At 45.9% G+C, this 111,397-nt stretch overlaps 3 protein-coding genes and 1 pseudogene across 5 annotated transcripts; 2 read left to right on the top strand and 2 right to left on the bottom strand.

The window, feature by feature from the left end:
* TRIM14 (tripartite motif containing 14) lies at positions 1,322–34,278 on the top strand. Of its 3 annotated transcripts, XM_013993686.2 has the most exons (7): positions 1,623–1,692; positions 4,084–4,153; positions 4,799–4,894; positions 13,080–13,313; positions 18,244–18,406; positions 23,500–23,592; positions 27,165–34,278. In XM_013993686.2, exons 3-7 carry the CDS (start codon positions 4,820–4,822, stop codon positions 27,698–27,700), a joined length of 1,101 nt encoding a protein of 366 aa, XP_013849140.1. In that variant the 5' UTR covers positions 1,623–1,692; positions 4,084–4,153; positions 4,799–4,819; the 3' UTR covers positions 27,701–34,278. The 3 variants fall into 3 exon arrangements, with proteins under 3 accessions (XP_003122079.1, XP_013849140.1, XP_005660323.1); XM_003122031.4 differs by lacking the exon at positions 4,084–4,153 and having other exon boundaries at positions 1,322–1,692; XM_005660266.3 differs by lacking the exons at positions 1,623–1,692; positions 4,084–4,153 and adding an exon at positions 1,706–1,881.
* On the bottom strand, positions 33,677–64,420 carry NANS (N-acetylneuraminate synthase). Its single transcript, NM_001185139.1, is given in 6 exon segments — positions 33,677–33,886; positions 36,059–36,325; positions 41,206–41,360; positions 42,572–42,671; positions 54,957–55,172; positions 64,289–64,420. Coding segments are annotated over 6 exon segments (1,080 nt in total).
* On the top strand, positions 69,561–73,277 carry LOC100526202 (annotated as a pseudogene).
* Positions 78,000–104,342, bottom strand: ANP32B (acidic nuclear phosphoprotein 32 family member B). Its single transcript, XM_021066477.1, has 7 exons — positions 103,933–104,342; positions 93,370–93,519; positions 89,948–90,070; positions 84,000–84,189; positions 81,567–81,691; positions 79,830–79,905; positions 78,000–78,601 (listed from the first exon to the last, which is right to left on the bottom strand). The coding sequence occupies exons 1-7, from the start codon at positions 103,984–103,986 to the stop codon at positions 78,534–78,536; spliced, it is 786 nt and encodes a 261-aa protein (XP_020922136.1). The 5' UTR covers positions 103,987–104,342; the 3' UTR covers positions 78,000–78,533.

Genomic DNA, 111,397 nt, shown 5'->3' with positions numbered 1-111,397 from the left:
GCTGTGGTATAGGTCGAAGATGAGGCTCGGATCTGGCGTGGTTGTGGCTGTGGCTGTGGCGAAGGCCCGCGGCTATAGTTCCGATTTGACCCCTAGCTCCTTTAAAAAAAAAAAAAAAAAAAAAGAGCCAAGGGCCTTGTAAGTGGGAGCCGAGACTTTTAGATTTATTGAGGTATGATGGACAAAAATTGCATATATTTAGGTTGTTGGTGATTTCTTCAAGTATACAATGTGATGATTTAATATATGAATACACCATGAAATAATTAACACAAATTAATTAACACATTCATTACCTCATAGTCATCAACATTTTTTTGCGTATGGTGAGAACATTTGAGATCCACTCTCAACACACTTCAAATTGTTGAACTGTACTAAATTACAGTATAGTATTACTAACTGTAGCCACCATGCTGTTCATTAGATCCCCAGAACTTAGGCATTCCATAACTGAAAGTCTGTACCCTTTCCCCGACCCCACCCTTTCCACCAGCTCCTGGCAAAAACCTTTCTACTCTGCTTCTATGAGGATAAATAGAAATCTTTTTTTAAAAAAGATTCCACATATTTAGATATCATACAGCATTTGTCTTTGGTTTATTTCACTTAGCATAATGCCTTCCAGGCTCATTCATTTTGAAAATGGCAGGATTTCCTCTTTTAAATCTGAATAACATTTCACTATATATCCATACACATACCATACCTTCTTTAACCATTGATAGACACTTTGGGTTGTTTCCATACCTTGTCAATTGTAGATAATGCTGCAATAAACATAGGAATGCAGATATCTGAGATACCGACTTCATATTCTTTAGATATACTCAGAAGTAGGATTGCTGGATCATGTGGTAGTTTTATTTTTAATTTTTGAGAAACCTCCATACCCTTTTCTTCAATGCCTGTACCAATTTACACTCTGAGAATGCCGAAGCTTTATGTGAGGGGAATTGGAGTTTCCAGAGTGTCTCTCACAATTGAGGAACGGTTATTTCTCTTGGGGAAAGGCCAAAAGAGAAAGAAGTAGGGAAAGTGAAAAGTGCAGATAAATGTGCAACATCCTGGAAGGCCAGAGCCAATTATGGTCCCTTCCAAAGGGCGGCAGTTTTCTGATCAGGACTGGACGAGTGTCACTGAACGAGGAAGCCCACCTCCTTCCAGTTAGCCCATTAGAAGTGAGCCCCCATTTGTGCTGTGGCTGCTTCCAGGCCAGACACAGAGCCAGGAGACCAGGCCTGAGCTCTTACTGCCCAGGCGAGCTTCAGCAGGAGAGCATCGTGATGTCAGGAGAGCATCGTGCTCTCAGGAGGGTGACGATACCGCGGCTGTTCTCCGACGTGCACGCAGCGCCCTGCCATCTGTCTCTCCCTGCCGGAACTGGGCCGGCCGGGAGTGCCCCGCCCCACCGCTCCGCTTTCGATTCCCCGCCGACCCTTTGCGGCTCGGCGGCAACCCCAAACTTGGGGGTGAATGGCGGGCGCAGCGGCGTTAAGCGGGACACCTGAGGGGCTCGGCCGGGGGGACCCTGAGGAAGCGCACGGCCGGCGCTGCCGCGAGCACGGCGACCGCGTGGCCGAGCTCTTCTGCCGCCGTTGCCGCCGCTGCGTGTGCGCGCTTTGCCCGGTGCTGGGCGCGCACCGCGGTCACCCGGTCTGCCTGGTGCTGGAGGAAGCGGCGCGCGTGCAGGTGGGGACGCGGGGGCGCGAGCCTGGGAGCAACGGGCGGGGAAGGGCGTGCCGGGTCCCCTGACAGTTCCCGGTAGGGCCCCCGAGGCGGCCCAGAGACTCTCTAGGCGACCGACCTGTTCAGAAAGAGAAACTGAAGCCCAAGGAAAGGCGGCAGTGAGCCAAGGCCATCTTTTAGCTTCAGAAAAAGGTGGGTTTGTGAGTGAGAACTTGATATCCCGAACCTCCTCCACCGCAGCGGGTCCACCACGCTGCCTTAGGGCTAGAAGAAAATCTGCCTTGTAGCAGATGAAAAAAATCCGTCCCACTTAGAAAACAGGCGTCTAGCCCCAGAAAGCCACACAAACACCTCCTCTGGTCTTGCCTCCTGGAATTCAGAGGGGCTGTGGACCGCCCCATGGCCCTGGGGAGAAGCCTCGATGGCCCTCTGCCTAAGCCGTTCTGCCCCTCCCCCTCCACGCCCGCTCCCTTCCACACTCATAACCGCAGGACGACCGCTTCACAGGAAGAGGAAGGTTCTGGAGGCAGAGACAGGTCTTGAACCCAGGACTGCCCGTTATGGGCCGATCTCACGTTGGAGCTCTCACCCATGCTTAATCCTAATAGTGGAAGGGGCTCTGGACTCTTGTTCCAGCCTTGTGGCCAAATTTGTCCCCTGACTCTGGTCAAATCCCTCCACCTCTCTGGGCTAGGCCTTTCTGTCACGTTGATTCTACCACTTCCACCTTCAGGAAGTCACCCATGATTAACTTAGCCTCACCCTGACCTATCCCCTGCACAGCAAGACTTAATGCCATCACATTGTGTCACCCTTGGAGCTCCAAGGTGCGAATGGGCTATGTGGGGCCCGATCTAGCAGGTGGAGTCCAGATTCAAGGCCTGCCTCTGCTTCCAAGGTCTTAATTTTTTCTTATCTAGAAAATGGCTATAATAATAATAAACTCTTCAAAATGCTGTTTTCAGGAGTTCCCATCATAGCTCAGTGGTTAACGAACCTGAGTAACATCCATGAGGAGGCAGGTTCAATCCCTGGCCTTGCTCAATGGGTTAAGGATCCATTGCTGTGGATGTTGCTGTGAGCTGTGGTTAGGTTGCAGACATGGCTCAGATCCTGTGTTGCTGTGGCTGTGGCCAGCAGCTACAGCTCCGATTTGACCCCTAGCGTGGGAACCTCCATGTGCCATGGGTTCGGCCCTAAAAAAGAAAAAAACAAAACAAAAAAACCCCAAACGCCACTGTTTTCAGAATTAACAAGGCTGCTTTCAGAAGTATGGCTTCTGGTTCTAAAAGGCATCCATATACCCACCCACTCACCTGTTTGTTCATTTGTCATCTATCTGCCCATTCATTCCTTCCTCAGACATCCATTCAGCACATACCTTGTACCATGAGTCAAGGAATAGAACAGTTCTCCCCTGACCTGGAGGAGTTCCTTGGCCGGTATTGGGAGAACAAACAGTCGCAATACAGTATGATAGGTATTGTAATTGGGAAGCCTGAGACAGGGGTCAGTGGGAGCCAAAGAGGCAGGGACAGGAAGCCCAGGAAGACTTCCTGGAGGAGGTGCCACTGGAACTGCCCATGAAAATTATAAATGGGGTTTTGCCAGGTACCTAGACAGGAAAAGCACCCTGTGTCTGGAGAGCACAGGCACCAGGAGGCTGGGTTGTCCTTGGCTGATGGACAGGAGCTGGACTTGAAGGCTTAGAAATCACGGGAAAGGATGTACTCCTGACAGTTGAGGCTATGGCTTATACTTGGGTTACTTGTATTTCCAAGCCCACCGCACTCTACTCCCCCATGTAGAATAAAACTGTGCACACAGTCGCAAGCGCCTGTTGGATACTAAAACACAATACTGGTTACACCTGTTGAGCACTGCCTCTTCCAAGCACTACAGCAAGCATTTTGTGTACTTCTCATTCTCTACGGCAACCCTATGGGGTTAGCCCCTTTTGCCAGGGGAGGGAACTGAGGTTTAGAAAGGTGAGGTCACTGGCCCAGGTCATAGGGAAGAAGAGCTGGACTCAGATCTAGGCGATTCAGTCTGCCTCTGGGGCTTGGGCTCATAACTTGCTGAGTGGCTCCAGCTCTCCACTTGAAGGTGGCAGCCCCTTGTAAGTATGCTCAATTTAGCAAACACTTCTGGGTGATCCACCCTGGTCCCTATGGGGAAGCTAAGAATGGAGCTGGCCTGCCCTCAAGAAGCTGCAAGTTGGCCCAAGAGCTAAGTGTAAGGCAAGCGGTGAGAAGATAGAGGTAAGGTCACATCTGGCGGGGAGAGGGTCCCAGAGCAGGCTTTGGAGAAATAGCAATTGCAGAAAGCAATGATGTGGAAGGGAGCCATCTCTGGTAGGGGACCTCTCTCACATGCATGTCCTCTGAACCCCAGTCCAGGCCAGAGGATCACAGATCAACCCTGGATGCAAGTTCCATGAGGGCAGCTCCTAGCACAGGGCCAGGCAAGTATCAGGTACTCATTAGCATTAGGGGAAAGCTCTTCCCCTGACCCCAAGCTGCCTGCCTTAAGATCCTATTTGAGGGAGTTCCCGTCGTGGCGCAGTGGTTAACGAATCCGACTAGGAACCATGAGGTTGCGGGTTCGATCCCTGCCCTTGCTCAGCGGGTTAACGATCCGGCGTTGCCGTGAGCTGTGGTGTAGGTTGCAGACGCGGCTTGGAGCTGGCATTGCTGTGGCTCTGGCGTAGGCCGGTGGCTACAGCTCCGATTCGACCCCTAGCCTGGGAACCTCCATATGCCGTGAGAGCGGCCCAAGAAATAGCAAAAAGACAAAAAAAAAAAAAAAAAAAAAAAAAAGATCCTATTTGAGGGTCTGGAAAAGCAGGTCACAAACAAGACTGTCCTAGAAAAAAGGGGACACATCAAGGTTTGGTAAATACCTGATGCGAGCCTCTGAGAAGCAAGGGGGCCCTAGCTCCAGCTCATCCTCTGACTTGCCTCATGACTTTGGGCAAGTCACCTCACCTGCTGACTCTCAGATACCTCAGCTGAAAAAAATACAAGGGTGGGAGGAGATGAGCCCTGGGTGTCTTGTTACCTCAAAATTGACAGCATTGAGATTTTTCTCCTAACTCCTTCACATGCAGAACCTCACCCAAGAATGTTTAATGCAGTTGGCATCCAAGAAGCAGCAGCAAGTTGGCAACATAACCCAGATAGAAGACGCTGCTGAGAAGCTCAAGGCAAGTAGCTGATTATTCCTTATTCTTACTGCGCTGTCCATGTTTCCCCTCGGATGCACGGTTCTCCCCAATATGGAGTCCATTTCCAAGGGAAAATGGAAACCAGCCTCAAAGGAGTGGATCCAGTTTGGTGGGGCCTGGGGCTTTTATAATTTAGGGGGCCCTTTTGAGAAAAAGAACACAAAATTGGTTGCAAGACCATGAAGGGGCCATGCTAGGGAAGGGCCTGGGGCTTCTGTTTCATCAGCTTTGTGGTGAACCTACCTCTGCCCAGTGCCCTAGCCTTGCCCCGCAACGCCTGAAAAAATTGATCAACAGCCTTTTTTTTCTGCCATTCCCTGCACCCCAGAGTGCCTTAGGCAAAGCAAAAATACAAGGTAAGGAAGATGTAAATCGCTGTTTAGGTTTTACTGTTGAAAGAAAGCAAATAGGAATAAATATACCCTATAAATATGTGCTTTTCTCAGGCTTCTCCTTTCGCAATGATGTTTAAGTGGATTCTTCTGTGGGAATTTGAGGCTGACATTATCCAAGCTGCTGTTTTGACTGTGAAAACATTATTGCTCTTTAGGGGCCTTTTTGGTGAACAGGGCCAGTCCCTTCCCTTCTCAGCCTCAGCTGCCTCTAGTCAAAGTGAGGATGGGGGTCGGGGAGGGGAGGGGGTGGAGATGTCCTCCCAGGGCCCATCTCGCTGAGGGCTCTGTGACCCCAGACTGACCACAAGTCAGGCAGAGAGATGGGATCTGACCATGGGAGTAGCTGGCACCCGGGCTTCCTGAGGCCAGGCCTACAGTGGAGTGGAGATGCTGAGGCCCAGACCAGGCCACAGAATTGGCCCCCTGTTTGCCCAGCATCCGTTATCTTTCAGGTGACTGCACACCCCAGTTTGCTGGGGACTGTGGTGATTTACTGTGGCCCCAGCTTAATTATTAATCATGCTGTGTCTTCAAGAGCAGGACTCTGGGCTCAGGCAAATATGTGCCTTCAAAAGGATTTGGGAACTGAAAGCTGGCACACCCAAAGGGATGGGGGAAATGCTTTAGGCTGTGGATCCAGCATAACTGAGCTGGGGCACAGGCTCCCTATCTGGAAATCTCTGAGCAGATATATTTGGGGGCCCCTGAGGAAAGAGGATCCATGTGGCAAGTCTAAGGGGTTAGGTTTCAGCTTAATCTAAGGAATGATTTTCTTTCTTTGAACCTTCTCTCCAACTTTTAAACCTTGTTTTGAAATAATTATAGGAGTTGTGGTGCAGTGGAAACAAATCCGACTAGTAACCATGAGGTTTCGGTTTCGATTCCTGGCCTCGCTCAGGGGGTTAAGGATCTGGCATTACCATGAGCTGTGGTGTAGGTCGCAGACATGGCTCGGATCCTGCATTGCTGTGAGTGTGGTGTAGGCTGGCAGCTATAGCTCCAATTGGACCCCTAGCCTGGGAACCTCCATATGCCATAAGTGTGGCCCTAAAAAGCAAAAATTAAAAATAAAAATTGAAATAATTACAGATTTGTAGGAAGTTACAAAGGTGGTGCGTGACCCTGGCTGGATGACAAGATTCCTTGCCCATTCCCCAGGCCAATGAGTGGAGTTTTATTGGTGCCTAGCTCACAGATGGAGCAGCTCTCAGTAAATTTGTTTTGATGTGGGGCAGGTGGCCCCCCTTCTTACTCCCAGATGGAATGACACTAGGTGCCCAGAATGACCTCTTAGGTGACCAGGCCCCTGTGTGCTGGGCTCTCATATGGCCCTCCACCTCCACCCCTCCCAGGTCACACAGCTCAGCTCCCACCCACAGATCTGATGTCCAATTCCCTCTTTGTTTTTGGCACCTGACGATTCCTTTTTTGTTGTTGTTTACTTGATTGTGGATTGTTTGGTTTATGGGTTTGTTTGTTTTTTTTAACTTCGTCAGCTAATTTTTAAATCTGCTCATTTTATCAGCATTTCCATGAGTTTGAAGTAGGGAGGGGGATTTCCCATGTCAATTCCTTCTTCCTTGTTGACCAAAACTATATGTCATTTTACATACAGGGATTTTGTTTTTGTTTAAGACCCGAACCTTTCCTGTGTCATTAAAAGTTCTTTATCTGGGAGTTCCCATCGTGGTGCAGCAGAAAGGAATGCAACTAGGAACGGTGAGGTTGCGGGTTTGATCCCTAGCCTCGCTCAGTGGGTCAAGGATCTGGCGTTGCCGTGAGCTGTGGGTAGGTTGCAGATTCGGCTTGGATCCTGCATGGCTGTGGCTGTGGCGTAGGCCAGTGGCTACAGCTCTGATTCGACCCCTGGCCTGGGAACCTCCATATGCTGCGGGTGCGGCCCTAAAAAGACAACAACAACAACAAAAGTTCTTTATTAATTAGAGGCTGTATATTCTATGATATCGACCAGGATTCATGAAGCCATTTTCCTAATGTTGAACTTTTCAATCACCTCTGGTTTGTCACTCATGTAAAACAGCACCGCAGTGCTATTTGGTGCCTTGATGTATTTCCTCTGGGACACGTTCCTAGAAGTGAATCACCTGGCTCAGCTGGCACAGATTTTATAGGGACTCTTATGTATTCCGCTGAACTGTGGCAGCTATGGTTTGTGGCAGGTCTGCAACCATGCCTCTGTATCCTTGCTTACACAGAGGCAGTTCTAGGAAAAAGGCCACTTGCCTGAAAATTAATCCATAAAACAGCTTGGTAAACAAAATAAAACCAATAAAGTTTATAATTGTTCAAAGTCTAGTATTCAGAAGCCCTAGCCAACCAGGCCTAGCCAACCACTCCTTTCCAGAGAGCAATCAGGGACTTGATCATTAATCCCTAACCAACACCCATTCAATGGTTTTCTCTGACATCTTTGTTAATAGACTGTTTGCTTCCCCATCATGGCTCCTCAGGGGCTGGTACATGCCAGGTGAATGGAAAAAAGGAATTGACACTTGCCTGCCACCCTAACTTTTTACTCACACTGGGATGAGATGACACTATGGCGAAGTAGTTATAGTCTTCTTTCAAATCTTCCAATTTTCCATGGTGAGCTTTTGATACTTTTGTAAACAATGACCAAAAGGTATATAAATACATTTTATATATATATATATATATATATATATATGTTTCAGGTTGGTAACTGTCTATTGAATCCAAACCACCTGGTAGGGATTTAGGATGGGCATAGGGGAGTTCCCATCGTGGTGCAGTGGAAACAAATCCAACTAGGAACCATAAAGTTGCGGGTCCCATCCCTGGCCTCTCTCAGTGAGTTGAGAATCTGGTGTTGCCGTGAGCTGTGGTGTAGGTCTCAGACACAGCTCAGATCTGGCATTGCTCTGGCTCTGGCGTAGGCTGGCAGCTACAGCTCCGATTCAACCCCTAGCCTGGGAACCTCCATATGCCACAGGTGCGGCCCTAAAAAAAGACCAAAAAAAAGACAAAGGATAAATAAAAATAAAAAAGAATGGGCATAGGCTGTCAGTGCTCAAAGGCCCTTGGAAATGAGGGTGCATGGGAAGAGGAGATAATGTATCATTGGCCATGTAGGAGGGCATGGGGGACCTGGGGCCACAACTGGATCCATCACTGTCCACTCAGGAAGATGGGAACCACTTGGAGGGTTTGGGACAGAGGGGACAAATGCAGGTAATGGAGACACAACAGGGGAGAGGCAGAGAAACCAACCCAGCAGTGGTGAGGCAGTTAGCACTGGCAGGAAGCACCTACAACCCTGCCTACAGGGACAAGGGAACGGGTGGTATTCGCAGAGAGCAGGAGTCGGGGCCACCTAGGCAGGAGCTGGAACCAGAGTGGGCTTGTCCTGTGAGAGCCGGAGGTTGGAGGCGACTCAGGAATGCAACATGGCCCTTGTGGGAGGGATACCCTGGCTGCTCCCTTTCCCTCACCCTCTGACCTCCCTCTAGTTCCTCTTCCCGTTGATCAAACCCAGCCTGAAAGAGGATCCTGGAAATTGGGCCTGTAGGCGTCCGCCCCTCAGCCCTCCAGACAGGAAGTGAACATGAGACACGGAGGCCTAGACTGGGAGTAAAATAAACAGCCTCAGTTTTGGTCTCTGTGACTTTCCCTGCGACCCACCAGCACTGTAGGGACTGAATCACAGCATGGGGTCAGGGGGCCAGCAGTTTGACATAAACCAACTTTTGCCAGACTGGGAATGGGAAGATGAGGACTTGGCCAGGCTGTGCTGTTGATCTTGACGATGCCTCTAGACTCCATCAGCCCTGCTGAGCATGGCCACCCCCTGCCTCCCCTGTGGGCTGCTGCCTAAGTCAGAGTCTGGGAGACACCAGAGCTAACATGGCCCGGGCAGGGCTGGAGAGCATGCGTCTTTCCCTGGTGGCAACCTGTGAGAGGTGATCGCAGCAAGACTGTCCCAAGTCATACTGACTTTTCAGCAAAACCACTCTCTCCATTCTCCTCATAGGCTTCTTACCATCCACAGGAGCCAGACGGGCATCCAAGACCCTGGGCAGAGATGGATTCATGTAGCAGCCAGCTCTCCATAATGCAAAACTCCTCATCTTCCCATGACCAGGGCTTTAACGCTGCTCAAGGATTTTTTCTCCCACAGTTCTTAGACCCTCAACTACTCTCTGCCAGGCTCTGCCCAGCAGTGTCCAAACACTAGCCCAGCTGGATCTGGGATTCAGTTTCACTTTGAACTAATGTGTCCCAGACCAGACAATGTACTTTCTTGTTTGATTGCCAGAATTCTTTCCATCTTTTTTTTTTTTTAAGCCATATTGCATAATCAGCCTCATCTGCTTACACCTTAAATTTTCTTATGGTGGATGTGTTTCTACGCCGGGACTTATAGCAATGCATAGTGTCATTAAGCTGATTTTGTATATTCTTTACAAAGTGGATCTGTAGAAGCTGCTTGGAACACAGTTTGGTTGAAAAGAGATTTGCTCTCAGTTTCTACAGAAAGGTCCTCTGTTTACATATATTGCCTCCAAAATGTGTTGAGAAATCAAGGGTTTAGAACCCATTTTCTTTCCTTCATTTAGTCATTCAACAAAGATATATTTTGTCCAGGATCACTGACCCATGGAAACCACGTTGTTAAATGTAGACAAATTCCCAAGCCAACCCAAAGCCAATTTAATCTATGTGGCATGTGGTGGTATAAGCTAGCCTCAGAGCCTGAGCACTGCCTAGAACATGATACAGGAAACACGGACTTTGGGAAACCAATCCCCTAGATGCTGCCAAACCACAGTTCCTGTCCCACTAAGAAGAGAACATGGCATCACTGGGGAGTGTGCCCACCCCCATGCCTGCCCAGGGGGCTAAGGGGCTTTCTGCTATGTGGGTGGGCCGCACAGACAATTGGGCTGAGGAAGGAAGCTGGACTAATTTTTTTTAATGATTTTATTTTTTAATTATATTCGTAATATATGAACACATGCTCATTTTTAAGAATTTAAATAGTATATTAGAAGATAGTGTAGAGGAGCAGAAACAATCTGACTGGGAACCATGAGGTTGCGGGTTTGATCCCTGGCCTCGCTCAGTGGTGTCTGGTGTTGCCGTGAGCTGTGGTGTCGGTCGCAGATGCGGCTCAGATCTGATGTTGCTGTGGCTGTGGCGTAGGCTGGCGGCTACAGTTCCAATGCAACCCCTAGCCTGGGAACCTCCATATGCCAAGGGTGTGGCCCTAAAAAGACCAAAAAAAAAAAAAGAAAGATAGTGTAGAGCTATGGAAAGTACAGAGTCCTTTTTGACCGTTCCCCCAGCCCCACACCTCTTCCCAGACATGACCACAACTAACAAACATTTTAAATGCACTTGCAAACATACAGATGCATATATCTGTATAGTTTTTGGTTATCTTTTACATAAATGGGACCATCCTATATGTATTATTTTTGCAACTTGTCCTTTTTCACATGATGTCTTAGAGAGCTTCCCACAACAGGACATACAGGTCCACTGTATTCTTTGGGGGGGGGAAGTACACATACCATAAAAGTTACCATTTTAACCAATTTTTTTGGCTGTACCCAAGGCATGTGGAAGTTCCCAGGCCAGGGATCAAATCCCACACCACAGCAGTAAGCCACGGCAGTGACAACACCAGATCCTTAACCGGCTGTGCCACAAGGGAACTCCTTAACCATTTTTCAGTGTATAATTCAGTGGCATCAACACTTACATTTGCAGTGTTGTACAACCATCAGTACTCTTTCCAAAACTTTTTTTTGTTACCCCCAAACATAAACCCGGTAATCATTAAGCACTTATTCCCATTCCCCTCCCACTAGCCCCTGGTAACCTCTCATCTACTTCCTATCTCTATGCATTGGCCTATTCTAGACATTTCACATAAGCAGAACCATGTAATATTTGTCCTTCTGTGTCTGGCTTATTTCATTTAGTATAATGTCTTTAAAGTTCACCCATGTTGTAGCACGTGTGAGAACACTGCACTCATTTTAATCACTAAATGTTATTTCCTTGTATGAAAGCAGCATAATTTATATATCTCATAATGAAAATTTTGAACAGCTTTTCTCTATCACCAACAATGCTATGGTGAGCATCTTGGTACACAAATCCTTGTGCACATGTGAAACCATTTTCTAGGATCAGTTCCTACATGAGGATCAAAGGATTTAAGTGCTTAAAAATGTCATGTTAACATATCACCTTGTAAAAATGCAGTGCTAGTAGACACTACTACCTGCAGTGTATGTAAGGTGTGTATGTAAGTGCCTATTCCACACACCCTTACAGACTCTTAGTGTGCTGGCTAAAAAAAAAAAAAAAAAAAAATTTTTTTTTTTTTTAAATTTTATGGCTGCACCTGCAGTATATGGAAGTTCCCGGGCCAGGGATTGAATCTGAGCCACAGCTTTGACCTATGCCACAGCTTGTAGCAGTGCCAGATTCTTAACCCACTGAGCAAGGCCAACCCACTGAGCAAGGCCATGGATCAAACCTGTATCCTCGGATATACATCAGGTTCTTAACCCCATGAGCCACATCAGGAACTCCCTGCAGTCAGATTCTTAACCCACTGTGCTATGGCAGGAACTCTTATATATTCTTTTCTAAACTATTCTGTGCTCTTAATCTTTTTGTCTATGCCTAAGCTGCATGGTTTTAAATCCTGTAACTTTACAGTTTGCTTTGATATCTAATAAGGCAGCTTATTCTTCATTGATGTTTTAAAATCAAGTTTTGGCTTCCCTTGTGCTTATTCTCCTGATAATAGATTAACATTTGTTTAATCTGCATATTTAATTGGGATTTCATCCAATTTATAGACTAATTTGGAGACAAATGGCATCTTTATAGTAATCAATCTTCCCAGCCAGGAATATGTTTTTTTTTCTTCCATGCATTCAGATTTTTTTATATGAATTTTATGCTTTTGTTTATCTAGGCCTTCAGAATTTTTGTTTAGTTTTTTGTTTTTTGTTTTTTTGTCTTTTTTTGCCATTTCTTCGGCCGCTCTCAGGCATATGGAGGTTCCCAGGCTAGGGGTCGAATCGGAGCTGTAGCTGCCAGCCTATGCCAGAGCCACAGCAACGCAGGATCCGAGCCGCGTCTGCAACCTACACCACAGCTCATGGCAACGCCGGATCTTTAACCCACTGAGCAAGGGCAGGGACCGAACCCGCAACCTCATGGTTCCTAGTCGGATTCGTTAACCACTGCGCCACCACAGGAACTCCAAGTTTAGTTTTAAATATTTTGCTATTTTTTCCTACTGTTTTAAAAAAAGTCTTGGAGTTCCCATTGTCAGAACAAATCCGACTAGTATCCATGAAGATGCAGGTTTGATCCCTGGTCTTTCTCAATGGGTTGGGGATCCAGAATTGCCATGAGCTGCGGTGTAGGTTGCAGATGTGGCTCAGATCCCATGTTGCTGTGGCTGTGGCACAGGCCAGCGGCTGCAGCCCTGACTCAACCCCTAGCCTGGGAACTTCCGTATGCCGCAGGTACGACCCTAAAAAGCAAACAAAATTAAATAAATAAATAAATAAATAAAAGGTCTTTATTTCTCCATGCATTTTCTAGTTGGTTCTAGGTGGTACTAGGAAAGCTTTTAATAAGTGCTGAACTCACTTTTTAGAAGTTACGTTTTTTTCATGTTGATAATTTTGGATTTCCTGGTTGGCAATCATAACATCTGCATCTGGTTTTTTTGTTTATCTTTTAATTTTTTTCAGGCTCATGCAGAGTCAAGTAAAACCTGGCTGACAGGGAAATTCACTGAACTCAGATTGCTACTTGATGAAGAAGAAGCTCTGGCCAAGAAATTTATTGATAAAAACACACAGCTTGCCCTCCAGGTGTACAGGGAGCAAATCGAGTCCTGTGGGGAGCAAATCAATGTCATGAACAGTCTCTCTGACAAGGTCTGGAGTATCAGCCAGGAACGCAATCCTATACAGCTCCTGCAGGTAAGGCGGGGGTTCTGCCCTCACAGTGGCCACTGGCCACCACATTTCATCTTGGTTAGGGTGGCCTTGAACACTGTATTCACACACTGAGTAAATACACAGAGAACTGGCTTGTCAGCATGTAGACCTCCTTGCCCTCACCCAAGTGGTCAGAGAATATATATTATTAGGAAGATAATATATGTCTTGGACTACCTGCTAGCAGCCACCATTTTTTGAGGGCCTCTGTGTTCCAAGCACTTCCTATATCTTAGCTCTAATATTTATTAGAATTCTGCAAATTGGATAGTCCACTCCATTTTAGTAATGAGAAATTGATGCTCAGGAAGATGAAAGGACTAATCCAAGGTCATACAGCTGGTAGGTGGTAGATCTGAGATCCGGGTCATCTGACTCTAAAGCCACGAGTATCACTGCCCGGTCCTCTGCCTGTACAGTCTTAATTGAAGCATCACTCCTGGAGAGGCAGGTATCCTTGCAAGAGCTACCAAGCTGATTTCAAGAGCTGAGTCACAGTTTGCTGAAAGGGGAGAGAAGGATGGGACTTCTTGGCCACTAGGCTGTGTTAGAAGCTATTTTTTTTATTTGTTTTTCATTTTTATTTTTATTGTTTATTTATTTATTTATTTGGGTTTTTTTGTCTTTTTAGGGCCGCACCTGCCGCATATGGAGGTTCCCAGGCTAAGGGTCTAATCAGAGCTGTAACCGCTGGCCTACGTCACAGCCACAGCAACATGGGATCCGAGCTGTGTCTGCAACCTACACCACAGCTCATGGTAACGCTGGACCCTGAACCCACTGAGCGAGGCCAGGAATCAAACCCGAAACCTCATGTTCCTAGTCAGATTCCTTTCTGCTGTGCCACAACGGGAACTCCTGTTTTTCATTTTTAAAGTTTATTAAAGTATTATTAATTTACATTGTTGTGATATGTTGGAGGCTATTATCTTGTACTGAAGGAGAATCTAAAAACTATCCCCTGTGATATTGCTACAGTGAAAGCATATTGTTGACGGTGGTGTGGTGTCCCTGTCTTCAAAGAACCATGAGAGAAACTTCTCAATTGTGTCAGTACTCCTGTGCAGTCACCTGTGCACTCAGATTACTTTTCTTTTTCTTTTTCTTTCTTTTTTTTTTTTTTTTTGGCCTCCCCTAGGCATATGGAAGTTCCCAGGCCAGGGATCAGATCTGAACCATAGCTGTGACCTGTGCTGCAGCTGCAGATCCTTTAACCCACCATGCTGGTCTGGGGATTAAACCTGCGTCTCAGTGCTCCAGAGATGCTGCCAATCTCGTTTTGACACAGTGGGAACTTCTTTTTTCCTTTTTTGGATTACTGTTTTCCTCATGTAACTCTTCTTCTTTCTTTCTTTCTTTCTTTTTTTTTTTTTTTTTTTTTTGCTATAGCTTCTGGGAAGCTTAGAGCCAAATATGTTTCAAATAATTGGGATAAAACTTTATGGCATACAATTTGTGCCTCATCTCACTTTAGCCTCCAGCTTAAATATTTTTTAATATTTTTAATTGTTCTATTATAGTTGATTTACATTTTTCTGTCAGTTTCTGCTGTACAGCTTACATTCTTTTTTTTGGCGGGGGTGGGGGCCTCTTTGTCTTTTAGGGCCATACCCACGTCATATGGAGGTTCCCAGGCTAGGGGTCCAATTGAAGCTGCAGCTGCTGGCCTACACCACAGCCACGGCAATGTGGGATCTGAGCCACATCTGCGACCTACACCACAGCTCACAGCAATGCCAGATCCTTAACCTGCCCACTGATTGAGGCCAGGGATCAAACCCACGTCCTTGTGGATACTAGTCGGGTTTGCTAACCGCTGAGCCATGAAGGAAACTCCCTTTTTTTTTTGGTCTGCTTACATTCTTATCCTGGTTTTCTCTGGCTTCATTTTTCTCATTATAAAGGAAAATCTTGCAATTTTATTTATTTTTTTATTTTTTTATATAATTTTTTTATTTTCCCACTGTACAGCAAGGGGGTCAGGTTATCCTTACATGTATACATTACTGATCTTGCAATTTTAGATAACCTGTGTAAGATGTTTTGGAGACTTGTGGGATGAGGCAGGGCACAACTAAGTAAAGACAGCACTGAATTTAACCACAGATTCGCATGGGCTCTGGCTGCAAAATAGAACAAGACAAAAAGTCAGTACAAAACTAGTCAAGCCAGTCCCTGGCAGATATTTCCACTCTTGTGCCTTTATGTGGCCTTGGTCAATTCAGCCTGTATCTCAATGTTAAATAACAACAATAAAAAAAAAATTCTTAACAAAATATTCTGGGTAAGGTGCTCTTAGTCACAGTAGATACTGTACTTTAAGAAAGGCAAGATGGAGTTCCCATGGTGGCGCAGCGGAAATGAATCCGACTAGGAACCATGAAGTTGTGGGTTTGATTCCTGGCCTCACTCAGTAGGTTAAGGATCTGGTGTTGCCGTGAGCTGTGGTGTAAGTCACAGACACATCTTGGATCTGGCATTGCTGTGGCTCTGGTGTAGGCTTGCAGCTGTAGCTCCTATTGGACCCCTAGCCTGGGAAACCTCTGTATGCCATGGGTACGGCCCTAAAAAGAAAAAAAAAGAAAGAAAGGCAAGATGCACAAAGGGGTACATTTATTTTTTTTTAACATAATGATCTATTTTAGATATATCTAATGCAGAGGGATGCTTCCATGGAGAAGAATGTTATTCTTCCATCATAGATACAGTTTCAGGGCTTTGTTGTCTTGTTAAAGTTAAATCAGAGTTACTGATTTTCATGATTCATTATTCCTTCCATTTGCTAACTCATTTATTCATCAGATATACACCAAGCAACCTGATTGTACCAGGCCCCTGCTTCACATTAGGAGCTCATGGGTGGGGACACATGCTCAGAAACAGTTATTCACGCAAGTTCTGTATGGGGAATCAGGGAAGACTTCCAGGAGGAGGCGACAGTTGAGCTGATATGGGAGGATAAGGAGAAGCTCATTGGGTATTTACAGATGGACGAAGCAGAGAGGACACCCTAAGCAGAAAGGAACCCTGTGCATGTAAGAGCTTGGCAGGCTAGAAAACAACTGGGATTCAGCCTGAGTGGAGGTGAGCAGGGGTACAGGGTGGGGTGGTGTTGGGACATACAGCTGAATAAGGAGGCCAGGGTTAGTTGATAAAGGGTCATATATTTGGCCAAGAAGTTTAGACTTTGTCCTGTAAAGAGGACAGGGGCTAGGGGAGAGTTTTGAACCAAGGAATGACTTTGGTGACAGGATGGAGGATGGACTGGGCAGGCCAGGACTGGAGGCTAAAAGGGAAGCTGGAAGGAGACCACGGTATCCAGAAGGGAGATGATGGTGGGCTGGACCAGCAAAGGGGCAGTGGGGATGGGGAGAAGCAGGCAGGTTTGAGAGATGCAACAGGATTGGTGATTGGGGGAATCCAAGATAAGAGTTAGTTTCTGGTTTGAGAAGGGGGTGGCTATGGGACTGTTCTCTGAGTCTGCCAAGTCAAGAAATAGATGTGCCCAGTTTCATTCATTCATTTATTCCATCCTAAACATCTGTCGAGAACCTGCTATAGGCCCTGTGCTAGATGCCAGAGTTACCAAGTGGTGGCATCTGTCCCTCAGCCCCCTCCCAGTCCCATTCCACCCATCTGCCCTCTGGGCCACCCTCCTGCTAGCCCAGAGCTGCTCTCTGCCCTCCCTGCTAGTGCTCTGACTCCCTGACCAGCTCCGCCCCAGCCTTCTGGGTGTGACCTCAGCCCTGTTTCCAGGAATTAACCTTCTTCCCACCCAGATGAGGGTGGGCAATAGACAGGCACCTTCCTAGGTGGGTGGGGCTTGGAGACCATCCCACAGTCCTCCTAAGGCTCCGTATCCTTCCTGCTGACCACTGGGCCACTGTCCCTCTCTTCTGAGGCACCCATCACTTTCACCTTGTCTTGGGCAGCACTGCCCACTGGCCAGGGCCTGCTTGCCTAAGGCAAACTTCTGTCTTCTAAATCCTTGCCCAGGACAACCCTCCACAAAGTGCAGACAGGGCTCTCAGCTGCAAATGAGAGAGTGCATTGTAACTGTTTTAAACAAGAAAGGAGTTATTAGGTAGCTCACAGGAACGCCAGGAGGGCTGGAAAGTCAACATGAAAACCAGGTAACAGGAGTGAAGTTGAGGCCACGGCACAGGCTTATTCCACTATAGACCCCATGCTTCATCGCAGGGCAAAACGTTCCACTGACCCAGGGCCCAGGCCTGACAACACCTGACAGCTACACACTGCTATCACTACCCCACACCCAACTTCAACATGCCAAGTCTTGGAGTGGAGATGCCTTATCACATGCCTACATTCTGGGTGCAAGAAGGCTGGGACTGTTTTCTAACTTTTCCTTAGCAAAGCCACACTTAGCACAGGAAGGGTATTTAAAAGGCGCTGTGCAGGCAGAAAGCAGGACAGGCCGCCACTGTGGTGGGCACATGTCCTCAGCCAGCGTTCCAGCTGAGCTTCGAGGTCTTTGGCTTCCCCTTTTGGGACATGGTTTTCTGCTGCCTCCTTTGGACAGGCCCCAGGGGCGCCTTCCCCATGGAAACCAGCCCCTCTTTTTGTCCCTTTGTACCTCAAGCAGACCATTGTCAGTGTCTGTAAAGCTTTGGAGTCCTTTGTGAGGTGGTGGTCAGCCTGCCTCCTCCTGCAGCCCCTAAAGCCCTAATACACAGAATGGACCTCAGTGAACACAGCAGAGAGGAAGGGAGGAATCAGCAGCGCCAGCACTAGAACTGCCTTCCCAGGACTATTATGCTCCTGGGGACAGCCCAGGCTGGGGGCAGGTGCAGGGCAGGTTGGTCTTGCTCACAGGCTAGCTTTGCTCTGGGTGTGGTAGTGGAGGCTGGGACACAGCCTGAGCTGCCCTGACCCCCTTGTGCCCTTGCAGGAGTACATGGCTGCTGAGCAGCAGATACAGCAGCAGCTGAGTCTGGGGGAGCTGTGCCACCCCATGCCACTCTCCTTTGAGCCTGTCAAGAGCTTGTTTAAGGGCCTTGTGGACGCCATGCAGAGCCTCCTACAGACGCCACTGGATGTCCGCCTTAAGGAAGGTAAGTCACCGTGTGACCAACCTTGGGTCCTTTACTCCCCTGGGGCCTTTTAGAGACAACTGTGAAGGTTGCCATCCTAAATCATGTCTCTCCTACACGGAAGCTCTAGGCTGGGCAGTCAAGGTCTCCAGGGCTTGGGCCCAACCCGCCCTCCCAGCCTCACCTCTTACCCACCCTGAGACTGGGTCCTACCTCTGCTCCTGCCCCTCTCTTGCTCCTGGGGTTCTGCCAGGAACCTCAACTTTGCCTGTGCTGGGCCCCCAGCTGGAAGGGCCAACTCTCCCTCCTTTTCCTCCGCCTGGTCAGGACCCACAGCTATGCTCACCTGGGAAGCCTTTCCATGCCCCCGCTGGCTGCTTGCTTTCCTGGCCAGCCCCCCTATCCAGGGCCTGCTCCATCTCCTGTGAGTTGGATACCTGCCCCCTCCTCAGCCTGGAGAGCAAGAAACACTTTGAGTCCAGCTCTGAGGTCATTGCAGGGCCTGACACAAAGCAAGTGCTCAGAAATATCCATTCATTCATTCATCTCTGCTATTAGGATTCGTTCAGAACATGTATTGAGCCCCAATTATGTGTTGGGCACAGCAGCATACGAGACAAAGCTCCTGCCTTTGTGGTGTTTCATCTTTTAAGAGGAAGACAGACAACAAATGAATACATGTCAGCGATAAGAAGTGTCCTGAGAAAAATAATAAAGCAGAGTAAGAAGAATAGAGGGTGACCAGGAGGAAGAGTTATTTTATATGAGGAAGTGAGGAGAGCCTGCCTGAGGATTGTGAGCTGACCTGAAGGAAGGGCTGGAGAGCACAGTGGTCACATGATAGACTCCTCCTCTTCCTAACCCTGCCACCTCAGGCAGGGCACCTAACTTTCTATGCCTGTTTCCACACCCGTAAAAATGGAGATGATAATATAGTCCCCTCTCATTGGATGGATTAAATGAGTTCTTACATGTAAAGTGCTCAGAATGGTGTTCGGGCATAAGTACCCTGTGAGCATTAGCTATTATTGTTGCTTCTGCTTTCACATCTGGGGGGAAAGTCTTGTAGGCAGAGGGAAAAGCAAGTGCAAAAGTCCTGAGGCATTTTGAAGGAACAGCAAAGAGGGTGTCAACAGGAGTAGATGTGGGTGCAGGGAGGGAAGAAGAGAGAGATACCAAGGAGACTCCAAAGATTGTGACCCAAGCCACCAGAAAGAAGTTATCATGTTCTGAGATGGGAAAGAGCACTCAGAACTGGAGGGAATGGCCCTTTTGGCTCTGAGCAGCACCATGGTGGTTTGCAAGAGCAAATGCCTGATGAAAGGCAGCAGAAAGGGAGCTAAGAAGAAAGTGGTTGATCTGTTTTCTAAGAAAGGTTGGCCAGAGGTGACTAGGGCATTGGGAAAACCCTAGTCATGAGAACTCAAAAAACCAAAATTACATCTGATGGCCTCAAGGGTCGGCTGGATGTGAGCCTTGTTGATCTGCAGAATGATGAAGCTGCATTTAGAAAATGAGCTAGACTGAATATGTTCAGGCAAAAACTGCCTAACTTTCATGGCATGGATCTTATCCATGACAAAATGAGCTCCACAGTCAAAAACTGGCAGATCGTGATTGAAGCTTATGTTAATGTCAAGACTACTGACAGTTATTTGCTTTCTTTGCTCTGTGTTGGTTTAAAAATGAAAAACCCATTGGAGTTCCCATTGTGGCTCAGCGGAAACGAATCTAACTAGCATCCATGAGGATGAAGGTTCAATCCCTGGCCTTGCTCAGTGGCTTAAGGATCTGGCATTGCCATGAACTGTGGTGTAGGTCAAAGACACAGCTCAGATCTGGAGTTGCTGTAGCTGTGGTGTAGGCAGGCAGCTGCAACTTCTATTAGACCCCTAGCCTGGGAGCTTCCATATGGTTCAGGTGTGGCACTAAAAAGACAAAAAAAAAAAAAAACAAAAAAAAAAACAAAACCCCGCAACAATCAGATTCAGAAGATCTCTTACCCCAGCACCAGCAGGTCTGCCAAATCCAGATGATAAAAGCAAGACCCAAAAAAAACAATTTAAAAGAAGAGGTCAATTGGAGTTCCCACTGTGGCGCAACAGGATCCATGGCATCTCTGCAGCTCCAGGACACAGATTCAATCCCTGGCCTGGCACAATGGGTTAGAGGATCCAGCGTCACTATAGGCCACAATGTCAGCTTGGATTTGATCCCTGGTCAGGGAACTCCATATGCTGCAGGACAGAAAAAAAGAGAGAGAGAGAGAAAGGTCAATAAATTATTCCAGACAGCATTAGAGAAGACATAAAAAGTCTTGCCAGTCTGTTTATCTGCCCCATGATGTCTTTGTTAGAAAAGTAAAAGTGCTGACTGAAGAAACCCAGCTTTGAATTGGAAAAACTCATGGAGTTTCATGGAGAAGGCAGTAGTTGTGGGAAAAGTTACTGAGCTGTTAAAGTTGAAAAAGCCAATGTTATGAGCCACCAGCCCAAGAATCTGTTTAAATTCAGACTGTGAATGGTGACAAATAAAAAGAAATCTTTTTTGAAAACAGAGGGAAGAGGCACTGTGGTGAGTGCTGAGAGAGAGCGATGGGGGCCGGAGGGGCTGCTCCGATGAGGTGCTCAGGGAAGGCACCCCTGGGGAGGGGGGCATCCCAGCCACATGGGCAGAGGCCCAGGGTGAGGAGGTTCCAGGGGGAAGGAGACCTCCTGGAGAGCACGTGCCAAAGCAGAGGAAGACCTTGACAGATTTCTGGCACAGAGAGGAGGCCAGGGTGCCTTGAGCACAGTGAAGGGAGAGTGACAAGAGATGAGGTGGAGGAAGTTGCAAATCACCTTGTTAAAGTCTGGAGATCATAGGAAAAGAAGGACAGGGATGAGAAGCGAAGCAGAAGCACCACAGCACCCCCTGAGCCCCTCTGGGGCGTGGAGAGAGGCCAGGTCAGCACCTGGCTGCAGAGCAGGAGACTTCAGTGAGCCTGCAGTGTCTGTGGACTCATGGGGGGAGGGGAACACTGGGAGGGCAGTGGTGCTGCAAGACCCCTCATCTTCATCTCCCCCATCTGCCTGAGGAATTAACGAGACACAGCCAGGGACCAAGGGAGCACAGAGGAAGGAGAGAGTGATTCTGTTGAGAAACCAGGAAGACTTCTGGAAGGAACTGGCATTGAGCTGGGCCTTATTGCCAATGCTGCTGGGTTTCAAGCGTGGGAGAGAACAGGGAAAGGCATCCTAAGCTGAGACAAGAGGACACTGAAGTGTGTTCAGGACACCGTGACCCACGCAGCAGGGCGGAGCAGCGGATTTTCTTTGGCTGGTTTGTCAGAGCGGATTTTTCATCTGTGCATGGTGTTCCTCTTGTTCATAACTTGCACGGGAATTTTGGATACACAGTCTAACTGAAAATTCTTCTTGAGGTATAATATTTACAAAGAAAAGCCCACATCACAATCACAGCGGTCAATATATTTCAATTTAAAACAAAGAGAATAGTCAAATGTGGGGGAAAAAAAAATAGAATCTTAGCGGTCGGCTGCAGGGAGCACCACCACCTCTGGCAAGAAGATGCTCATATGGTTCCCCAAATGCAGTTCGCTTACATTTACATTCTCAGTGGTCCACTCCCAAAGGACTGGTGGTGGCTGCTGAGTCCATTAGAATAGCTAACACTTGCTCTGTGCCAGGCATTGTCCCAAGCACTTCCCACTGACTCATCCAGCAACTCCTCAGCATTACCCCATGTGGTAGATGCCTTCATTGTCCCCCATTTTACAGATGAGGAAGCTGAGGCTCATGGAGGTTAACTGACTTGCCCTGGATCACATAGTTGGTAGGGGTAAAGGCAGAATTCAAACAGACTGGTCCCAGAGTCTTGTGTTCTGATCCCCTGGAGTCTGCTTCCTCCCAGGCCATCACCCCTCATCCACCTCCAGATAAGGCTATTATTCTATCACAGGTGATACTGAGAAGCGCTGACTCCCACGAAGGACTCAAGGGGATGGGGGTCTTACAGCACCACTGTCCTTTCAGTGCCCCGGCCACCTCCCTACCTGTAGGTCCACAGATATGGCAGGCTCAACAGGCTGAAATGGCATCCAGCATCTTCCAGCCCCCAACCCCCAATCTGTGGCTGCTTAACTCTGATCTGCACTTCATTCCCCACTCCTAGCACAGTTAAGCCCTGGTCCTTGTGCCACTGCAGCCTATCCTGAACCTAGCCCCTTTTCTATCCCTGCCATCCCAGTTCAGGTCTGAGCCTCCCGACAGGGCCACTGTCTCCCCTCTCACCCTGCCCCATCCATTCCCCACCAGAGAGCACTTTGGAAATTCTTCTGCTCACATCTGTTCTCCCTCAAACACCTTCCATGGCTCCCCACTCTTTACATGCCACTCCCAGCACCTGTCCTTAATGTCTTTGCTCCTGCGTTATCCTCTCATGGGGAAAGCCTCCCATCCCTTTTCCAGGTGTCCAAATCTCCCCATCCTTTAAGGGCCAACTGAGGGGCTTCCTCCTCCATGAAACCTTTCCTGACCCATCAAAGTCCTGGAGCCCTTTCACTTCTCGTCTGCAATCTGGAGCATTCTCTGTTTTGAGTAGTGTAGTTCCAGCAAGCCCATTTCTCACCCCATTTACCTGACGGAGCTGTTGAAGACAGGGACCATGACTTAGGTCTCCCCTGAACTCTCTCTTACCTGAAGGAGACGTGAACATGACCTTTCTGAGGACTCAGCTTTAATTTCTTGTTTTCCATCTTTTTCCTGGAATTTGTGTATCTGCCATGAGACTGCCCCCTTCCTGAACTGTTGAATACACAGTTGATCCTCAGGATGCTCTTGGAGGCTGCCATCTCCTCCCAAGTCCAGGTTCACTCACCCTGGCCTGCCATTGCTGAATTTGCTTCCAATCCTAGAAAGTGTCTTTCTCTATAGATCTGAGCCTTGTCCTTGAGCTTTCCTGTGACTGTGAATTTGCACTTCCTACTTAAATTTGCATGCAGTTCTTGGGAAGAGATTATTCAAATCTCTAGCTCTGTAATATTTTTAGTATGTTTTGTAATTTGCACTGCTTGCATGAACGCCAGGCACTCATTTCTCACAATTTGTTGACAGACATGAACTGCCAGCTCTCCGGCTCTTCCAGTGCCAAGCCAGGTTCCTTGTTGAAAACAAGCCCCTCACCACAGCGATCGCTCTTCTTGAAATGTAAGAACCAGGAGAGGGGAGATGGTGAAAAGGGCGGTGTGTACCAGTGGGAGGGAGGGTCAATGAAGTGGAGGACCCTGCCCCCTTTTTTCCTAAGAGACACAACTTTGGGTTTTTAAACACTTTTAATCAGTTTTTTTAAAAAATACAGAAATAATACATGTTCACTGTAGAAAATCTGGAAAACAAAGGAAAAGTAAAAAACAAAGGAAAAGTAAGAAAATTGTTTATATCACTGGAGAGCTTTGGAAATTGTTCTGCTCACATCTACCCAAGCAGCCACATGTTAGTAGATGGCTGCTATTATTTGCCCTTTTAGCTGTCTTTGGCATACCTATATCTATATATTGGTATCTATCTATATATATACAATGATAAATATTTTATATATTTTTATACAAAGATGGTGTCATACAATAATACTGTTTTGTAATCTGCATTTTCCCTTACTGATATATTATGGACATCTTTGTTCCCTTAAAATATTAAACAGGTAATGCATGCTTCTTGCAAAGAATTAGAAATTACATATACCAAAAGAAAATAATTGCCTCCCTCAGAGATAAATGATATTAATATTTTGGCATATATTCTTTCAGACATTTCAAAAGTATATATGTGTATGGATTTTTTAAAAGGAGATATTGTAGATATTCTTTTATAATTTAAAAAATTTAATAGTATAGATTGAACAATTTCAGTAAATACAGATATTACTATTTTTAAAGGATTCGTGGTATTCTATTGAATATGCCACCTTTAAATCAGTCTTATATTGTTGGGCATGTAGGCTGCTTTACATTTTCATTTCTATAAACAGTGATACAATAAACTTCCATTCTTATGCCTATTTGGTGAATTAATGAATAAATGACTTAATACACCTTACTTCATTTTTGGATTTTTTTTTTTCCGGCCATGCCCGAAGCATGCAGAAGCTCCTAGGCCAGGGACTGAACCTGCACAAAGCAGGTACCTGCGCCACAGCAGTGGCAACACCAGGTCCTTAACCTGCTGCACCATCAGAGTGCAGCAGGTTAGATTTTTTTTTGCCAAGGAGTAATTTCTCAAAGTGGAATTACTGGACATGCATTTTAAAAAACTAACCTTTCTTAGAAATATAAAATACATAAGGAAAAGTTCACAAATCAAAGGGGTGCAGCTCAATGATTTTTTAAAAAGTAAACATTCTATAATTTCCTTCAGACCATGAAATGGAATATTCCGGCTCCCCAGAACCATTCCTATGCCAGTTCATTATCCCCAAAAGGTAACTGTGAGATTTATCCATCTGATTGCTCATAGCAGTAGTTTGTTGATTTCTACTGTGGTGTAGTATTCTGCTGTATGAGCATAGCACACAGTGTTACTAATGGACATTTTGGGCTTTTGCCTACAGTGAATAATGTTGCTATGTACATTCCTGTGCATGTCTTTTGATACACATATGTATGCATTTCTGCTGGGTATTTACCCAGGAGTGGGAGAAAAGGATGCCCAGCATAACCGCTTCATAACCGCTTCTGTGCAATGTTGTTCTAGATGCCCTAGAGAGGGCCTTGAAACAAGAAAAAGAAATGAAGAGTGCCCTGATGGTTCAGCAGGTTAAGCTGTCACTGCTATAACATGGGTCACTGCTGTAGCTCGTGTTCAATCCCTGCCCCAGGAACTTTGGCATGCCACAGGTGCAGCCAATAAATAAATAGGTGTTCATGTTGTGGCTTAGTGGTAATGAACCCAACTAGTATCCATGAGGATTTGGGTTCAATCCCTGGTCCCTGCTCATTGGGTTATGGATCAGGCATTGTCTCAAGCTGCAGTGCAATTCGAAGATGTGGTTCAGATCCCAAGTTACTGTGGCTGTGGCGTAGGCTGGCGGCTGCAGCTCTGATTTTGACCCCTAGCCTGGGAACTTCCACATGCTGGCAGGTGCAGCCCTAAAAAGCATGCGTGCGCGCGCGCGCGCGCGCACACACACACACACCCCAAAAAGAAAAGAAAAAGAAATGAAAGTTCTAAGGATGGGGAAAGGGAAAAAAGATCATGATTCACAGATGACAAGATGATTTACAGAAAATCCGAAGTAATCTATAGATAAATTAGTTACCAAGTGAATTTAGAACAGCTGCTGGGTGTAATGTCAGCATACAAAAATCAACTATACTCTATGTTTTGGCAATAAACAATTAGAACATGAAAATTATGAAAATTTAAAAACATTATTTTCAGTAACACTTTTTTAAAAACTCAGATTAAATCTAACAAGAGATGTACAAAAACTCTCTACAGAAAACTCCAGTGTTGTCAAGAAGATCATCTGGGAGTCTCTATTAAAGCTGAACATCCATATGCCTTAAGACCTAGACTTTTCTTTAATTGCATGTCTACATATGTGTATAATGCAACAAGAACTGTTATTGGGAGTTTAAATCATTGCCACTGTTATGGAAGACAATTCAGCAATATTTACCAGAGGCCTTAAAAACACAACCATCCCAACTGACTCTGTAGCGGCCAGCCTATGCCACAGTCACATGGGATTCAAGCTGAGGCTGTGACCTGCACCACAGTGAAGCCAGGGATGGACCCGAGTCCTCATGGACACTAGTTGGGTTTGTTACTGCTGAGCCATGACAGGAGCTCCCCAGCAATTCATCATTTAGGAACATATCCTACATAAATAATGAGATACATAAAGATGCATTCGTATTAGTGTTCTCAAAAGCTTTTTTGAAGGCCTAAATATTTTCTAAAGGTGGGAGAGGGGCTGGGTTAAATTATAGTTCATCTGTACATCAAAATCTTTTCTTTTTTTTTTTTTTTTGTTGTTGTTGTTGCTATTTCTTGGGCCGCTCCCGAGGCATATGGAGGTTCCCAGGCCAGGGGTCGAATCGGAGCTGTAGCCACCGGCCTACGCCAGAGCCACAGCAACGCGGGATCTGAGCCGCGTCTGCAACCTACACCACAGCTCACGGCAACGCCGGATCTTTAACCCACTGAGCAAGGCCAGGGACCCAACCCGCAACCTCATGGTTCCTAGTCGGATTCGTTAACCACTGCGCCACCACGGGAACTCCTGTACATCAAAATCTTAAGGTCACCATTAAAATGTTTTTATAAAAGAATATTTGATGTGGTAAAGTGTTCATAAATACATCAGTAAATTTAAAAAGCAGATTACCCAACAGCCTGTATGGTATGATACCAATGTTAAGGAAAACTATTAAAGGGCAAGTAAAAAAAAAAAAAAAAGGGAAGGATATTACAATCAGGTGTAAAGGGTGATAGGATTTTTTAAATTCAATTTTTAGAAACTGGCAACAAATTCTATGGTGCAAAATTCAAGCGGCACAACGCGTGTGCAGTCAAATGTTCTCTCCTTCCCGTGTAGCCGCAGTTCAGAGGCAATCGGGGTTAAAAGGGTGGCTTTCCACCTTTCCACGGGAGACTTCCGTGTTTTCCAGTTTTCTACCGCGAACCTGTGCTGGGCTAGCAGGGTCTGTCTCCAGGGGGGGCGGGGCGTGGATACGGCCCCGCCCACCAGGCGTGGCCCGTTTTCCCCGCCCCTGCAGACGCGCGCACGCCCACGCTGGAGCCGGACACGATGCACGCGCGCCTGCGCCTCTCCGCAGACCGCTTGACCGTGCGCTGCGGTCTCTTCGGCCGCCTGGGGCCTACGCCTACGCTGTGTTTCGACTCGCTGTGGCAAGTGCTGGGCCGCGACTGCTTCGCCGCCGGCCGCCACTACTGGGAAGTGGATGTACAGGAGGCGGGCATCGGCTGGTGGGTGGGCGCGGCCTACGGCTCCCTGCGGCGCCGCGGGGCCTCGGCTGCTGCCCGCCTGGGCTGCAACCGCCAGTCCTGGTGCCTCAAACGCTATGACCTTGAGTACTGGGCCTTCCATGACGGGCAGCGCAGCCGCCTGCGGCTCCGCGACGATCCCGACAGGCTCGGCGTCTTCCTGGACTACGAGGCCGGCGTCCTCGCTTTCTACGACGTGTCGGGCGGCATGAGCCACCTGCACACCTTCCGTGCTGCTTTCCAGGAGCCGCTCTACCCGGCCCTGCGGCTCTGGGAAGGGGCCATCAGCATCCCCCGACTGCCCTAATGGCCCAGACCTGCGTGACCTGCGTGCCTGCCTCTCCGAGGCTCTGGTCTCACCGGATCCAGACGTGGCTAGTCTACTTCCTCTCTATGCATTCCACTCCCCCACCAGTCATGGCCTGTGCTTTGAACAGTTCCTCTCCAAGATGGGTTAGTTTCAAACAAGCCCTAAACACATGTCCTCTGCTGCTGCTCTCTCACCCAACCTCCCCTGGTCGTATAACCAGGGCACTTATACTACACTGCTTTTAGTCCAGGTTCCCGAAGGGACACACCCATAGTTGAGACCTAATCATCCTGACCATGTCAGAATACATTATGCTCAGCCCCAGATCATTCTCCCCCCTACAGCACCCAGAACGCCTGGCACATGGTAGGCACACAATAAATGTGTGAATGAATGAGAGTCGCTAAGACTCTTCTATCCCTTAACCTCAGTTGGATCGGCTTCCTCCTCTTTATTCTACTTCAGCCTGTCCATGTCACCTCCCTTAGGAGCAGCTGCAAGGGCTTAACACCTGGAGGTCTGAACCCCTTTCCCTGTGCATCCTCCACCCTACAGCCTGAGTGACTTGCCTGAAACCTCACTTAACCTCTTAGAACTATCAAAAGATTCCCAAGATCTATAGGGGAGAAAAAAAGCACTTTACCTTAGCATTCAAGGCTTTTCTAGTCCGCCCCAAACTACTTATCCTCACCTAGCTCCGACTGCTCTTCTCAGAGACCCTCCAGTCAGAACTGTGTGTCACACAGTTCCACCTCTACACCCTTGCCGTCACACAAACATAGAGGAAAGCCTTTTCTTCCTTTTGCCTGTCTTCCCTGGGCTTAAGTGCCCCAAGACTTCTCCCCAGGCCACAAGAATCTCTCTGTGAGGTCCACAGTCTAGGACCTGTCTTTCCAATTACTTGGGAAGATTTCTAAGGGCAGCTGTTGTCCTATATCTTTCCCTCCCTGAAAAGTTCAGAAAGTCCCTTTCCTCCTGGGCAGTGCGTGAAGGACCACCAGTTGGCTATCGTTGAGTCATGAAACAGCTGAACTGGGAAGGCCTCACAGATCACCCAGTCTGACCTCACTGTACATTTGGGGAGAATAGGATCCTAAAAGTTGCTTAGAGTCACCCATGGTGATTAAGGGCTGGACCATCCACCCCATCTACCCCAGCCTCCAGGCATGTGTCTCACTTGCCTCCCTGGCCCGGCCCTTGAGGCCCAGCTTTCAATCTGGGAGATGTTACTGCTTATTCATTTCTCAGGGGATGTTGGGAAGAAACCAGCAGGTGACTGTTGCTAAGCAACCATGGGCAGTTTTCCCAACTGTTTTAGAATCAAAAGGAGAAGGAACTATGAGTGGGGTTTGGGCAGCCCAGGCATCATTATGCTCCTCAGAGTCGGATGTTGCCAAGGAAACCCAGAGAGCCTTGCTTTCCATACAATAGAGAAATGGAGAAGGCCAAATCAGCAGGACCTCCCAGGAAGGTCAGCTCCTCCAGTAGGGAAGTTAAGGCCTCTTTCCAGGGTCTGTGCCTCAGTTCTGAAGGTTGAGCATCCTGTTTGTCAAATTCCTTAGGTGGTTTGGGGGTTATACCATGTTAAACTATCTTAGGTACATGGTAAGAGGGCAGTGGGTAGGATAAGGAAATGCAAAGCTGAATCTCCCTCAGCATTGAAACAGACTTGGTGCAATAATTAGTTTGAACCATATAAAACTGCCAATTTCCAGTAGTTTGGGGCCGCAAAATGGCATTTTCATATGGTGCAGTGTAATATAAGTAGAATGCAAGGCGGAAGTGGCTTTAGTTCTACCCAAGTCATCTGAAACTCGAGCTTGGAGAGATGTCTAAGTACTATGCTCCAGCTTTACTGAGAAAAGGGAAATTCTCCTGGGGGTGGCCCAATGCTGAAATCTGACAGGCAGAAGCATTCCTGACAGAGGAAGATGAGCACACTTGACCCCACGTCTCTCTTCATCCCTGCAAACCCAGACTTGTCCCCAGACCCACAGCCATAGCAGCCAAGTAAAAATACTTGCTGTTTCCTCAGGCACTGCTCTAATGCTTTACAACTATTAACTCATTTGATCCTTACATCATCCCTAGCAGGTAGAAAGTTATTCCATTGCAGACAGAGCAAAATTGAGACAGAGAGTAACTTGCCCAAGGTTACACAGCTAACGGTGGAGCTGGGGGTCTGTGCTTATCCCTCTGTTCAGGTGAACAGGGCCAAGTCTCTAACCAGTGCCTACTTGCCCTGGCCTCTCTCTTGCTAGGCCTGTGATGCTTTGCTTTTGCCCGGTTACTCTATGGGACTTGAGTCTATCTTTGGTGATTATCTTCCATGGGCTCTGAGAGAGTGTATTACACTCAGAGGCAGATTTGAGAGTTTGGGATTCATGTAGCAAAGACAGAGCTGGACTACAAGGGATGAACACTGGCTTTTGTCAAAGGCCTGTGCTAGCCAGAAAACTGCAGTTTTGGTCCATAATTGTGACCTCAAACTGGTCACTGTACTTCTCGTTTACATCACCTATAAAATGGGGTTAATGACCCTACCTACCAGTTCTGTGAGGCTCAAATGAGCCAGGGGATAATGAGCTTGCCTTAAAAAACTACCCTGCTGTACCATGGGAGGTCCTATAAGCACTCGCAGCGGGGTCCTTGTTGGGCCTGACACGGTGCTGAGACAACTGCCATTCCTAGCTGCCATCTGGCAGTGGCAGGAGTTGTTCTCAGCAGAGGCCTGAGCTTCCTTGGGGGTCCATGTCTGTAAGGGGACTGACTACTTATTCTCTTTCAGACTTGAGTCTGTAGAAACTTCTTGATTGATACAGGAAGTTGCTGGCAAATATTTTTAAGTGACAGCAACTTTCCAAAACATGGTTTAATAAAATACAAATAGCTGTCCCTTTTAACCATGTTCTTCTTTGGGAGTTCATGCTGCTTCAAGTACACAGCACGTAGGCCTGGGCAGGGCCTTGCTCCTCTCCCATCGCCTCCACAACTTTCTTGCCACAGTTCGCTGGTCCTTGATTGAACATCTCTAGTGATGGGGGAGTTCATTATTTCTGAAGATAATTCACTTAAGTTCTTGCTTATGTGGAAACAAATCCTGTCTCCTAACTACTCTTATCCAAGATAGTATTATGTGGCTTCTGGCAACTTTTTAGCAACATTGAAGCCATCTGTGGTCACTGACTAATTTTTTAGAGATTTCAGGGATCCTCCCTGGCCTACTGCACCATCTCTTCTGTTTCTTCAATTCCACTCTGTCAAGGAGCAGGGGACAGTGATGAGAGCCTGGTGGAGGCACAGCCTAGCAGAGGGCACACAGGGGTGGCCCTGCAGAGCCAGGGCCTGGTGAGCAGGAGTCTATGCTATGAGGGGGGGACAGCCGGCCCGAGAAGCCAAGCTGCATAGGAGTAGGGGGCCCAAGGTTGAGTCCACCATGTCCCGCTCTGAAGCGTTCCTGGGCCTATAAAATACAGTCCAAACTCAGCAGGCTTTTAAGCCTTTGCTTCCTTCCTGATACCTTTGTTTTTTGTTCTTTTTAGAGCCGCACATGCGGCATAGGACGTTCCCAGGCTAGGGAGCTACAGCTCGAATCGGAGCTGTAGCCACAGCCACACCAGATCTGAGTCACCACAGCTTATGGCAGTGCTGGATCCTTAACCCACTGAGTGAGGCCAGGGATTGAACCCACGTCCTCATGGATACTAGTCGGGTTGGTTACTGCTGAGCCATGATGAGAACTCACCTGACCACCTTTGAAATCCCTTCCTCTCCACTCGGCCATTCCCTGCCAAACCATCACTTGGTGATACAGGGTGCTTCCCATGCCCCAAATCTCACAGTTCCTTGCTCCGTCACTTCTCAATGTGCAGCACAGCTGAACTAAAGTGCCACCTCCTCCAGGAGAGCTTCCCTGGACAGCGCCTCCTCTCCCATCCCCATTCCCATAGCTCCCAGGACTCTTGGGAAACATCTCAGCAGTTCACCCATGCACTATTTGTGGAGGTACCTGCACCCAACAGCTGGGAACGCCAACAGGCCCTTGGACCACCTGATGCCTGTCTGGGCCCAGCACTGCTTCTCCCACCTGGTGGGCTCAGGGACATACGTGTCCTAAACTTGAGCTTCCCAACCTGAATGGGCCAGAGCTGTGCCCAGAGAGCCATCCATTCTTCTGCCCTCAGGGCCCGGCACAGCATAAGGTGTCCAGCTGCTTCTAGCTGCAGGCAGCCCCATGCTTTACCCTCACTCGTCACACATAGGCTGTCATTTTTTCTGTGTGGCCTGATGGGAAGCGTATTTGAGAGGATGGCCCCCCCACCCCGCTTCCCTGGTCTCTCCAACACATCACACGGTCCTCTACCCAAAAGGCAGAGTGAAGACCTGTACCTTCAGTGCCTCTTCCAAGTCTGAGCCTCACTGGCTCCTGCCCTCGGAGGGGAATCCAGCTGAGGTCTACAGAGTAGCCTGGGTCCTGCTGACAGTCCAGTCTGGTGGGACCCGGAGGCAACTGTCTGGTTCCCTGCTAGAAACTACTTGCTGCACATTCTCGGTCAGAGCCCAGCCCAGGCCCTTCTGTCCTTTTCTTCAAGACCCACATCCTGTTTCCAGGCCCTGGAACACATCCATCTAGTACCACACTATGTCTCTTCTTGCTAGGAAGTTTTAGATATTTGCTTTAATGCCATCTCTGCTGTTATACAAAAACGGGCCATGGAGTCAGAAACTGTGATTGTCTACTCATGACTGTTTATAGGGAGAACTAAAAGGGAGTAAGCAGCAGCCAGAAATGGATGCTATCATACTCCAGCTCTTAGCATGTCAATTTTATGGATTCTCTTTGACACATGAGAACAACCTGGATTTCTACCCCACCTCACCCACACATACAAACAGGAGTGCCTGTCCAGAAACTGTTCTGGGAACCATAGGATAGGGAGGCCCTATCTTCACAAGAAACTCCACACCAGGCAAATGTACCCATTTGAAAAGAGACTCAAATACACGCTTTGAAACAAGAGGAATTATATAGCCAAATAAACATGAACAAAGATTAAGAATTTGAAAATAATCTCAGGATGGGTTCAAAAGAACAAAGAGGAATATTATATGGAATTACTGTGAAAGGTTCATGCTGCAGTTGAAGGAAGTACAATAGTGGGGATCTTTTTGGTTAGTGGGTTTTCAGTCTCACCACGAGTCATGGAAGGGCTGATTTCAGCATCTCCACCCTAGTCACAAGTCACCACAGCTGCAGATACATTAAGCCCCACACTCATCTTCAGCTCGTGCCTCACTGCACCTGTCACCTTCTAACGTACTGTGGTTTACCTACTATGCTCACGGCTTATGGTGCACCTGTCCCCATCTGCATGGAAGTCCCATAAGGAAGTGATTCAGTGCTGTATCCTCAGGCCCCCATGCAGGTCCTAGTAGGCCCTCCATGTTTGTTGAAAGAAAGAATAATGCCATTTCCAACTCTCTTTGCTCAGAGATTAAAGAACGCTTTGGACATTTCTCTGCCTGCAATACATTCTGACCAACCCCTTCTCTAATGCCAAGTGATCGCTCTACAGCTAACTAGATTCAGTCCCAGGGTGGGCAGGGCATAAGGAGGGACAGCAGGAAGGAAGGGAGATTTTGGGTCATTACGGTTGGCTTTGCAAGCAGGAAGAGGGAAGGCTATGAAAAGAGGGCCCACATAGCTGGTGCTCCCCTCTCTGTACCCTCACTGCAACTGGAGGGTGATGAGATGCTTCTGAACCCACCACCCGTTCTAGGCCAGTCCACTTGAGGCAGGGGCTGCCCATATTTGCTCTCTATATCCCTCCAATGGGCTTGACCCAGGGCCTGGCCCAAAAATGTCTGCTATCTAGGTGGGGAAGGATGAAAGCCAGGCCCCCGGAGACCACCCCTCACGCCCCACCTCACCCAAACATACCAGCAAGGCAATTTGGAGAATGGCATTTTATTTTAAGACTTGATTTTTTTGCCATGATTTTCTACCGATTCTTCCATGATGGTATCATCTTCTTCAATAGTGACCAGGACCTTCTTGCCCACCAGACTAAAGATGTCTTCAGGAGGGTAGCCTTTGGGTTCACCCACCTTCACAGTGAGCATGTCCAGTGTTAGAACAGTGCCTTCCGGAATTTTCACTTTGGCCACCACAGACTTGCCCAGCTGTGGATAAAATTAAGACTCAGTGCCAGCCTCACAGAAGTAACTAGCACACAATGCTTTATCCCCTGATCAGTTTTCTTGCACAAGGTACCTTGAGAACAGAGACTCAGTTTTCCCCTTTGGTGCTAGAAAAGTATCTCACACACAGCAGGGGCTCGGCCAGTGTTGTGGACTCAGAGACTCAGAGGAGCCTTTACAATAAAGGGCTCAGGATATGGAGCCAAAGCAAACCAGATCCGAATCCCAGTAAGCCAAGACTGAGCTTCCCTGTAAAATGGGAAGTAAGAGTGCCTCTATCTTGTCAGACGACTATAAGGATTAGTAATAATGTGTGTAATCTACCTGGAATAGAGAATGCTCGCAATAAATAAAGATTATGATTACTTTTGTCATTGTCTAGTTTGGAATCTTTTTTTTTTTTTTTTCCCTGTTTTTTAGAGCTGCCCTTGTGGCATATGGACGTTCCCAGGCTAGGGGTCAAATTGGAGCAGTAGCTATGGGCCTATACCACAGCCAGAGCAATGTGGGATCCAAGCCAAGTCTGTGACCTACACCATAGCTCACGGCAACACCGGCTCCCCGACTCACTGAGCAAGGTCAGGGATCAAACCTGCATCCTCATGGATACTGGTCGGATCCGTTTCTGCTGCAGCACAACAGGAACTCCCAGAATCTCATTTTATTTTTATTTTTTGGCCACCCCATGGCATATGGAGTTCTGCAGCCAAGGATCAGACCCCAGCCGCAGTCACAAACTAAGCCACAGCTGCGGCAATGCCGGATCCTTAACCCGCTGCCGGGCTGGGGATCAAACCTGCATCCCAGGGTTCCCAAGAGGCTGCCAATCTGTTCACTCAGTGGGAAATCCAGAACCACATTTTAAACATGGGGAAACAAAGGTCCACAGAGGGGGGTTAACCTAGCTAAGCTTGCAAGAAGCCAGGAGGAGAAACTGGGATTCCTGACTCCTGGGCCACCGTTCAAGGGAAACAAACCTTATGGCCTCCCTTGCTCAGTAAAACAGGAACACGGAGGGCTCACCAGAAGGCAAGCATGACTGCTATTCAGAGGACTGAAAGGAGGCCCCTGAAGAAGGGGCAGACAGGTCGGCAGGCGAGGGAACAAAGGAGACTTGAAGCTCATGACCAGCGTGTCTCGGTCTTGTTCATAAATGCCGTTCAACATTATTTTTTCTATTACCCTGCACCCTCCAGATAAGGACCAGAGAATCCGTTCTGGACTCCAGTACCAGGACAAAAGGTCTCTCACCAGATGCTTATCAGATTGTGCATCCTGTGGTGTTTCAGGAGGCTCAGAACCAAATTAAGTGCTCAAGTGCTGTAACTCTCATTCTGGTTTCTGAGCCAATTCTCTTCCCATTTCATCTAGAAGGTAGTTTGTTTCTCTTTACTGTCATTTTAATTTCCCAGTGTACATGCATCTTTAATATGAAGGCAGCAAGGAAGTCCCACTGAAATAAAAGATGACATCACTGCTCACTCATGCCCAGTATTGGATCTCTTCTTAAGCCCAGACAACCCGCAGCCCTTGAGGAGTGTCTGCTCTCCTGGCGGCCCCAGGATGCCTGGCTGTAGACTCAGAGGCTGAGGCAGGTCTAGGCCATGGCATCCAGGAAGACTACATGGTCAGTGTGCCAGGCAGGGGTCCTGGCTGCACAGCTCAAACTGCTCCTGAGGGTGTCTTCCCAAACCAGCCCCATGACAACCCCTCACCCCTATCAATCTAGTGCCTCCTGCACTTAGGGATGCCTTGGCGTGTCACAGGCCCTTCTGCCACTGCCTCACGGAAGCCCTCTGCCTGAATGTTCCTCAGGGCTTACCTACTCCACAGGACCCCAGACACGACCTGCCTGCATGCCTCACCAGGCCCGGACCCCACCCCCTCCCTCACATCTCCCCAGGTCTAGAGCACTGGAGCCACAGGCTCCAGAGACACAATGGAGAACTATAGCACAATGCCAGGGAACAGAGAAACAGCTAAAGTTCCTTGAGTAACAGGTTCCTCCCGCTGCTAATACGAACCCCCAAAACTTGAGAGGCTCGGAGTGACATGCCAGCATCATCCCACCGGCCCCCTCAGCTATAGACCGCCTCTCAGGCAAGCCCACTGCAGGCCCTCCCAACAGAAGCACCTGGCAGGATCAGAACCCACCTTCTCGTTGCAGGCCATCTCACAGGGCAGCAGCTGCTTGGTTGGGGAGCCCAGGGCCCTCTCCACGAGGCGCACAGACCGCACCAGCTCGGCCAGCTCTCCAGGCTCCAGCGAGGCCGAGTGGTCACTCCCCTTCCAAGTCTTGTCCAAAGTTATGTGACGCTCCAAGACCTTGGCTCCCAGAGCCACGGCAGCCACAGATATTGCTATGCCTGTTTCATGCCCAGAATACCCTATGGGAATGTCAGGAAAGAGCTTCTGATATTCCTTTAAAATAGAAAGAAAAAAAAAAAAAAGGCTGAATAGTGTGGTGCTTTCCATAAGCATTCCAGACTCAACGCAGATCTGGGTCTGGGCCCAGGTTAGCCGCTCACTATCCACCAAGCTCCAGCCAGGAAGATGCCGAGGCTCTCGAAGCCTCTCCTTCCTGGGGATGAAAGTACCTGATGGGAGCTGCTGTGAAGGAGTGGAAAGCACTCAGCACGCTCTACATGATCAAGAATAATGGCTACTGTTTTCCGGAACACATCACACTGCACACACCATCAGGAAGCATAACAGAACTATAACCCGATGCCTCAACGCATTCCAAAAACATCTGTCACATTTAATTAGCCTGAGCTGCCGAAAGCAAGTGTGCTATATGCACAAATACCACCATCAATAATGTATGCAGCCCAATCTCGAAACAATCCTTTGGTGGAAATGATACATAATTTATTAATTGGTTATCTATAATGCACTGGATGCAACAAAAGACATTCTAGGTGGAGCGAGCCTTGTCAGTGAGGGTGACCAGAAAGCTTAAGTACAGCAGAGAGACCCAGCTGGAAGTTAAGGAAAGAGTAGGACGGCTGAGTGGCCAAGGCCTTGAACACCAGGCTGAAGAGTGTATGTGATGGACAAGGAAGTACAGGTTTCTAGGTCAGGGAACTCACCTTTACGTGCTGTGGGTGGGCTGTGCCAGGAGGTAAGGGGTTGGGGACAGGCTGGCAATTCAACCCTGACCCCACTCTCCCATTGAGAAAGGGACAAGAGCACAGTTTGGGTGGAGATGGAAGGGAAACGGGGACCATGTTTCACAAAGGAAGCAACGGAGGAAAATATGTTGCATCACACACACTAAACTGCTAATTACGGTAATCTCTGTGGGATGGGATTACAGATGATGTTCACTTTCTCTGTTACATATTTCAGAGCTGATTGGAGTTTTTTAAAAATCATGTTTAAATTTTTTTTTCTTTTTTTTGCCTTTTCTGGGGCCGTTCCCGCGGCATATGGAGATTCCCAGGCTAGGGGTCGAATCGGAGCTGTAGCTGCCGGTCTACCCCAGAGCCACAGCAAGCAGGATCCAAGCCGCGTCTGCGACCTACACCACAGCTCACAGCAACACCGGATCCTTAACCCACTGAGCAAGGCCAGGGATTGAACCCGCAACCTCATGGTTCCTAGTCGGATTTGTTAACCACTGAGCCACGACGGGAACTCCTAAATTTTTTAAATAACATGATTTAGAGATGAGCGAGAAATGAAGAAAAGACTATAGAACTGGGAGGGACAGAAACTTTAGTTAAAAAGATAGCAGTGTCATTTCATAAAAGGTTAATTTTTTTTTAAGTTAAATATGAAGACTCTATAGCAAAATGTATAAAAGCTAATACAATAATGGGGGAAAAACCAGAATGTCAAGTACTATACTGAGAGAAAAATACAAAGGAAAACTGGCTAACTGCAGTATCAGGATGATGATGTGTGTATATACTTAGAATTCCACCAATTTTACCATCTTTTTCTTTTGGTCTTTTTAGGACCACATCTGGGACATATGGAGGTTCCCAGGCTAGGGCTTGAATTGGAGCTGCAGCTGCCAGCCTACATCACAGCCACAGCAATGCCAGATCTGAACTGCATCTGCTACCTATACCACCACTCACGGCAACACTGGATCCTTAACCCACTGAGCAAGGCCAGGGATCGAAGCCACATCCTCATGATACAAGTCAGATTCATTTCTGCTGAGCCACAACAGGAACTCCTAATCTTACTATAGTGTTTTTGTATAATGATTACACACACACATATATATTTCTAATTAAGTTAAGCTTCAGGAACTACCAGGAGAAACTGATCTAGATGACCTGGGATAGTAAGAGACAGCCAGCTTTGCCCCCTGGCTGGTGTGAGATCTCAGGCAAGTAAGATGTTTCCCCTTCAGGACTGGACTTCACCACCTGTAAACCAATTGAGGTGGAGCAGGCGAAATGCTGGGAGTGAAAGCTCCCTCAAGGCTGTCAGTGTAACCAGTCTGACCTTCAAGGTCACTCAGAATCACAGGTGGAAAATAGGAGAGCTGATAAATAACAGAGAGTGAGAAAAGCCAGAAGTTTCAGCAAGGTCTCCTCCAACTCAGTATGAAGAAAAAGGGGAGTTCCCGTTGTGGGGCAATGGGATGAGCAGCATCATCCCACTGGGATGCAGGTTTGATCCCCGGCTTGGCTGCAGCTGTGGCTCAGATCTGACTCCTGGCCCAGGAACTCCACATGCCACTGGGCAGCCAAAAAAGAAAAAAAGAAAGAAAAAGGAATCTCTATACCCCAAACTTCCTATCAGCATTACTCACAATAGCCAAAAGGTGGAACCATCCCAAATGTCTATCAGTGGATGAATGGATAAACAAAACGTGGAATATCCACACAATGGGATATTATTCACCTTAAAAAGGAATGAAATGCATGGAGTTCCTGTTGTGGCATAGTGGTTTATGAATCTGGCTAGGAACCATGAGGTTTCGGGTTCGATCCCTGACCTCACTCAGTGGGTTAAGGATCCGGCATTTGCCGTGAGCTGTGGTGTAGGTTGCAGACGCGGCTCGGATCCCACGTTGCTATGGCTGTGGTGTAGGCCAGCGGCTACAGCTCCAATTCGACCCCTAGCCTGGGAACCTCCATATGCTGCGGATGCGGCCCTAGAAAAGGCAAAAAGACAAAAAAAAAAGAACCGAAATGCTAACACATGCTACAGCCTGAACTGTGAAGACATTATGCTAAGTGAAAGCAGACAGACACAAAAGGTCAAATACTGTATATTTCACTTGTCTGAGATGCCTAGAGTAGTCAAATTCATAGAGACAGAAAATAGAGGGATGGCTACCAGAGAGAGGCTAGGAAGGGGGAAATGGGCAATTAATGTTTAATAAGCACTGATTCAGAGATCATGAAAAAGTTCTGGGAGTTCCTGTTGTGGCGCAGTGGTTAACGAATCCAACTAGGAACCATGAGGTCGCGGGTTCAGTCCCTGCCCTTGCTTAGTGCATTAACGATCTGGCGTTGCCGTGAGCTGTGGTGTAGGTTGCAGACGCAGCTCGGATCCCACGTTGCTATGGCTCTGGCGTAGGCCGGTGGCTACAGCTCCGATTCGACCCCTAGCCTGGGAACCTCCATATGCCGCGGGAGCGGCCCAAGAAATAGCAACAACAACAACAACAACAACAACAACAAAGTTCTGGAGATGGATGGTGGCAATGGTAGCATAACAATGTGAACATGCTTAATGACACTGAAATGGGCATCGAAAAAATGGTTAAAATGGTAAATCTTATCTATATTTTATGAAAACAAAAACCTACAACCCACTAAGAAAGGATATAAGCCAGCAATTCACAGAAGAGGGACTGCTAGTGGCTAATACACACAGGTAAAGAAAATGTGGAGAGACAGTCATGAAGACGCCACCTTAAATTTTATTTTTAAATTTTTTAATTTTTTGTCTTTTTGTCTTTTTTTTTTGTTGTTGTTGTTGTTGTTGCTATTTCTTGGGCCGCTCCCGTGGCATATGGAGGTAGGCAGGCAGCTGTAGCTCCGATTCGATCCCGAGCCTGGGAACTTCCACATGCCGCAAATGTGGCAAACACAACAAAACAAAAACATCTGTGTAGCAACTCAGGATCCAAGCTGCATCTGTGACCTACACCACAGCTCACGACAATGTTGGATCCTTAACCCACTGAGCGAGGCCAGGGATCGAACCTGAATCCTCATGGATACTAGTCAGGTTCAATACCACTGAGCCACAATGGGAACTCCCTTTTAAATCATTTTTACTTAAATGTATTTATTTAATTGAAGTATAGTTCAGCTACAATGTTGCCTTAGTTTCTAGCATATAGCAAAGTGATTCAATTATATATATTTTTTTTTTTCATATTCTTTTCCATTTTGGTTTATCATAGGATACTGAAAATAGTTCCCTGTGTTATACAGTAGGACCTTGTTGTTTATTTTATATACAGTAGTTTGTTTCTGCTAATCCCAAACTCCTAACTTATCTCTCCCCACCCCCTTTTCCATTTGTTTTCTTTTTTCTATCTTTTTGCTTTTTAGGGCCACCCGTGGCATAAGGAGATTCCCAGGCTAAGGGGTCTGATTGGAGCTACAGCCACTGGCCTACGCCATAGCCAGAGAAACACGGGATCCGAGCCACATCTGCAACCTACACCACAGCTCACAGCAACACCAGACCCTCAACCCACTGAGCGAGGCCAGGGATCAAACTCGCAACCTCATGGTTCCTAGTCAGATTCGTTTCTGCTGCGCCATGACAGGAACTCCCATAAATTAGTTTTCTATGTCCATAAGTCTATTTCTGTTTTGTAAATAAGTTCATTTGTATCATTTTAAGACTACACATTTAATCAATATCATACGGTATTTGTCTTTCTCTTTCTCACTCACTTTGCAGAGTATGATAATCTCCTGGTCCATCCGTGTTGCTCCAAATGGCATTATTTCACTCTTTTCTCTGGCTGAGTATTATTCCATTGTATATATATATATTTACCACATCTTCTTTATCCATTCATCTGTGGATGGACATTTAGGTTGTTTCCATGTCTTGGCTACCGTAAACAGTGCTGCTATGAACATTGGGGTGCATGTAGCTTTTTGAATTATTGTTTTCTTCAGCTATATGCCCAGGAGTGGGATTACGGGATCATATGGTAACTCTTATTTTCAGTTTTTTGAGGAGCCTCCATACTGTTTTTCATGGTGGCTGCACCAATTTACATTCCCAGGGTTGGTTAGAATTTTGGCTACATCTTCCATACAGCGAATGGCCCCATCAGACAACGGCCCTCCCCTTGTGCTCACCGAGATGACACGCAGGTTGACGTCCTCAGGTTGGAGTGGGTACGCGCTGGTGCACTGGAGGAAGCAGAAGTTGGGGTTGAGGGGCTTCACAATCTGATAGACTTGCTTCATGGTGTCCATTGACTGCATCCCACTGGAGATGACCATTGGGCGGCCTGAGGGACCCAACGCCAACACCATCATCACTTTCTTTTTAGGGGTTCAGACTCTCCCTGAAGCACACCCCTACTGTTGTTCTCATGATTCAACTGAACGCCACACACATCTCTTAAACACTGTGTCAGCCACGGTGTGGGAAGAGAGGTGAGTTTGGTGGGTTCCTGTCCTCAACCACAGGAAACACAGACTGCCCTCACTCCCGCCACATTATCGTTTAGCAAAGTACCAAATGAAGAAGAATTCCACTCTTCAGAGAAAAATGAGCATCTTGCTGGATTAAGAGTTTGCACAGCATGGTAGGGTGAGCACGGCCCCAGATTCAAGAGCATGAAGCCCAGAGGTACCACATCCAAGCTGCATGGTCTCAGATACCTTGCCTATGAAGTGAGTAGAAAGTATTATTATGTGACCTGCCTTAGTCCCAAGGGCTATCATGAGGATCAAATGAGATCACTTAGGTTATAAAACCAGTTAAGCTGTGACATGCAGAGGTTGGATATTATAACATACTGACAGAATACTTCTAGAAATCAGAGCTTCCTCTAATAAGTTTTTTTTGTTGTTTTTTGGCTGTGCCCACTGCACTGGGAAGTTCCTGGGCCAGGCCTGGTCCACAGTAGCAACCTGAGCCACACCAGTGACAATACCGGATCCTTAAGCCACTGTGCCACCAGGCAACCCCTCTAAGAAGTTTTATATATACTGTCATAGCCTCAATTTTATACAAATATTTTCTTAGAAACTAAAAATAATTTTTCATTAAAAAATTCTTATAAAAACTGCCTTATCCTTAATTTCAAGTAAGCACATGAAAAAGTGGGAGTATACTGATTGGAAAATCTGTCTTCAAGAGACTCCTTTAGGGAGTTCCCTTTGTGGCTCAGCAGTTAACAAACCCGACTAGGGCCCATGAGAATGTGGGTTCAATCCCTGGCCTTGCTTAGTGGGGTTAAGGATCCAGTGTTGCCAGGAGCTGTAGGTCGCAGACGTAGTTTGGATCCTGTGTTGCTGTGGCTGTGGTGTAGGCTGGCTGCTGTAGCTCTGATTCGACCCCTAGCCTGGGAACTACCATATGCTGTGAGTGCAGCCCTAAAAAGCAAAAAAAAAAAAAAAAAAAAAAAAAAAAAGACTCCTTTAGTGGGTTGTTACTAATGGAGTAAAAACATGAAGGTCTGGACCCAAAAGTATGAAAAAGTTAAACACTCACCTTTTTTGGCTGTCTTTTCCAGATAAGGGAAATTATTAGTGTCCCCAGATCCAACTTTGAAAAATGGAACATTCAGTTCATGCAGAAACTCAACTGCCATCTACAAAAATCCAAGAGGGAGCTCTTTATCACAATTGTTCAAAATCACTGTCCTCAAGACAGGCAAGGAGCCATACACAGTCGAAACCTTCCTCTTGTCCAGCGCTCAACATCTTGAAAGCAGACACAGATTAGTTATCTGTCATTTCATTCAAATTCAAACATTCTTTTTTTTTCTTTTTTTTCCTCTCAGGGCCACATCTGTGTTCTCAGGCTCGGGGTCGAATTGGAGCTGTAGCCGCCAGCCTACACCACAGCCACTGCAACTTGGGATCTGAGCCGCATCTGCAACCTGCACCACAGCTCGTGGCAAGGCAGAATCCTTAACCCACTGAGCGAGGCCAGGGATCGAACCTGCGTCCTCATGGATGCTAGTCGGGTTCATTCCCGCTGAGGCACGATAAGAACTCCCAAACACTTTCATTCACATCCACCCATTCACTTGTCTAACAAACATTGTGTGCTGGCACACACTGGCTGCGAGAATCTGGAAAGGAACTGGACCCCTGGCCAGACCTTCCTTCCTAGACCCAGTGAATAAACAAGAAAGGGTCATGACCTAATCTTGACCCAGAAAAGCAGGGAGTTGAGAAACTGAACACCCCTCAAAGGTCTTACCCTTTCCTTAGGCTCAAACAGCCAGGAAAAGAGGTCATTTTAATCCCTGCCAAAAGTAGAAAAAAAAAGCATCTGATGGCTCAGCTCTGAAACACTGCTCCACCACTAGCAGGACCCATCAAACCCAGGCCCTTTCAGACCCCAAATCATGCTGCCCACAGAAAAACTGAACCTCAGTCACTTTTTTGGACATAGTATCACTGGTTGAGGTTACCTCTCTAGGGCCCTTCACCATCTTATCTGGGATTCATCAATAACACCCAGGAAATTGGTAAATGTCAGCAAATGCTTGCTGAAGGAATCCATGGACCACAAGTTTTACAAGCAAAGTCTCAATGTATTGTCAAATTACAAGAACCCCCTGAATTACTTTTCATTACTATTTTTAAAAAACTGAAGCTAAAAATCAGAAGCAGGGAGAATCGATGTCTTGGAATATTTCCAAATATCTAAGTTCTATCCATTGAAAAATGCTGACGGAGTCTCAGGAGTCTCAGCGAGGTCAATGCCTCTCACACTTTAATATGGGCACATGAACCTGCCAGGGATCTTGCTCAAATGAAATGCAAATTCTGATTCTGGTCTAGAGTGGGGCCTGAGAGTCAGCATTTCTTGTAAGATCCTGGGTAATGCCTCTGGTACTGCTCTGTGAATCACACTCCAAGTAGTGAATCACACTCCAAGTAGCAAGGAGCGAGGTTACCAGCATGAACGGCTCGGGGGTGGTGAGGGACAGCCTGAGAGGGTCATTCTGCCAGCAGGCTCTTTACATCAACCCACTACTGCCTAAGCTTCCTTCCATCTTCCCAGCAGCAACTCCAATCACTGGCTACACTCAGAGAACACATTCCCCATATGTTAATCCTCTAATGATGGAGGGGTTAGAGCTGCTGGAGAGACAGCTCTGTCTAAGCAGAGTGACTAAGCAGCCAGTGAATGGTTCAAAGGCAGACGGCAATCCCCTTGGTCCAAGGGACACCTTTCAGGATGGCCTGAGTGCCACTCACCTCCACGTGTGCTAAGCCACCACTGCCTCCTCCCCTCTGCTTTATTTCTTCCTCGGCTCTCTCTTCCCTTCCATAGTTCTCTATGTCACTCTCTTGTGTATGTGTCTCTCAAAGTGTTAAGCAGCCCTAAGATGGAACTAAAAAGCACTCGTTTTTAATATATTTATTGAACAAAGTCTAATGTTCCCCCCCTTCTCATTCTACCTGGCAGATGAAGAGAGTGTTTCCTATTTTAAGAGGGAAAACTCTATGCTTAAAGTTTTCGTCTAAATAATGCTCCACTTGTGAGAGCGTGGCTCATGATGAAAAAGTCCCCAAGGTCATAAAGAGATGGAAGAGCCCACTCAGGAGAGGTGCAGAGCATGCAGGGGCAAGGAGGGGTCAAATGCAGAAAAAACACCTTGCAAAAGCTCACCTATTCGGGTTGAAAAGGGCAAGTTCCCTCCTGGAGAGAAAGGTGTGCCTCATTTTGCAGCCCTCGCGGGGAGCCAGCCCCACCTAGTGGCCATTTAGAAAACTGCCATTTTGGATTAATCTCTGCAAAGCGTGCCAGCTTCAGCAGTTATCGGGAGAACGCTGGCCTTCCATCCTGAGGCAGTACTGTTGTGCCCGGGGCCCCCTCAGGCTGGGTCAGCACCAGTGGTTGCCTTCTCCCTGTGGACCCAATGGCTTCCTCTAGCCCTATCGACCCTGCTATCCATCCCCCTTCCATCTAGGGGTACAATGCAGCCAGGCAGCCTCACAACTTCTCCCTCCCACCCCACAGCACAAAGGCTTTCTGAGTCTGTCTGGATGAACTCCCTGGGCATCCAGCTGGGCTAAACACACAGCAAAGGGTCCCACCAGCAAACTGGTCTGGGGGACCCAGTGCACTGCCAGACTCCCTCTTAGAGGGGCGCAGTAAATACACTTGTCTAGCTATTTTACTCCAGTGTTTCCCACACTTACTCTGCTCAGAATCCTTGTTTATTTGGGAGAGGGGCTATGATTCTAAATCAATGAATTAATGAGGATCTACACTGGGTGCTCACAAAGCCCACTTCCCCACATTGTGTCCCATGAGAAACTCACTGATCTAGGGGTAACAGAACAAACAGGAGTGGAAGTAGGATTTTCTAAAGCTGATTCCACTCCCCTGGGTTTCTGACCAGGTCAGGTGCCATCGGGGTGGTATGGCCATAGACTCCCCTGGGTTTATAGATCCATGGTGATGAGTTCGGAAGAACAGGGGGTGCTGGAAAGCTGCCCAAGGTGAGGGAATAATGAAGGGGTAGGCATGGAATCACAAAGGTCTCCGCCTGGTGGCCCTGTCACAGCACACCATGCAGGCAGGGGGCGCCCTTTGGCAGGGGTTGTGGAGGAAAAAGGGTATCAAAGAGCAGGTGCTGGGAGGGAAGGGCAGCTCTGCTAGAATGCACCCTCCGGGGGCCACCTCTACATCACAGCTCCCATTTGCTTTCTCAATAGAACCCTCCATTTAGACCAAAGGCATTCTGCTTGTTTCAATCAAGTTCACACGCTTCCATGCAGCTTTTGACCAGGAGCCCTGGTAGTTTTCTTGGTCTTTATAAAGTCCCCCCGTGCCTTAACCCCTCCTCAGCACACAAAGAACACTCTAGGACAGCACACAGAGTGGAGGAAATCCACACTCAGTAAATGCCTACTGTCCATGAGGAAGTTGGAGTGGGTACATACTCAGTTACCTGCCAAAATAAACACGGAACAAAGAACCCACCCACCTCCAACCACCGGGTAGACAGGACTTGCTGGTTCAGCAAAGGGACCTGGCTGGCAAAGCTATTTAACCCTTGCAGAGGTTCTTAAGAATGAATTTGCCCTCTAGCCTGTGCCCAGGTCAGCCAGAATACCAACTGAGAACAAATGGCATTCCTAGGACAGAGGAGCCTCCCTGCCCAGTAACGGCGAGCAGAGAAAAGGGTTCTAGGTAACCGGCCAGCTGTGATTCAGTGGATACAGATCTTGCACCTCACAGGCTTATCTCTTGGGACCCTCACTGCACCCTGTGGGGTGGGCATCTTGATTACCTCGTTTTTACAGACCAGACACCTGAAGCTCAAAGAGGTTACATGATGAGCCAAAGCCCTCAAGTGTCAGCACCAGGACCTGAATCCAGAGTGGGGCTGCAGAGCGTGAGTTCATACAGCAAATGGAAGTGCTTCCTGGGAAAACAAGAGGGTTCCTGCCCAGAGAGAGGCGCCCCCGAGCCACCAACAGCCAGGCTCCTTCCCTCCTCCCCACTGCTCCTGATTCCCATCCTGAAGACACTTGGGAGCAAACAACCTAAGAAGTGACTTTCTGAGCAGCCTCACAGGTGCAAGGAGATGCCCTCCCCTGCAGGGTCCACATCTGGGAGCTCAGGTGTCTGGGAACATGAACTGAACAGGCAAGTCCTCATTCCAGGTCTAAGTCGCCTTAGTGACACTGTCTCTGCTTCTGTGAACTCAGGACAAAAGAGCCAGAAGGGGCTTTGAACAGCAGCTTGTTGAGACACAAAAGGAAATGGAGGCCCAGCGCAGGGAAGGGACTGGCCGAGCTCACACCAAGATTAACTTAGAGCGGAGCAGGGCGAGGACCTAGATGTCCTAACCCTCAGCCCAAGCTGTGTCCCCAACTGTAATTAAGATTGCTGAGCTGGGGAGTTCCCGTCGTGGCACAGTGGTTAACGAGTCCGACTAGGAACCATGAGGTTGCGGGTTGGGTCCCTGCCCTTGCTCAGTGCGTTAAGGATCCAGCGTTGCCATGAGCTGTGGTGTAGGTTGCAGATGTGGCTTGGATCCTGCGTTGCTGTGGCTCTGGCGTAGGCTGGTGGCTACAGCTCCGATTTGACTCCTAGCCTGGGAACTTCCATATGCCGTGGGAGCGACCCAAAGAAATAGCAAAAAAAACCACACACACAAAAAAAAGATTGCTGAACTGGAGTTCCAGTCATGGCTCAGTGGTTAACAAATCCGACTAGAACCATGAGGTTGCAGGTTTGATCCCTGAACTCGCTCAGTGGGTTATGGATCTGGCATTGTCATGAGCTGTGGTGTAGGTCACAGAGATGGCTCAGATCTGGCATGGCTGTGGCGTAGGCCAGCAGCAGCAGTAGACCCCTAGCCTGAGAATCTCCATATGCCACAGGTGCAGCCCTAGAAAAGACAGAAAGACAAAAAATAAAATAAATAAATAAATAAATAAATAATTGCTGAGCACCACTGGGTGCTAGAGTCTGCACAAATAACCACATTTAATTCTCACGACGACCCTACGTGATGGGTTCAGCTGAAGAAACAGAACACAAGAAAGGCAAATAATCACCACCTGCACTCACTGTGAATGAGAAGCAAAACTATATTCACGCTCAAAGTGTGACCCCACAGTCTGTGCACTTAGCACTGGCCCCACCCAGCCAGACTGTGCTACAGAGCATGGGCATGCGCCCAGGGCCGTGAACCACACAGCACGCTTATTGTGAAGACTCAGCAGAGCTTCTGTTTATGCAGGTTCTACCATTCATATGTACTGAATTAAAATACTTTAAAAACAGGAATTTTTTTTTTAGATTTAAAATTTTATTTTGAGATAATTATAGCTGCACAAGCAGCTTAATGATACAGAAAAATTCCTATGTACCCTTTACCTGGTTCCCCCCAATGGTAACATCTTGTAAAACTATAGTGTAACATCACAACTGGGAGGAAGAAGATGTTGATAGGGTCCACTGATCTCATTCAGATTTCACCATTTTCACAAGTACCCAAGTACTTATCTAATTCTATGAAATCTTCCCACGCGCCCAGACTCACACAACCACCCCCACAGTCCCATCAGAGTTATGCCACCAATACAAGGCTCCCTTCATGTTACCCCTTTATAGCCACACGGACCTCCCTGCCTTCCCTAACCCCTGACAACTGCTAATCTGCTCTCTAACTCTATGATTCTGTTATTTCAAGAATGTTAAATAAGCAGAGCCATACAGTGTGTCACCTTCTGAGAGTGCTTTTTCACTCAGGACAATATCCCTGAGATCCATCCAAGCTGTTGCATGTATCAGTTTCCACTCATTTTTATTGCTGAGCAGCATATATTCTCATTTATTTAACAATTTACCCACTAAAAAATGTTTGGCTTCTGGAGTTCCCATTGTGGCACAGTGGAAACGAATCCAACTAGTATCCATGAGGATCTAGGTTCGAATCCTGGCCTCACTCAGTAGGTTAAGGATCTGGCATTGCCGTGAGCTGTGGTGTAGGTCACAGACGTGACTCGGATCCCGAGTTGCTGTAGCTGTGGCGCAGGCCGGCAGCTGTAGCTCTAATTCGACCCCTAGCCTGGGAACCTCCATATGCTGTGGGTGCAGCCCTAAAAAGAAAAAACAAACAAACAAAAAAAAGAATGTTTGGGTTCTGGAGTTCCCACTGTAGCACAGTGAGTTAAGAATACAACTTCAGTGGCCTGGGTCACTGAGGAGGCACAGGTTCAATCTCCAGCCCAGTGGAAAGGGTTGAAGGATCCAGGGTTGTCACAGCTGTGGTTTATATTCAATCCCTGGCCTGAGAACTTCATAAGCCACAGGTATGATCATAAAAAGAAAAAAAAAAAAAAGATGTATGTGCTTCAAAACACCATCAAGAAAGTGAAAAGATAACCCACAGAATGGGAAACGTTTTTGCAAATCATGTACCCAATTAGGGGCTTGTATCAGGAATATGTAAAGGCAAAGGATCTGAACAGACATTCCTCCAAAGAAGATACACAAACAGCCAATAAGCACATGAAAAGATGCTCAACATCATTAGCCATCAGAGAAACGCAAATCAAAACCAGAATGAGCTACCACCTCCTACTCACAAGGATGTCTAGAATCAGAAAGACATAACAACAAATGTTAGTGAAGACGTAGAGAAACAGGAACCATCATTTACTGCTGGTGGAATGGAAAAGAGCACAGCCACTTTGAAACACAGTCCAGCAGTCCCTCCAAAAAATGACACACTGAGTTACTGCATGTATATATACATATGTGTATACATATGCCCAAGATAAATGAAAACACGTTCACATAGAACATGCACATGAATGTCTGTCACTGCATTATTCACACTATTCATACTCATGAAAAAGTGGAAACAGGGAGTCCCTGTTGTGCCTCAGTGGGTGAAGATGTCTATGAGCATCCATGAGGTTGCGGTTCGATCCCTGGCCTCGCTCAGTGGGTTAAGGATAGGGCGTTGCCACAAGCTGTCACAGATGTGGCTCGGATCTGGTGTGGCTGCGGCTATGGCTGTGGCTATGGCTGTGGCCAGCAGCTACAGCTCTGTTTTGACACCTAGCCTGGGAACTTCCATACGCCACAGGTTCGGCTCTAAAAACGAAAAAAAAAAAAAAAAAAAAAAAAGTGGAGACAATCCAAATGTCCGTCAGTTGATATACGGATAAAGAAAATGTGGTATGTCCATAAAATTCAATGTTATTCAGCAATAAAGGAATTAAATACTGACACATGCTACCACATGGATGAACCTTGAAAATATGATGCCATGTGAAAGAAGTCAGACACAAAGGACCGCATGTTGCCTGATTCTATCTATATGCCATGTCCAAAACAGGCAAATCTATAGGGACAGACAGTAGACTGGACGTTGCCTCAGGTTGGGAGAATTGGGGGAATTGAGGAATGACTGCTAATGGGCATAGTTCTTCCTTTGGAGGCGATACACATGTTCTAAAATTGATTGTGGTGTGGTCACACGACTCTGAATAACCTAAAAACCACTTTTCATTTTTTTTTTCTTTTTAGGGAGGCACCTGCAGCATATGGAGGTTCCAAGGCTAGGGGTCGAAATGGAGCTACAGCTGCCAGCCTACACCACAACCACAGCAACACTAGATCCAAGCTGCATCTGCTACTTACACCACAGCTCATGGCAATGCTGGATCCTTAACCTACTGAGCGAGGCCAGGGATCAAACCCACATCCTCATGGATACTAGTGGGGTTAGTTAACTGCTGAGCCATGAAGGACACTCCCAATTGTATACTTTGAGTGGATCAAACAGTATGTCAAACAGGCTGTTATTAAAAACAAAAACAAAACAGAGTTCCCGTCCTGGCGCAGTGGTTAACGAATCTGACTAGGAACCATGAAGTTGCAGGTTTGATCCCTGGCCTCGCTCAGTGGGTTAAGGATTCAGCGTTGCGTGAGCTGTGGTGTAGGTCACAGAAGCGACTCGGATCTCGCGTTGCTGTGACTTTGGCATAGGCCGGCATCTACAGCTCCGATTCGACCCCTAGCCTGGGAACCTCCAAATGCCGAGGGAGTGGCCCTAGAAAAGGCAAAAAGACAAAAAATATATAAATAAATAAAAATAAAAATAAAAGGAAGAAGAATACGTGGCACACCTGTCACTAGCTACTGTCAGAGGAATGATGTCACCACCTATCACAGAGCCTGTGGGAAAATACACCATACACTTGGGAGAGAATGACAGTGAAAAAGGCAAATAACATTTGAGTAGCATTAAGAAAATAGCTTTAGGAGTTGCCTGGTGGCTCAGCAGGTTAAAGATCTGGCATTGTCACTGCTGTGGTCACTGCTGTGGCATGGGTTCAATCCTTGGCCTGGAAACTTGGCTTGGGCTCAGCCAAAGAAAAAAGAAAGAAAGGAAAAGAAAACAGTTTTGACCTTGAGGACCTCCTGAAAGGTAGCATGAATTCCCCAGGGATCCTGGACCACTTTAAGAACTTTGCCATACTCTTTGGTTTATTTATTTATTTTGGTCTTTATTATTGTTGGTTTTAGTTGTCACTGCATTGACATTCCCAAATTAATTCCTTCCATTTCTCCTTATTGGACTCAATACTAAGCACGGTCAGGTTTTAAGAAAACTGTGTCCCAGGGAAGCAACTATTATGCTGGGGGAGGGGGGAATAAATAAACTACTGAGACTAATTCCTTTTAATAAACAGTCAGGACTCAGTCCTCCAAATGAAAGTCCTTCTCAAAGTGATTTCTCTGGGAAAGGCGACACAGGGATACCTTGTTTTACTGCATTGCACAGACACTGCATCTTTTACAAAGTTAAGGTCTGTGGCAACCCTGCATTTAAGTAAGTCTACCGGTGCCTTTTTTTCACTTCATGTCCCTATGTCACATGTTGGTAATTCTCTCAATATTTCAAACTTCTTCATCATCATTTTATTTGTTATAGTGATTTGTGAGCAGTGATCGTTGATGTTACCATGACACACTGAAGGTTCAGATGATAGCATTTTTTAGGAATAAAGGGGTTTTTTTTTCCTTTTTTTTTTTTAGGGCCGCACCCATGGCATATGGAAGTTTCCAGGCTAGGGGCCGAATCAGAGCTATAGCTGCCGGCCTACACCACAGCAACGCCAGATCCGAGCCACTTCTTTGACTTACGCCACAGCTCACAGCAACACCAGATCTTTTTTTTTTTTTTTTTTTTTTTTTTGCCTTTTCTTGAGCCGCTCCCATGGCATATGGAGGTTCCAAGGCTAGGGGTCTAATCAGAGCTGTAGCCACTGGGCTACGACAGAGCCACAGCAACGCAGGATCCAAGTGGAGTCTGTGACCTACACCACAACTCACAGCAATGCCAGATCCTTAACCCACTGAGCAAGGCCAGGGATCGAACCAGCAACCTCATGGTTCCCAGTTGAGTTCGTTAACCACTGCGCCACAACAGAAACTCCAACACCAGATCTTTAACCCACTGAGGGAGGACAGGGATCGAACCTGCGTCCTCATGGATACTAGTCGGGTTCGCTGCTGCTGAGTCATATTAACACTGAGCCCTGACGGAAATGCCACATTTATTTATTTATGGCCACACCCACAGCATATGGAAGTTTTCAGGCCAGGGACTGAATCTGAGAGGCAGATGCAACCTGTGCCGTAGCTGCAGCAATACTGGATCCTTTAACCCGCTGCACTGGGCAGGGGATAAATCCTATGCCTCGGTAGCAACCCAAGCCACTGCAGTTGAATCCTTAACCCACTGTGCCACAGCGGGAACGCTAAAGTATTTTTAAATGAAGGTAGGTACATTTTTTTAGACATAATGCCTATAGACATAAGCAACAATGCCATAGAGTAGAGTGCAAATGTACTTTTTATATTCAGGTGATTCGCTTTACTGAGATCTTTACTGAGGTGGCCTGGAATTGCACCCACAATATCTTCGAGGTACGCCTAAATGTTTAAACCAAAGATAATAACATTGGAGATCCAAAATACTTTTATACCCTTCCTTGGAGATTCTCTCCAGAGCCAATTTGTAGGCCCTGCAGAAACAAACCTGTCTTGTTACTGACTCATTACCAAGTCAGTCAGATCAAAAGTTTCACCCAGGAATTTTATGTCTATTCACATTTGGCACAAGAACAATCAGTAGTTTCCTGAACCCCAACTTGGCCCTCTCTAAGGACTAGGGTTTAGCCGTCCCTGAGTATATGAGTCCCACAGACAGTTACCAAAGAGCAATCACAAAAGGTTCTGAACCCACAGTACACAGACAAGCACAAAACAAGCACAGAATGAAAGTGAGTCATTCCTTGGGCATGACCTGCCCCATCTACTAAGCATGGACCACAGGCCATGATGGTATCTGTGCTCCACAGAATAAGCCTACCTGCTGGGTATTTTTCACCCTTCCCCTTGTCCTCCACCTATGAGTAAACAGGCAGGAGAGATGCAAGAAGAGTGTGTGGTCAGGAGGGCAGGCTCTGGAGTCACCAGGCTAGAATTCACCTCTGATGATCAACAGCTGCTGGCAGCCTCTCTGTGCCTGACGGTCCTCACTTGTAAAGTGGGGATGATAAGTGCCCTATCTCAGGGGGTTGCCAAGAGGAGTAAAAGGGCTGATACACTCAAAACACCTAGCCCAGAATCCAGCACATCACAAACACTCAAGAAATGTTAGATTCCCTTCCCACCCCCCCACTGCGCCCACGGCATCAAGTTTCCAGGTCAAGGATCGAACCCACACCACAGCAGTTACACATACCACAGCAATAACAATGCCAGATCCTAAACTGCTAGGCCACCAGAGAACTCCAAAGATTCTTATTCTTAATCACTTAGCTAGTTAACAGCAAAACCAGAAACAACACCCAAGTCTTTCAGATCCCAAAGACCACATTCTTTCCTGCCTGACCATTATTGATTTACAGATCCTTTAAGGATCTGATAAAAGCCACTAACCTGGGAGTTCCCTTGTGGAGAAGCAGGTGAAAGATCTGGTGTTGTCACTGTGGCAGCTCAGGTTGCTGCTGTGACATGGGTTTGATCCCTGGCCCAGGAACTTCCAAAGCTATGAGCGCAGTCAAAAAAAAAAAAAAAGAGAGAGGAGTTCCCATCGTGGCACAGTGGTTAACAAATCCGACTAGGAACCATGAGGTTGCGGGTTAGGTCCCTGCCCTTGCTCAGTGGGTTAACGATCCGGCGTGGCCGTGAGCTGTGGTGTAGGTTGCAGATGCGGCTTGGATCCCATGTTGCTGTGGCTGTGGTGTAGGCTGGTGGATACAGCTCCGATTAGACCCCTAGCCTGGGAACCTCCATATGCTGCAGGTGTGGCCCTAAAAGACAAAAGGAAAAAAAAAAAAGGTAATAAAAGTGCTCTTAGGTTGCATCTGATGATCCATTTCTGCAAAGCTACCCTAAGGAAACAACTCAAAGCAGAGTAAAAAGATGCTCATCTCAGCATTATTTATAAGCACAAAAAGCTGCATGTCCAAAAGCAGAGAAATGGTTAGTTATGTTATAAATCCTCAAAAGAAGTAATACATTGCTACTAAAAACTTTAAGTACAGGATATGGGAGTTATATGCCAATGATATCTTAATAAAGCTAGTGGAATAAAAAAAACAAGATATGGGAGAAAGCTTGTAGATGGGAAAAGCACACACGGAACCAAATATTTACGAATATAACAACCAGGTAATAAAATATACACATAAAAAGACTTTGAGAGGAAACACATGAAAAAATCAGCCACCCAGAGATTATGGATCAGTTTTTCTCCTTTTTTTCTTTTTCTAAACCTCCCATGATGTGATATTTTTATTATCAACACTTTTTTACATTTGAAAAAGAGCATGTGAAAGAACCTTGAGGCAGGTCACAAGCGGAAGGAACCTGAGACCTGGCACCAGCTGGACTCTTTCAGGATGTGAGCATGGCCATCCTGTGTGCCACTCCCTTCAGGAAGAGGCAATGCCACCTCACCCAGATCTGCCAAGGCCCCTCAGCAAGGGGAGGACTCCTGTCAGAACAGAGGTTTCCTGACTCTTGGTCCAGGCCATTTTTCACTTGAGGAAAACTGGCCCGTGGGGGTCTCTCACCGTCACAAGGGCCTCTGGGGCTCCTGTGTGGCTGCCCGCTACTCCCAGAGACAGCCTGCTTTGAAAACCGTGGGCCTCTAACCTCCAAATCTCACCGAGCCTCCAATCTCCCTGGCCTCCCATTTAGTTGGGCATTTATCTGGTGCACGCCAGGGGGAAGGCTAGGTCTGGAAAGCACAAAAAGTCTGAAGTGAGCAGGGCCGGAGCTGGCTCTCAGTCCAAAACTCCCGACCACCTGCTGTCCCTGAGGTTTGCTAAAATGGCACATGACAGAGCAGCGGAGGGCTCACCTCATCCATGCCAGAGGCAGTGAAGAAGATGCCAACCTCCTCAGCGAATTTCTGCAGCTCCCTGTACTGGGCGTGGCTGAATTCCAGGTGGCGTTTGTGCTCCCCGTAGGTCTTCCCCCAGGAGTGCTTTGAAGTGTACGGCCTCTCCAAGGCTTTCCGATTAAACTTATACTCCAGCTCACTCTTCTGGAACTTGGCGCAATCAGCCCCACACTCCTGCAACATACATTAGGGTTCTTTTCAATGACCTGTCACGCACTCTCAGAGAGAAGAGAAATGCTAGGGCAACTGCTATCAAATCACTATCTTTAAGAACCATATCTATTGACGGAGGCATTAAGAACTCCCAAAGAACAGACTTGTGGGAGTTTCCATCGTGTTGCAGCAGAAAAAAATTCTGACTAGGAACCGTGAGGTTGTGGGTTTGATCCCTGGCCTCGCTCAATGGGTTCAGGATCTGGCGTTGCCTTGAGCTGTGGTGTAGGTCACAGATGCGGCTCAGATCTGGCACTGCTGTAGCGCTGATTAGACCCCTAGCCTGGGAACCTCCATATGCCATGGGTACAGCCCTAAAAAAAAGACAAAAGACAAAAAAAGACTTGTGGTTGCCAAAGGGGAGGGGAGAGGGAATGGGATGGACTGGGAGTTTGGAGTTAACAGATGCAAACTATTACATTTAGAATGGATGGGCAATGAGGGCCTGCTGTATAGCACAGGTGTGTACAGTCTCTTGGGATAGAGCATGATGGGAGATGATATGAAAAAAAAACATGTATATATATATGTATGACTGGGTCACTTTGCTGTACAGCAGAAATTGGCACAACATTGTGAATCAACTATATTTTAATTTTTTAAAAAAGTTAAAAAAAAAAGAACTCTCAAAGAACAGGAGAAGCAAGGAAGTCTCAAAGGAAGAAAAGGCTGGGGAGGGTGTTCCCCTCTATTTCCCTTTTAAATGTAAAAAGGGTAGGGGGCTTCGTTTTGCATTATAATATTAAACATAATTAATCAAACAGTTAAAGAAGATTTTACATTGTGTAACTTAGCAGAGGATATGAACACTGGACCAGAATTTAGGAGAAGAGATTAGAATCTGACTTAACTCTGACTCTCACTCTTGGATAAGTCACTTCCTATTTCCGGACTCAGTTCCTCTATCTGTACAAATAGCCATTTGTTCCAGGACCAATATCTCTTCCCCTAACGGGGGTGGGCAACAAGGCACAACACTGCTTTTAGCTGTTCTGCACTTGTGCGTTTTTGCAAGGCATCTTCTTTGAACAAAAGGTTCTGGAGCAAGAGTTCCTATTGTGGTGCAGCGGAAATGAATCTGACTAGTATCCTTGAGGATTCAGGTTTGATCCCTGGCCTTGCTCAGTGGGTTAAGGATCAGGCATTGCAGTGAGCCATGGTATAGGTTACAGATGCAGCTCGGACACTGTGTTGCTGTGCTGTGGTGTAGGCTGGCGGCTATAGCTCTGATTCGCCCCCTAGCTTGGGAACTTCCATATGCCAAGGGTACAGCCCTAAAAAAAAAAGAAAAGTTTCAAGCAAACAAAACTTAGAAATGCCCCAGCTTGGATTTCCCGTTGTGACTCAGCAGTTACCATATCTGACAAAGCCTCCATGAGGACGCAGGTTCGATCCCTGGCCTCGCTCCGTGGGTTAAGGATCTGGTGTTGCTGTGGCTAGGCCAGTGGCTACAGCTCCGATTCAACCCCTAACCAGGGAACTTCCACATGCGTAGGGTGCGGCTCTACAAAAAAAAAAAAAAAAAAGCCCCAGCTTTACTCAACGGAAGCTATAATATAAAAGCTCAATTGTTTGACCACAAAAGCAGTAATTTTATTGGCAATCAGCCTCCAATCTCTCAAAAAAATTTTTTTTCAAACCACTCGATAGAAAGATTAGGGAAAACCCTCTAAAGGCTGAGCTCACTGACATTTCTGCAGACACAGGTCTTCGTGCTGCTGGAAACCTCAGCTCCAGAAATGTCTGTGCTGAGAGTGCTGCTTCCACTCTTGGAAAAATCACAAGATGGCACAGTGGGGACTTGATGCCAGAAAGACGTTCAAAGAACATTAGAACTGAAAGTGACCTTGGGCAAGAGAGTCCTCATTGTCTAGATGAAGATTTCAAGGCTCAGAGTGACCTGATCAAAGTTGCATGGTGAGTCTGGCAGAGCTGGCCAGAGGGCTTTCCTGAAAGTGGCAGAGCATGGTGTTCTGAGGGCACTGCTTCCCCACTGCTGTGCTTGTCACCTCTGTCTGAAGAATTAGACTTACCCTCAAAACATCAAAAAGCTCATCTCCATCTAGGGAAATCTGCCCTTTACAAGAAGTAGGAAAGTGAAGTAAAACAGCAGAAAGTACTAATGATAAGAGATCAGATAAAGTTCTAACACATTCCACATGACAGCAATTATATGGGAAGGACAGCATCTTCTTTTTCTTTCCTCAGCTTCTTTCCTAAATATGAGTGATTTATCTGTTTAATGCTATGGTCAACTCTAGGTTCAAAAAACAAAACCAGAGTTCCTGTTGTGGCTCAGTGGTTAACAAATCTGACTAGGAACCATGAGGTTGCGAGTTCGATCCCTGGCCTTGCTCAGTGGGTTAACGATCCGGTGTGGCCGTGAGCTGTGGTGTAGGTTGCAGACGTGGCTCAGATCTCGAGTAGTTGTGGCTCTGGCATAGGTGGCGGCTACAGCTCCAATTGGACCCCTAGCCTGGGAACCTCCATATGCTGCGGGAGAGGCCCAAGAAATGGCAAAAAGACAAAAAAAATAAAAATAAAAAAACCCACTGGAGTTCCCGTCGTGGTGCAGTGGTTAATGAATCTGACTAGGAACCACGAGGTTGCGGGTTCGATCCCTGCCCTTGCTCAGTGGGTTAAGGATCCAGCATTGCCGTGAGCTGTGGTGTAGGTTGCAGACGTGGCTTGGATCTGGCATTGCTGTAGCTGCAGTGTAGGCCGGTGGCTACAGCTCCGTTTCAACCCCTAGCCTGGGAACCTCCATATGCCACAGGAACGGCCCTAGAAAAAGGCAGAAAGACAAAAAAAAAAAAAAACACAACCACCATCCTCGTTTTATCATAACGCTGTTTCTTTGTTCGGGATTTCACTGCTTATCTAATGGGAAAAGGCAAGCTACAGAATGAGCCAAAGTGTGATGCGCCCTCTGCATCAAAATCTTTAAGTTAAAAGTAAGAGTTCCCACTGTGGGGCAATGGGATCGGCAGTGTCTCTGGAGCACTAGGACACAGGTTAGATCCCTGGCCTATTAGAGTGGGTTGAGTTTCTGGCCTTGCCACAGCTGTAGCATTGGTCCTTAGTCCAGGAACTCCATATGCCATGAGGTGGCTGGAAAAAAAAAATTAAAATAAAATAAAAATAGGAGTTGTGGTGTAGCAGAAACAAATCCAACTAGTATCCACGAGGATGCTGGTTCAATCCCTGACCTCACTCAGTGAGTTAAAGATCTGGCATTGCTGTGGCTGTGGTGTAGGCCAGCAGCTACAGCTCCAATTCCACCCCTAGCCTGGGAATCTCCATATGCTGCAGGTGCAGCCCTAAAAAGCAAAATAAATATATAAATAAAGTGAATTGTAAAAAAAAAGATAAAAGTATATTCAAATAGCAAACCTTAAATTATAATACATTTATATTTTATACATATTATATAATTATAACATATTTTGTTGTAATAAAAATAACTGGGTGAAAAGAGGAATTCCCATCATGGCTCAGTGGTTAACAAATCTGACTAGGAACCAGGAGGTTGCGGGTTCGATCCCTAGTCTCACTCAGTGGGTTAAGGATCCAGCGTTGCCATGAGCTGTGGTGTAAGTCGCAGATGCGGCTCGGATCCTGCATTGCTATGGCTCTGGCGTAGGCGGGCAGCTACAGCTCTGATTAGACCCCTAGCCTGGGAACCTCTGTATGCTGCAGGTACAGCCCTAGAAAAGACAAAAAAAAAAAAAAAATTGGGTGAAAAGACAAAGAACAAAGGATGTCACTCATCATTCAGTTGCACAAAAGCTTAAGTCACAACCCACTGTTAGACTGTGAGCCCTAAGGGGAACTCAGGATAGAAAAAACAGGCTGAGGCACTCTGTGCCTTGGCTAAAAAGCCCCTAGTTAAGATGCATATCTTAGGAGGAATTTTAATGACTCTAGATTCTTGCATCTTCCCATACATAGAAAAGCACTAAAATCATTAATTTGAGCTATATGTTCCTTGCTACTGGCTCCTCCCAACCCCTTTGGAACAGTTTCTCAAATCTACTAAGAGGCTGTCTCTGGGGCCATAGCCCTCAGTAAGAAGCTGAATAAAACTTAACTCACAATGTTTGTGTTGCTCATTTTTATTTCAATTGACAATTGGAGGAACTGCCAACTAAAGAAGGTCGCTCACTGCCTGGTTCTATAAGAATTCAGTCAGTAGCCACTGTGGTCATTGGCCTTTGACATAACCTAATAGGAATTGAGAGTGGAAGTCAGGAATGAGGCACTCTGTGCTCTGGGAAAACTGGCAGAACAGGCCTTTAGACTGTTAAATATTTTCAGGAGAAATATATATATATATTTTTTTTGGTCTTTTTTACGTCTATTTCTAGGGCCGCACCTGCAGCATATGGAGGTTCCAAGGCTAGGGGTTGTATCAGAAATATAGCCGCTGGCCTTCGCCAGAGCCACAGCAACTCAGGATCCAAGTCACGTCTGTGACCCACACCACAGCTCAGGGCAACACCAGATCTGCAACCCACCGAGGGAGGCCAGGGATGGAACCTGCAACCTCACGGTTCCTAGTCGGATTCATTAACCATCGAGACATGATGGGAACTTCCATTCAGGAGAAGTTTTTTATGAACCTGGATTCTTGCATCTTCCCATACTTAGAAAAACACTAAGATATCTAAGATATCTAATCTAAGATATCTTATCTAAGATATCTATTCTTCATGACTAGCAGCAACCTTCTAGAGATGTGTGCTTGATTACACATACCCTTTGCCAAAATCACACATGTACTGATCTCCCTCCTTACTTCTCTGGATCAGTTTCTCAGAGGCTGTCTCCCTGGCTATAGTCCTGAGTAAATCACTGAATAAACTTAATTCACAGCTTTTATACTGTGCATTTTTTTTCCAAGTTGGCAGAACTCCACTTTTATTTATTTTTTATTTTATTTCATTTTTTCTTTTTACAGCTGCACCTGTGGCATATCAAAGTTCCCAGGCCAGGGGTCAAATGGGAGCTGCAGCCTATGCCACAGCTATGGCAACATCAGATCTGAGCCACATCTGCAAACTACCAGGCAGCTTGAGGCAATGGAGGACCCTTAACCCACTGAGCAAAGCCAAAAATCAAACCCACATCCTCATAGAGACAACATCAGGTCCTTAACCTGCTGAGCACAACAGGAACTCCAGAACTCAATTTTTAATATTGTAAATAGATTCAGTGCACAAACAAGTCAGCCTGTACATAACATTCTCTGGGTAACTAAACTTAGAAATGTGACTCTATTTTGCCAGAAATGGAAATCCTAAAATAAAGGAAAAATAATTCTAAAATATTAAGATTTCAAAAGATTCTATTGCTTTAAAAAAAATCTTTTTTGGCCACATTAGTGGCATGCATAAGTTCACCAGGCAAGGTCTGAACTCGTGCCGCCACAGCAAGCCAAGCCACAGTAGTGACAATGATGAATCCCTAACCCACTGAACATTTTAAGGCTCCTATGGCTTTAAATTTAAGAATTAAAATAAACATGCTATAAAACAAGAGAAACTGAAGCCTAGAGAGGAGAAGTCAATGATTATTCAGCTAGTAAAGATTTCATAGCTCCAGTCCAGTGTCTTTCCACTATAACACAGCCTCAAACTCTTAATTCTCCTCTTCCTGGAGAGCTATCCTTCACAATTAAAACGGAAAGGAAGAGGAAGGGAAAAAAAAACTACTATAATTTTGTTCCTATGGCTTCAGAATCTCTAGGTATTTTTTCAACTTCTTTACTCAGAAGTGATAACTCAAAAAAAAAAAAAAAAAGGAAGATTGTTTCCTAAATTAAGAGCAGAAAACAATGTTACAGCAAAGCTCTGAAATCCATGAGTTACTAGTTGTGTGTCCTTGGGCAAGTCACTGATCTCTGAGCCTTTAAAATGGAACCAACAGCATCTACTCCAATGCGTTGTTGTAGGAATTAAGTGAGATGGTGCACTTGGCCCAGGAAGCACTCAAAAATGTTAGCAATTGTTAACCTTTTGTTTTCTTTCTTTTTTTTTCTTTCCTTTTTAAGGGCTGCACCTGTGCCACTTGAAAGTTCCCAGGCTCGGAGTTGAATTGGAGCTGCCTATACCACAGCCACAGCAACACTGGACCCAAGCCCAGACTGTGACCTATGCCGCAGTTTGCAGCAATGCTGGATCCTTAACCGACTGAGCCAGGCCAGGGATCAAACTCACATCATCATGGATACTAGCCAGCTTCTTAATACACTGCACTATAGTGGGAACTCCCAACATTATTAATCTTTTAAAGTATATTTATTTATTTTTTAGATTCTATATATAAGTGATAACATAAAGTATTTGCTTTTCACTAACTTATTTCACTTAGCATATCCTCCAGGTCCAACCACACTGCTGCAAATGGAAGAATTTTATTCTTTTTTATGGCTGAGTAATATTCCATTGTGTATATATACCACATCTTCTTTATCTATTCATCTGCTGATGTACACTTAGGTTGCAAATAGACTCACAGATATAGAGAACAATGGGGAGTGGGTTACCAATGGGGAGAGAGAGGAAGGAGGGGAAAGACAGGGGTAGAGGACTAGGAGATACAAACTACTAGGTATAAAATAAACAAGAAGGAGTTCCCGTCGTGGCGCAGTGGTTAACGAATCCGACTAGGAACCATGAGGTTGCGGGTTCGGTCCCTGCCCTTGCTCAGTGGGTTAACGATCCGGCGTTGCCATGAGCTGTGGTGTAGGTTGCAGACTCGGCTCGGATCCCGAGTTGCTGTGGCTCTGGCGTAGGCCGGTGGCTACAGCTCCAATTCAACCCCTAGCCTGGGAACCTCCATATGCCACAGGAGCGGCCCAAGAAATAGCAACAACAACAACAACAACAACAAAAAAAAAAGACAAAAAAAAAAAAAAAAGACAAAAGATAAAATAAACAAGAAGAGTACCCATTGCGGCTCAATGGAAACGAATCTGACTAGCATCCATGCAACTCAGGTTTGATCCCTGGCCTCGCTCAGTGGGTTAAGGATCTGGCATTGCCATGAGCTGTGGTGTAGGTTGCAGATACGGCTTGAATCTGGCATTGCTGTGGCTGTGGTGTAGGCTGACAGCTGTAGCTCCGATTTGACGATTTGACCCCTAGCCTGGGAATCCCCATATGTCACAGTGTGGTCCTAAAAAGAAAGAAAAAAAAATACTATGTATAAAATAAGTAAGCAACAAGAGGAGTGTCTGTTGTGGCTCAGCACGTTAAGAACCTGATGTAGTGTCCATAAGGATTTGGGTTCAATTCCTGGCCTCACTCAGTGGGTTAAGGATCCAGTGTTGCTGCAAGAGAGTCAACTTGAATCCAATGTTGCCATGGCTATGGCATAGGCCAGCAGGTGCAGCTCCAACTCGACCCCTAGCCTGGGAACTTCCATATGCCACAGGTGTGGCTCTAAAAGGAAAACAATAAAAAAAAGTAACAAGGACACATTGCACAACACAGAGAAATATAGCCATTATTTTGTATAACTTTAAATGGAGTATAATCTATGAAAGTACTGAATCACTATGAAATTTAAAAATAAAAGTATCTTTGTGATTCAGTAGGCTTGCACAGAAGTAGAGTTAAAGCTGAAAGAGTAAGAGAAAACCTAATCAAAAATGACTGGTTGAATGGCACTGAATGAAGGGAGGTGAAAGGAAAAAATGATGGGAGTTCCCATTGTAGTATCAAACCAAACTAGTATCCATGAGGACGAAGGTTTGGTCCCTGGCCTCACGCAGTGGGTTAAGGATCCAGCATTACCTTGAGGTGTGGTATAGGTCGCAGATATCTCAGATCCCTCGTTGCTGTGGCTGTGGTGTAGGCCGGCAGCTACAGCTCCGATTTGACCCCTAGCCTGGGAAATTCCACATGCTGCAGCTGTGGCCCTTAAAAAGAAAAAAGAGGAGTTCCCGTCGTGGCGCAGTGGTTAACGAATCCGACTAGGAACCATGAGGTTGCGGGTTCCGTCCCTGCCCTTGCTCAGTGGGTTAACGATCCGGCGTTGCCGTGAGCTGTGGTGTAGGTTGCAGACGCGGCTCGGATCCCGAGTTGCTGTGGCTCTGGCATAGGCCGGTGGCTACAGCTCCGATTCAACCCCTAGCCTGGGAACCTCCACATGCCGCAGAAGCGGCCCAAAGAAATAGCAAAAAGACCAAAAAAAAAAAAAAAAAAAAAAAAAAAAAGAAAGATGGAGTGAGCCACCTCTAAATCAAGGAATCACAGCACAGACCTCATACTGGGGCTGGGGTCACAACAAACAACATGACAACACCCCCCTCCCCCGCCCCGTCCCTCAGAGGGCTCACGGTCCAACAGAGAGAAAAGTTTGAATAGACAAGAACAGGCAAATCAACGGGAACAATCACAGGAGACCAGCTTTATGGGGGGAGGGGGGTTGGACAGAAAGGATCCAAGAGAAGGGGGAGCATGAATGTTTATTAACATCTTATCACTAATAGCTAGCATTCATTGAGTCCTATTTGCCAAGTACTGTGCTAAGAGATTTTCATGAGTTATCTCACTTGAGCCTCCCAATTCTACGAGGTAAGTATAAGGGATGGCAGGTGAGCAACACTTGCAGCAACTTCCAGGAACTTTCTAAAAGTAATTCACTGTCGCTGAAAGACGTCCGAGGTGAAAAATGATAGGAAAGAAGGGTCCAAGACATTAAGGTCTTGAAGGCTATGTTAAAGGGTTTCAACTCTACCCATGAATAGTGGGTAGCTTCTGAGGGTGTCAGGTGAGGGTACGACCTGATTAAATCTGTTTTTCGGGAAGATTATTCTGCCACCAGAAGAGGGCGAGAGAGGCCAGGTTAGGGGTCAATTGCAGCAATGCAAACAAATCAGGAGGGTAGCAGAAAGATGAAGATTCGAAACATTTGGAAGTCGCCAGGCCGGGTGCAGGGCACCAAGTGGCAGAAAGAAGGAGGACGGTCCCGGGGTCCGCAGCCCCGCCCACCCATGCCCAGGCCACTCTTCCCCAGGCCCCGCCCTCTCTCGGCACCCTGCGCCCTGGTCCTCTAGACGCTCCCCTCACCTTGGCCATACGGATCATGCGCTTGGCCACATCCAGGTCGCCCTGGTGGTTCTGGCCTATCTCCGCAATGATGAAGCATGGGTGCTGCCCGCCCACCCAGCGTCCGGGACACAGCTCCAGCTCCAGCGGCATGGCAGCGGCTTGTGCTCTCGTGCGGCACCACCCGCCTAGTTACCGCCGCCGCCACCTCCCTTCTGTTCAGTCTGCAGCCTAGCTGGGCCCACTCGGAGGCCCCGCCACGTCAGCCAGCGGCCGCCACGCAGCCAATCAACGAGCTCTGCCTCGTTCCCGACAGCCAATCAAGTCAGGGGGCGGAGCCACCCGCTGGGAGAGACGTGCCACAGGAAGAGAAAGCCTAGCGCTGTTCTATTGAGTTCGGCGTGTGACTCATGGGCAGGAGGCGCAATCCCTGACAGCGATGGGGTCCCTGCATGCACCCTTGAGCAAACATTCCTGTAAGGAGGCTGACGGCTGCCTTGGGCGTGGAGAGAGTCCGCCCTACGGTGTAATGGAAAAAAACGGATTCAGGGGTTGGAATTAACAGAGCTGGTTGGAGTCCAGCTCCTGCCACTAACCAACTCTTTATCATGAATACCTAGTCTTTCTGAGCATTATTATTATTATTATTGTTGTCTTTTTAGGGCCGCACCCGCGGCATATGGAGGTTCCCAGGCTAGGGATGAATCAGAGCTATAGCTGCCAGCCTACACCACAGCCACAACAATACCATCCAAGCTGCATCTGCGACCTACACCACAGCTTAAGGCAATGCTGGATCCTTAACCCACTGAGCAAGGACAGGCATCGAACCTGCATCCTCGTGGATACTAGTCGGATTTGTTTATGCTGAGCGGCGACAGGAACTCCCTGAACATTATTTTCCTTTTTCTCTTAAATTGGAAAATTATATAGACCCTACCTTCCAAGTTTGGTCAAGTGATGATGAGATACTGATCACAGTACCTGGCCTGTAGTAAGCTTTCAATAAGTGGTTGCCAGTCCTATTATGTGAGAGGCAGCAAGTCCAAAAAGTTCCATTGACTTGTCCAAAGCCATCCAGAAAACCAGAGTGGAGCTGCGATGAGGACCCTGGACTACCTCCCAGCCTAAGGCCCTTGCAGTGCATTATACTGGGTTGCAGACAAAGTTGAGAAATAACCAGTTTGAAGGAAAAAATAACACTTGATTCCCAGCTCCACTTGCCAGAACTAATGAGCAGAGTAACAATGTTAAAAACGGAGAGGAGGAGGCACTTCTGGGTGGAAGGGCAGAAGGGTAGCTTTGGGACACGTGGGTATAAACATGCAGGTGAAAATGTCCACAAGACAGGTCTGAGGCTTAGAGTAGAGGTCAGGGCTGGAAAGAGTGATCTGGGAGCCATTCAGAGTGAGGAAAGCCCGAGGATAAGTTAGACTCCTGAGGAAAGGGTGCAGAGGGATGAGCAATGGAGGACTGAGCCTTGTGTTGCTGCCATGGAAGGACAAAGAACCAGGGTTTGTCCTGAGGAGGAGAGACCCACAGAGTCACAGGCCCAGAGCAGTGCAGAATGAGGAGCAAAAACTTAGGGGGAGGGGGAATGAGGGCAGGGGAGCCACTGGAGACAGCAGACTTGGTGGAAAAATGGTTTTGGTTGCCAAGGGAAGATGAGGAAACAGAGGCAAAAATGACTCTTTCTTGAAAGAGTTCAGTTGTTAAAAGCAGATGGAGGGAGTTCCTGTCATGGCTCAGTGGTTAACGAATCTGACTAGGAACCATGAGGTTGCAGGTTCGATCCCTGGCCTTGCTCAGTGGGTTAAGGATCTGGCGTTTGCCAAGAGCTGTGGTGTAGGTCGCAGACGCAGCTTGGATCCTGCGTTGCTGTGGCTGTGGCGTAGGCTGGTGGCTACAACTCTAATTTGACCCCTGGCCTGAGAACCTCCATATGCCATGGGAGCGGCCCAAGAAGTGGTAAGAAGACAAAAAAAATTTAAAAAAAAAGCAGATTGAAAAATAGGAGTTCCCTGGTGGCTCAGCAGGTTAAGAATCCATTATCAGGGCTACTCTGGCCTGGGTGGCTGCCAGGCGTGAGTTCAATCTCTGGCCCCAGAACTTATGCATACCCCAGGCATGTCCCACCCCCACCCCCGCAAAAGAAGCAGATGGAAAATGGACCCTGGGGTAGAGGAAGTTGAAAAGTTGGAGGGTTCTGAAGAAGTTCAAGTTTGGAGGTCAGGGGGAGGCAACCAAAGAAAAAAGGAGATTGCAGTGGTGTTGATTCATCTTTGATATGTGAGTGCTAGACTAGATGCCACGTGCTTTATGTTTCTCCAGTTTCAATGGCCTTTTACACCTGGGTGGGCTGAGCAACAGGCCCTGGTTATAGAGGAAATTAAATCTAGCACTCACATAACCCAGTCACTTGGGCTAAAGAAAACCATTATGATTTTGCATGATTTGTAAGTAATTGGAGATTAAAGAAAAAAAAAAGGCAGAAATCATGTTTAAAAACATGACCATCCCACAAAAGCCAATTAGGCTGTTATTTGTAATTAAAGTAGTACCTACTTTAAAATTATTCAAAAGTCCTTATTTAACCACAAATAAGGAGGAAAGCACACAATCTTTATTCCACTCTTGTTCTTGTTTCTAAAGCCAGTTTCCAGGCGTTCCCATGGTGGCGCAGTGGTTAACGAATCCAACTAGGAACCATGAGGTTTCGGGTTCGATCCCAGGTCTTGCTCAGTGGGTTAAGGACCCGTTGCCGTGAGCTGTGGTGTAGGTCGCAGAGGTGGCTCAGATCTGGCATTGCTGTGGCTCTGGTGTAGGCCAGCGGCTATAGCTCCGATTCGACCCCTAGCCTGGGAACCTCCATATGCTGCGGTCGCGGCCCTAGAAAAGGCAAATAAATAAATAAATAAATAAATAAAGCCAGTTTCCAGTGCTTTCTGTTGCTTTTTCTGCTGGGATAATGAATCAGTGTTCAACTTGTCAAAATGGATGAGAATACATGGGGAGATCTTTAGAAACGAATTAAAACCAGTGAGAGATTATTTGGCAGAAGAGGACAAGGAAGAACTTGGTTTTGGAGAACCTAGGGTTCCCAGGATGCTGGGTCACGAGGATCAAGGTCGAGGGATGGACCCAGTTCCCAGAACTGAGACCCTAGGGTCTGGGACCCCATTGACTAGTTGAACTGTGCTAAGCCCCTCCTGAAACTGATTCCTGCAAAGCCTCCTCCAACCTAGGGCTCCTCCCAGCTGGGTGCTCTAGCTACACTGACCTATTTTGAGTTCCTCTAAAGGATCGTGTTCTCTCTCCTCCAAGCCTTGGCACAGGCTGTTTCCTGGGCCCACACCTTCCCTCCTCCTGTATACCCACCATACTTAGCCCTGCCTTCTGCAGGTCCTTCAGTGCAGAAGTCACTTCCTCTCAGAACTTTCTCTGATCTCCCCAACAACCTTCTCTGGGCTCCCATGGGACTTTCTTGGCCCACTTATTACCATTGGTCGTGACTGCCTCTTCTGTCTGTCATTCTCTCTAGACCATGATTCCTTTGGGTTGGAACCATATGGAGCACTTACTCGGCCCTAAACCCAAGGCAAAGCACTAGGGATGCCTTGGTGAACAAATAAGACAGATCAGGCCTCTTCCTTTATGTTGCTTAGAGCCTTGTATTATAACTGAGTCCTCCAAGGCCAAGAACTCCTTGAGAACACAGCCTGAACCATCTCCTACTATATCCTTAGCACCAACCACAGGACTTAACACTTACTTTGTAGGTGCCGATAAACATTTTCCGAATGGCCAAGTGCAGAAAAGGAAAGATGACCATGAAGACTGAGGCACAACTGACTTCAAACATTTACTCCTCAGGCCACGTTCAGCCTCTTAGGTGAACATGACTGTTCCCCTGAAGTCAGCTTTCTGGAAAGTTCCTTTGAGGAAGACGTGATCTATTACCCACCCAAGTTCCCCAACCTCAGCTGCCAAGAACCAGCCAGAAAGTCTGCTTCTCCCAAGGTTCTCAGTTGTTGCAATTATAAGAACCCTTGCTGGTCACACTCTGACTTACACCCGCTTCCTGCTTCCTCAGCCTTGGTCCTCATCCCTGGAACATAAGCATCATTTTCATACTGTCCCTGAGAGAACACTCCTGGGGCAGCATGGAAAGTGAAAATAACCCCATCCTGTCTCTGTGAAGGGATTTTGACCTGTGACACACAGCCTACCTGCCTCCATTTCCCAAATGCTCACGTGTCCAACAAATAATTCCCAAGTGCCTGCTGCAGGCCAGCCACCAGGCCAGGCACCAGGAACAGAGCGTGGTCCTTTGCCAGTAAACTGTATTTGTGTTTACAATAAAAGTAAACTATATTCACACATTGATATAAAATCATGAACTGAGAAAAATAAAATAAAATCATGAACTCTAACAATTAGGGCAATGAAGAAAACACATGGAATGATATATGTGACAAACAAGGGGACCTTCCTTACACGGGTGACTAGGGAGTGTCTTTCTGAAGAGTCAGCACTGAGGCTGAGATCCTCATCACAAATGCCTTCCACACGATACAAACCTCTTTCCATGCTGCTCCCCCCCCCCCAGGAGGTTGAAACAGTATGGTGTCCTGAAAAAAAGTACAGGGTTTGGGGGAGTTCCCTTTGTGGCTCAGTGGTTAATGATCCGACTAGGAACCATGAGGTTGAGGGTTCGATCCCTGGCCTTCCACAGTGGGTTAAGGATCTGGCATTGCTGTGGCTGTGGTGTAGGCCGGTGGCTACAGCTCCGATTCGACCCCTAGCTTGGGAACCTCCATGTGCCGTGGAAGCGGCCCAAGAAATGGCAAAAAACAAAACAAAACAAAACAAAAAAACAACAACACAGGGTTTGGAATACATCAGGCGTGGTTCCACTCCCAGCTCTGTTCCTTCTTGCTAAGGAACTTATCAACTTCCTGCAGAAAGGGAACAACCACCACCAGAGGGCAGTAGTGAGACGAGGGATGTGAGACTTCTAACAGCCCAGACCTGCCCACCCAGGTTCTCGCCCTGCCCAGACACTTAGGAACAAAGAAGTCTCATTCCTGAGCTCTGGCTCCCTGGCCTGCTTCCACTGCCTGTGGCTACAGGGGGCAGACCTTCCTCATAAACCTCTTGACACTCTATGCCTATTACCAGCCTCATTTCCTCCTTCACCCCAGCACACATCCCTGTCTGGCAGGTGCATCACACCCCAGTTAAGACAGTGGGTCTGTGTCTCCACCTCCTCCCCTCACTCTTAACTCCTAAAGGTCCCCAAAGCTTTAATAACTTTCCCTCTTCTCCTTCACATTGTCCTTGGGCATTTCATTCATCTACAGCGCTTCATGTGTGACTTGCAGATATTCATTACCAACCCTGTCTGACTGTTCTCCTGATTGCCTATGCAGCTCACAACCATCTCTTAAAACAGCCCCAGTACATCAGAACATCCCATAGCAACCTGATTTCAATCACATGATACTGCCAGCCTGAGGCCCATCAGACTGATCCAGACATATGTTAAAGGATAATATTCTGACCAACAAGCACATGAAAAGATGCTCAGCATCATTAGCCATCAGGAAAAGGCAACTCAGAACCACAATGAGATTCTACCTCACACTCACTAAGATGTCTAGAGTCAGAAAGACAGATAATAACAAGAATGTGGAGAGACTGGAATCTTCATACACTGCTGATAGGATATAAAATGGTGCAGCTGCTTTGTGGAACAGTCTGGTAGTCCTCCAAAAGGTTAAACATACAATTACCACATGACCCAGACATTCCACTCCTAGGTATATCCCCAAGAGACATTAAAACATGTGTCCACACAAAATTGTATGCAAATATTCATAACAATATTATTCGTAAGAGCCAAAAAGTGGAAACAACCCAAATGTTAATCAACTGATCAATGGTTAAAATATAGCCATTCAGTGAAATATTACTTAGCAATAAAAAGGAATGAAGCAAACTAATAGAACATTGTTAAGTCAGCTATATACGCCAATAGAATTTTTTAAGAAGAAAAAAAGGAATGAAGCACTGATGCATGCTGCAACATGGATGAACCTGACATTGGAAACTTGTCATGTGAGTCTTCAATAGTTGAAATATTCAAGTATTTGACTCAGGTAAATCGTGGAAGAGAGGCTGGGGGCTAGGGGAGCCATGACGGATATTGTCAAATATTGGCAAGACTCCATTTAAAAAGCTAAATTAGGAAGTCTCCTTGTGGTGCAGTCAGTTCAGGATCTGGAGTTGCTGCAGCTGTGGTTTTGATGCCAGTGGGTTTGATCCCTGGCCCAGGAATGTCCACATGCCACATGAACTCTAACAATCAGGGCAATGAAGAAAACACATTGAATGATACATGTGACGAACAAGGGGACCTTCCTTACATGGGTGACTAGGAAGTGTCTTTTCCAGTCACAAACTTCGGCATCAGCCACTCAACTATCCTCGGTCTCCAGGACCAGCCGACACCATTTTTTGAGCTTAACTCCTTATTACCCATCAACCATGAGCTCCCAGATTCATGAGAATTACTCCGCCAAAGTGGAGGCTGTTGTCTACTGCCTGATCGACATGCATCTGCAGGCCTCGTACACCCACCTCTCTCCCTGGGCTTCTATTTCGATTGTGACGATGTGCCTCTGGAGGGCCTGAGCCACTTTTCCGGCAAATTGGCCAAGGAGAAACTTGAGGGTGCAGACAGTCTCTTGAAAATGCAAAACCAGTGCAGCGGCCTTGTCCTCTTCCCAGACGTGTGGAAGCCATCTCAAGATAAGTGGGGTAGGAGTTACCATTGTGGCTCAATGGTTAACAAATCCAACTGGGAACCATGAGGTTGTGGGTTCGATCCCTGGCCTTGCTCAGTGGGTTAAGGATCCGGCGTTGCCGTGAGCTGTGATATAGGTTGCAAATGCGGCTTGGATCCTGCGTTGCTGTGGCATAGGCCGGCAGCTACAGCTCCGATTAGACCCCTAGCCTGGGAACCTCCATATGCCGCGGGTGTGGCCCCCAAAAGACAAAAAGACCAAAAGAAAAAAAAAAAAAAAGATGAGTAGGGTAAAACCCAGAACACTATGGAAGCTGCCATTCTCTTGGAGAAGAACCTGAACCAGGCCCTTCTGGATCTGATGCCCTGGGTTCTGCCTGGGCAGAGCCTCACTTCTGTGACTTCCTGGATGAGGAGGTGAAGTTCATCAAGAAGATGGGTGACTACCTGACCAACATCCACAGGCTGTCTGGTCCCCAGCCTTGGCTTCTTCGAAAGGTGCACTGTCAAGCACAACTAGGAGCTTCTGGAGCCCAGTTGCCTTTGAGGTGCCTGGCTTCTGCTGGAAGCCCCTCTCTGCAGCCACAAGGCACCTTTCTAACCACCCTAGAGCCCTCTCCCAAGTCTTGGACCAAATGGAAACACTATTTTGCAGCCGAAAAAAAAGACTCAGGGAGAAGATGGCTATCAACAAGCCTGGAAGAGACACCTGGAACAGCCCTCAGGAGGAACCAACTCTGCTGCTGACACCTTGACCTTGGATTTCTAGCCTCCAGAACTGTGAGACAATCATTTCTGTTGTTGAAGCTACCAGGTCTGTGGTGCATTATTATGGTGGCCTCAGGAAACTAATATACTTGAGGAAATGTGCCCTGAGTGCCAGTGTGTGAGGCATAGCAGAGGTTCAGACCCATGGCCCAGAGCACTCACTTGCCAGCAATGGAGGCAAGACAGGGAGTGGAGCAGCCAGTGCCAGGGCCCTGAAAATGAGTCATCAAAGAAGGAACCCAGGGAAGGGAAGTTTCCTGCCTGCTGGGCCATTGGGCAGGCTAATGCCTTTGCACTGATTCTTTTTTTTTTTTTCCAGGGCTGCACTCGCTGCACATGGAGGCTCCCAGGCTAGGGGTCAAATAGGAGCTATAGCTGCCACCACAGCCACAGCAACACAGGATCCTTAAGCCACTGAGTGAGACCAGGGATTGAACCTGTGTCCTCATGCTTGCTAAGTCATTTCCACTGAGCCACGATGGGAACTCCCTGCACTGATTCTTGAAGACTGGGATGGGTTTTACTTATGCAGATGGAAGAAGAGGGTTCAGACAGAGGAGGCAGCAAGAACAAAGTGAAACACACAGGAATGTTCAGATGGCCAGGTAGGGCATGTGGGCACCAGGGACAGGAAGTAAGCCTGTGAGGTAGTTAGGGATGCTGTTTGTGGGTGAACTTGAGGTAGGGGATGGCACTGGAAAGTCACTGAAAGTTCCTGAGTTGCATCAGGAAAGCCAGGCTGTGGGGCGACCCCTTGAGAAGTGTAGGGAGGACAGGACCCGGGTGAGATGCTGAGGGGTCTCAAATGGCCCATGATGTGGGAACTTGGATTTCCTCAGCCTCATTTCTTTCATTTCCCTCTGTCTTCCTCCTGCTAAAGCACCCACCTTGTGGAATGCACTGGGTTTCAGGTTTCCCATCCACAAAGGGATCCTCGGAGGTGAGCTTCTCCCAAGTCCGTGGACTTGCTCTCATGGAACACTCTTACTAGCTCGTCCCCGGCCTTCTTCCCAGGACGAGCACAAGGCAGGGAGAGAAAGAAGTCAGCCTTGCTCTGCACTCTGGGACCTTGCAACAGACACCCTGAGCCTTAATTCCCTCCTTTGAAAGGTGGGGTCAGAATCCTCAAACTGCCTCCCTTGAACGAGATAATGGATGTGAGTTCTGCAAACTGTAGCATGCTATGGACACTCTGGGGGCATGATTCTTTTGTCAGAAGTAGGGCTCAGGATGGGTCAGACTAGAGCCGATCAGGCCTGAGCTTGGCAGAGCGGTTGTAGGTAGGATTTGGACAGGTAGCTGTAGGGAGCACCAGGTGGCTACAGAAATAGGGAAACAATGGAGTTCCCACCGTGGCGCAGTGATTAACGTATCTGACTAGGAACCATGAGGTTTCAGGTTTGATCCCTGGCCTCGCTCAGTGGGTTAAGGATCCGGTGTTGCCGTGAGCTGTGGTATAGGTTGCAGACATGGCCCAGATCCCGTGTTGCTGTGGCTCTGGCATAGGCTGGTGGCTACAGCTCTGATTAGACCCCTAGCCTGGGAACCTCCATATGCTGCAAGAGCGGCCCAAGAAATGGCAAAAAGACAAAAAAAAGAAAGAAAGAAAGAAATAGGGAAACAATGAGCCAATGGCTCAGCAGGAGGGGAACCTAATGGAAGATCAGGGATAAGGGAGGGCCCTGCCTAGCAGTGGAGTGAACGAAGCCAAGGATTTGACAGGAATTCCCATTCCCAGGGGCTGGCTGGAATCCTTTAGACCACTCACTTCCTTACGGTCCTGTCACTCACTCCCAGACGCCCCACCCCACCCCCCAGGGCCAGGCCACCCTTTCTGCTCAGATGCTCACTTCTCACCCGCCAGCTGCTGCTGCAGCAGCTCCCAGAAATTTTCCGTTACCCATCATGGGTGTCCAGCACTTTCACACTAACTCACTCCAGAGTGTGCCGGCCACCCTCAATTTATAAATGGAAAACGGAGTTCCAAAGGGTCTTTTGCCAGTTCACTCAGTTGGTGTATGGCAGGGCTGCCCCTCACAACGTGGAATTATGATTAAGAGTGGTAGAGGTATTTATTGAGTGCCCACTGTGCGCCTGCAGTTCAAAGTGTTTCATGGCTGATTCTGAAAACCAGCCCTGTTCTCACTCTGTCCTGAACCTCAGGGTCTTGTCAGCCAGCATGTACTTTGCTCCAGAGTGAGGAGAAAGAAAGGTCCACTGACTTTGTCATTAGAACAGAGCCAGAAACAGAGGACCCAAGGGAGGAGCATATGGCAAAGAGCAGAAGCTGTGAATTCAGGCAGAACTGGGTTAGAACCCCAGCCAGGCTGCCTATTTACTGGCTATGTGATTTCAGAGACCCTTCACCTCTAAATCCTTCCATTTCCACATCCGTAAAATGAGGAATAGTTTAGCTCCCTTCCCAACAGAGCATTAGTGCCCCCTAGTGGCAGATATAAGCTGGCTCATGCTAAGTGAGTGTAATGCTGCTTCCCAGACTGACTAGTCAAACAGATTTACTAGAATTCCTATTGCAGTTTTTGGAAAACATCTCATTCACCGTGAGTCTTAGGGGTGCAGCCCTCATCCAGCTTTGTCCAGAGAAATCTAACAGCCTCCTCAGTGATTTCTTGCTACAGGTCTTTGCCTTTCTATCCCACCAACCTAAGGCACAGCTCTGACATGTTCCACCAGATTGAACACTTACCTGCTCTTCAGGAGGGTGGGATAAGTGGGAGTAACAGCATGAGCACCAACTACAGGCATGTCTATTAATGGTTAGAACTTCGAGTATACCCCATTCGAACTTAAGCTTGGGCCCTGTATTTTCAGTTGTTCACAGAAGGGAAGTGACTCAGGAGAGTCAAATACCAGCTAGTGGCCAGGCTGAGACTGAATAGATCTTTGAGGCCTCCCTCCCCACACCTCCATTCCTCTTCCCTACGGCTGGGATGGGGCGGTGTTGTACTGAACACACACACACACACACCAGCCTGGGTCAGGTCCCCTTAAGCAGAGTAACTCTAAATGTCATTTTCCTTTCTCTTTATGCCCTTCTGACATGTCTGGGACAAGTTATAAAATACTTGGTCAGAGATTACGAAGCTGACCTAATTGGCTCTAGGAAGAATTTCTATACTTGCTTCAAACTTGGTTTTCCTGCAGCGCAACTATTTGGCAGCTGAAGCTTAAGTCAGCTGGTAACTTGACTCCCTTTTCAAACTGTCAACACAGTGGTTCATCAGTCTCATTAAAATTGATGTCAGCATAACTTGCCAGGGCTGGAGAAAAGGAAGGTCATAACCTAGGGACAGAACCACCTCTGCAGCTCTGTCTCATCTTTCTCTGATGGTAGGGTGGTGTAGCCTTAATAGGAATGCCAGAAACGGAAACCACAGACTCTGCTTAACGCTGTTCACATGTGTACTACCTAGGAGCCCTAGTAGTGGTGATGCAGAGTAGGGGGCTAGCATCTTACACAAGCTGGTTTGCATTTCCATCAGTTATGTCAGTCAGGGAGTTCTCTTGTGGCTCAGCAGGTAAAGGATCCAGCATTGTTACTGCAGCGGCTTGAGTTTCTGCTGTGGTACAGAACTTAGTATGTGCGGGTGCAGCCAAAAAAAAAAAAAAAAAAGTCACTCTTCAGGACCTGGATTCCTACAGCAGAAGGAGTGAACTAAGAGTAAGAACAAAGTTGAAAACAGGGTGATCTCCTTTCACTACATCACCAGGAAACCTTGGGCTAGTCTTGGACTCTTTCCTATGCCTCCATTTCTCCCTACCTGCAATGAGCAACAGTTGTAACATTTTTATTTTGAAAAGACAAATGCTTCAAATATAGTCATGACATTCCAACATATCACAAAGGAACAGAGCCACTGCTCTGGCTGGAGGGCAGGTGTGTGGAAGAGACCCCTCTTCTGACCCTGCAGAACAAGTAGGCTCCTGTCATCCAACCCATCACAGCTTCCACACTCACTTATTAGTTATACACTGAAAAAGCTGGGAGCAAACCCATTCAAGGAAGGTCTCCTTCAGATGGGAGATAACCCCAGAAATATAATCTGCTCTGCGATTCATCACCAAAAAGCTTGCTTCTCAAGAATTTAAAAATAACCTTTAGTCAAGAGTGGCTTAGCCTTAAGGCCCTCCAGAGGTCTGAATGTCACAGACTTCTAGAAAACCTAATTTTAAAACAAGAAAGAGCATGGTAGAAATGAAAAGCTGGTTTGAGTTCCTTAGACTCTCATGAGCCATGGGTAGCAGGTCAAGTGAACACTGCAAAGTGAATGCAGGAGAAAGTTCTGACCTTCCAGCCCCCCGTGGGATAAGGTCCCAAATCACTGCTCTAGTCTCACCTGCTATTTTTCTTCTTCATTCTCTAGGCAAACTTACCTATTTGAATCCAAATGTAAACAACTGCCCACCTCTGTCCATCGTTCTCCTGTTTTTCCATTACTATTTCAAAATCCTACTCATATTCCCATGTGCAGCTCCTTCCAGGAAATTTCCCTAATCCTCCCAGTTGAGAGCTACCCTTCTTGCCTCTGAATTACCCTAAACTTACTGGATCACTTGTTCTAGGTCTTGGTAAGTATCATTCCCGTGTGCCTCTCTTCCCTACTAGTTCCCATGAGTAATCAAGGGCTGCCTTGTCTCTATCCCAACCCCCTCCCTCTTGCCCAGCCAAGGAGCCTGGCATATCCTAGCTGCTTGGTAGATACTGAAAAGTTCTGTAAACTTGGAAAAAGCAGAAAAAAAAAATCCAAAGTTACTATATTATATTTGACAGTATACACAAAACCTAAAGACACTTAGGTTACAAAAACTGTTTTATAATTTATTAAAGTTTTGCCGAATGGCATTGACTAAAGGCCTGGTGGCTGGGGAAAATAATCTGTTAAACCAGAACTCAAAATTCAACTTTCGTAAATTTCCTTTACAAAAATAAACTCTGCTCTAAAACCTAGAGGAGACTTCAGTTTGAAAGTATATGATGTGGGAGTTCCCACTGTGGCTCAGTGGTAACAAACCCCACTGGTAACCATGAGGATGCAGGTTCAATCCCTGGCGTTGCTTAATGGGTTGAGGATCTGGCCCTGCCATGAACTGTGGTCGCAGATGAGGTTTGGATCCAGCGTTGCTGTGGATGTGGTGTAGGCCAGCAGCTGTACCGCTGATTCTACCCCTAGCCTGGGAACTTCCATATGCGCGGCTAAAAAAAGTATAAGAGGGAAAAAAAAAAAAGTACAAGACCTGAAGGATCCATTGATACTAGGTAACTTTTTCTAGATGTACATTCAGATTAGAAATTCGAATCTTTAATACTGCTTTTACATGTCTAAAAACCCTCTCATTCCAGTAGCTTATAGCTACTGAGTTAACAGTCCTCAAACCTTCCCCTACAAAAACTGACCACATAGTCACACATATACTGAACTGTTGAGTCACTGCAGACCCAGACTGCAGAATATCCTATTCCTCACCCAAATCCCTTTAAGATCTGTAAGAATAGAGCAAATTTCCATCTTCTGCACAAGCTTGAGCTGACCTCAGGCAGGGCCTACGCGCTCCCCGGCAAAGCTTTTCACATGTCATTTCTCCTTAGTACGCCTGCCTTGATAACAAACCAGACTCTGTTCACCTGTCAATCAAACCCTCTGTTTCAGCCTTGGTGCAAAGCCCTTTTTTCTTCAGACCTTCCTGTCACTAAGGGTCATAGACCATCAGTGCTGCAAAAGACTTCAGAAGCCGTTTGGTCACACCCCCTCAATTTTAGACTGGGAGGTAATTCAGAGGTTAACACAAGGTCACATAGGAAATCAGTGGGAGAGCCAGAACTGGAATTCAAATCTCCCGGGTCTCCGGGAAAGGCCTTTTCCTTTATACAACTCTCCTTTCCTTAATTCATCCATTATTTGAATCTAATATTTTTACTGGCTTTCAGGGGCTCCAGAGGAAAGTCCACCTCATTAATTCCCAGAGTCATCAAGAATGAGGATTAGACTTAAATGCTCAAAGATACTACACACTTGAGTATTTCCCCTCAACAACCACTAAGATAAAAACACCAAAGAAACCAGTTCCTTAGTGTGTTTTAACACAGGCTTACAATCGAAGTCTTAATTTACAAATGTAAGCATACAACTGGGCTTTACCAAAGAGGAACGTGTTTATTTCACTTAAATTCTTAAAAATACTTTTTTGGCAGTTGTCACATAAAATGTCCTAATGTAAAAAATTTTCATTAAGAAGAAAAGAAAGGCATGAAAAAAAAAAAAAACCCCCAAAAAAAAAAAAACAGACCCAAAATGTTAAGATTTTATTTACAAAGCTTCTTTGTTGTACAGAAAGTAAAAATGCTGTTACAATCTTGGTGTAACTGGTAGCCACAGGTGGTTGACTCACCAATCACAGCTATCCACGCTACAGCAAGAGTCTTACACTGAGAACCTAAAACATCGCTTACAATTCTGTTGGGGTAAGTCCCCAAGCTTGGTGGTGGATTTCCAAGAGGGACTAAAATGGAGGAAGGCGGAATGTCACAGGAACTATTCTTTGGCTCTTTGGGTGGGTGGGTGTCCTGGGGTTTGTATCACAGCTACTTTTTTTTTTTAAACAGCTACCAAATCCATATGAGCAGTCCAACCAATACTGAACAGTTCTTTTTTTTGTTGGTTATTTGGGATCTTAATCATCTTCTCCTTCATCATCTGTTTCTCTCTTCCTCTTTTCACCTTTCTCGTTTTCTTCCTCCTCTGTACAGTAACAAAAATTCACTTTGAGACAATTGGAAAGGCATTTCCTGTGCCTAATTTTGCTAATGGAGGTAACAACAACAAACTTTTTACTGACTGGGAGATAAATGCAGAGCAGCATCTCAAACCACTGCAAGGTTAACTCAGTTTTTCTCCATTTTAAATTGCTGTCTACCAAGTATTTCTTATTTTTCTTACAGTGGTAGGTCCCAACAATTAGACATTAGCAGTTATTAAAACGTTTAGCAAGGACTCTGGAAGTTAGCTAGGCTGTTTCTCAGCCAGGCTTACTATTACTAACAAGTGACCTTGAGCAGGCCTGGGAACTTCCATATCCCATGGGTGTGGGTGAAGAAAGATTTCTTACACTCCTTAGGTATTTGAGACATAGAGGCCAACACATCATTGTTTTGTCAACTAGTAAAAATTCATGGCCACTTCAATGAAATTAACTAGATCTTCATTCAATTTAATGTTCCAAAAAGCTCCCTGAAGCAGAGACTAGGTCCTAATCATTGCTGTAACCAAAGTAAATTTAGTCCTGCAACCTGCAGAGCTGAGATGCTGAGAAAGTATGAACTGTTGGAAAACACAGCCAACAGTCTGCTACTCTGAAACTTAACACAAGAGTTAGTTATTTTCTAATAAATAACTAAATGTTTCACTGGTTTTGGTTGTAGAAGGGAAAGGAGTAACACTAATAAAATTGGAGAGGTGTTATTTATGTCCTGTAAAAACCATAATCCAATTAAGACTTTTGTAATGGAAAAACTCCACAGAAATCTCATGCCTGACAGTAACGTAAATAATGGGGTCTAAAGAGCAGGTGGGTTGAACCAGTAGATGCACTGATGGGGCTGTAAAAGCAGCTCTGAAGACCACCGGGGCCAAAGGCATTTTATTTTCTTCTCAGTGGCTTCAAAATATAAATTGAGACATTCCCTGGAAGTTCCCATCATGGCGCAGCTGAAATGAATCCGACTAGGAACCATGAGGTTGTGGGTTTGATCCTTGGCCTTGCTCAGTGGGTTAAGGATCCAGCGTTGCCATGAGCTGTGGTGTAGGTTGCAGACGCGGCTCGGATCTGGCATTGCTGTGGCTGTGCTGTAAGCCGGCAGCCGTAGCTCCAATTAGACCCCTAGCCTGGGAATCTCCATATGCCTCAGGTGTGGCCCTAAAAAGCCAAAAAATAAAGAGACATTCCCCCAAAGCGCACGTAGTAACCCACCTTCATCCTCATCCTCATCTTCATCCTCATCGTCTTCATCTTCATCGACTTCTCCATCATGTCCAAATTCTTCTTCCTAAACAATGGTAAGTAGCATACCACCATCATTAGATTAATTCTAATTAAGAAGTATGAAAAAAAAAAACTGTCAATAAACTTAACAGTCGGAGCTTCTGCTGTGGGGCAACGGGATCGGCAGCATCTTGAGAGCACTGGGACAAGGGTTTGATCCCCGGCCCCACACAGTGGGTTAAGGCTCTGGCATTGCTACAGCTGGGGCTGTGTTCGCAGCTGTGGCTGGGATCTGATCCCTGGCTGGGGAGCTCCATATGCTATGGGGCAGCCAAAAAGAAAATAAATAAATAAAATAAATTTAACAGTCCATTCAAGGACAAACTGTAATGTTATCTTCACCTACTTTAATATTAATGAGAACTGCTGGTTTTCCCTCAATTAATGAGCTTAATTTAATATTTTCTTTAAAAATTGCTTTTCAGAAGTAGCGTTTTATTTGACAGACATTTTTAAATTAGTATACAAACTTATAATAAATAATTCCAGAAATTTCAATTTTTTTTTTTTTTTTTGCGCGCCTTTTTGTCTTTTCTAGGGCCGTACCTGTGGCATAAGGAGGTTCCCAGGCTAGGGGTCCAATAGGAGCTGTAGCTCTCAGCCTACGCCAGAGCCATAGCAACTCGGGCTCCGAGCCTCGTCTGTGACCTACACCACCAGCTCACTGCAACGCCATATCCTTAACCCACTGAGCGAGGCCAGGGATCAAACCTGAAACCTCATGGTTCCTAGTCAGATTCTTTAACCACTGAACCATGATGGGAACTCCCAGAAATTTGAAATCTTCAATTTCAAAACAGATATGGACAGATTTCTATATTACCTTTCTTATAATAAGCTTCTTTCAGAGACAATCTTATTAGACACCTATGAGATCATACAAAGGCTCATCCTTATATTTGTACTACAAAAGAATTGTTCTCAGGCTAGGGGTTGAATCGGAGATATAGCTGCCGGCGTACACCAGCCACAGCAACACCAAATCTGAGCCACATCTTTGACCTACACTGCAGCTCATGGCAACCCACTGAGCGAGGCCAGGTATTCAACCAGCATCCTCATGGATACTAGTCACAACGGAAACTTCCATGATGACTAACTTTCTTGGTCTGTTTTCACAAATCCCCTTTAGGGTCAAAGTTAAGTCACTCCTTTCTCCTACCCTATGGCATTCAGCTTCTCAGAGATGTGGTATTGCTGGATGTCCCATAAACCAGACTACCTGCTCTTTTGAAATAGGACCACATTTTTATTCAACTTTGCATCCTCAACTCTTTAACAACAGGCATATAATGTATTTACCGTATTAAGCTGGATACACAAAAAGTTCAGAATTAGTAAACACACTCTTCCCTTCAATACAATAAAGGACATACCATCCATTCTCGATGTTTTCAGTTTTCTCACTCTACTGAATGAATACTCAACTCACTGCTGCCTCCCAAAGTTAAAGAGTCAAAACTTAAACGCTGCAGAGCCAAGCACTGTCTAGTTAGCACTAAGTATTCCGTTTAGTATTTACTAAAAAGGGAAGGGGGCTAAATAAATCAGACTGTTAGTCTATTTACAAGTACACTAATTTCTTCAGAAGGCTCTTCTTTCTTTTTAAAAAAATCCACACTTGTAACTACAAATAGGAAGCAGAGAAGCAGGAGGTGCACTGACCTCCCCACTGACTTCATCTTCATCCTCCTCCCCTTCTACATCTTCATCTTCATCTTCATCCTCTTCATCGTCAAACTCTTCTTCCTCGCCGTCCTCTTCCTCCTCCTTGTCTTCATCTTCTCCTTCTGAAAAGAGCCCCAAAAGAATGTTAAATACCCTGTGTGTCTCAGAAGGCACACCTGCTAAGGTGGCGGGGAACTTTGGGTGGGTCTACAGGACAAAGGTTTGACCACTCCAACATCAGGGAAAACATGAACCAGTCACCTCCTTTCTCCCAAGCTGCTGCAGCTCAGACCCTTGACCTGAATCCCATAAAATCCAGAGGCCAGGAGTCCTGGTGAACTAGGTGTATGCTACAATACTTACTGATGATATGATACAACGTCTAGGAGTTGCTTCACAATAAGGAAGGGGGGAAGTGGGTAAGAGTGTGTATGTACAAAAATAAGATCAGCCTTGAACTAATCATCACCAAAACGTAGTACTAGGAACATGAAAGTTAATTTTACTGTTATTTCTGCCTTTGTCAATGTCTGAAATTATTCACAGTAAAAGGTTACAAAAAGACAAAACAAAAAAACCCAAAAAAACCCCACCAGCCTCCTTCTCTGCAATAAGGGTACCACCGCTAACAGGTGTGCAAATCAGGATGTTGGGAAATACCTGTAATAACCTCATGATGGGGATGGGGCTGGGAACAGTGGGGACAGTGGTGGCAGCCAGGCAGGCTGAAAAGCACCTGTGAGCTGTGCCTCTACTCAATTTGGTACAGGCCTCTAGTCACTGGCTCTTACCTCCCTTGGTCCTGCAGCTCGCTGTGGCCTCTCCTGCCTCCGGACCCTGCAAACTTTTCCCTGTCTTTTCTGCGTGGCTAACACTGACTAAACCCTTGAGTCTCAGTTAAACATCCCTTTCCTCAGGCTTCCTCAGCCTTGCCAGACCCCCTAACCTCAGCTCATCCGCTCTCACATGAACACCTAGTGTTTCTCCATGACTACACGCTTTGCTCACTTGTGATTACTTAACATTTCTCTTCTTAGTAGACAGTAAACTCCTAGTGGACAGGACCGTGTTTATCTTTTTCTTTTAACACTATTTTCCACAGAGCCTGGCATACAGGAAATTCTCAAATATCTGTTGCCTGACTGATCCCACTCTCAAGAACTGCCTTCCACTCTCCAAGGAATTTCCTTTATGGGCCCCTGCACACAGGTGGCTGTTCAACCCATTTAAGGTGAAGTTAAGTAGACTAGACTGGTTTTTAGGAACTGAGAACTAGCAGTGAAGGGAATAAGTGAGGTAAACACTTGGAATAAGATGAGACATCCTATTGCGTGTCCATCTCTTTTTGCCTTGTCTCAAATCTGCTGAAAAGAAAACCACATGCTTCCAGAGTACTACCCCACTAATTACACCCAAGGTGCCTGATGATGCTCTCCACTTTCTTGACCATTTCTGTCTTCTAAACTTCTATCTTTAAAGAGATATTGAAAAGAATGCTTCAAATACAGTAATACTGCAAATTCTAATATCATGAATTCTAGATTAGGCGTCCTTCATGCTGACTGATATGAAAACTTACCGCTTTGCTTCCTCTAAGCCACTAAGAGGTGAAAAACCTTTTCTCCTGAGAGTGACTCAGAGTGAACAAGTCACCGTGCAAGGAAAGCACAAGCTAATCAGGAGGAATAGTTTAAGCAGAAAATATACAAAGATTCCTGAAGATAACTGGATGGAAAAAAATGTCAAAAATAAAATCTATATTCTAATTCCATGTTATGGCCAGAGATTACTTCTTTTATTAATGAAAAACAGAATCTAACGTATACTCCTCTAAAATCATTACCTGTTAAAATTCTAGTCATATATCACACGCAGGAAAGACATTTATATTTGGATATAAAAAACATGTATGTACCAAGTATCTGCATTAAGTGCTAGGCCCTGTGAATAAAGGCATAAAATAATTGTAGAAAGGGACAAGAACAGCAGTGACAAGCACTGAGAGGTACATAGGGGATGCTGTGGCACACACAAGAACCTAACCTAGCTCACCAGCTTCATCAAACGCTTCCCAGAAGTGTTGACCAAGCTGAATGCGGAAGGGTAAGTAGGCTGTAGCCAAGAAAGGGGGAGAGAAATGGCAAGAGGCCTGAGGCCACTGTCCTTTTAGTAAACCATAAACCACAAGTACTTCAGTGGGTTGGAACACAGTGTGATGTCTAGGCTCCAAATTCAAGACTAACTGGCTAACAAACCATTTTCCATTTTGAATCATTTGAAGATTTCAATGTCCCAAGTGCTCCAAATTTAAGAGAATGCCTAGATGCATGGACATGTATTATTTTTTTCAATAGCAAGAGCATTCAGCAGCCTCATCAGGACCTCTGAGAGGCAGAAAATAGGTTCACTGGATGTTTTGTGCCCACTCACCTTCATCATCCTCTTCTTCATCCACACCATCCACCTCGGCATCTGAGTCAGGGGCTTCACCATCGTCTCTGTCATAGCCATCCAGGTAGCTCAGCTGGGGCAGGAGCTTGAAGACACTCTCTCGATAGTCATTCAGGTTAGTAACCTCACAGTTAAAGAGATCCAGGCTTTTCAGACACTCCAACTTTTTCTGAAGAAAAGGATCAAAAAATGTACCTCCTAAACCAAAGGAACAAGCAACAAAACCCACCTCCTAAAGAGGTAAAACTCTAGGCTCTATATTCAATTAGCTGCTACCTACTCAGCCTTACATAGGAAAACATTTCAAGTCCTTCGCAACCTTTCTATTAGGTCACTAGATTTTTAACTACTTTTTACCTTCTACCACTATCCTCTAGAGAATTTTCTTTTGGCAGCATGAGTAGTCTTAAGAAATATGCCTTTGAAACATTAAAACTAGATCTTTTTAAAGTGTGAGACAAATCAAACAGAGTTTAATATATCTGGTTAAATTTATTTAGTTATAAATAACTAGTTTTAATGTATGAGTAATCAAATGACCAGTAAGAACCCGCTTGATTATCAAGCAGTCAGTGCTCTAAGGTGGTAGTATAGGAGGGGGAAAATTAAATCAAATGAGTTAATTCAATCGATATCTTGAAATTCTTGAGATTTCTACTTGGAGACATAAATGTAAATACTCCAAAGGAGTCTAGTAAAGCACAAAGTGTGGGGATGCAGCTATTTTTCAGAAAGGCAGGAGTCAATGTAGGCTGGGGGAAAAAGAAAGGGGACTCAGAGTTGAAACTCAGCAAGTAGAGAAACTTTACACTCTTCTTTCTTGATTTTTGGGGAAAAGACTGAACATTACACTCTTCTTTCTTGATTTTTGGGGAAAAGTTCTATTATCAGAACTTTAAAAATTTTTCTGATTTTACCATACCTTCAAGTTTTGTTGCAACACCTCATTTGTTTAGAACTTCAGTTTCATCTAACTAAACCAGTTAAGATCTAGAAACTTGGCCCCCCAAGTTTTCTGAGCAGGTGAAGTGGACAGGAAAACATCTGACTCAGGTCTTCATTATTATATCAGTGTATCAGTATTTCAATGCCAGGTCTGTTAAGTTTTGACTAAGGGTAAATTACAAGATTGGGAGGACATAGGTAGTACTATAGGTAAGTAAGGAGATAGTAACAAAATGCCAAGAGACCCTCACAGAGAGCAAAAAAGGGGGCACACCTGTAAAAAGAAAACTCAAAATGTGAAATACTACGTAGTCTGATGCCTTTTAAAACGGGGGCCTGTGGGGAGTTCCCATTGTGGCCCAGCGAGTTAGGAACCCTGCTAGTATCCATGAGGATGCGATGCTGGTTCGATCCCTGGCCTCACTCAGTGGGGTTAAGGATCCAGCATTGCCATGACCTGAGGTGTAGGTCACAGACACAGCTCAGATCCCCAAACTGCTGTGGCAGAGACCAGCAGCTGCAGCTACAATCTATTCCTAGCCTGGGAACTTCCATATGTTATAGGTGTGGCCCTAAAAAGCAAAAGAGGGGGGCCTGGGGGCATATGGATATATGGCTTCCTACGTTTAACCTTTATTTATTTTTTCTTTTTAAAGCTGCTCCTGTAGCATATGGAAGTTCCCGGGTGAGGAGCTGAATAGGAGCAGCAGCTGTGGTCTACACCACAGCAACAGCAACACTGAATTTGAGCTGCATCTGTGACTACACCACAGCCTGCAGCACTGCTGAATCCTTAATCCACTGAATGAGCCCAGGGATCAAACTGACATCCTCACAGACACTGTGCTGGGTTCCAAACCTGCTGAACCACAACAGGAACTCCCACAAATTTAGCATTTAAAGGTTTTGAATCAAAAGATTTACCATTCTCTAAAAAAATATTAAGAGGATCTCTTCATGAAGTAAGTTGCAGAAAATAAATGTTGATGTTTAAGGATTTTGATACTTCATTGGAAATCTATTTCAATATTCACAAGGGCCTGGGAAGAGATATAGATGAAACAAAACCTTGTCTTCAGGATCTACGGTGTCTGTATAATTCTTGGGAGTTACAAAATGATGTCAAAATCTCTGCTTTAAAGCAGGGCTTGGCAAACTGTGCTGGCCCATCCTGCCCGCCTCTCGTGTTTGTAAACTAACTTTCACTGGAACACAGCCACACTCACTTGTTTAGGAACTTTGTGTGGCTTCTCTTGAGCTATAAGGGCAAAGTGGAGTGGCTGTAACAAAGACTAAGGCCTACAAAACCTAGGTGGTCTACTATCTGGTCCTTGAGAGCAAAGGGTTGCTGACTCCTGCACTCACAAACCTTCATTTTCTTCATCAAAGAGGTGCCCACATTGATTTTATTCTCACTGAACAGCCCTTGGGAGCACAGACCCAGAACAGAGTTAAGAGCAACAGGCAAATGTACTCCTCAAAACAGCCACGTACACTGATCCAAGAGGTCGCTGATCCAATAATGTGCTTATGTAAATCAGTCCCCTGAGGTCTTTCTTTAAGATAGTTGTCCCCAGCCCTAGGGCTCACAGGGAGAAACGCTTTTATGACATGCAGCTTTCAGATTAGGTTCCTACTAGACAGTCCCTGAACTCCGGAAGCCCAGGAATGCGTTCTTGCCAAAGAGGGGGAAAAAATGTTGAAATAGCACCCCAGACAACTGGGGAACTCTTTTCACAAAAGGGTTGACTCTGTAACAGCTAATATAGAACCACAAGTAAATTTAGGCAGCTTTCCCCACAGAGGCTCAGTATAAATTCTTCACTTAAAGGAAGCAGCCATTTACTGTTCAATATTATTCCCTAGGAATGGATGTACAAAAAAATGCATACAACCCCTGATCTTAATGCTCAACAGTGCCCCAAGCACATTTTCTAACTCTATTGACTAGCCTAACACAGGGCCTCCTGTTTCTGAAACTCTGAATCCGTGACATTTTTGGCCACTTCTTTAGAAAGGACCCATATGAATAATTCAGACATGCCAAACAATATGCTAGAAAACAAAGTGAAACCAAATAAACATCAACAAAACTCCTAATAATGGTAGAACTCTAAAATTGTTTAGAGCAGTAAAACTGTGCTTTAAAGGTCCAAAATACACTACACACAGATATTCAGGATCCCAATGTAATGTGTAAATACGGCTTTAAAAAAAAAGAAAGAAAAAAAATTCACAACTCTACCATCTCAGAAATTTGGCCTAAAACTAATAGGCTATCCATAATAAACATTAAACATTTTATTAACAATAATTTTGCTTGCCTTCTTAGAATTTAGAAGGGCTTTGGGGGATGGTTTGGATGGCCCAGGTCTCTTAAAAAAGGTGTCCAAGGAAGTTTGAATTGATGCCTTCTTTGTCTCTCGATTAATGTCCCTGTAGTAAGCAGAGGCATTCACAATCATTGCATTGACTGTAAGAACTGGGCTCAAAGTAGACGGTGTTCAAAATGTATGTGGTTGATGAGGATGAGGATGGTGTTTTTCACAACTGAAGAATACTTTCAGAAGTCAAAATGGACCCAACATTTCCCCCGCCCCCACACTTTCTCCTACAGTTTTATTTATCCTTAAGTTGTAACTTCAGGAGACCCACCTAGTACATCCAGGAATCTGAACAGCAAGTTCAGAAGAATGGCAGGCACTCAGGCTTTCCCAGATAGCCCTGGGTGTGTGGCACTGTGGCTCTGTCACTGGCCTGCCAGGTGTGTGACTCTGGACAAGGGATTCAACCTCTCCTAAGCCTCAGCTTCCTCATGTGTAAAACGTGGGCCATGCTATGTCTCTCCACTCTGGAGAAATGTTGAGGATTATGAACAACACACATAAAGCATCCACTTTGGTGTATCGTACAAAGCAGATCCTCTGCAAATGGTAAATATTTAAATGATTATTTCTCATATTTCACTGTCCAAGGGGATTCAGACTTTCATATCCACCAAAGGGCCCTAACCACATCACCGCCCAGGTCAGAAACACCCATGCAAACAACTCCCACACAACATTTGCTTCTGCTCTGCCTCTGAATGTTAGGACATTGACAAAAGCCTCCAAGAAAAAAATCAAAGATGACTAGGGTTGCCATGAGATTAGGCAATGGCCAGTGACCTAGCAAGGAAAGGTACTGCCTGGTACTCTGTTCTAGAGAAAAGGGATTCCTAAGTTTTCTATGACCCTAAATTGATAGACTCGTCATTAACACAAACAAAGGCTTTTATGCAGCCCATCTGACTGGGAGAGCCTAAGCACTTAATTTAGTGCTCCTGTTCTAACTCCCAGCTTAGGTCAATTTGGGTAGGAAAAAAAACGTGTAAATTAAAAGAAAAGACAGGTCCCAAGGGCAGTGCAAAGAATGATGGACTTGGATTTGAATCCCTACTTGCCATTTATCCTGCGGCTTAAACTTGGTTTCCTCCTTTCTAACAGGACAGTTTCTCTTCTCTGCATCATATGAGGATACAATGGGCAGATGTTAATGTCCCTGAATAAAGCAAAACACAATAAATGTTTGCTTTAACATTGGAAATGGGGATTGATTTGGAGGAAAACTAATTTTAAAAAAATAGGGTGCCCTCAAGTATCTGAGTTTAACAGGAAAAAAGGGGCAAAATTCATGGAGCAAAGGTAATCAACAGGCTGCTCCCAACACTTAATGAGAAATGAGCTCAATGTGATCCACTTAATGAAATGTAAAGGGACTTAGTAAATGGGGATTAAATCTATATTGGAGGAGTCTCAATTATCTGACCCTACATTATCTTCCCTCGAAATATCAATAAAGCATTCTGTGTAAGTGAATGAAATCCAAATATTTAAATATATTGTGACACCAGAAAAGATAGAGATAGCAGAAGGATGTCTCATACTCTTGGGTTCTACTCTGCTGGATCCTGAAAGACAGCTCTTATCCACTGTGTAGCCTCTCTTCCAATTAATGTCTGCAAGTTAAATCAGATGGAAATACTGACTTTATGTACAACAGAAAAACAAACAAAAACCCAGAAAGAAGCCACAAAACTTCTTTGGGCGGTTATAAAACAAATCTGAGTTTCATTAGCCTTATTAAAATAGACAAGAATGTCATATTTAGGGGGAAAAGTCATTTAACAATCTTGAAATCACGGAATTTTCAGGTGGCAGCCAAAGCCCCCTACTCTGCATGAACCCTTGCCTTCTGAAGCTCTTTTCTGGCCACTTGTAACTTCCACATGGACTAAACCCCCAATTAGCTTAGCTTCCCAACTTACAAAGCAAGGTAAATAAATACCTATTTTACTCTCAGAATTCCTAAGAAGTAAGGCAGGATTATCCTTTCTGCTTCATAAGTGAGGAAACTGAGGCCCAGAGAGAAGAAGCAATTTGCCCAAGGTCACACAGCAAGTCTGTAACCCAAGTAGCACTTAAACTTAACCTTCCACAGCTTATTCCAGGACTAAGAGGAGAATTTAGGGGTTCCCATGCAAAACTTTAGGCAACAATGATCCAGCTAGAGCACAAGATCATGAATTAAAAGGCCTAAAACTCACTGGAGCTGCCCTTGGATGGTACCTTCTACAGTCAGATATGCCACCCAACATAAACAGCCTTTTTGGAAAAGTACAAAAGTACAGAACAGCCTGGCCAGTCTGGGGAAAAAATTTGAAGATGGATGTTTAAGGCTATAGTCAATATGACATTTAAAAAGGACAAAAGAAAAGCATTTTGAAGGAAGCCACCATAATAATCAGAAAGGGAGAGTAATGCCACAGGAACACATAACTAGTGAGGCTCTGATCTTTAAAACTGGACTCTTTCTATAAAAAGTTTACTATAAAAAAATCACCACTTTCTCCATTATAACTTTCAATTATTTCCCTCACCATAAAGAAATATGAAAATGAAAATGACCAGAAAGTCCTGTTTTCCAAATTCTCAACTACTTACCAAAGGTTCCAGGGTGCTGATATCTTTCAGTTTATTTCCACTTAAGTTTAGATGTGTGAGATTTGGAAGTTTTTCTGCTAACATATCCAGACCTCCATAGATTCTATTGTCACTGAGCTCAAGCTGTTAAAGGGAAAAATGCACACGGCACACAAACACAAAAAGAAACACATATCATTAAGGTGTTAGAAGTAACCAATATAGTTCTTAAACACCAACCAAGATCAAATGATCTCTATTTTTTATTAGGGCACATATGCTCATTTTGTTTCATTAAACCCAAATAAGTTTACAGATCCCCAGAACACTTTGGGGAAGGAGAGACAATTTGAATGAAAAGAGTTGTGTTTTCTTAACCAGCTGCTAATTAGAACACTTTGCTGGTCCCTAATATCAGTGAATACATTTTCTAACCTAAAAAGTGGGTCAAAGCAAATTAGAATTCTTTGAGAAGTTGTAATATTCGATACCTGCCAAGAAGGGTAAATGGTCTGTGCATTCTAAGCAGCTTGTTCTGTGTGCCAAGCAAAGCTCACAATGCCCACTTGAAACCTAATCTGGTTCTGTACAGTGCTGACTTGCCATGGGGTTCTACATCTGGAAGCTACCAGAAATGCTGCCCTGAAAGCTATGGGAATGGTACAAGCCTTTAAAGAAGCTCCATTACCTCAGAAAAGGGAGTGGGGCAATAGGTTCAAAGCTGACAAAACCAACTCCTCAGAGGATACTTTTTGCACAAACTTGGCAAGAAGCCTTTTTAAGAACCTACTCTAATTTCTTAGCTGCCGATCAAGCAGCACGGCAACTGGTCTGTCAATGAAGGAACGAACCTTCACCAAGGAATATGTGAATCTTAAGAGTAAAAGAAACTGAAGCGTGGAAAAATAAGATGGTTAAGAGCATCTAATTCAAACTCTTCATTTTGCAGATACGAAAACTAAGGCCATATAGCTAGTTTCAATTTTAAGTGCCAACAACAACAGTAACCGTATCTAACCTTTACACAGTACTTAAGTACTAAGTACCCAAGTGCTTAAGGCACTATTCAAAGCACTAGAAATACATGAACTCATCTGATCTCACAGTAAATCCTACGGAGCAAGTAGAATTATCACCCCTATTTACAGAAAAGGAAAATGAACTATTGAGATTATGTAAGTGCCCAAGATTACATAGCTGTTACAGTGATAAATGGCATGAAAACTTACATGATTTAGTTGGGCATGCAATGAAATGAACTACATGATGCAGAGGAACTTCTAAAAATTAAAATATTTGTTGAAAGAATGAGTTTAAAAAACAGTAAATCTGGGAGTTCCTGTTGTGGCTCAGCAGGTTAAGAACCCAACTAGTATCCATGAGGATGTGGGTTCAATCTCTGGCATCACTCACTGGGTTAAGGATCTGGCATTGATTGCCAAGAGCTACAGCGTAGGTCACAGATGTGACTCAGATCAGGTGTTGCTGTGGCGTACGTAGGTCGGCAGCTGCAGCTCTGATTCAGTCCCTAGCCTGCGAACTTCTATATGGTGCAGGTGTAGCCCTAAAAAAAGCAAACAAAAAACCAACAACAACAAAAAAAGTAAGTCTGCTGCTTGGTTGTTTTTAAGTATTTCAGAAGAGAAAAAATGCAGTAGTTCAAAACTTTTTTTTCCTTCCAATGGGATAGTCCAATAAAAGATCTAACTGTGGTCTAGATTTTAAAATACATCTCTATACCAACAAAGACACAAGTGTTATTAGCTTTACACAGGTTTTAGAAATTCAAAATAGAGACCATTTCTCTTGGTTGTTAGAATATCGATACGTATAATATTCATATCCTTTCAACACAAATATCTTAAGGAGTAGGGACAGCAAGGCAGTTTGCCAAAGCATTTAGTGGCATATTTATTTTGAAATGAAATCAATGTTTAAATTTAGGAAACTTGTGACATTTACACACCAAAATTTCTCCCAGAACCTGTTTCTTTTTTCTTTTTTTTTTTTTGCTTTTTAGGGCCATACCCACGGCACATGGAGGTTCATCTGCAACATACACCACAGCTCACGGCAACGCCAGATCCTTAATCCACTGACAGAGGCCAGGGATGGAACCCGCAACCTCATGGTTCCTAGTCGGATTTGTTTCCGCTTCGTCATGATGGGAACTCCCACTCCTGATTTTTAATTCATATACTTAACCAAAAAAAAGTCCCTCTCGGGATTCAAGCAGGCAGGCTATAGGAACAGCTTACTTGTCTTTGGCCTAAATTTGACTTCAGATTTCTATGCGTATCTTTTTTAGATTAAAGGTTCAGCTCAAACTCCCTGATACAGAGATGAGGTAAACAGTGGAGAATTCTGCAACACTGCCAATGGAAAAGGTACTGGGTTAGCAAATAGAAGATATGAGCTCTAATTCTGGCTCTACTACTAACCACTTTCGTGAGTGGCTTTAGGCAAATTACCATACCTTTCTGGATCTACTACTGTGCCTATAAAACAAAGGCCGAGGCCACAAGATATAAGTTTCTTCCACTTCTGACATACTGGGGGCTCTGTGACAGGTAAATGTGCAAGGACATGAAAAAAACATGTTTTTTGGGTGAGGGGGAGGTTGAAGGTGACAATGATTGATTATAATTAGACCAATAAAGCACTAACAATGAGCTATCAAGTAGGACAGGGAAATACAGCAATGTTGTTAAAATGAACTCTTGGAGTAAATCACATTTTAAACTTACCAGTCATTAAGAATTACATAATGGGGAGTTCCCACTGTGGCTCAGCAGAAACGAATCTGACTAGCATCCATGAGGATGCAGGTTCGATCCCTGGCCTTGCTCTGTGGGTTAAGGATCTGGCATTGTCCTGGCTATGGTATAGGCTCGTGGCTACAGCTCCGATTTGACCCCTAGCCTGGGAACCTCCATGTGCCGTGGGTGTGGCCCTAAAAAGCAAAAATAACAATTATATACTGAGTTTGAAATACCATGGAGTACAAATTTGAAAAGCCTTTACTTAAACTTGGCCTTAACAAAAAAACATGAAGAGTGGGAGGCACCTGTGATTCCTAAGCCAGAGCATATTAAGAACAAAAGTAGCTGACATTACAATAAATCCCTAACAATTATTCTTCATAACCACTATTTATTTATTGAGCATTCAACATGCACTACTTTCAAACACCACAGCCATTCTGGAAGGTCAGGTGGTATCACCAGTTTACAGGTGAGGAAATTGAGCCTTGGAGAGATTAAGTAACATGCAGAAGATCACCCATCAGGGAAATGATAGAGCTGGAATTCAATCCCTGATCTGCCCAGTTCCAAAGGCCATGCGCTTTCTGCTACACTAAATGCTTCCTTACAGATAGAATCATATATTTTCCCCTTCCCCAGAATGGTTCTCTCTTTTACTGTTAAAGAAAAAGCACTTACCTTTTTCAATTTAGGTAGTTTGGGGAGATTTGAAACTGAAATCAACCCTACATTTATTAAACTGAGGAACTCTAAGTTCACAAATTCAGCTGTTAAGCCCTCAATTTTCCCATCACTTGATTTGCAATTATCCAGCACAAGTTCTCGAACCTGTGGGTGACAAAGAGGAGGAGACAAGCTTTCAAAACCATATAGAAAACAAAGAACAAAGCAAAAACTCCAACCATATAGGGGCAGGCTCTACTTAGACCTGGCTCAGCTATAAATAAAGGAAAAACGATTAAGCCTTTAGTAACAATATTCTGATAGATATCAAGGGTGGGATGTCACACCATGTACAACAAAGATTTAAATTCTTTACTTTCCAGAGACAGAAACTATAGTCCTTAGGATGTAAGTGAAGAAATGACACCCCCCTTATTCTTTTTCCTAAGTCTCTTCCCCAAGGAGTAGCTTTAACTACAAATGCAGAGTGAAGATTATCCCTTCCCAAACCACTCTCCCCAGCAACCCTTTTAGGCCAAGCCTAGCTCAAGGCGCAGGAGACTGACACAAAGAAAAGAGGAAAGCTTTACTTCTCCCATCAAGATCACTAAGAGATTTTGGCTACAGGTTTCTCAGCTACACATTTCCACTTGTGGTTTTATTAATTTTTACTTAGATTATCTTGATATTAGGAAAAGATCAAGACACAGGAGGTCTTAATTCAAAGATCATTCTGTGTTACATGTGAGAAAGCTATTTCTGGGGGGGCAAACTGTTAGATATTAGGTTCTTTTTAGGCCATAAAATCTCCTTCTTTGGAGATCTTAATATTCAGAATTCAAATCCATCCAAAAGTATATCTGAGAATTTTGAATACTGATTATCTAATAAACAGTCTACTGTGTGACTATCTACCATGATAGTCTCTACTGCTGTTCTTGCTCTGTGGCTGACTCTGAAGCTTGCAAGTTTTAAACACGTTTTGATAAATTTACACTGATGCAAATTAGTTTTAACTGCCAAAGGCATTCTTGCAGTGAATCTAACACATTTAATAGCATTAATCAAGCATGTATAAGGGAAGGAGATGCTTGCTGACAGTTTTAAAATGAAAACAGGAGGTAGTAACATCTTCATCCTCTCATACAAAGTCCAAGGATACTGCTCTAGTAATTGCTATCATCTATGGAGAATTTACTCATTATTCTTTGTACCACCATACCCTCCCCCCAGTTAGAGAAGCAAACAGATTTAGAGATTCACCGATAACACCACAACTTCTCACTTGCTTCTTCAGCACTTCTCACTCCCCTGTCTGCGTCCTGCTTTCAGGACGCATACAGGTTCCATTCTATCTGCTTTGTCACTTACAACCTGTGTGACCTTGGGCAAGTTATTTAACTTCTCTGTGCCTCAGTTTCCTCATCTGTGAAGTGGAACTTCTGTAGAAAGTAGGCTTGGGACAGAGTAAATGCTGAGAAAGTAACCTCTGGGCAAGGGTGAAGGAGAATGACAAGGATCGTTGCAATTTATTCCTATCTGTACTAAGCATGTATTCCTCTTTTTTTTTTTTTTTTTTTTTCCTTTTTCGGGCTGCACTTGTGGCATATGAAGTTCACAGGATAGGGGTGGAGTGGGAGCTACAGCTGTCAGCCCACACCACAGCCACGCCAGATCCAAGCTGCATCATCTGTGACCTATGCCACAGCTTGTGACAATGACAGATCCTTAAGCCACTGAGGTAGGCCAAGGATCAAACCTGCATCCTCGTGGATACCAATTGCGTTTTTAGGTAGCTGAGCCACAATGGGAACTCTTTGTACTTCTTGTGTATTAAAAAACAAACAAACACGCTGTGACCTGTGGTGTAGATCACAGATGAGGCTCAGATCCGGAGTTGCTGTGGTTGTGGCACAGAATGGCAGCTGCAGGTCCAAGTTGACCCCTAGTACCTGGGAACCTCCACATGCCACGGTGCAGCCCTAAGGTAAAAAAAAAGAAAGAAAAACAAACAAACAAACAAACTGGAATTCCTGCTGTGGCTCAACAGGACTCAACAGCCTCTTGGGAAGGAGGTTTGATCCCTGGCCAGGCACAGAGGGTTAAAGTTGCAACTGTGGCTAGGATTTGATCTCTGGCCTGGGAACTCCATGTGCTGCAGGGTGGCCAAAAAAATAAAAGAGGAAGTAACCTCCAGGCAAGCTTTCCAACAGGAGTTCCCATTGTGGCTCAGTGGGTCACAAACCTGACCAGTATCCAGGAAGACTCAGGTTTTGATCCCTGGACCCACTCAATGGGTTAAAGGATCTGGCATTGCTGTAAGCTGTGGTGTAGGTCAAAGATGTGGCTCAGATCCCTAGGTGCTGTGGCATGGGCCAGCAGCTGCAGCTCTGATTAGACCCCTAGCCTGTGAACTAACATATTTCACTGGGGGTGTGGCCCTCAAAAGAAAACAAAAAACAAAAAAAACCCTAAAACCAACTAATCATTAAAAAAAAAAAAAAGGCCACTGTAATCACCACTCACCTAAGTAGTATTGCAATACAGCTAAACATTTCCATTTCATTTGGTAGATTTTCTACAACTATTATCTGACAGAGAATTCAAAAATATTATACAAGATGACACCAATATGTCAAAAGCCACAGAGGAGTTTAAACATTATACCTCGAGTCCACTGTGAAATCAACTCTTGGACATTGTTCTCAACTGACAAAATTCTGCTTTAACTAAGGTCATCAAAGACTACCATAAAGCTGGAGTTCCCTTGCGGCGAAGTGGGTTAAGGATTCAGCAACGTCACTGTAGTGGCTCAGGTGTGGGTTCAATCTATGGACGGGGAACTTCCACATGCCGTGGCATAGCCCAAAAAAAGACTACCATAAAACATTCAAATATGAGAGAATTAAGTTTGCTGAACCAAATAACAGAAACTGGGAGGGGAAAAAAGTTAAAGTGGTCAAAATCTGCAAGTTTAACTGTGGGGTACAAAAGATGATAAAGAACTGAGGTTCGTTTGAGAAATGGGGACTATGTAGCTAGATGGAAATAGGAAGGAGTGGCTTCTTTTTGGGAGAGAGGCAGATATGTAATGACTACTACAAAAGATACCAAGTTTGTTTCCATGGGATATCCAGATGAAAGTATCCCCAGTCAGCTAGACATGCAGGTCTGGAGTTCAGGGGAGTCCTCGGTTTAAGTTCTGTATTTGGAAGTCAGGGCAGAAGCAATAAAAAGTAGAAGGATGGAATTCCTAGGAAGAGAACCAAGGATGGAACCCTGGGGGATCCTGCAAAGGAGACTTAAGAAGAATTGGTCTTAGTACCAATTAGAATTGGGTTTGTAGTACCCAAAGGTGACCCATTAGTTTCAACACTCCGAAAGGCTTATAAATAAGACATAAGAAGTAACTGGAAAAAAAAGAACTGAGAAAATTAGAAGGCAATTTAATTGTCCATCAAGGAGGGACTAATTTCCAGGATATGCTGTGGGACAAAAATGGTAGAGAATATATAATGCGTTATCCCTTATGTAACATTTCACACACTTGCTTTCTTATAGTCTTCTCAAGAATTCTCCTCAGGGAAAGTTGACTGGCTGGGAGACTTCCACAACTTTTGTGTGTGTGGCCACACCACAGCAGAGACCCAAGCCACTGCAGTGGCAATGGATCCTTAACCTCCTGCACCATAAGGGAACTCCTCCATAACCTTATTTAAACATTTCAATAATAAGAATATTGATCTATTTTTAAAAAGGTCACTGCTAAGGAGTTCCTGCTGTGGTGCCACTGGTTTAGTATCCAGTATTGCCTCAGGGCAGTGCGGGTTTGATCCTCAGCCAGGTGCAGTGGGTTAAAAACCTGGTGTTTCCCAGGTATAGCTCAGATTGGATCCCTGGACTGGGGACTTCCATGTGTCACAGGTGTAGGGGTGGAGGAGTCACTGCTTCATGGTAAGGTCATATCTGTTTTAGTTATCACCATATCTCAATATGAGAAAAAGCCTTCAGGAGTTGCCTGGTGGCCTAGGGGTTAAGGAAGGACTCAGCATGGTCACTGCTGTGACTTGGGTTTGTTCCTTCCATGGGTGCAAGCTGAGAAAAAAAAAAGCCTTCACAACTGTCAAATGAAGAAAAAAATGGCATAGAGGTTTACATCAATCAGGACTGCAGGGGACTGAGCAGATGATGAACCAGGGGAAACTTGGATATGAAGAGAATCTACCGTCTGATCCTAAATATAATCAATTAATGCAAAGCATTTACTGTTTGTCACTTACTATTTTGGTATTTTTTTTAGTCTTAGCAAGATGAAGCAATATTACTTAATATGCTTTTAACAACTCTAAATATTTCTTAACGACTAAAGAAATTCTAAGCATATGGATGTACCAGAGGTTATAATCTTCTCTGTTGAACACGTTTCTCATAAATAATGTCATGCTGTCTTTTTATGTGAGACTCATTTTATTTATTTTTTTTTTCTTTTTTAGGGCCACACCTGCGGCATATGGAGGTTCCCAGGACGGGTTAATCAGAGCCACAGCTGCCGACCTACACCACAGCTCGGGGCAACGTCCAATCCTTATCCCACCGAGCTAGGCTAGGCATCGAACCCGCAACTTCACAGTTTCTAGTCAGATTCAACTGCACCGTGCCACAATAGGAACTGCAAAAGATTAATTTTATTTATTTATTTACTTTTTTTTTGCCTTTTCTAGGACCACTCCTACACCACATGGAGGTTCCCAGGCCAGGGGTCGAATCGGAGCTGCAGCCTCCAGCCTATGCCACAGCAACTTGGGATCCGAGCCCTAAAAAGACCAAAATCTAAATAGGACCCTGGTGAAAAGGTGTCTGTATTTAGGCACCATGACAGCAGCATGAGATAATTAAACCCTCCCTCTCCCCAATTTGCTTCCTGGAGTGTGAAGGAATCTAGACTGCCTTAACAAGGGAGGTGCTTGGAGCATGCGGGGCAGAGATAGTGTCATGGCCTCCTAATTAGACCCCAAATAAACAGAAGGTTCTAATCAAGGAAAAACACCCTACTCTTTCTTCCTCATGTCCCAAATCCTCTCAAGGCTACCATGTAATACTGGAAGGTTGGGCAGGTATTTCTCTATTTGTGCATTCAACTTAGGGAGCTATTTGATCCAAAGTAGTAACTGGATAGACTAATACTGGGGGCCAAATTTACTCTTCTTGATCCCCCGTTTTCCCAACTAAACTAGCTTTTTGTCAAATATGAATTTAAGTAAACATTTAAGAGCTAAAAACAAAATTCCAAAACATTTCCTATCCAATTTTTTTGTTTTCTATAGCCATCAGCAAAGCTGATGCACTCACAACTAGTCAGTGAAAACTTTGAAATTTACTGTAGCCAAGTTACGGGGATTGGAGCTAGTAGCCGCAGGAGATCAAGAAATTTTCTTTTCATCCTCTCCAATATGCTCTCATTTCCTATTCCCCTAGTTAGTCTAGGGGAAAAAAAAATCAATTTTCCCTACCTGCTTGAGTGACCTTCCCCATTTATCAGTTATAATTTGTTATAAGAGGGAAAAAAAGATATGGAGGCGTAAAGGTCATTATCAATTCTTTTAGTTAGAAAATACATGATTATTGCAGTAAGTGAAATAATCCAATAATGTGGAAAGTGGAACTCCTGTCATGGTGCAGCAGAAATGAATCCGAATAGGAACCATGAGGTTGTGGGTTCAATCCCTGGCCTTGCTCAGTGGCTTAAGGATCCAGCGTTACTGTGAGCTGTGGTGTAGGTCACAGATGTGACTCAGATCTGGCATGGCTATGCCTATGGCGCAGGCCAGCGGCTACAGCTCCAGATTGGACCCTTAGCCTGGGAACCTACATATGCCTCGGGTGTGGCCCTAGAAAGACAAAAAGACAAAACAAAAAACAAAACAAAAAAAAACAAAAATGTGGAAAGTAACTCCTGCCACCTTTGACAATTTCCAGCCTCATGAGTTAACCAATCTTAAACTCTTCCACCCTACTATTATTTTAAAAGTACGTTTTCAAAATGACAACAGAATTTACAATTAGTAGTTCTCAAATGTGTTTGGGTGTCATGAAGGAAGGAAACACCCATATCCTACTGATAGGTAGAAATGTTCATTTCAGTACTATTTAAAAAAGCAAAAATCCTTCTGGTCACTTAATGTGAATGGTTACATGATCTGTATAGACATTAACAATGAGACTGTAAAATAATAAATTGTGCCATAGAAGATAAAGATGTTTACTACTATATTAGCAACGAGATAGTATATGCATTAACAGTATAATTTGAGTTCGGAAAAAATTAAACATTCTCGTGGACTCTACACCAGAATATCTACATGGTAGGATGGGTGTGTGTGAGATTTTCAGGTTCTTTAAATTTTTCTTATTTATATCTACTATTGTTTTGCTTATCTGCATCTAATTTATCCTCAATGAAGAGGCACTACTTACATAAGGAAATAACCCCAATTAGCGGCTATTGCAACCAATTAGAATATCCCATTGAGCTCAAAATCACAACAGACACAACAATAAATGCCAAAAGTGGGGGAGTGGGGATTTAAAAATACATAATGAAAACCTGTAATGTAAGAAAACCCTTAATTCTCCAGTAAATTGGGCCTAGGAGAAAAACTATTATTTGTGGGATATGAAATGTCTCAGTCAAGCATACAGTGTTTCACAGGGGCATAGATTACAAGCCACAGGAACTGCATGGCTTTCTATCCTTTGAACATAAGACTGAAGGACAGATGTTCCCAGATCCATAGTTAATAACAGTGCCATGTTTTGGAAAAATAGAAAGATGAGGGCCTCATATAATGAACAGGTGTTTTTTCCAATTATGGAATATATCTAAATTTGGTTTACGTCTTGATATTGCATGTCTCTTCACATCTGATACCACCACCAATATGTGAATCAATATCAGTGGTACTTTTCTGGCACTATACAATTTGCTCTCAGTGAAATTAATACTAATATTTTGTATAAAAATTTTCCTCTCCTTGCCTATATTTTCACTGATCATTATTCTTTTCAAAGATATGTTAAAATGCCATCTTAGGGGGAAAAACTGTAATTGTAATCTATACATGTAAGGATAACCTGACCCCCTTGCTGTACAGTGGGAAAATAAAAAAAAAAAATTATGATGAAAAATTAAAAAAAATAAAAAATGAAATTAAAAAAAAATGCCATCTTAAGCCACTTTTTCCACTATGAAAAGACACTTCTGATATAAAGGTGTTTTGGACTTACAAGGTAAACTGTTACCAGGGTCTTCTTCAAACCCCCAAATAAAAAAATTAAAAAAAAAGCCATACTCAAAAGCCTATCTGGTCTTAAAACATTTATGATCAAGCCTCCACTTACTCTCAAGTAGTCTTCTATTCCACTTGATGACATCTGGAATACACTGTTGTGCATTTCGTTGTGTTATACCAATACATTCAATGGAGAGAGGGTTCTTCCCCTTTCCCCAGTCTCGCGCCACAACAAACCCATAAGACTTGCTGACTTAGAATCATCTTGGAACCTCTCACTTACCTTAAAGATGATGCTTTTGTGCTAAAAATTTTAAACTCTTCTTTTAAAATTTCCTTTAAACCGGAGTTCCCGTCGTGGCGCAGTGGTTAACGAACCTGACTAGGAACCATGAGGTTTCGGGTTCGGTCCCTGCACTTGCTCAGTGGGTTAACGATCCGGCGTTGCCATGAGCTGTGGTGTAGGTTGCAGACGCGGCTCGGATCCCACGTTGCTGTGGCTCTGGCGTAGGCCGGTGGCTACAGCTCCGATTCGACCCCTAGCCTGGGAACCTCCATATGCCACAGGAGCTGCTCAAGAAATGGCAAAAAGACAAAAAAAAAAAAATTTCCTTTAAACCTACAGCACCCCCCCCCAATCAGTTGAAGGTCAAGGCTTTCCTCTCCTAAGAACCTCTCTTACTGTTTTCAGTCTCCCTGTTACAGTCCCTAGGGGACCCTTTGCCCCCACAATCTTGGCTGGCTCCTATGACACTCTCCCAAGGCCCCTAACTTGCACCTAGGCAACAGGCACCACCGGTTACTGAGGCTTCAGAATGGAAGGGGCTGCGCTCTGCCTCACTGTTTTTCCAGGCCCTGGCATGCTGTTGGCAAATATTTATTTAATAAAACCAGTGAATTACTGTAGAGCAGTACTGTCCAATACAGCAGCCCCTAATCATTTGGGACTTCTGAGTACTTGAAATGTGAATAGTGCAACTGGCAAAATGACCTTTTAATTTAAAAAGCCACATGACTAAAAACTGTTTTGGCAAAAGGGTAAGGCTTAAGTTGATTTCATGGGAAAAAAAATAAAAGGCCCAACGCACATAAATATGCATTTTAAAAATCAGTATTAGTTATTTCATGTGCGAAAAAATTCCATATACACCACCAGCTCAGTTGTATTTCTTCTCAGAGGGAGCCACAGAGCCCTTAGCCGAGTATTTTAATACTGTTCTACACACATTGCTAAAATCCAAATCCCAGATCTTAAGGCACTTTAAAGAACCATATACGTATTTTTCTTTTTGGAAACTCGGGTAAATTTAATTACTCACGTTCACCTGATTTGGACCTGAGCAGTAATAATTCAAATGTCTTAACTCTTCTCAAAATTAGGTTGCAAGTTTCAGTGTGAAGAGGCTTAAAGGTTCAATGTACTAGCACGTGGCCGACACAAAATGTCTGACTGATGGACGGAAGGGACGACCGCGGTCAAATCTCAACCTTAAAACTCAGGGGACAGAGTCGAGACGCCCACCACCAGAGGTCTTCCAGGGAGAGGTGGGAACACCAGATGCAGCAGGGCCGCACCTCATTTGTGGGGACCTCAGAGATTTAAAACCCCTGGCACACCAGGGAAAGCCTGCTTGACGAATTCCCACAAGTTGGCAACTTGTTACCCAACGCTACCTGACTGCCCGAAACGCGCCCGTCTCCAGTGTGGGGCGCAGGGGCGGGAGGGGGTGGTGAGGGCTTTCCCCGGGCCGCCCCTCTGCCAGGGGACGCCACTCACCCGCGGAGGGGTTCTGGCGGAGGCGCGGCCTCCCAGCGCTGGCGCCAGGAAACATGGCCCCGCGCCCTGCCGCGGGAAGCCGCTCTACTTCGCGGGGAGGGCGGGGTAGAGAATAAAGACGTGACTCTTCAAGGCCCACCAGCGACTCACGGAGCCGCGGCAGGCGAGCACCGGCCTGGATCTGCGGCTCTGAAGCACGTGCGGGGCAGCGCCCGCCCGGCAAGCAAGCACAGCCGAGGCCCGTCTGTACCCGCGACTAGGGGCGGAGGCGGCCGCCTGCCGTTGCCCTTTTAAGAAGGGGGGAGGGGGCGGCAGCGCGCCCGAAAGATGAGTCGGCGACGGCCGGAGCGCTCGGCTCCCGCCAGTGCGAGCCGAGCCCTGGCGAGGCCCGCGCCAAACAAACCGCAGGCTCGGCCAAGGGAGCGGCGGCTCAGAGCCACCGCCGGTGCGGGCGGGCAGGGCCGGACGGACAGAGCCCGCAGGCCGACTCACGCGGCGGAAGGAGACGGGTGCCCGCCAACATGGCGCTGCGTCGGCCTGTGGCGCGCCTGGGCTGACGCGAGGAGCCGCCGCCCGCCCACACCGAGGGGCCAACCTCCCGGGCAGGGGCCCCCGGGCTCCGCCGCCGCGGCGCGGGGGGGAGGGAGAAGCCGCTTACGCCACAACTGCTAGCTCGGGCCGAGCGCGGCCTGCATTTGGAGACCGGGACTGGGGAAGGCCTGGGGGTCGAAAGGGGCGCGAGAGATAGGTAGACAAAGTTTTATTTTTAGGCTTGAAAAATGGCGGGAACCGACTCCTTTTTTCAAACTTGGCCTCGGGAGGGGCGTCGGTTGCGCCACCTCCGCCACCCGGGCTCGCCCCTCCCCAGCTCGCGCGCGCCAGGCCGCGCCCGCCCAAGCCCCCCGGCGCCCGAGGGGGCTTCCTGTCCCCCTTGGAGGCAAAGAACCCTCTGTTCGTCCTTCCGCTCCCGTCCTGGCCGGACCGGCGCCAACCGCGAGACCTGGCTGGAGGAGCCTCCTGCTCCGCCCGAGCCCCCTCCCGGGCCGGCCGGGGGCACGCGGAGGCCGGCCTGGCCCGCAGCGGGCCCAGTCCGGACTGGCAGCGCGGCTCCTCCGTAGGCCCGGCCTCCGCCCGGCCGCGCATCTCGGGAGGCTGCAAACATGGCTCCCAGCGTTACACAACCCCCTCCTCCCTCTCTTGCCGCCGGCCACACGCACACGCGCTCCTTCGGGAAAGGACCCCGGCGGGCGAAGAGCTCAAAGTTTGCTTTCCCCCACCCCACCGCCTTCCCTGGACGGCCGCAGGGGCCCGCGGGCGCCAAAGAGTTAATCCCGCGCGCTCGCTCCCCCCTCCGCGCCCGCCCGCCTGCCCGCCCGCCTTTCCCGTCCGAGCCCGCGAGCTGCGCTCTTGCCCGCGCCGGGGTCGGCGAGCCCGCGTCTGGGACCCCGCAGGTGGCCACCATTACATGCAAGTCATCGGGGGGAGAGGGAGCCCGAAGGGGATTCTGCTTACAGCTGCCGGGGTCCGGTTCCTCAGCTCCAGGTGGATTCTCTTCTTCATGTCCATGTTTCCCTCTTCCCCCCTCTTCAAACTTAACTTTCCGCAACGGGGGCGGAGGGGGGAGAGGCTCCCAGCCTGCGCAGCGAGGGCCGTCGGAAGGGGTCTGCTCGAGGCAGAGGCCGGCGGCGCGGTCCGGGGCGGCTGGCGGCGTGCGGGCAGGAGAGCGGAGCCCCCGGAGCCAAGTTACTCACGGGAGCGGAGAGAAACCATGGAGGGAAAAGGGGGCTGGAGCGCAGCGCTGGTCTCACTACCGCCGCCCCCGGCCGCGGCTCCGCACTGCGCTTAAACCGGCGACGCGGCGCGGGTGGCTGCTCGGCTCGACTCGGCCCCGCGCGGCGCCGCTCGGCTCGGCAGCCGCGGTGCACCAAGGACGGGGCGGGGAGAGGCGCGGCGGGAGGGGCGGAGGCTGGGGGGGAAAAGGCGCAGCCCGGGGGACAGGAGTGGCTTCTTCCCGCCCTCCGGTCGCACGTGGGGTGGCTGATGTAAGACCCACCTCGGGGGCTTCCCCGCCCGTCCCCCAGCTGAGACCTTGGGTCTTTCCTCGACGCGCCTGGAGACAGGTCTCCAGCCCGCGCTTGGAAGTCGGCCGAGCGGGCTGCGGGGAGACTTTGCGGTCGGTCTTGGGAGCTCTCTAAGGCCAAGCCCTCGCGCCGAGCCTCGGCCAGGCCAACCCGACACCGGCGAAGGCGGCAGACTTGAGAGCGCGGGACCGGGGCTTTCGGGGTCACCTCCCGCTCCCCTCCAACTACAGCATGGGGCCAACAGCACGAGACCTGTGTTTCCTTGGCCAAGTGGGGCTGGAAGTGCTGTGAGGACCCCCGTTGGGGGGCAGAATCGCTGCCGGCCCGCGCTGTAGCGCGTGGCACTTGGCGGAGTCGGCCATTGAGACCGATGGGGACGGGGTAGCCCCGGCCGCTTGCTCAAACCGCAGAGATGCGAGCGTTCCAGAGTTCGGGAGAATCTCCCTGGGTTTTCTAACATTAAGTATAGGCTAGTGGAGGCAGTAATTAGCATTTCTAATGGAGCCTCGAAGTTTACCGAGGTTCCTCAAGACTTTTATCTCCTTTATTTTTAAGGGCACCCCTCTGAGGTGTGTGGATTCTTGTTGGTCTCCAATTCGGGGAAGCTTGGCAGGTAGCTTTTGTCATGGGCTGCCTCAAAAAGCTCCCTGAGAGACAGGGTTAGAGCACTAAGTCGGTTTTGCAGACCTCTGGGGAGTAATATGAAGTTACATTCATCTTAAAATAAGTACATAGTCACGTGTCAAATCAGATACCATCTTAATTCTAGTATAGAGAAGAAGCTCCAAGATTGAGAACAATTTAGGAATAGAGAAAAACAACTCTATGGCATTACCATAAGTTTTTCTTAAAGTTAAGACTCCTCTCTTTCACCTAAGTTCATTTAGTGGCAAACAAAACTATATCGATTTTTAAAATATCAGATGCATGAAAATGTCAAAGCAGAAAATTTTCAGGAGGGTTATGGAAAAAGGCAAAAACTTTCTAGTATGTAGTTCCCTTGTATTTTAAATGTTAGTCTTAGCAGACATTTTTGTGATGGGGAAATGGTGAGGGCAGTGCTCTTCAGGATGTCGCACGAGGTCTGTAACTAAGGTTATGAGAACCACAAGACTATGAGATGAAGGCTTTTACGAAAAACTAAACTTAGTTCCATGAGCTAACAAGCAATTCGTGTGCATCCACTTTTAGGGCTTAATATGTTCTTTCAGTCATTGCACAAATGAGGAACTGAAGCCATGGGGCCAACAATAGGTGGAGCTAGGGTTTAAACCCAGATGGGTCTGATTCTAAGGCCTGCCATCTTTTCTGCTACACTGTCTGTCTTGAATGAAGTCATAGCATTCAAAGCAACATGGAGGTCTTCTCTGGAACAGTAGGTTGGGAACAACTGTAGAGAGCCTTCCATGCCAGACAGAACTCTGTAGGAGAGATGCTGAGGGAGACTGGGACACTGTAGCTCTGTGCTACAGAGAGTGGTAACCTGGTGGCTGATGGGGGAGGTGATATCAGTCCTGAGGGAGAAAGGGACAAATCTTGGGATCCTTTCCTCTCTAAATGACCAACTCAAGGATATGAAGACTCACAAGATAAATGTGTGTTTTATTAGATTAGGCTACAAAGTAATTAATAAACATAACCACAAAGTGCAGCAAATAAAAAGAAAGCAAAAGAGCCAGAGGAGAGATTACAGACCCGGTACTGTCCCTTCTGACACAGCCGGTGCTGGCATGCACCTCTGTGAACAAAGAGCATGTGTTCCAGTGACATGCTTCTTTGTCAGGGGCTTCACTGCCAGAGGCATAAATAACACAGGCAGAACAGGGTGTGTCTCTCTGCCCTGCCAACATCTTCCACTGGACTGTCAGTCCACAGGCCTGAAGGGCTGTTGTCACACTGCCCTGGTTTTGAATATTGCTGTATTTAACATCATTCCATGTATGCATCTGGGTGTGAGGAAGAAGCAGAGTACTTTACTGTATCTAAGCCACAATTAGTATCATGACCATGGATTTATGGATCTGAAGAAGGGCAGGAAAGGAATAAGGAAAAGTGAAAACAGCTTGTGAGGGAGTCTGAACTATGAGTGAATCTCTCTCACTTCCATTGATGTGAATGTTTCCGTAATAAGTAATACAGATATCAAACAATGTCTAGTTTTGGCACCCCATTAATCAGAATGTATAAGCTCCAGAATGTCTGAGGAGAACACCCTGAGCTAGTTTGTAACTCCTTGGACCTGCTCTCCACCCCACTGCCTCATCAACGTCATCAGATGACCAGAGCCTTCCACAAACTTTGTGTCTGTGAATAGACTTTAACAAATCTGAGGATGAGAGGAAAACAACCCCACCCCCACCCCCTGCCTACTCAGGCATTGGCTTAGCTGGCTTTGAAAACAGATTAGCAGAATGGGCACCTTTTCTCTTTAGGAAAGACAGTATATGAAGCTGATACATAGTACGGGTGAAGGAATCATTACTCTTTAAATACTAGATACTTCAGTTCCTTCCTTTCCCCTGCACATGTGCATACACGGATAAATATGCCCTCTGAGTTGCCACAGCATGGTGTGTGTGCCTGTTTTAGCAGTTAGGCAACACGTGGGAGTTGTTGAAGGATCTAAATTCTCAACTAGACTGTGAGCTCATACAAATATTTCTGGATGCTATGAATGAAGAGCAGGAGCCTGGGGCCATCTTTAGAACATAGGTGCCCTGCAAATGTGTGTTCTGTTGAAATAACGTCATGTCTGCTCAAAAATACTATTTAGGCAGCTGAGATTGTTGAGTCAAAGGGAGAGAGGAAATAAGTGAAAATGGGTTAAGGTTTGAGATCCTGTTAGTCTTCAACTGGTAAAAACAGAGAAGGGGAGAGTGTCAGATGTGCAGGCAGCTGCAGGTCCAGTAAGGGGACCCCTGCAAGAGAGTTAGATTCCGTTCCGCTCTCTGAAACAGCTGTGGGTGCTAGGCCTTCCTGGGGGGGCAGGGAAGAGTTGTGACTACCAAGAGTCTGGTTTAATATTATCTATTTATTTATTTTTCATATATTAAAAAAATTAAAGTATAGTGATTTACAATGTGCCAGTTTCTGCTATACAGCAAAGTGACTGTCATATACATACATACATATATGTATATATTCTTTTTTTTTTTTTTTTTTTTGTCTTTTTGCCATTTCTTGAGCAGCTCCTGTGGCATATGGAGGTTCCCAGGCTAGGGGTCTAATCGGAGCTGTAGCCACTGGGCTACACCAGAGCCACAGCAACGTGGGATCTGAGCCGCGTCTGCGGCCCACACTGTGGCTCATGGCAATGCCAGATCCTTAACCCACTGAGCAAGGCCAGGGATTGAACCTGCAACCTCATGGTTCCTGGTCCGATTCGTTAACCACTGCGCCACGACGGGAACTCCTATATATACGTTCTTTTTCTCATACTATCTTCCATCGTGTTCTATCCCAAGAGATTGGATATAATTCCCTGTGCTATACATAGTACCTCATTGCATATCCATTCTATTTTAGTTTTTAATTTTTTTGTCTTCTTAGGGCCACACCCACAGCATATGGAGGTTCCCAGGCTAAGGGTTGAATTGGAACTGCAGCCCCCAGCCTACACCACAGACACAGCGACGCCAGGTGGCAGCCACGTCTGCAACCTACACCACAGCTCACGGCCGTATCCTTAACCCACTAATCGAGGCCAGGGGTTGAACCTGAGTCCTCATGGTTGCTAGTCAGATTTGTTTCCGCTGAGCCATGGGAACTCCCTGCTTATCCATTCTAAATGTGATAGTTTGTGTCTACGAACCAGATTTAATGTTTATTAAGCACTATCCTTATGCCAAGTACTTTGCTTGGGGACTTTCGTGTACATTGCATTGCAGTTAATCCTGGCAACAGTTCACTGGGACAAGACTATAATCCCCTTTTATTGTTTAGGAAACAGGCTTAGCAAAGCCAAGTGGAACTCACATAGCTAGTAAGAACCGGGATTTCTCTGTCATTAAGGTCTCACTGTAATTCATTCTCATTACTTTGATCCACTAGTCCTCACAACTGCTTCTGAAAAAACTTTTTGTTTTCTCTGCTTTAAGAAGATTTACAGGCTCAGGAGAGGGGTGGAGAAGTTAAAAAAAAAAACACAGAAAATAAACTTGAAATTAAATTCCTACTATTGAGTCATGTCCACCATTAAGATATATATCCTTACAGCTTTTTTTTCCTATAGTATACATACTTTAAAAAAATGTTGGGGTCAGATTGAAGCCTTTTGTTTGTAACATTTTTCCTCGTACCACTATGAAAAATGAATTAATACTCATAATAAATGTGTTAAACTTTGTTCAGCGTTTTTCCCTTTAAAAAAATTTCCCATCGTGGCGCAGTGGTTAACGAATCCGACTAGGAACCATGAGGTTGCGGGTTTGGTCCCTGCCCTTGCTCAGTGGGTTAAGGATCTGGCGTTGCCGTGAGCTGTGGTGTAGGTTGCACACGCGGCTTGGATCCCGCGTTGCTGTGGCTCTGGCGTAGGCTGGTGGCTACAGCTCCGATTCGACCCCTAGCCTGGGAACCTCCATATGCCGCGGGAGCGGCCCAAGAAATAGCAAACAACAACAACAAAAAGACCAAAAAAAAAAAAATTTCTTTTCCCTTTTTTAGAGAAGGACTCTAATAAGGTGGGTATCCACCCCATAACTTACAGGCTCTGTGCTTTAGGACAAACCACATAACCTCTAGGAGCCTCAAGCTGCTCATCTTGGGACTGTTGTGAGGATTAGACATGATCATGTAGGTGAAGCTCCTACCCGGCATGGGGCCTGGCACTCTCCTCTGTGCCCTGGTCAGTCGTTGCAGGCCGGAGTCCCTCCTTTTTCCTCAGCAGAGGCCCAGGGCTTGCTGGCCTGCCCGGGGACTGTTGAAGTTCTGCTGCGGCTCTATCTGCTCTGTGCCCTTCATCTCCCATAGTTACCCTGCCCCTTTGGCTGAGAGAAGGGCTCATCTCAAATCAACCTGTTTTGACTCTCAAAGGGAGTGGACTCATTTTCTCTTTCATGCAGGCCTTAGTCTCTCTTGAGTAACTTGGAACGTGCTCCTGGAAAATACCCGTGTGGCCGCACAATGTTGGGCATCTCTTTCCTCCATGACTAGCCAGCCTCCCTACCGTCTGGACTCTCTCATACCTCACAGGGATTTCCTTGTCCACACAAGAGCTAAGATCAATCCAAGAGCCCTGCTCCTGCTGACTGAACTCTCCCATCTGTTCCTTTTTTTTTTTTTTTTTTTTTTTTTTTTTGTCTTTTGTCTTTTGTCCTTTTAGGGGCGCACCTGTGGCATATGGAGGTTCCCAGGCTAGGGGTCTAATCAGAGCTATTGCCTCTGGCCTACGCCACAGCCACAGCAACACCAGATCTGAGCTGTGTCTGTGACCTATACTACAGCTCACGGCAAGGCTGGATCATTAACCCACTGAGCGAGGCCAGGGATCAAACCCGCAACCTTGTGGTTCCTAGTCGGATTCGTTTCCACTGCGCCATGACAGGAACTCCTCGATTTCTTTTTATGTTTATCTATGCATGTACGACAGAAAACTTGGAAAGTATACTGAAAGAGAAAAAAAAGAAAGAATGAAAAAAGGAAAAGAAGGGAAGAAAGAGAGGAAAAGAAAAATCTCAATTCAGGATTAAGCACTATTCATGTTTTGGTGTTTATTCCTCCTGTCTTTTCTCTACACACATATGGTACTTTCTCAAGTCTCAGATTGCCAGAAGCATCATCTCATTAATAAGAGCTTTTCAGGGAGGCAGGGAGGGGGGAACTGCTACATTAAATATTAATATTGATTATAAGAGACATTTTTATTTCAGAAATAGTAAGGGGTGAAAAAAGTATCATAGCACCTAGGAAATCCTGTTCATATTACATTAAATTTTTAGGAAGTGGAATGATACCATAATCTGCTTTTTTCAGTTAATGTGTTATGAACATACTTTCATGCCATTGAATAGTTTTCTACAAAATATATTTCTTGAGGACATTCTTTTACAAAATGAAAATAGCTTTTTCTGAGTATAAAGACGATACATATTCATGTAGCAAATTCATGCAATGCACCAAAGTATAAAGAAGAAAATACAAGCCAACCAAAATCCCATTACCTAGCAGTGACCACTATTAATATTTTTGTATTTTCTGAGCTATTTCTATGAATGTAGATACATGTGTAAAATACATAATATTATATAAATGGGATACTACTATAAAGAATGCTTTGTAACATGCTTTTATTTTTCACTTGGCGGTAGGCCACAGGAATTGCTTCAAATCAATAAATCATTTCATCATTTTTAATGTCTGCATCGTATTTCATTATACAAGTTTAGCTCAATTTATTCATTTAGTCTTCTGCTGATAGACATTTAGTCTTCTGCTGATAGACAGTTGTTCACACTTATAAGTAATATCTTTGCACAGTTATCTCCTTGAAATAAATTCCTAGAAGCACAATTCCTGAATCAGAATATATATTTTTCAAATCAGATATACATAGCAAATCACCCTTCAGAGGCTGTTCTTATATACTCCCATTAACAGTGTGTAAGACTTCCCTTCGTTCTTGCCTAAAATAGGTATTATCTTTTAAATATTTGCCAATCACTTTTCTTTCTTTCCTTCTTTCTTCTTGTCTTCCTTCCTTCCTTTCTCTCCCTTCCTTCCTCTTTCTTCCTTTCTTCCTTTCTCTTCCTTCCTTTCTTGCTTTCTTTCTTCACCCTTAGCATGTGGAAGTTTCCAAGGTAGGGGTGGAATGGGAGCTACAGCAGCACATGCCAGACTACACCACAACCATAGCAACACCAGATTCAGGCCACATCTTCCAGCTATTGCAGCTTGCAGCA

The sequence above is a fragment of the Sus scrofa genome, chromosome 1, assembly GCF_000003025.6.
Source record: "Sus scrofa isolate TJ Tabasco breed Duroc chromosome 1, Sscrofa11.1, whole genome shotgun sequence".
In the NCBI taxonomy this organism is placed as follows: domain Eukaryota; kingdom Metazoa; phylum Chordata; class Mammalia; order Artiodactyla; family Suidae; genus Sus; species Sus scrofa.
The sequence above is the reverse complement of the archived record's forward strand: the minus strand, read 5'-3'. Positions and strand labels throughout refer to the sequence as shown.

What these genes read in the sequence shown, in the direction of transcription:
- TRIM14 (XM_003122031.4), top strand. Translation starts at nt 1,477, where the DNA reads ATGGCGGGCGCAGCGGCGTTAAGCGGGACACCTGAGGGGCTCGGCCGG. An exon ending in ACGCTGCTGAGAAGCTCAAG is followed by an intron (nt 4,895 to 13,079) that starts GCAAGTAGCTGA and finishes AATTTTTTTCAG; the next exon opens with GCTCATGCAGAGTCAAGTAA. An exon ending in GCGATCGCTCTTCTTGAAAT is followed by an intron (nt 23,593 to 27,164) that starts GTAAGAACCAGG and finishes CCGCCCCTGCAG; the next exon opens with ACGCGCGCACGCCCACGCTG.
- ANP32B (XM_021066477.1), bottom strand. Translation starts at nt 103,986, where the DNA reads ATGGACATGAAGAAGAGAATCCACCTGGAGCTGAGGAACCGGACCCCG. An exon ending in AACTACCTAAATTGAAAAAG is followed by an intron (nt 90,071 to 93,369) that starts GTAAGTGCTTTT and finishes TCCCTTTAACAG; the next exon opens with CTTGAGCTCAGTGACAATAG. An exon ending in AGATGAGGATGAGGATGAAG is followed by an intron (nt 78,602 to 79,829) that starts GTGGGTTACTAC and finishes GTTACTGTACAG; the next exon opens with AGGAGGAAGAAAACGAGAAA.